This window comes from Pinus tabuliformis, chromosome 6 (assembly GCF_031772625.1).
Source record: "Pinus tabuliformis cultivar Carrire ecotype Pingquan chromosome 6, CPIR1, whole genome shotgun sequence".
Taxonomy (NCBI): domain Eukaryota; kingdom Viridiplantae; phylum Streptophyta; class Pinopsida; order Pinales; family Pinaceae; genus Pinus; species Pinus tabuliformis.
This window is the reverse complement of record NC_142292.1, coordinates 1,191,970,195-1,192,114,373: the sequence shown is the minus strand read 5'-3', so window position 1 is coordinate 1,192,114,373 and position 144,179 is coordinate 1,191,970,195.

Sequence of the window (144,179 nt, the reverse complement as noted above, 5' to 3'; positions counted from 1 at the left end):
GTAGAACAAAATAGAGCAGACCCACTTAGTGGGACTACTACAACCACTTTCGATCCTAGATAAAAAAATGGGAGAGTATTTCTATTGATTTCATCACAAGGCTTTTGAAGGTGTAAGGGAAGGATTTTATATTCACGTTGGTGGATATATTAACAAAAAATTTCACATTTCATGGCCATATCTTCCAATTACTCATTAGCACAAGTGGTAGAGACATTCTTTCGGGAGGTCTTTATATTGCACAGGATCCCCCAAGCACATTGTCAATGACAAAGATAGTGGATTCCTGAGTGTAGAAGCTATTTGGAATAGTTGGCATGGAGTTAATTCCAAACACTAGCTATCACTTGCAGACAGATGGCCATACATAAAAAGTCAACAAGGGGGAAGAAGGATATTTAAGGAGCTATGTAGCAGGGCAACAAAAAAATTAGATCAGGTGGTTGCACTTGGGTGAATATTTTTATAACACCACCTACCATATGTCTATTGGGATGACTCCTTTCAAGGAATTGTATGGGTATGATGCTCCCACATTCTTAGATGTGGCACTAGGATAAAACAAGGCACCAATGGCTAGGGATTGGTTGCAGGAGAGTCAAGATATTCTTAGAATCCTCAAGGAGTACCTACAGGTAGTCCATAATAAACACATGATGTATGTATATTTCTATAGGGTGGAGCACAGTTTCCAGGAGGGGGATATTGCTTTCCTAAGAATTCAAACATATAGGTAATCATCCTTGAAATTTGAATAAGAGTGGTTCTGAGAAATTGAAACCATGGTTCTATGGGCCTTACAAAGTTATTAGAAAGGTTTGGGAGGTTGCTTATGACTTAGACTTGCCAAAAGATAGTAAGATCCATAATGTCCTCCATGTATCTTGCCTTAAAATGTACTTGGACAACAAGTTAAGGACACAATGGAGCTTCCACCACCAGACGAGGAAGGATAATTGGTCCTCATTCCAGAGTAGGTCACAGACATAAGGGAGAAGAAGTTTAGTAGAGTCATCTAGGAGTATTTAATTCGATGGAAATGTTTTCCAGTAGAATATGTTACGTGGGAAGGTGAACAAGTGTTGTAGTTGCTTAAAGACAAGCAAAATCAGGAAGGGAGGGCTGTGATGTCCCTTTCCAAACCATTGAAACATGAAGGGTTGGAATCATCAGCTAACTAGATCCCATGGGTTATTGATAGAAAATAAACCAAAATAATATAAATAATAATTAAATAAATGTGGTAAAATGAACACTTTAGGAAAAATAAAGCGACCCATGTTTTTTTCCACCCATTGTTTTCATAGGAGGAAAATATTATTAAAAGGAGAAGGAGACTCAATGGATGACATACAAAGAATTGTTAGTGAATTTTGTTAAGGAGCTCAAGTAGCTTGTTGAGAGATGTGGAAACCCTCGTTTGGTTTGTAGTTTAAATGTTGAGATATACACCCTAGCTAGTCGCATTGGTTTCAGTGATTGCAAAGCCAAACTAGCCAATTATCGTGTTCTTGCAAGTTGACCCTATAGGGGTTGAATCAGCTGGAAGACAGTTGAATCATTACAGCCTCAAAACCTGAATCCAACAGAAAATCATAGGGGTTGAAGTGTTAATTAGTTATGGTCGAATAAGGTTACCAATAGATGTGTCACTAGATTAGAAGGGCCAAATTGAGAGGCATAATTATTTTGTATCAAAGGTTGAGTTAGGATATTAGATCGTTGTGGGTCTGGAGGCCAAATTTCCAAATAGACTACTAGTGTGAATTGCCAATTAATCCTAAGCAAGCCAAATTATTATTATTTAACGAGCAAGTGGTTGTGTGCATTGTTAATGATTCAGAAGGAGCCGAGTACACTTGTAGCTTGCCATTATTGTCGAAGATCAAGTACTAGAGGTCGAATTGATTCATGTTGGTGTGGTTTGATTCATTGAATTTTCATAGGGTTGATTTGTGTTCCATAAGATGTCAATTGGGAGGTCGTGCTAAAAAACCCTAGTGGCTGAATTGCTAGACGAAAATCGCGACGGTTTGGTGTGGCTCAATTGCACCAGTTAAGGGGTCGAGATCCATTATGTTACCATGGATTGATTTGTTCTAAGTAAAGAGAGCCAAATACAGTTATTAAGGAGGCACAAATTTTCACTAGTGAGAATGGTTGAGTAACCTTCAACAAGCTAGCTGAATTCTTCAGTTGGAGAAGTGAGCACTTTTAGAGTTATTTTCCAAGTTCCATATCAAGCATATTTTATGTAAAATTCCTCCTGAGAGTCCATTAATAAAATTGTTGGAGCAACAGCATTTCATTAATTCTTGGGTATTCACAATTGCAAATTTTACTGAATTTTGTCGGAAAATCCTACTATGTGAATTTCGGAAATTTTTATGGTGTCTTGGATTAAAAAAATCATTATAAAATTTTCCTGAAACAAATTCTTGAGTATTTAGTGAAAATAATATTAAGGGATGATATTACAACTCTCTATTTGAACTATTGGTCTACAATTCAAACCTATGAGGGAAAGACTAACAATTTCTTTATCTAGGTATACTTACTCTACCTTCCTTTGGGAATTTAGCACAAAGAAGTTTCTTGGGCCATTGGAGAAAAAATTGGGAGATAACTTGCTACAAATAAAAAATCCAAGATAATGAAGAGCAACTTTTTGGCTAAGACATTAATTTGATTGGATTTGGGATATGGTCTATTGTGTGGAATTGATTGAGGTGGAAGACAATATTTTAGATAGACAATGGATTATATGGACATCCATTTTATATGTGGATGGTGTAGGTAATATAGACACTTAAAACTTGGTGCCTTGAGAGATTAATAGAGTATTCCCTATAGAAAATGTATTTAATGCTTAGCTAGATAGGTTATGGTAGGATCATGCTTAGGACATATGGCTTAGAGAACTAATGGGTATGTGACTGCAAAGGAGATCAAGGAGAGAGTGATATAAATATATAGTGTGTGTAGTTAGGTGTGTTGAAAATTGTGTAAGGTTCACTTTTAAGCATGGTCAACCCCATATTGTATCATTGATTATATTTAGGTTTCTTAAGGCTAACCTTTTATACTCAATCTCACAACTTCTTTTGGGAAGTGCCATACCTTTTGAGTCAAGTATTTATATGCCCATTTTCATTGTAACTCTTTCATTCTAAGTTACTATTATTAACCTTTGTTCAAAGTGATTTGTTTAAGGGCACACTCATGTGTTGTACTTTATTTTTTCATGGGTTTCTTTCTCGGCTTATTTCTCTCTTTGGGGTTGTGCTTCTCTTCGATAATTTATCTTCAAGACTCGGGTTTCCTTAGTGTTGATTTATTTTCTCTTTATTGAAGAATTACGTTTATGTTGGTTCCTTTCATTTCACTCTCTCTCATGTGAATTTCGACATGGTATCAGAGCAAGTGTGAACCTAGATTACTCAATTAAGTAGTGGATCTAAATATTTTTGGCTATTGGCATCACCTAAGTGCCACAAAACTAGGGTTTTTGGATCATTTGTTTTTAGGGTTTCCCTAGGTTTAATCCCTCCTTGAAGGTATCACTTCAATAGTTAATCCTAATAATTTTTACTAGAGTCATTGTTTAAGGCTCCTTTGAGAATGAAAAACTAGGGATTTTTAATCATCTATTTTTCTAAGGTTTAAACCTTCCTTTAAGGATAACAATTTTTTTCTAGGATTTCCCAAGGTTTAAATCTCCTTCAAGACTAGTGCATAGTTTCTATGTTTTCCCAGAATTTAAATATTCCTTCAAGGTTGAAACCCTTTTTCTAAGGTCTCAAGGGGTTTAAACCCTCATTTAATACTAACACTCTCTTCCCTTATTTCTTCAGTAACATGAGGTGGCACAACACAAGGTTTTTTTTTTCCAAAATAAACTTGTGCCTCTTTTTAACTTGGGCCTATCAAGGTAAACTTTGAAGAATTTGTGGATACTTATTATTTGCGTTGTTATTTAATATAATGGGCTTACATTGCACATTTGGTTGTGTACACTACATATGGGTCCTTCCGCTCTTATTATTGACGAGAACATAGTAGAGAGAACATGATCATTGGTGATATTGATGAAGTTCATACTCATGGTCTGCCGAGACCTTTTCCACTATTTCCTATAGACGATTCTCAACATTTTTAATGGATATTTCTCTCTCACATTATGATATTTGTCCATTTTGGATGCACTATATTTGACCGGTCCATTGTCAAGGATGGCATGTGACAATCTTTACACTTTCAACAAACTAACACATTTTAGTGGGTCTTTCTCTATTGTGTTATAATGCTAGTCAAATTTGGATGTAATACATTAAATAACTTCATTTTGAGGTACAGCTTGTGCCTTTTGCAAACCAACATGTTTAAATAGGTATTTCTCTTTCACATTACGATGTTGGCACTATTTTGGATGCATTATATTCTGTAGCTCCATTTTGAGGGACATTGTGTGTTACAAGCCAAATACACAAATAACATAAAAATAGAGAGAATAAGTAATTCGACACCTTGAGAATGAATAAGAAGCCTCTTAAAGGAGGAAACCTATTTTTATAATACATCAAATATTCAAAGATAATATGCATATTCAAATGAATATCCTTTATTTATAAATAGGAGATAAAAAGATCATGATGTATCCTACAATCTACACTTACCTAACTATAACTAATATAATAATAATGAATGAGGGTCGATACCCTAACATAATCTCTCTTTTAAAAACATTACCCCTCAAAGCTTGTAATTGAGGGTGCTCCTTCATGAATTTCTCATCTTCTCCTAGAGGCATGTTCTTCCACTTGATTAGATACTTTGTGGTGTTTTTATTCTAAATAGAATTAGAACACTGGTCTATAGCTTCTCTAGTTCAAGAATAATTTTTCCTTTTTTGTATAATTATGGAAGTACAATAGTATATTTGAATACTATGGAAGTACAATACTATGGAAGTAGAATAGTATGTTTGAAAAATCTTTTTAGGCAAGAGACATGAAAACATATATCATTGCATGAAGATGGAAAATATAACTCACAAGCTACTTCTCCCATCTTAAGAAGGATCTTGTAGGGGCCAAGAAATTTTGGAACGAGTTTTTGATTTGTTTGTTTGTTTTTGTTTTGTTTTGTTTTTTTAAGTAGGTTTCTTATATAATAAGATTCATAGATATAACCAATCCCCCATCTCAAATTGTCTTCCACTTTGATGTTTATTAGCTTGTCGCTTCAACCTATTCTAGGCCATCTGAAGGTTTTCTTTAATTATTTACAAAGTTTATTTAGTCTTCTAAGCATGCAAGTACCTACACTTTGGAATGGTCTTGCAAAAAGGATTTGATGCTAGGAGTTGAATATCCATAAAGAGCTTGAAATTGAGACACCTTAGCAGTTGTTTGATAGGTCATATTATACCACCATTCTACTAGAGGAATTCACTTGAACCATTGGATCTTTTTCTTTGAAGAATGAATATAACCCTTTAAACATTTGTTCACTATTTTTTCTCCACGTCTATTTGTGGATGATATGTTGAAATCACAATGTTGTTCTTGTTATCTTCCTGACTCCTTTAAAAAATTACTTGTAAATTTTGGATCTCTATCACACACTATTAATTTAAGAAATTGATGAACCCTACGGATTTTGTTCCATGAAAACATCTGTTGCTTGGATTGAAAAATATGAACTTTGAATTCCCAAAAATATGAATATTTTATGTGTTCATCCACAACCACAAAATGACATACTTACCTTTTGATTTTGTAATTATGTAATGAAGTGCAATGATATTTCTTCACTTTTTATTGGGTATGTGTTACAATTGAAGTAAATCTACACTATTGATATCCCCTCCTTTATGCTTTGGCACATCTAGCATTATCTTACCAATTTTATATTGTTTTTATTCATTTATTAACCAATTTGTTTATTTAATCCTTTGATATGGTTTAGAGGAACTTTGATTTTTCCATCATGAGAGAGTTATGAGATTCCCTTAAATATTTGTCGTTTCAACATTGATAAGAGAGACATCATTACATATAAGGATTTCTCTCTCCCAATGTTCAATATAGTTCTCCCATTTTTAAAATCATTTTATGTTATGTATAGTACTATTGGCTTCTTGCATTCATGATGAGCTTCTTCCAACCACACAATAGCTGGAAGATGTAATGGAATATAATTTAGATGCTTCTATTATGGAGAGGACACTTGCTACCACATTCTCTTTCGTTTTTTGTAGATTATTTCAAAATCAAACCTTTGCATTTTAGCTACCCATTTTTGTTTTTCTTCTTAACACACCCTTTGCTACAAAAAGTATTTTGCATTGTCACTATCTATCTTGAATTTAAAATGTCTTACAATGAGATATTGTCGCCATTTCTTCATTACATGTAAAACATAACATATTTTTTTTTTATAAGTAGATTTCATGGAATCTTTTCCCTTGAGTCGTTTACTTTTAAAAGCTAATGATTTCATTTCTTAAATATATATTGCTCCAGTTCCTTATCCTGATGCGTCACATTTGACCTTTAAAATTACGTGCTACTAACAATGGTTTATAGGTCATAGCATCCTTTAATTGTAATATGCTCAGGTAGCCTCTTCATTTGATACACATGATATTTTCTTCAAGAGAGATGTGAGTGGGCCTGCAATGTGTGCATAATTCTTAATGATTTTTTATAATATCATGTAAAACCCAAAAATCCTCTAAGACCCTTGATAATCATAGGATTGGGTCATTTTGTGATAATTTGGATCTTTTGAAGGTCAACCTTATTGGAAATATTGGCGTTGATGTCAAATGGCCATGAGTCATGTTGATGAGCTAAATTAATGTTAAGGCTGCTTGATGATAAGGTTGCTTGATGTTGCAATGTTGATTGCTTGATATGCAAAGGTTGATTAAGTGATGTGATGTGTAAAGGTTGACTATTGTTGCAAAATTAGATTTATGTAAGGCTAATACAATGGTGTGTGAGGCTGATAAAATGAAGGTTGATATATTATTACAATACATATTTTATAAACAAATTAAATACATGGCACATGAGAGCTGAAGAACATTGTTTAGAGAACTTAATATTTCTATTGAATATTATTTGTTGAATTTAAATTTCAAATCCATATAGTGCAACCATTGTTGTTGGCTTATATTATTTCAATCTTAATATTACAAAATTCTTGGATTGAATTTCAACTTTGGTAATGAAGAGGCAAATTATGAACAACTCTAGAAGATGAAGTGATAACTCTTCAATTCAAATTCATGTAATGGAATACAAACAATCAACAACTCTTTGTATATAAAAGAAGCCATTTTGAATGAAATAGAAGTTTTTGAATTGAGAATTTGCATGAGAGATTTTATGAACAACTTGGTAAGGAGAGAAGGGAAAGTGTAGCAGAAGAGGAGCATATTTGAAGAAGAGAAGATGAGCAACAGGAAATAGGACATAAATTTATTTCAGAACATAGACAAAGACCAGGTAACCAAAAAATTTGTTTTGTGATCCGATTGGGGGATTGTAGTATCCTTTCAAGTTGTAGCTTGATAAAGAACAGGTTGTATCTTGTTGCAGTAGGAGCCTCCTTTGGGTTGTCGCCTGCAAAAAATTTGTGGGAGTTGGAGCTTCCTTGTAAGTTGAAGCTTGCAAAAGAATTGAGGTAAAATCCTCATGTAGGTTGGAGGCTACATAAAATATAATGTAGTAAGTGTGGAGGAGCTTGCCTTCACATCAATTCAACCAAAAATTCATGGTTTTCTCCATTATGGGTTTCCACTTATATCTGGTGTCTTCATCTGTTGCCTGTTGAATGCCACACTTGTGTGAATACTTTTGAATTATATATATGCAAATGTCTCTCTCTGGTAACTACAAAAGAAACAATTAATAGGTTAACATATACATAATCCATTAGCTAAAAAAGAAGATATTTGAAAAAGGAAATTAAGTCGAATTGAATAATTGAAAAGACACAATTACTAACTCACCCCCCACTTAGTAACTGCCACGTATTTATCAATTGGTATTAGAGATGGTTCCTTCAGTGTCAATTTAACAAATAGAAGGAAGTCATAAATCTTTAGAATTACTAGTCATTAAGGAACCTCAACAAACAATGCCCCTTTATTTAATGGCACAAATTATGCCTTCTGGAAAGTGATAATGAAGACATATTTAATGTCTCTTAGAGTAGAAGTCTGGGCTACCATGCTGATGGGTATGAAAGAACCAAAGAAAATTAGTATTGACAAAGATGACAAATTGGGATTCACAACCAATGTAAATGCTATGAATTCTCTTCTTAGCTCGTTAAGTAATGTTGGCATTATGATTCAGGTTTGGCGCTATGACACAGGTGTTGTACTTGATGGCAACTCACTCAAGTGGTAGATCTCTGTTCAGGCTCTCAAAATCATAGAAAATGAGATACCCGCAGGTGTTCCTAAGAGAAGCTGCGGACCCGCAGGTACACCGACCAAGAAGTGCGGACATACCCGCAGGTGCTCCGTTCAGAAGGTGCGGACCCCAGTTCACTCACTCCAATGCAGAGAAGGGTGCACACGTGGGAATTCTTATGTTTGGCCCTTGGTATTTAGCCCGTCGTTCATGATCCTATGGTTTTGGTCCGTGGTATAGGATCTAAATTATTGAACCCCGGTTTGCATCCCTTGTATTGGTTATCGATGGTTTTGTCCCATGGTTTGAATAAGGGCTTGCCTATAAAAAGGAAAGGAGATCACTTGGCTTGACACTTGTGAAATTTGAATATCTTAAGATCTGAAATTTTGGGTAATCGGTTTAAAAAGCTAGATCTAAATCAAGGTGAAATCTGTAAAGTATAAGGCGGATCTGTTGATAGGTCGTGATCTCTTGGGGGCATGATCAGATCTGTGGATCTGACTGTCTGTGGCACATTGAAGGACTGCTAATTTGGCTCTATTCAGAGGTCCGCAGGCGATCCACGGCACAGGTGCAAAGGTCCGCAGCGCAGCAGAAGGCACAGGTGCGGGGATCCACAACGAAGCAGAAGGCACTAGTGTGGAGGTATGTAGCGCAGAATAAAACACAGTGCGGAGGTACGCAGAGGAAGAGAAGGACCAGGTGCGGAGGTACGTTGTCAAGCAGACAGTGCAGGTGCGGAGGTACGTTGTCAAGCAGACAGTGCAGGTGCGGATCTGAGTAGAGGTACGCAGTGCAGTGGAAGGAGTAGGTGCGGAGGTAGGCAGAGCAGAAGAAGGACCAGGTGCGGATCTGCGCAGTTTAGACACATAAGAGATGCGGATATCCACATGTTTATATTGGTGAAGTTGCAGACTTTTCTTGAAATAATTATTGGCTGCCTTTTATCTATTGCTGCAGAGTTCTGGGTTTCGATTATTGGTGTTGCTTTTTTGTTTACAGCGTTATGAGAAGTTGGGTGATTCATTGGTTGATTGTATAAGGAGATTGGTTGATTCACATGTACTTGATGATTATTTGATGTTCTTGGATCCAGTCTGAAAATTAATGAAACGTGGTCCTTAAAGAAGTAGAAGAGCTAAGGGGGTTGTAGCTCCCTTCCAGGAGAGACTGGAAACAAGAGAGAGTTGTAGCTCTCTGTAGGTTGCAGCCTGCGTACTGGTAAAGGACTGCACCAATACAAAATCATTGTAAAAGAAGTTTCTAATTGAAAGAAGATAGAGACATATTGCAACAGGTGGTTTTCTCCCACATTGGGTTTCCACCTTATATCTGGTGTTCTTTGGTGTGATTATCCGTTTTTCCTGTTCTTGCTCATTATTATATGGTACTGACATACAAACTAATGATCAATATCTGAAGAATAAATTAAAGTATAAATCTGGAAGATATATTGAAAAGAATTTGATAATACTGATTCAGCCTCCCCTCTCAGTATTATTTCCAACAAGTAAATCATAATTTATTAACGCAATGCATTGTAAAACAACTAAAGAAATCTGTGATAAATTACAAAATATTCATGAACGAGATACCAAAGTAAAGATGGCCAAATTACAAGTATACAGAATGCAGTTTGAGACATTAAAAATGAATGAAGATGAAGATATTTCTAAGAATAGATGAATTTTTTAATGCCATGATGGGTCTAGGAGAAACACTCAAAGAGAGTGTAATAGTCCAAAAAGTACTGAGGTCATTACCTTCATAGTTTAATCCTAAGGTTTTAGCTATAAAAGAAATAACCAACTTTAAGACACTAAACATGGATCAAATACTTGGTTCTTTGACAACATATAAGATTAGAATTAAAAAAGGAAAGTTAGCAACCAAATATGCAACTTTCAAAGTAGACAAGTCTATAGAAGACAAGGAATGTTCATGCTCAGACTCTGACGAAGAAGAAGAGAAAATTTTCAGAAGATTGAAGAAAGGTACAGGTAAGTACAAATGAAAATTCCCATTTATGTGTATTAATTGTATAAGAGTGGGGCATTATGCCTCAAAATGTCCATACAAGAAATAAGAAAAAAAGGTTAAGGGGAAAGAAAAAAACAAGTTTAACAAAATGCATAAGAAGAAAAACTTTTAAAAGAAGCGTTTTCATGCACAAGAATATAGTAGTACATTTGAAAGTTCCAACGAATTCTCTAGTGAATATGGAGCTAGTAAGTTTATTTTGATGGCCTTAGAAAACTTGGAATAAGAACTTAATGAATATGAAGAAGAAGAAGAAGGTGAGGTAGACCTTGAGGGGGAGTTGATCAGTGCCCTAGAGGAAATATATAGACTCAAATAGAAGAATAAGAAACAAAAAGATATTTTGTTAAAGTATGTAAAATAAGAGTGTAATTCAGAAAAGCTTGTTAAGCTAAAAGTTGAACTAGAAGAAGCCAAGAAGGTGGAGGACATTCTGCTACAACAAATAAAAGAGAAAAGCAAGGAGTGTGAAAAAATGGAAGAGGAAGTAGTAACCATGAAGAAAAAGCTAGAGAAGGCACAAATTGATTTAAATATAAACCTTCAACTTATAAAAGGATCTGAAAAGTTGGATGCAATATTAAATGCTCAAAGATCTCCACTTACAAAAGTCGGGTTAGGTCATGAAGGGTAATCTAGTGAAAGTAAGAAAAAGGACAAAAAGATAATTACTTTTGTAAAAGAAATCGAGGGAGACAAGGACAATCCAAATTAGCTTGAGAATAAGGAGGTGAGTGGTACACTTAATGAACAAGGAAACATTGCACTTAAGTAGCAATGATAAAGAAGCACTTCCAGTCTATTGTAGCGGACAAAAAGAGTGTACAAATAAAAATAAGCTACCAAAGACCATACTTCTTTGAAAAACAAAGTTAGCAAATGCCAAGGAGAATCTATTCTCAAGCATTATCCATTCCTAGGTATGTAAACCTTTTCTACGGATATTGTTACTGTTGTAAAAATTTTGGACGCAAAACTATAAATTACAGAGCTTATGTCAGTAGAAATGAAATGAGAAACCCTAAAAGAAGTGAAGTAAATAATAGATCTGCAAACATCAAAACATACATGAATCTGGAAAGAAATCCATTTTCTCCACTCTTTGATATCACTCAGTGTTACTACTGTCACAATTTTGGGCATAATTCATATGAATTTCAGCTGAGAAATAATAAGTTACAATATCAGAACAATTGTAGAACAAAAGAACCTATGCAGTGGAGAAAGAAGAAAGAAGAGAAGAAAAATAATAAGTGTGGCCCAGTTTTGTATGCCCAAAACCAGAATAGTAAATGGTATGTGGACAGTGGTTGTTCTAGACATATGACATGAGACAAAATAAATTTCTTATCTTTAGACGGAAATAAAACAAGAAATGTCACATTTGGAAATGATGCAGCAAGAAGAATTAGAGGAAAGGGTACAATCAGTTTGAATAATGGAAAAGGAAAATTTGAGGATGTACTATTTGTTGAAGGACCAAAATATAACTTTCTAAGTTTTAGTCAGATGTGTGGCAAAGGTTGTGATGTCCTCTTCAAAGCTCAGGATTGTGAGATCAGGTCAACAACAATAGGGAAATTTTTTGCTAAAGGATTTCAAACATAAAATAATGTGTATGTATTGAAGGAAGATAATGAATAATGCTACATTAGCAAACAAGATGAGTCTTTGCTATGACACAAGAGATTGGGGAATCTCAATTTTGATCACATCATCAAGCTTAGTAAAAAGAGAGAAATTAGAGATTTACTAAAGATTACAAAACTTCAAAATGTTATTTGCAAATCATGTCAAATGGGAAAACATGCCTAAACTTCATTCAAGATCAAGGATAAGTTGTCAAGTAGTAAGCATTAGCAATTAGTACATATGGATTTATGTGGTCCTTCCAGGAACATAAGCACCAAGAGGAGAAAAATATTTTATGCTAGCAATTGATGACTATTATAGATTGACATGGGCAACATTCCTTAGAAAAAAGTCAGAAGCATTTGAGAGGTTCAAAATTTTCAATGCATTAGCAAAAAATCAAACAGGGTGCAAGATAAAGTGTATAAGCTCAAACAAAGGAGGTGAATTTACTTCATAATAGTTTGCAGACTTTTGTGAAGAACTTGGTATTAAAAAGCAATATACTATTGCAGACACACCACAACAAAATGGAGTTGCAGAGAGACAAAACATGTCTCTACATCAAATGGATAGAGCCATGATGCAAGAGAGAAACATTCCTCAAACCTATTGGGCAGAAGCAATACACGCAACAATTTATATTATGAATAAGGCACATCTTAAACCAAATTGTGATAAGACACCATATGAATTGTGGCACGACAAGCCAACATCTATCAAACATTTTAAAGTGTTCAGAATCAAGTGCTACATTAAAAACAATGTTGAAAAGTTAGGAAAGTCTGATTCGAGCTCAGATGAAGGAATATTTTTGGGATACTCAACAAAAAGTAAAGGATACAGGTGCTAAAATAAAATACTACATACGGTTGTGGATTGTATAGATGTAAAGTTTGATGAAGAGTTCCCTGACAAGAACAAGAGCACAAGTTTTATCAGTCCACCAGATCATCACCATTGTCAGTGAAGAAGAAGTAGTACAAGATGAAGAATCAGAAAAGGTAGAGACTCATTCAAAAAATCCCTCAAGATATGTATAAAATAATCACTCCGATAGTCAAATTATTGTTGATAAAAGTGAAGGAGTCCAAACAAGAAGACAACTTGCATAGATAATAGATCAGGCTCAAATTGATATGCTATCAAAGATTGAACTCAGATATTTCGTTGAAGAAAGCAAAGCCAAACACTAGATTGATGCTATGAATGAGGAGCTAGATCAAATTGAAAAGAAAAAGTCCTAGGAACTGACACCAAGACTAGTAGGAAAGAATGACATAGGTACAAAATGGGTATTCAAAAATAAGATTAATGAACATGGAAAAATTATTATAAATAAAGAAAGGCTGGTATGCAAGGGTTACTCACAGGTATGTATTGACTATGAAGAAAATTTTGCACCAATGGCAAGATTGGAGGCAATCAGAATGTTTCTTGAATTTGCATGTTATAAAGATTTGAAAGTGTACTAGATGGACGTGAAGTCTACATTTTTAAATGGACAACTCAAGGAAGAAGTCTATATAGAAAAATCTGAGGGTTTTTTATTATAAGATAATCCTAATTATGTATGCAGGTTAAAGAAGGCATTGTATGGACATAAACAAACACCACATGCATGGTACTCTAGGTTGGACAAGTACTTTCAAAAGCAGGGTTTCAAGAGAGGTGCAAGTGATAGTAACTTGTACATAAAGGATAATGAAGATGAAATTCTAATTGTGGTGGCATATGTAGATGATATTATGTTTGGAAGAAATAAAGGAAATTTAATGCAATGGTTTTCTAATGAGATGAATTCCGAGCTCAAGATATCAATGATTGGGGAACTTACTTTTTATCTAGGGCTGCAAATTTTAGAAAATTCAGAAGGTATATTCATTTCTCAAGAGAAGTATCTAAAGGATATGTTGAAAAAGTTCAAAATGGAAGATTGCAAACCTGTCTCAACGGCCATGGAAATTGGATGCAAGTTGTGTACGGAGGATGAATCACTTGACGTTGATCAAAAGCTTTACATACCTATGATAGGGAGTTTACTATATCTAATAGCTTCTAGACCAGATATAATGTTGGCAATCTGATTGGTGGAAAGACATCAGTCAACACGTGAACAAACTCATCCACTAGCAACAAAAAGGATATTCAGGTACTTGAAAGGGACAACATACTATGGACTATTATACCCAAAAGGAAAGGACTTCATATTGAAAAAATACACAGATCTAGACTAGGCCAGTTGTATATAGGACAAGAAGAGTACAAGTGGTGGTGCATTCTACTTAGGAGAATCATTGGTTGCATGGTTAAGAAAAAAACAATCCTCGGTATCTCTATATACAATATAAGACGAATACATAGCAATTGTTTCTTGTTGCACATAAGTATTGTGGATGAAACAAACTTTACAAGATATGAAGGTAAGTTTTAGTGAACCAATATCTATTAAGTGTGAAAATACTAGTGCAATAAGCATCTCAAAAAATCCAGTGTTTCATTCTAAGACTAAACATATCCCTATAAAGTAGCACTTCCTCAGCGAAAGGGTGGCTGAGAAAATATTGAAACTAGAATACATATAAAAAAAGATTAGATAACATATATATTTACTAAGCCACTAGCAAGAGAACCATATAAATATCTAAGGAGAAAATTAGGGATAGTTCTTGCTCCCACTTCTCATTAACTTGACTTCAAATAGGAGCCTCAAAGTATCGTGGAGAATATGAAAAAAATGGAGTATCTAAGGGGAAGACTCTAGAGGTGCAACAAGAAGACTAAAATAATAAAACAACCAGAAGACTAAGTGTTGAGACTTTGAAGTAGCCAGAGAAGTAACATGAAGAAGACCAACTTATATTTGTAGAACCAGGCCATCTTCATTATGAAAAGACAACATCAACTTGCTCCATCATTCAAAAGTTTATCCTTTGATACAAAAATTTATGCAAAAATGTATATATGACAAAGTGAATAAGCCTATTCAAAATGCATATGATATAGTTTAACATTTGCACATCTAGTTAAAGCATTTTGAATATGAGTCTAGCATTTTGCATCATTATAATTTCTCAAAATTCTTCAGCTTTAATGACTCTGAATATTTATGACCTATGCATCAAACTACTTTCTATTTGTTATGTATTCAAGTGATATTATATGAACTATGAAGAAAGCAAAATAAGAAATCCTTTCAAATATATAAAGTGAAAGCGAATGTGATGACTTCAATCCAAGAGGAGCAAAATCTATATATCATCTTCTTTATATATGGTCCCTAGGAGTCTTCAACGTGAAGTGTCACGTGAATGACACTCAAACCATATTATTTGCAAACTATTGTGATAAGGTCACAAATGAAGACACACACACACACACACATATTTATTTGAAGACATCTAGTCTTTGTCCAACATCTAAGCTATCATAGTACTAGTATAAAAAATCATCATGTGTAGAGGTATCATAAAATGTACAAAATCACATGAGAATATGAACAAAAAACAAGGCGAGATCATACAATATTTCTAGTGAATGCAAGCATTTTGGCCGAACCTAAGACAAATTGAGCACAAGGTTGATTATATCAAAAGCATATTAGTCACATAAAAGGAGGCACAAAGTTATGAGGAAAGAAATGCAACTTCTAATAGTAAGTCAATTTTTATGTTAGCATCAAAGAAAAGGTTATTCTTCGCAGGGGGAGATGAAGCCTATAACATATCACATAGTTATCACAAGTGTAGATCCATGAGAAAGAGAATGATATGACATTTCATTTGCAGAAGAAGACATTATATCATGCACAGAGAAGGATTCATAAAGATCACAATTTTATAGACATTGAACACATTGACCATATGATCAAAACGCCATATTTTAGAAGAGGACATTATGTATGCATATTGTAGAGGAAACATAAAATGAAACAAAGGATATATCAAATATATAAAAACCAGAACATGAATAAAGAAATTCAGTGCAAAACTATTACAATTTGCAAGGACCAAAATAGAGATAAAATTGAACGCAAGGGTATGACTAGCGTAGACAACCGAAGTTGAGGATTCACACACCAAAGCATCACAAAGGAAGAAAAATACTAAATCAAGCAATTAAGGACTCAAAGAGACTTAAGCAACATAAATAATTCATATTTGTAATACTATGAAATACCAAGGAGAGTCAGCGATGTAGGGAGACAGGTGGACAAAGCTATCAGATGGACAAAGATGACAGAGATTCTAGAGGTGAAAGGGATGTAGTGGAGGTTACAAGGACGCCGAGATTTTACTTAGATAATCTGGAGCAAGCTAGAATGAGTTAATGACTCCATGAAAGTAATGAATGTTGTCATTATATTTGTTGTGCGTTATGGTTGTGTGGGTTAAGATTACATAAGGCATATAATGGATTATGTTTTAAGATACAACTATATGGTCCATGATATTATCATCAAAATTATAAAAGAATTAAATGGATGCATTATAATTATTTGGCCCACAATATTGTTGGATGCATTATTGCGAGAATATATGGTCCATGATATTGCTGGATGTGTTTTTTCCAAACTATATGGTCTACGATATTACTGGATGCGTTATAATTATGCAAGATTAAATGTTAGTTCATTATTTCCAGTGAAATAAATGGCTTATGTTTATTGTGTGTTATTGGTTCAACTGCTCAGTGGTTGATACTTCATTATGCATTCAGTATAATATGGTAATTTCTACGTTAATTTTGAGGTGAAAATTTCAGAGTCAATATACAAAAAAAATTCTTCAAGGGTATCACACTTGTCTCGATTAGGTCCTTGGGCACTATTTTTAATCATATTTAAATATATATTGGTGTTTGGAATTGTATATACGTTGCATTTGAGTTGTTGTTCTGCTTCACTTGCTAGATATTAATTGCTCTAATCATCAGTGTATTAAAAGTGGCATTCCTTCATTTGTATGGATTCAAATTGAATGAGATGGAGGCGGAGACAGAGATGTGCTTGGAAGGTTTACAAAGGTGTATTGAGATGGATTTCATAGATCGAGTGCTCATATTCTATGCTCACTTGGACTCCACCCATACTTTCAGTTCTAAGGTCATTTGCTATTGGAAATACTGAGGGGGGGGGGGGGTGAATCAGTATTTCTTTTCAATTGTTATTTTTACCAGTTAAATAATTTATACTTAGAACACAAAATGAACAACATGAATAAATGCTTTTATTAATATAATCTTTACAATAAGTCAAGTACAATGTATATAGGGTTCCAACCAGTTGCCAAGCACCGACTTGGGCTTTTTGTGAGGCTCCAACATCCAGGGCACCAACCCTGTCTTGTCAAAGCACCAACCTTGGATTTAGGAGCACCAACTACAAGGACACCAATCCTTCCAATTCTGAGGCACCAACCCCAAGGGCTCCAATCCTCTGCTATATATTGTCTAGATATGTTTCATAGTAATTCTCTACTCCCAACATCTTCTTCACTGAATTCTATCTACCTACACCTTCACTACTACATCAATGACAACCTGTCTTCATATGAAGGAGTCTTCACAACTCTCCAAAGTTACCTCATGATGATCTCAAATAGGCATCATGATATCCAATAATTTTTCCAAGATTTGTTGAAGCTTTCCAACAAGATATCTGTGCTAAGACTCAATGTATGGACAAAAACAATTCTCTGTTTTCAAGCCTCTGTTCTTATTGTAGTAGTAACTGCTTTAGGAGTGATTGTCACAGTATCTTACTTCCAAGGAACAAACTCACAAGTACTTCAACGCTGATGTTGTCTACTGCTCCCTTCAATTGATGACTGATGAAATTTTACTTGGCTAGTTCGAGGGCAAACAGATCTTCATCTTTCGTTGGCCATTCAGCTTCCTCTGCACTCACTCGACCTTCGAATTCCTTCTTATTCCACTGAACCTTTCGACTTTCTTCTTCACTCGTTGGACCTTCGGCTTCCACTTTTGTCCTGATGGACCTTTAGCTTCCTTCTGTCTTGCTGGACCTTCGGCTTCCTTCTTCGCTCAGCCTTCGGCTTCTACTGCACCTTCTACGTTTGCCAGACCTTCGACTTCTATTGCACCTTCTGCATCTGCTAGACCTTCGACTTCTACTGCACCTTCTGCGTCTGCCAGACCTTCGACTTCTACTGCACCTTCTACGTCTGCCAGACCTTTAGCTTCCTCTGTTTCTTCTGTGTCTGCCAGGCCTTCGGCTTCCTCTGTTTCTTCCAGTACACACATTGTGAACTTTCCTTGTTCTCTGTTATAGATGCCTGATACGCCTGACTTTTGGCTTCCTTTTTTGCTGGACCTTTCGGCTTCTCGACCTTCGACTTCTCGATATTTGGCTTCCTCTGTCTCTTCGTGTTCACGAATACTCAAAAGACACCTTCATTGGAAGAGATGCTGAATTACAATAGATGTTACATATTAAAATTATATTCATACAATAGACTCATTATTTAGGGAGGATTTCATAGGAGAGACCGTACCCAATGAGGTCCCACATCCACGTCATCAATCGCAATCGCAACTTTCAGAGGTCTTGCAATCGCAACTCTTAACATCACTGATGTAACATGGTTGATATTCATACTGCCGATGAAATGGACACGATATAATACTAAATAGTTGTCAATAGATCCGTCGGGTCCATAGCTCCATCGCAATTGGCTGTCTGTCGGGTCCACAAGTCTTATCGCAATCGTAGTTTACCATCATTACATTTCTTCAAGACTTGTGATGGATGAGATATTTCTTTAGGATGTATTATAATGGTGCAACGGGTTTGCATACATATTGCAATCGACGGATTTTAATGTGGCAAGGCTTTAAAGAGGCTTGCGATGTGGCAGTATTTCAATAAACAGTTGTTAATAAATCCGTCGGGTCCATAGCCTTATCGCAATCGATGGTTTGCGGGACTTCGACTGGCACATGGATTAAAAATGGCCTTAACTCCCATAGTTGACAGTAATCTAAGGGTTGACTATGAGATCCATGGCTAGGATTGAGTGCAGGACTTCAGCCACGATCAAGGAAGTCTGTACTTCCTACCCCCGCTCTTCCGATAGCTGTTGCTCCTGTGACTTCTCTTCACTCTTCCACTCTTCCAATAGTTTTCTTCTTTATTCCTCTGTTATCATTGTTTCTCTACTGGATCTACTACATCATTTGCTGTTCAATTGACCTCCTGTGTCATTTGCTGTTCAATTGACTTGGGTCCTCCATCTCATCATATCATCATATATCAAACTTTCATCACTATTAGCATTATGATCAATGGACATCAATGGGAAATCATGTATCAAATAATTTTCCATCACAAACACTGCTATATTGACATCAATGACAACCTAGATTAACAATCTCCCCCTTTGTCATTGATAGAACTAGACTTTTTCTCTCCCCCTTTGACATCAATGGCAAAGGAGTGCACAAGGACTCCCCCTGTCAAACTACTTCTATTCTTTATGAATAGTATATTTTTATGGGTATGTTACTCCCCCTGTCATGGTGCTCTTCTTTTTACTCAAGATAGAAGGATTGCTCCCTCATCATCAACTAGCACATTATCCCCTCTTCATGTCTCAGAACTTCTTCATAATGCTTTCAACAATGCTTAAAGATGCTCCATTTCAAGGCTTCCAAATAGGCTCCAAATAGCCATACACCAAATGTTAAAGTCCAAGTTTTTATGCTTCTGCAATTCGAGTTTTGTTGTCTTCACAGTCAGAATTAAGGAGTCTTTATAGTTTGAATCAAGAGAAGATGCCACTGAAATTTTCATTCTCTCTATCTTTCTTTAAATCAAGATTTCTTTGTATCTCTGTGCTTCTCCTTAAGTTACTGAGCTATATTCGACTGCACAAAATTATCCTTTCTATATTCCTTTTGATGAGCCATCTTTTCCTTGCGTTCTTGTAAAATTCTCTGCAGTGATGGTGATTGAAGGAATCCCTTATTATTGTGCAATGATATGCAAAAATGATATGAAATCCTTGCTACAAATCTGTGATAGCAAAGATCAACAACTTCAACTTGTTGACAATGAATCCTCACATCCAAACTGAGCGAACAATCATAAGAGTTTGTACAAGCCCAAACTTCAATCTACTTCTGACTTGTGGAATATAAAAAGACCCAAAATTCTTACTGTTTTCTTTGGAATAATACAATACAATGACTATGGGCTGCTACAAAAATGTTACTCATACATGGCTCCAATCTTTAGGGTTCATAAATGAGATCTTCAACCAAGACTAATCCACTGTGGTTACAAGAATTACAAGTTGCAAAATGTACCTTGATGTTGCTACAAATCACCCTTTATGACTGTTGCAACAATGATGATGAAGCCAACATTTTATAGAGAATTTGCTCAGGTCGACTTTTCTTTTGGCAAGTACTGAACCAAGGGTATATGTATATATATATATATTCAGAGCAATGTCATGTCCTGGAGTAGCCTTATCACTGGAAATTCTTTGCACTAGAATAACCCTGTTACTATAGTCATGAGACTTATGCCAATATGGTTATTGTGAGAAATTGACATTGTACACACAGGTCCGCAAACTTTTATGCTCAAAACATCACACTTCACCTTTATGCTTAGGTCACGCATTTCATAATTGCATTTTGATATTCAGATTATTTTAGTACAACAGGTCTGCAGGTCAATTAGATCTTATCTTGTTTCAACAAGATTCAAAAGATGCGGAGATCACTGTTGGAAATCACGATTTATAGTATCCAACATCTTCAATTCAAGAATCACGATTGTTGTTAGACCAAAACCTACAAGTTATCTCCACTAGCAGATTTTGATATCCAATCTGTGACTGTCTTTTAAATTATTTTACTGGTTGACAACTTTTTGCAATGCTTCAATTTTGCTAGATTCTTCCAACTGCTCTTGCTTCAAGCTCCATTCCCAGATGTGTTTGTTTCTTTGAAGGTTTCCTCTATTACTATCCTTGATTTACCTATTCTCACATTATATCCCTGAGTCGAAACATTCAACTTTTGTAATATCAACAACATAGTTATTTGCCCTATTTCCCTAGCATTGGATGGCCTTCTCTGCTGCTCCAATTTCTGCTTAGTGATCAAGTGGAAAAAATCTTCAACAACAGTCCAAAGAATGGTTACAAGATCATGTTCTTCAATGTAGTGCTCCTGAGAAATGATCTTTATCAAAGAATGATTGTTAATATAGCTCAACAAGGATTTCATAAGGACCCTTTCATGAATAGCTTCTGCAATAATGATCAAGAATCACAAGCTCCCCCTAACTGTATGCATGGTCTCTTTTTGGCAGAATCCCATCATCAAACACTCAAAATATCAAGAATATCTTCATCAAGTCAACAACATGTGTTGTTGGTTGGAGGGTTCAGGAGATTTTTCAGATTGTATTTGCTTTCTTCTCCATACTTGTGTAACTTTCTTTTCTGGCATGGTTCTATCTTGAGAAGGTGCCCAAATCAAGTTACAATTACGTGCCATATGACCACTGTTATGACACTTGAAGCATTCTATGTTGTTCATGAATAAGAATTCATGACTTCTTCTTGCGAAATTTCTTCTCGGAGATTGATGGGGATCATTATAAGCCCTACAATCTTTTGCCATCTGTCCAAAGTTTGTACAAGAATAAAAATAACTGAGAAATAAACTTTGGTACATGGGAGATGGAGATTTCCTTGATGTACTTCTAAAGCATTTCTGCCTTGAGATCCTTTGATGATAATTATTGCTTCTCGCATCCTTGACAACATTTTCATTTCTTCTTGGAATAGGAAGTCCTTCATTAATGCCTTGACTCTTATCTTTACCTTTGCTAAAACTGGGAGCATCAACATTTCTTTCTGACTTCCTCATATCCTTCTTGTTTGAAGAAATATCATTCTTGCTTGAGGATTCACCTGCATATCCGAGACCTGATTTATCAAATGGACATCTTTGATGGCTGAGCATGTCATCCAAGGCTTGAGAGCTCTTCATGGTTTTTTCCATCCCTTCAACCTTTTTCCTGAGGGAGACAATCTCTTCTTCCAATCTTTCGCAATCATTATTCTTCTTAGCAAGTTGTTTCTCAATCTCTTCCTTAATACGTATTGCTTCATTTTCTTCTAATTTAAGGGAGATGATATCTGACTTCATTTTGAAGATTTATTCATTTTCCTTTGCTAGACTGCTCTCCATTTCTTCCTTGATCCTTGTAGCTTTACATGTTTCGGCCTTGAGAAGGTTGATGTTAGATTTTAATTTGAAGATTTCTCCATCCTTTGCTTTTAGTTGACATATCATGGTGTTTCTCTCCTTTTCTGCTTCATCAACCTATCCTTCTATGATTGCCAATGCTTCCATTGTCTTCTCAGCTCCTTGTGCTTGTTTCCTTGCTTCTTCTAGTTGTGATTTAAAGGAGGAGCCTGTTATAGACATTTTTGTGCCTTACAGCATGAAGCATGAAATGTCAATAATCTAAGGGATCCAAAGTCCCTAAACATGTTGTTCCTACCCCTATAGGAACAAGGTCAGCAAACCACAGCACTAAATATCAGTTCTCCACTTGAAAACACTCAAAATCAAGCAAATTCTGGATCATGTCAACTGCTCCATTGAGCATCTGCGCTGAATGTCAACTGCTCCACTCTGTACCTGCGCTGAATGTCAACAGTAATGAAGGCTACCTGCGCTGGGCGAGATTGGCCAAGTGGCACAGTCATTCCACAAGGTGTCAAATGCCCAGGAAGCTTCCAAAATGACACTTGGATCAGGGAATTCGCCTTGTGATGAGTAAGAGGATCTAGATCTCCAAGTGGAAGCAAGAACCTCCAAGTGGACTCAAGAACTGAAGAATAACTGAAGTGGGAGAGGACACTAGTCAGCTCCATGCCAAGCTCAAGCTGACTCATCCTTTCTCCAAATCTCCTATATATAGAGCTCTCTCATGAGGTCTAGGGAGGCTGGAATCTGGTGAATGTAAGGAAGTGCTGTTGGTTTGAGTATAGAACTATTGGGTGATTTGCTTGAAGGAGGTGAAGAGGAGATTTCTTTCTGCTGGGAGGTGTTGCTGGATTGGGCCTCTTATGGTTGTAACACTCTCAGAACTTTACTTCTTCCATTAATAAAGCATTTGAGGTTCTTCTATATGCATGTGTCTCAATGGCGTTTTGATACTTGTATATTTGATTTATTCTAATCCTTGAATCAATTATGAATGTATGCTTCTTGTAGTTTCCCTTTCTTGTGCTTTTGCAGGATCTTGGTGTAGCTGGGCCAGTGAAAGAGCAAGGAGCTAGGAGCAAGCAACAAAGAGAGAAGATTGGATCAATCATTAGCGGAAGACAACGGTTAGTGGATCTCTTTCTCCCCTCTCTTACATCTCATAAAGAAATAATCTTGAATAGCTTTGCATTCGGTTGTTGCTGAGGTACTATCACCCTTAGAGTGGGATAGGGTCATTCCGTATTGGATACTTTTCCCAACAACAAATTGGCGACTCCACTGGGGATCGTATCTTGTTGGTTGTTTATGTTTTTGCTATTCATTTCATAAACACAGGGAGTACCGAATCGAACTGCATTTGGATCTTTCAAATGCAAAGTAGAGGGCAGCTGCTCTAGCTCAGTTTCTGGGCAAGTTTATGATTTGAAGAGCTGATCCACAAGGACTCTAATAAGCTCTTAGTGATAGCTTTTCATCCTCCTTGTCATCCCTTAGTGTGTACTTGACTGATAGCTTCTGATTTGGCCAAAAACTGTGAATGTTTGAGCAATCTGTGACCCGGAAACCAAGAGAAACGAAAGTTTCGTTCTTCAGTGCAGGCTGTGTGAAGGCTGTCTGCATTTCAGCGCAGTTCCCGAAGGGGCTACCTGCGCTGAAGGTCAAACTGCCTGTGTACCACCTGCGCTGGACCAGTCTTGCCTTGTGCTACTGGGGTTTCCTGCTGTTTCTTGCCCTGTGTTCACCTTTGTTTTTGCAGCCTGTTACCAGTCAATGTACCTATCTGAAACCAACTTTCCTTGCCACTATTCCGCCTCGGTTGTATAAAGAAACTGTATTTGTTCTTTGTGTATTTCTTATATCATTTGCAGTTTCCCATAACGAAAGTGAACTAGTCTTGCTGTGGCCTCTTAGATCTAGACCTGTGATAAAGTGTCGTTTTGATCCTAAGAGTTAGTTTGTTTGCTATTCATAGCTGATTGAGCTTTTGCTTTCGTCATATGGTTTGAATTTATATATTTCTAGTGTCGAAACAAGTAAATCTTAAGGTGTCTTTTGATTTTGGACAAGCTTGTTTGCTTTCACTTGAAATTGAATTCAAAATTATACAACAGCTTTCTTTTTGTGTCGCACAAACATTAAGAAAGAGAAAAGAAATACTTGCATTGTGCATGTGCATTATGACAGTTTGCATATTGATTTAGGAAAAAGTGCATTAGTGTGTGCTCTATGATCTGTGTGAAAAGATGTTATCTTTCTTTTCCCTCAGTAGTTAAGATTTTCAAAGTTGAAAGATTGAAAAGCTTGCTTATCATCTTAGACTGCATTTAGGAGTGTTACTATACATCTCGTGGTGATCCATAAAGGCAAACTGCTAAACAAGATCAACCTTAAAATAAATTGAATTTACATAACAACGCATTGAAACATAACGCAAACACATAGAGGTCTAAGCTAGAGACGTGTTCCGGCGTCGTTAAACGTGATATCTTAGCGTTGAGTGTTTGGGTGATTCCTCCACGGTGAAGCGATAAGTATCAATACGGACTTGTGCTCCCACGTACCGTCGCGTATATATTGGGAGACCCCTATAGGAACAAAGCCTTTATCCATAGGAAACCGTGTCGGCCGCTCTACTGATCGCAATGCAGTGAACACAGCATTCACGAAGATCGACCACTCGTACCGTAAAACGTATTCTGTGGTTTTGCGAAAAGTTTGGCACACCCTCTGCCTAGAACTCCAGAGCAGTTTTTTTTGGCCTTTTTCAAACTCTATAACTGAAAAAGTCCATCCGAGCATTTGTCACTTCGGGCTCGTTAAAACATCGAAGGAGACTAGAGTCATCTTTAGCTTTTTCTCGACTCTTAAAAAGTGAAAAAGCAAGTTGTGTCTAAAGCGTCGTTATAAAATTTATTTTAAACGGAACATAATCACCTCCTATTCCTGCGTTGATCTTTAGGCTGTGAACATGGAACGCCCCAACCAAGGAATTCCACATGATGGAAATCCTAGTCCTTTCTCCTCTTGGGGAGAAGTTGGTGCGCCCCACATGGCCACATTGTCGCTTCCAGGACTGACAATTGGCCTGCCAATTTGGCTATTCTCAACCAATGTAGTTCAGAACACCATGGTTCCTGAACAGTCGAGTCAACAGTCAGATGAGTCTAGAGCTGCCCACCAGCCTTCTACTTCCTATAACTCTTCCTCCAATCCTTCATCTTCGCAAGGTAGAGCCGGCAAAAGCCAAGCTCCCATGAAGAAGAAAGAGAAGAAGGAGAGAGAGAAGAAGAAGAAGGAGCCTAAGGCGACTGGGGGCAAGCAAAAGACATCTGACAAAAATCCACACACAGCACAGACCGGGCCTAAATCGCCATGTGTCATATGTAGAGGAGACCACTTCCATAGAGATTGTCCCTGTATTCCCCGGATACTAAGGGACTGGTCACCTCGTTTGCACAATTCGGGAGCATCAACCTCTGATAGCCATGTTGAATGCTTACCGTCAACCAGCGAAAGTGAAGGTTCAAGACAAAGAAGGGGAGCAAGATCCCCTTGCAGACTGTGTGAAGGCGATCACGCCATCCACCGTTGTCCCTTCTTAGATGAAGCGAAGAGAGTTTTGGAAGATCGTCCGGTTTCACCGTTGAGACTTCCTCCTGGATACAAAAAACTCGTGCCAAGTCCTTCGTTGGTTGAAAATACAGCTGGCCCGCTCAAGTGGTCAGCTGAAGCGTCAGTCATTGAAAATGAACCTACTGAATCCAGACCAGACGAAAGTCTAAAGGTCGATACGGCAGTTGACCCGGTTCCGCCTTCAGAGGTTTCATCTTCAAATGACACCGTCACTGAAGATTCATCTTCAAATGACACCCTCACTGAAGAGAATAAGGATGACACCATCCAGATTCTTTTCATCAACACCGACTCTGATGAGCATCAGGGCAATGCGCCCATTCCTTTATCGCAGGAAGGAACATCATCAGGGTCATATCCGGCCGTGTATTCGGTCCCACCACCAAGCAACCTGGTTGTGTCCTTTGATTGGAACCAACTAGGCAGACCCCGGTTACCAGCCAGTATACCATTCAGAATCATAGTCCAAATTTATAGAATGGTAATGGCTGGAACTATCATTGATGAAGGGGCATCTGTGAGTATCCTTTCCTCTATTGCTTGGAAAGCACTGGGTTCCCCGGAGCTTTTTCCTGAGATAAGAAATCTCTCGGGTTTTGATAAAGGAACCAGTCGACCGTTAGGGATCCTCCCCAATGTACCTGTTACATTGAAAGGGAAGACCGTTCAAATGAACGTGATGGTCGTTCAAGGACCCTTGGATTATAACCTACTCCTTGGACGAGACTATATATATTGCATGGGAGCTATAGTCTCCTCACTCTTTAGAGTAATGTGTTTTCCACACGAAGGAAGAATGGTCAAGCTCGTAGACCAACTTTCATTTCCGGGATCACGCATCGAAAATAGTCACATACCAACCCTCAATGGTCTATTCACTCAAGAAATGTCTCCACCCCCAGTCCTCCTTCCCGATGAGTGCGAGTGATTTGGAAAGATGGGACCGGAACCCAGGGGACATGCATCCTGGTCTGCTTCGGGCAGAGGAAACCCTGGGTATAAGGTATAATTTCTGCGAAAGAATATGACTAGTCTGTACCCCGTCCGAAAGAAGGAAGAGGGGTTGTTCTGGAACAGGATTCTTTTGTTAAAGTTACTTGTTTGACAAAGGTCATTCACCATTGTCTACTTCGGTAGACAGTGCCGAAGAAATGTTTTCGTTTGATGGTGTTAACAAAACAATCTTTGGGTAACCAGAAAGAGGCAAGCCTCCCTCAATAACATTAATGTTTTGTCTTTGAGTAGTGTTCTTCTCTTGTCGCAAGTAGCTACTCTCTTGTCGCAAGTAGCTGTTCTCTTGCGATCTTGCAAAAGAGCTGTCAAAAGTTGGGCCGACGGGAAGACAAGTACTGCGTAAGACCCGTTAAAAATAACGAGAAGACAAGTATCGTTAACATTAGACTAGCAAGACGACAAGTAGCTGTGAACACTCAAAGAAAAGCAGAGGTGGGGGAGAGGAGGGGCAGCCTTGAAATTGTATTTTATACCCGGGGGCATGCAAACCTTTTGGAGTGCAAGCTAGGAGCGGTTATTTATCTGTTTTTGAGATTAGCCGTTTCCGAACTTGTATAAAGAAAGGAGGAGTTGGAGCATAGCTTATGTGAGGTGCGAGCTCTATAAAAAATGGAATCTTGCAGGAGACATTTCTTATCTTATGACTGGTATTATCGAGCAGTTTTACCGCGGAATTTATGCTCGTTAAAAAATAGAAAAGCGAGATCCGAGCAGTTTTAGCGTCATAGTTCATGCTCGTTAAAAAATAAACATAAGCTTTTGAGCAAGTTTAAGCTCGTTAAAAAATGAACTTCCCGGTAAATAACCATTAAGAATGTACCCTGATCAACCGTAAAAAGACCTTGGTCGTGTTTTGCTGCAGCCATCACCTCCACCGTTCATTTGGCCGATCGTTTACCTCCATATGATTGTTTACCCATTTTGAGGAACAGCTGCGAAGAGTGATTCCACCTAGCCATCCTTGTGACACTGCCGTGATTGGAAAATTCCAACCTGTACCTGGAATCTGCTGCTACCCCTGTTTATCACTCGTTCCTCAAAAGACGAGTCTTCTTTGAGCTCTTTTCTCCTGACTCGTAAAATATGAAAAGTTTGCCGAGTTTTGGCCTTCCAGCTCGTTAAAGTGACCGGAAGAGCTATCCCTCCTCTAGATTTTAATCTTTTTGGACCTGAGGGATTATTACACAAAAAGGTCGAGCGCTTGTTTTATTCGGCTCGTTAAAATTATCGAAAACTCATCCCTTCTGTATTGTTTTATACTTTTTCGGACTTAAGGGATTAGATGACGAAAAAGGAATTTTGGAGTTAACTTTCTGTACCTTTTCAGACTCTCTAAAAATGAAAAGGACCGAGTTTTCCTTGTCGTTAGACTCGTTAAAATGATTAAATAGCGACAAACTTGTCTTTAGACGAGAACGAGTTTCCCTATCGCTAGGCTCGTTAAAACATAGCGATGGGCTTGCCCGAAGGGCAGGTTATAGAACAAGCATATGTTATCCTCCTCAAGCTTGACAAAAATAAAGAGGTACTGGTCAGAAATGACTGGGGAAAAATTGGGAGAACCTCAAGGCTTTAATGGTAGCAAGTCGCTCTTGAACATGACACTTTGTCCTTCGTATCACATCGGGTTGGGTTGTTTCATTCACCGGTCTCATCACCATGGTCTTCGCCAAACCATCCACATTTGGGGTAATGCTACCGATCCATCACATCAGTGTCGTTATATGTTCAAGAGATGTTGTTCAGAAAGAGTCAACCGTGTCCCATCCACTGCCATACATTATCCTTCATCCACCCATGATCGCCGCCCTGAATCATATTTCACAGATTGTTTTCACCTCCACTAAAATCATTAGCTCCGTTCCGTGTCACTGATGTGGGATTCATTAAGGCCCTCCTTTGATGGATCGCTTCTTGTCGACTTCAACTCATTATCTAAGAAGTTGATCTAGGGACAAACCCCCCAGTACTTTGAAGCTTGCATGCCTCAATGGCAAGTTTCTCACTTCCGGCGACAGGTATACATCAATGACCTTCGACCAGAAGATTTTGCTTGGTGTTCGACGCCAAGTCCTTTATTCACACCACGTGAATTGTACTGCAGTACCTTGAGGGTCATTATCATTATCGGTGATTCCTCTCGCGCTTGTTAACGGTTTACATTATTGACCGGTAATCAAGCGATGTCTTTCCATGTTCGACTTCAGCGCAATCCTCACATGGATCAACTTGTACTTAGAGTGAAGATCGAACGAGTTTGAAGACCCCGGATCTAGTTTCATCCATCCGGGCTGCGATATATATTCAGGAAATATAAAGACATTTGATATGTACATCATTGCAGCAGATGATCATCCTACTCAGAGGATGATAATTTCAGCAGAGAATTATCAGTCTACCATCAGACGATCGTCTGTTCTATGTACCAAAATGAATTTATAAAGCTGAGCATGGGAATGCCCGCCTCAGCTAGATCATGAAAGCAGAATGAAAAATAATGTATTGTATTGTATTTTATTACAGGTCACCTCTCAGCGATTGAATGAACTTCGGATCCTCCTGATAAAGCATTTCACCTGATAAACGACCTCATACTTTAGGGGGCAACTGTTATAGACATTTTTGTGCCTTACAGCATGAAGCATGAAATGTCAATAATCTAAGGGATCCAAAGTCCCTAAACATGTTGTTCCTACCCCTAGAGGAACAAGGTCAGCAAACCACAACACTAAATATCAGTTCTCCACCTGAAAACACTCAAAAACAAGCAAATTCTGGATCATGTCAACTGCTCCACTGAGCATCTGCGCTGAATGTCAACTGCTCCACTCTGTACCTGCGCTGAATGTCAACAGTAATGAAGGCTACCTGCGCTGGGCGAGATTGGCCAAGTGGCACAGTCATTCCACAAGGTGTCAAATGCCCAGGAAGCTTCCAAAATGACACTTGGATCAGGGAATTCGCCTTGTGATGAGTAAGAGGATCTAGATCTCCAAGTGGAAGCAAGAACCTCCAAGCGGACTCAAGAACTGAAGAATAACTGAAGTGGGAGAGGACACTAGTCAGCTCCATGCCAAGCTCAAGCTGACTCATCCTTTCTCCAAATCTCCTATATATAGAGCTCTCTTATGAGGTCTAGGGAGGCTGGAATCTGGTGAATGTAAGGAAGTGCTGTTGGTTTGAGTATAGAACTATTGGGTGATTTGCTTGAAGGAGGTGAAGAGGAGATTTCTTTCTGCTGGGAGGTGTTGCTAGATTGGGCCTCTTATGGTTGTAACACTCTCAGAACTTTACTTCTTCCATTAATAAAGCATTTGAGGTTCTTCTATATGCATGTGTCTCAATGGCGTTTTGATACTTGTATATTTGATTTATTCTAATCCTTGAATCAATTATGAATGTATGCTTCTTGTAGTTTCCCTTTCTTGTGCTTTTGCAGGATCTTGGTGTAGCTGGGCCAGTGAAAGAGCAAGGAGCTAGGAGCAAGCAACAAAGAGAGAAGATTGGATCAATCATTAGCGGAAGACAACGGTTAGTGGATCTCTTTCTCCCCTCTCTTACATCTCATAAAGAAATAATCTTGAATAGCTTTGCATTCGGTTGTTGCTGAGGTACTATCACCCTTAGAGTGGGATAGGGTCATTCCGTATTGGATACTTTTCCCAACAACAGAGCCCTCTACCTTGTATTGACCAATCTCTTCTTCAAGTTTGTTCAAGCTCTTGTGCCTTTGTTCAAGTTGACTTGACAAGGTATCCTCCCGTTTCTTTGCTTTATCCAATTGATTTGTCATGGATATGACTTCTTCATGATGCTTTCTTTTGCTTTGATGAAATTCCTTCTTAAGCTTGGCAAGCTCTTCATCCCTTTATTGTACTTGAAGCTTGACAAGGTCAACTTTCTTCCTTGTTTGGTCTTGGTCACCAACTAGTGCTTTCTTCTTAAGTTCCTCATTTTCTTTTTTCAAATTGATAATCTCTTCCATGGCATCCATAAGTTTAGTGAGGAGATCTTCTACACAATCTTTTTCATTCTCTTCATCTTCTAGGTCTTCTTTAACCTTGATGTCATCATTCTCATTTTCAGCTTCTATGATGGATTCTGGATTTCGTTCTTGGTTTCCATCATCTTCTTAAATAGTGGTCATGGTCAATGCTCCTTTTGAGTGAAGGTCATGAAGTTTGTCCCATATACCCTTCACTGATGAACATTTTCCTAAATTGTTCTTTATAGAATCAGGTAGCCCATTCAAAATTGCCTTCATTGCTTTTGCATTGTACTCCTTGGATTCTCCATCCATCATGCTATCAACTATCACTGATTTCCAGATTTCAATGCCTTGAGTCTTTAAGAAATTCCTCATTCTTGCTTCCCGGGGGGGGTGAATCAGTATTTCTTTTCAATTGTTATTTTTACCAGTTAAATCATTTATATTTAGAACACAAAATGAACAACATGAATAAATGTTTTTATTAATATAATATTTACAATAAGTCAAGTACAATGTATATAGGGCTCCAACCAGTTGCCAAGCACCAACTTGGACATTTTGTGAGGCTTCAACCTCCAGGGCACCAACCTTGGATTTAGGAGCATCAACTCCAAGGACACCAATCCTTCCAATTCTGAGGCACCAACCCCAAGGGCTCCAACCCTCTGCTATATATTGTCTAGATATGTTTGGTAGTAATTCTCTGCTCCCAACATCTTCTTCACTAAATTTTGTCTATCTACACCTTCACTACTACATCAATGACAACCTGTCTTCATATGAAGGAGTCTTCACAACTCTGCAAAGTCACCTCATGATGATTTCAAATAGGCATCATGATCTCCAATAATGTTTCCAAGATTTGTTGAAGCTTTCCAACAAGATATCTACGCTAAGCCTCAATGTATGCACAAAAACAATTCTCTATTTTCAAGCCTCTGTTCTTATTGTCGTAGTAACTGCTTTAGGAGTGATTGTCGCGGTATCTTACTTCCAAGGAAAAAACTCACAACTACTTCAACGCTGATGTTGTCTACTACTCCATTCAATTGATGACTGATGAAATTTTACTTGGCTGGTTCGAGGTCAAATAGATCTTTGTCTTTTGTTGGTCGTTCGGCTTCCTTTGCGCTCACTCGACCTTCGACTTACTTCTTCTTCCACTGAACCTTTCAGATTTCTTCTTCGCTCGCTTGACCTTTGGCTTCCACTTTTGTCCTGATGGACCTTCGACTTCCTTCTGTCCTGCTGGACCTTTGACTTCCTTCTGTCCTGCTGGACCTTCGACTTCCTTCTTTGCTCAGCCTTCGGCTTCTACTACACCTTCTGCGTTTGCCAGACCTTTGGCTTCTACAACACCTTTTGTGTCTGCCAGACCTTCGGCTTCCTCTATTTCTTCCACATCTGCCAGACCTTCGGCTTCCTCTGTTTCTTCTAGTACACACATTGTGAACTTTCCTTATTCTTTGTTATAGATGCCTGATACGCTTGACTTTTGGCTTCCTTTTTCGCTGGACCTTTCGGCTTCTCGATCTTCGGCTTCCTCTGTCTCTTCGAGTTCACCAATACTCAAAAGACACGTTCATTGGAAGAGAGGTCGAATTACAATAGATGTTGCATATTAAAATTATATCAGAGAGGCCCTTTTTTCTTTAATATTCATACAATAGACCCATTATTTATGGAGGATTTCATAAGAGAGACCGTACCCAATGAGGTCCCACATCCACGTCATCAATCGCAATCGCAACTTTTGGAGGTCCCGCAATCAAAACTCTTAACATCACCGATGTAACATGGCCAATATTCATACTGCAGATGAAATGGACGTGATATAATATTAAACAATCGTCAATAGATTCGTCGGGTCCATAGCTCCATCACAATCGGCTATCTGTCAGGTCCACAAATCTTATCGCAATCGCAGTTTACCATCGTTACATTTATTCAAGACTTGCGATATGCGACAGATGCGATATTTCTTTAGGACATATTATAATGGTGCAGCGGGTCTGCATACATATCACAATCGACGGATTTCAATGTGGCAAGGCTTTAAAGAGGCTTACAATGTGGCGGTATTTCAATAAACAGTTGTTAATAAATCCATCAGGTCCACAACCTTATCGCAATCGACGGTTTGCAGGACTTCGACTGGAACATGGATTAAAAACGGCCTTAACCCCTGCAGTTGATCGTGATCTAAGGGTTGACTATGAGATCTATGGCTAGGATTGAGTGTGGGACTTCAACCATGATCAAGGAAGTCCGTACTTTCCTACCCCCACTCTTCTGATAGCTGTTGCTCCCGTGACTTCTCTTCACACTTCCGCTCTTTTGATAGTTTTCTTCTTTACTCCTCTATTATCGCTGTTGCTCTACTGGATCTGCTGTGTCATTTTCTGTTCAATTGACCTCCTACGTCATTTGCTGTTCAATTGACCTCCTGCGTCATTTGCTGTTCAATTGTTGTTCAATTGACCTCTTGCATCATTTGCCGTTCAATTGTTGTCCAATTGACCTCCTGCGTCATTTTCTATTCAATTGCTGTTCAATTGACCTCTTGCGTCATTTTCTGTTCAATTGCTGTTCGATTGACCTCCTGCGTCATTTGCTGTTCAATTGACCTCCTGCGTCATTTGCTATTCAATTACTGTTCAATTGACTTGGGTCCTCCATATCATCATATCATAATATATCAAACTTTCATCACTATGAGCATTATAATCAATGGGCATCAGTGGGCAATCATGTATCAAAGAATTTGCCATCACAAACACTGCTATATTGACATCAATGACAACCTAGATTAACAATTGCAAGTATTTTTAAGGTCAAACACATGATGCACAAATGGTTAAAGGAAAGGAGAGAGAGCTCGAACAAGTTTGAGCCATAATTAATGCACATATATGTTTATTTTAGGCCATATTTAATTTAGTTCATTTTTGTTGTGATAGCCTTAGAAACAATTATGTGGAGAAGAGGATTAGGGTGTTTTGACAATCTTGTAGAAAAGCATGGAGAAACTCAAGTTGACAAGAGGAAAGGATCTTTCACACACATTCAACAATGTATAATACTAAGTGAACTAGAGTTTTTTGGCCTAATTTCACCCATGACAAGAGATTCGAGCCATTGTACCTTCAACTTGTTGATCTAATAGTGGAGTCCTGTGTGGAGGAAAAGCATTGTGGTTGACTTTCAAGTTCCATTCAGATGAAACTGAATAGTTGAACCCATTGACATATGAGTGAAATAATTGGTCGATTAAGTCAAATGGTATTGAAAATGTTATATAGTTTGGTATTGAAGGTGACTATAATGTCCTTGTCATGGACTATTGGAGCCCAACCTTGACTATTTCTTCAATTTTTATAGTCAGAGGCTTTCTTTTAACACCATTCCCATGCTTGTAGATCAAACGATAAATATGATTTAGTTTTTTCTTTCGATATCCTTCCTCCATATAGATGTCAAGCTTGATAATTTTCTCATGGTTCTTAGTCAAAAGGGAAAACTAGGTTTATATAACGGATTTTAGGTTTATATAATGAAAAAGGTACAAAGATCATGGAAGTAGCCAACGCATTCCTTACAAAGAAAAAAAAATAATAGGAACTTCCCAATATGCAAGTCATGGACATGATTTAGAATTGCTTGGACAAGAGATTTCTTTGACATTTCTGACATTAAGGAGTAATGGTGAATGTGAATTTATGTTTTACAGAAATCCAACTGCAAATATTTTACTTTACGAATTAGAGTTGGAAGTGGATCTTATAAAAATAAATAAAAATCACTATAGTTCAATAAGCCTTATTTCAAAGCTTTGTAAATCAACACATCTTGTTGTAATGAAAATATAAAAAGACGTTGATGTTATTATTTCATATGGTCTTATGAAAGATGCAGCCCGGGCAAGTATTATGAGCATTTGGGACTTTTCGAATGTTATAAAGATAAGTGTTGACACCTAATCATAGGGATTGGGTGAAAAACTGTAATTAATGTAAATAAATAATAGAAAAGATGGAGAGTCACTGGGAGATGAACTGAACAGTCACTCCCTCTTGTATATAATAATGAACAACTTGAATGAATAATATGAATTGATTTGAGGAGTTACCTCCTGGTCTGACATGGTATCAGAGCCAGCACCATTTTTGGCTTCCCTCTTTAATTTGTAACTCCTATTCTGCCTATTTTGCCTATGTTTTGAATCCTTTGCAGACTGACATTTCTCTCATATCACCTACAACTCACTATTATTCTGCTGACGCTTGCCCTCCTCCATACGTTGTGCCTGTCACCATTACTTTTCACATCTAAGCACCGTTAGTCATTTCGTTTTTCAATTATAGGCTGTGGCGAATGACATATTCCATGCTTATAAAATTTTTTCTCCTGATATGCATACGCTGCTCCTGCTCCTGATATGCATACACTGCTCCTACTCCTGATATGCTAACACCTACAGGAGGATCATCATTCATCCAAAACGCTCACGCTCCTCCTGGTCTGGTTCCGTCTGTTGCAGTCGAGTGAGGTATTCTTCTGCGACCTCAACGACCGTTTGCTCTCTTGACAGCAGAGAGTTCCTAATGCGGAGAATTTCTGAGCAGGAACTATGGTTTGTATGGAGTTTTGACGTCTCTGTGGCCGTCTGAGAGGCCTTGTTGGTGTGAAGGCATCTGCATTGTCTCGTACTAATGAGTCTGAGGATCAGATGGCACGGGAATGGAACTGCTGCCCTCATGTTGTTGGATGACTGGGCATGGCAATGGAAATGCTCCATGGTGAACGCTGCCCTCGCAACCCATCGTCGTGAAGGCCAAGCTTATTTCTAAGCTGGCTGAGAAGAAGATCAAGGAGGCAGGTACGGTAGTCATGCTAACCACCTGATTGGAGTTTTAGGGCTTTTTCCTTTGATTTCAGAATTCTATTTTGGTATTATTTCAACCGCGTTTCCATCATAATAACACTGTCTTCCTCTTCATAATACCACTGTCTTCATAATAGCACGTGTGCCTCATAATAATGCTGTCTTCATAGTAACACTGTCTTCATAATACCTCTGTCTTCATATCAGAATCATATTTTTTTTTAACAATAAAATTTTGCAGCAAAAGTATTTTTTTCCCACAGTACACAGATTTTACAATGCATTCAATCATATCCATTGTGGGAGTAGTTCTCACTAGCAAGGAGAACTATCCTGAGTGATCCCGGAAGATAAAACACACCCTCATTTTCAATGAGTTGTGGAAAGGAGATTGTGTTGGAGACAAAGACAAAGAGCCAGAACAACCTACCTCAGACAAGGAGTTCACCATTTGGGAAAATAAGAACAGCAAGGCCTATGCATTAATTGCAACATTAGTAAATGAAGAGGTGAGTCGCCATATTTCGCCATTTTCAAATGCTTTCAAAGCCTTACAAAAATTGAAGGAACTCTATGACTCACACTCTGCACTTGAATTTGTTCAACTCATGATTAAACTCTTCACCCTTGAATTACAAAATAATGATCCTCTTGCTCTTGCATTAGAAGTAAAATCTATAATGCATGATATCAAAATCACTAATGTTCAACTGGATATTCCTCTGATAGCTTTTCTCAAGGCACTTTATCCCACTTACTCAAATTGTCTTGAGTCATTGCAAGCAAATGGAAACCTCAAAGATATTACCTATGACTCCCTTGTGAAAAAATTTGCTGAAAGAGAGAAAGCTTTTGGGAAGAAGACAACTCATGAATCTTCTGAAGAGGCTATGTTCCTTGCTCATAGAGAAAAGAATCTTTCTCAAGATTCTTCCAGAGGAAGAGGTGGTCGAAGAGGAAGAGGAAGAAATTTCAGAGGTAGGGGGGCAGACACTCTCAAGGAGAAAAGTTAGATTTGCACTGCATACGCTGCAAAAGAGATGGATCACATGATTTATCCACATGCAAGTTGCCTTGGGACAGAATTGAGCAGGAAAGAAACCAACCCAAAGGTAAAACTAATGGCAGAGACAAAGGTAAATCACCTGAATCCGCTTACTATGTTGTGGTACACTGTAATATTGGAGTAAATGAAGACTTATTTAATACTTCATTTGCTTCTTGGAAAAATGATTGGTTGCTTGATTCAAGAGCAACTTGCCACATGAATTTTAGAAGATATTTTTTTGAAGAATTTACTGACAATGTTGATGGAGCAGTATACTTTGTAGACAAATCAAAACTCAAGCCATGAGGGCTTGGCACAATTAGGCTCAAATTCCCTGGTCTTCCAGACTTTCTTCTGCATCATGTTCTCTATCTCCCACAGCTGAGGAGAAACTTACTGTCCTTGGTCCACATCCGCCAGCAAGGACACTCCATTCATATGTTTTATGGCAAGCTTGAGGTGAGAAAACCATTAGATCACTCACTTGTCATGATAGGGATAGAAGAAGAAAGGCTTCTCAAGCTGCAGGGTACCTCTGCTCGTGCACAAAATTTCTCATACAATTCTCATTATGAAGAAGGTACATTTCCACCAAGTTTATTATGGCATGCTAGATTTGGACACTTGAACTATGACAGCCTCCGCTTGTTGAAGAAAAATGGTGTCACTGGTTTGCCTACAATTCCTAGGAAACTTAAGCAATGTGATGCTTGCATTCTAGGAAAGCATAGCAAACAATGTTTTCATGATTCACATTCAAGAGCACATATAAAACTTGCACTCACTCATTCAGATTTATGTGGTCCAATTCCTGTTCCTTCTGCAAATGGAAATAAACATATGATGACATTTATTGATGACTACACCAGAATGTGTTGGGTTTATTTATTGAAGAACAAATCTGATACTTTTCAAACATTCAAGAACTTTCATACATGGATTGAAAATGATGCACGATCTCATATTGGCTCTATTCGCACTGATAATGGAAAATAATACACTTCAAATGAATTTGAAAACTATCTTCGCCAACGTGGGATCAAACATTAAACAACTGTGCCTTATAATCCCCAACAGAACGAAGTAACTGAATGAATGAATAGGACAATCTTAAATATGGTACGCTCCATGATGTTTTCCAAAAGTGTAAAATTGATGTTTTGGGATGATGTAGTTCCATGTGCTGTATATGTAAAGAATAGATGTACATCTGATGCTATTAGAAACAAGACTCCTTATGAAATGTGGTATGGTCACATTCCTTCGGTAAAGCATCTCAGGGTCTTTGGTTCCACATGTTATGCCTTGACACCAAAGGTACCTAGAAACAAACTTGGTGCAAGAAGTCGTAAGTGTATCTTCATGGGGTATTCAAACACCTCCAAAGCATACCGTCTCTATGATGAAGTCAATAAAAAGTTTGTTGTATCTAGAGATGCAATCTTTCTTGAATCATCCAAAAATGACAATGTTGTTGAGCGACAACTTGATCACTTGGATAGATTCGAAAATGCAAAATCATTTCAAGAATTTGATAATCAGATTCCACATCTTGAAGGGCGGATTCCTATATTAGATCAACCCGTGGAATCTTCTTCTGAAGCACTCTCTCCCCCGCATGAAACTCCAACAACAGATGATACTTTGAGTGATGTGATTGATAGAATTGGGAGACTCAATCTTGATTCAGTCCCAACTCAATCAACGGAGCCACCTGGACCATTTGAGAAAGGTCCCCCAAAGTGGCTGACAAAACACTTTAAAGTGTTCATCCTGATGAGGTTGGAAAGACAGGAACTAAAAATTCAAACCGGAAAAATGGAGGTGATGTAGATGACTCTGATTCACCTGCTGATATGGATGTTTCTTATGATTGTGAATTGAATTTGTCTACAGATTTTGAACCAACTTCCTTCAAAGAAGTTGCTTCTCATGATGAATGGAAAGAAACGATGCAAAAGGAATATGATGCCCTGATAAAGGATGGCACTTGGAAGCTGGTTGATCCTCCATTGGGAACCAAACCAATTGGCTGCAAGTGGGTCTACAAGAACAAGTATAAAGCTGATGGCTCACTTGACAAGCATAAAGTCAGGCTTGTGGCAAAAGGTTTTGCACAGAAGGAAGGGGTCGATTATGAGGAGACATTTTCCCCCACAACAAAATGGGCTACCATCCAGATACTCTTTGCCCTAGCAGCTCAGAACAGTTGGAAAGTCCATTAAATGGATGTAAAAACTGCTTTCTTGAATGGAGATCTAAAAGAGAATGTTTTTATGTCCCAGCCCAAAGGATTTGCTGTGAAAGGACATGAACATAAAGTATGCAAACTTGTGAAATCCTTGTATGGACTCAAACAAGCACCGCGAGCCTGGTATGAAAAACTAATCGAGCATCTTCTGAAACTCAATTCAAACATTATGATCTTGATGATGCAACTTTGTTTGTCAAGAAGGTTGGTAAAACAATTGTATATCTTGTGGTATATGTAGATGATCTTTTGATGACAGGGAACAATGAAAGCTACATTTCATCCATAAAGAAGGAATTGAGGAAAGGTTTTGAAATGACTAATTTGGGCTATGTTCATTACTATCTTGGTATTGAGGTAACTCAACATCCAAAGTCCATATTTCTTTCTCAAAAGAAGTACATTGGAGATCTGTTAAAAAGGTTTCACATGACTGAATGAAATCCTTTGACTACTCCAATGGAACAAAACTTAAAGCTCACATCCATTGAAGGAAAATAATTTGAGGATGCAATAAAGTATAGACAGCTTGTAGGAAGTCTCAACTACCTAACTACTACCAGAGCAGAAATTTCGTTTGCTATTGGAATCCTCTCCAAGTTTATGCAAAAGCCTTGTGATGGACATTGGTCTGCTGCAAAAAGAGTTCTAAAGTACTTGAAGGGAACTCAAGACTTTGGAATGAAATATACATAGGTGAGCGACTTCAGCTTGATTGGATACTCTGATTCAGATTTCGATGGAGACAAAGAAACTGGGGTATCTACTTCAGGTTATGCTATGAGTCTTGGATCAGGAGCTGTCTCCTAGAGATCACGCAAACAATCAGTTCCAACAAATTCCACAACAGAAGCAAAATATGTGGCAGCAGCTGAGGCAACAAAAGAAATTATGTAGCTCAGGAAAATTCTTGAAGATTTGCAGGTAAAACAAGTACAATCAACTCCACTCATGATTGAAAATACCTCGGCAATAAATTTGGCCAAGAACCCAAAGTTCCATGATCGAACGAAGCACATCAATACTAAATTTCATATGATTCAACATCATGTTGAGGCCAAAACAATCCATCTCCGCCATTGTTCCACTAATGAGCAAATTGCAGACATCTTCACCAAAGCGCTTGGAAGAGAAAAGCTTGAAAGATTCAGAACAATGCTTGGACTCACCAACATCCCTTTAGATTAAGGGGGGGAATGTTGACACCTAATCATAGGGATTGGGTGAAAAATTGTAATTAATGTAAATAAATAATAGAAAAGATGGAGAGTCACCAGGAGATGAACTGAATAGTCACTCCCTCTTGCATATAATAATGAACAACCTGAATGAACAATATGAATTGATTTGAGGAGTTACCTCCTGGTCTGACAATAAGTGTGAAAGATAATTTTTTTTCAGCTGAAGGTGAAGATCCTTATGATGATGTTGTTGTACACAATTTTTTTCACCCTAATCTCTAACTACTTATTGTCATATAAGGTCCAGATGATTGTCCTATTACACAAAGGAGTCTATTTTGAGCTTCGCGATTTTCTATTCTACATTTCCAAAAAACAGGTTCTCATGTTTATGTCCTATGACAACATGGCTACAATTTGGGAAGTAACCTATGTATAAGATATATTTTAAGTGCTGATAAATGGGTCTAAAATGTTTACACAAGGAGTTTTTACATATTTAGAAAGTTTTACACAACCAATTTTTTTATTACTAAGTCTCCAAACCCCTTTCCATTGATGTCAAAGGGGGAGGTAAGAAAACGTATGGAGGACACATTTTTTTCAAGACAAAATGGAGGAGAAACATTGTGTTGAAATTACTACCAAAGAGGGATAATGTTGGCAATGTTGGAATTAATGTCAAATGGCCATGAGTCATGTTGATGAGTTATGAGTTATGTTATTGTTAAGGCTACTTGATGACACTATTACTTGATGTTGTAATGTTGATTGCTTAGTATGCAAAGGTTGATTAAGTGATGTGATATGAAAATGTTGACTATTGTTGCAAATGCATATTTATGTAAGGAAAATACAATGGTGTGTGAGGCTAATAAAGTGAAGGCTAATCTATTGTTACAATACATATTTTATAAACTAATTAAATACATGACACATGAGAGCTAAAGAATAATGTTTAAAGAACTTGGTACTTTTATTGAATATTATATGTTGAATTTACATTTCAAAGCCATATAGTGCAATCATTTTTGTTGGCTTATATTATTTCAAATCTTCTTAATATAAGAAATTTCTTGAACTGGATTTTAGATTTGGAAATGAAGAGGTGGATTGTGAACAACTCTAGAAGACCAAGTGATAGTTCTTCAATTCGAATTGTTGCATGGAATACAAATAGTTATCAACTCTTTGTATATAAAAGGTGTCCTTTTGAATGAAATATAAGTTTTTGAATTGAGCATTTGTATGAGAGAGTTTATAAATAACCTGGTAAGGAGAGAAGGGAAACTGTAGCAAATTTGAAGAAGAGAAGAAAAGAGGATAAGCAACAGGAAAGATGACAAAAATTTATTTTAGAATAGAGACAAATACCATGTAACCAATATTTTTGATTTGTAATCTGATTGGGGGATTGTAGTCTCCTTTCAAGTTTTAGCTTGATAAAGAACATGTTGTAGCCTGTTGAGGTAGGAGCCTCCTGTGGGTTGTAGCTTGCAAAAAAATTATGTTAGTTGGAGCTTCCTTAGAAGTTGAAGCTTCAAAAAGAATTGAGTTGGAAACATTATGTAGGATGGATCCTACAAAAAATTTGATGTATAAGGGAGTAGGAGCTTTCATTCACATCAGTTTAGCAAAAAATTCATGTTTTCTCCTTTTATGGTTTCCACTTATAATTGGTGTCTTGATGTGTTGCTTGTTGAATGTCTCACTCGTGCGAATGATTTTGAATTATGTATACACACACACACACACATGCAAATGTCTCTCTCTGGTAACTGCAAAAGAAACAATTCACAAGAATTATCCACAAGACCCTAGTAACTGATCCACAAGATATTATTAAAATTTAACTTTTTGAAGTAAGTCATCCCATAAAAGTTATCTAAGAGCTCATCAATATGTGGAATGAAGAATTTATCCTTGATGGTGATATATATATATCTATATGATTAGGATACATCCTCCAAGATTTATCCTTTATTTTCACCATCATTATTGGGGTTGAAAAGGAACTCTTTCTTCGTCAAATATTACCCACATCCAACATTTCTTGTATTATTTTCCCACTCTTAAACTTTTATTGATATGGATAGCTATAAGGTCTTTTACTAGGAGGTACTTTAAGGTATGAGCTTAGTTTTATGTTCATGATCTCTAGATGGAGATACCTATAGGAACTTCTCATAGGACCTTGTTATTCTTCTCCAAGGTACATTTCAATTATACTAGAGTATTTTCTTTTCTTGCTTGATTTCCATAGAACAATTGTTTCTTAATATTTTTTCCATTATATGTGAGTTGATCATTTGAGAGGGTGCATATTTTAGCCCCCTGAAGTTCATATTCATTTCCTCTTAAATTGAATCCCATGTATAATTCATTGTAGTTTACAGAACTTGTATGCAAAATTCTCAACCATTATATCCCTAGAACCACATCTACTCCTCCAATTCGAATGACATACATGGGGCTCATTAAGTTTAGTCTACCATACTAAGTTTTATGCTATTTCATTTCCCTCTACATTTAATATTTCCCCCATCTGCAACCAATACTTGAAAATTTACCATTGGATACACAAAACAATTGAAGTTTTTTGCTAATATATTATCAATGAAGTTATGGGTACTACTTGAATTGATAAGTACTATGACATTGTGCTTCTTAATGTATCTCTTAAGGTTTTGAGGCATTGATACACTTGTTAATGCATGAATTTCTACATCCTTTCTTGCTCTTTTGAGGTCACCATTTCTTCCTTGCCCATTTATGGGGATGTTGTTGGAAAATCAGAAAGGTAGAAATATTTTATTTATGTTGATAATTACTTGTGATATTATTATGCTCTTATTAACTTTCTTATGTTCTTCATTTAACTTAGTTCATCAAGGAATTACCAAAACCATAAAATGAAGATCAAATACAATAGATGTAGGTGGATAGCCAGGGAAAAACCCCTATCAAGGGAAAAACCCAGTCAACAACTCTTCCTTTATTAGTTTCATGAGATGATCCAAGATTTCTTGTCCTAGGCACAAACTTCCTCCAATAACCAAGTCATTCCTTCCTTACTTTTGCACATGATGACCTTCCAATAAAAACTTTGACCTAGCACTTCGATCTTACAATGACAAAATTTTGACCTCCCCAACAACAAAACTTTGACCCAATAGTAGAATCCATAATTTAAAACCTAGTAATGGCCCAGTAAATTCACATGTGTGTGAGAGAGAGCCCCAAAACTTGATTTTGTCTTTCTCGGTAATTCTCCTTCTTCTACAATTTTCCACTTTTTCTGCTCCTCATTCTTTTATATCAAACTTATGTGATGGATAATCCAATTGAAACAAACTACACTGTATACATACCTTTTTATGGAGTTCAAATTATCCTCATGTAGGCTGACTTGATCAGGTAAGGGCTGACTTGGTGTGGAGGTGACAAATGACTTATTTTACTCAATAATAATTCTTTTTACATGATTCAAAAGCCCAAGAAGGGTCTCATTAAATGGACAATGACTCTAATGACTTAATATAAAACCTAGAATTCCTCAATGGGGACTTTGACCTAAAGCATGATGACCCAAGAATGAAACCAATGCTTTAATAAGTCATGATAATAATAATAATAAATTATTTTTATTTCTTTTGATAAATAATTTCATTATGACTCAAGTACAATTATGAAGATCGAACCTAGTTACATTCTTCAACACTCCCTCTTAACTAGGGAGGTATTCATACATACATATACAAGTACATGGAAGATATCAAAACACATGAACCGCGAAGAGTTTAGGCACTTATGGTGCCACAAACTAGATTCCTAACTAGGGAAATCTATCTGGGTGGGACTAAGATGGACTAAAGTTTTCAACCTCTTTAGGTACCATCATGCTTACTTGAACCACCAACCTATGGAACTAGGTGGGTAATGCAAGGTCATATCTCTATGACCAATGCCACCCTCCCTACTTCCAGAACTAGAAATAAACACATAGGCCAACCAGATGTCCTCCCAGGAATTTTAGACATAATGCGTCAACACATCAAATCTCTCCTGATCAAACAGATCGGTAACATCAAGCATGCTTCCAAAACTTAGAGAGATTTACCCGAACAATCACAACCCCAATCGTTAATAACCTTACACATAAGTAAACACAAACCTTCTGTGACTTCAAAAATCTTGATGTTGCTTCACAATTTATTACAGTAGGACTTAAAGGGTTCCCAAATAAATCTTGATAGAAGATTCCTCAATCATACAACTTCCTTTCCTACTTTACTTGCAACAACGTATTCTACAATTGGATATTTCCTTCTTTCAATAGTACCTTAACATTCATTCTCCAATTTCTTCTTCAAGGTATCCATCATGACTATAATATGCCCTCCCTCTCAATTTGGGAGTTATACTCTTTCCTTTATCCAAGCTCCCTCTTAACTTAGGGAGATCAAATTCTTTTCCATAGCATGGGAGAATCTTTCATGGCTTCAATCCTTCTTATTAAAGACATCTTGATCATCATCATTCATATAACTTCCTTCATCATGCTTATCAATCAAATCAACTTTCCTTACGAATATGTTCAACATTTTGAAGATTGTGTACCTGCACAACATATATAGCAAGTACAACCAAATACTTATATAGAAGCATGAAATTAACTGTATAAGAATCATGGAAGTATTGGACTTTAGACATTAAATACCTAAACTTACTTAGGGTCATAATTAATAAGAGACGCATACTTTTAAACCTCAACTTCTTTCTCGGGTTAGGTTATAGCCCCTAGATCACATCAATAACTCAATCAAGATAATAGTCTCATTATATCTAGGGCCTCAATATTTCTTTTAGAGACATGACATACTCTACTATAATATATTGCAAACCCTAGAGGCAATTCAAACAAGTATAGTTCTCTAATGCATCCAACAACTTTGGAATTCATATGTTAGACATCCACTAAGATTTAATGAAAACCCTAGATTTCATATTTGAGACACCCAACCTTATATCTCAACAAATAAAACCAATCACAACACAATATAATATGATAAAATTCTACTAGGGTTTGATGTAAACCCTAGATTTTATCATCATAATGGAAACAATATCACCATATCCTAGAATATCAAACTTCTACTAGGGCTTAGTTACAAACCCTAGAATTTACATACTATGAGCATCAACGATTAGGTTAGCACATATACATATCTAGGATTTCATAATCATGCACAAGCATATCAATATCCATTAGGTAAGCCCAAGACACAAATATCAATACATTTAAAGTCAGACATATAACAATCTTGATTAGGCTAGGGTTTTGATCAGACAGACAAACATACACCTAGGGTTTCATTCCTAGGAACTTACTCTAGATATTATAAGGGTTTTGCTCATAAACCCTAATTTACCAAAACCTCAAGGTCTAGGAATACATTACCATCCAACACTAAAGGACTAACGTTTCCATAACAATGACATTACCATCAAAACCCTAAACATCAAAAGAATATTATTTTCTAAATTTATTTTTCTTTCTTTTGATAAATACATTTCATTATGACTCAATACAATTATGAAGGCTGAACCTAGTTACATTCTTCGACAAATGCCTTTATTTCCTCTTCATTATTTTCCAATGAGAACAAATTTTATTTTTTAACATTTATACTACTTGGACCATTTTCTATTACAACCAAAACATAGTCCTTTTGTGATTCTTTCATTTATTTACTTCTATGATATTTAGGTTGGTTTATGGATGGTTACCTTACTAGGAACATATCTATCTCTACTTCCTACATATGTTCTAGTGGCAGACTACCATGTAGCCATATTCTTGGCTTGAAAATGATGAACACATTACATACCTTTGTCGACCTTTTTTGGATGTTTTCTATGATGCTCATGCTTAATGTATTATTTTAATCCATCCATATAAGCTTCCAACATATGTTCATCGCTTATGTTAATCCACCCTTGTGGCCAAAATCTAATTTTTTTGAATTATAATCATGAATATAACCTCAATGCTTAATTCCAACTGTCTAAATTAGTTTTGTTCCTAAACTCTACCATATTGTGTTGCTAGGTCCTTAGTAAATAAACCTTGAGTCTAATTATAAGCATGAGCATTCCTTTTAACTGCCCAATGTTACTGTTTATGTGGTTTTGTCTCAAAATATAGAGTTGGTAAGAAAATACTTTGCTTATTGCCAATAATCTCATACAATTCAAAGTATTGTTTTATTTAATTCACCGATGAAAAAACACTTACTTTATCAAACTTTCTCAATTCAACCATGGGAAAGTTAACATGCTCTAAAATTTATCTGTGATTAGCTCTAATAACAGAGTTAAATTCTCATGGAATATGATTGTTGGTGGGAGGTTGTTCAAACTATGTTTTTGTGTCTTTATTCTCATGAGATCCTTGTAGGGCACACTAAACATGATCTACCAAGAAAATATTATGATATGTTTTCCCAAACTTGTTGGTGTTAACACCTTTTAGGAGACAAAACTTGTATGATATGGCATGCATCCAAATTTTTAGTTCAGATTCTCAAATTTGGATCTAACACACCTCTACTTTGTCTCCTTTCCCATGTCATTGACGTCACTTAATTTGGAACTTGCTATCTTCAAATATAAATTATTTATCAATATCACTTGTTTGAGCCTGGTTTAAGAACTAGAAAAAAACCTTAACTTGCACAAGTTGTAAGTCCACCATTATAGTCCATTAAAATATGAAATTTTGATATAATGTACTTCACAATGTTGCATTCTAGGGTTGAAATTCAATGTTAAAAACATTAGATATATGCTAAACATTAGTTAAAAACTAAGGTTTTAATTTCAAATTATTAATGATGTAATTGTTGAATAGGCCACACTACATTAATGGATTATATATTAGAGAATTAATGATGTAATTGTTGAATAAGCCACACTACATTAATGGATTATATATTAGAGATTATGTTATAAAATATTGATTTTTCAACATTCGATTGACATATCATCAATGTCAAATTGATGTATATGAACCTAGGAAAACAATTTAGATTGATAATCAAACTTATTATAACATCACTTAATTGGCTTAGGTCAACATTTGGTATATGGTTATGACACTCCACTAATGTTACACCAACATTGTTGCAATGTGTCTTGACATCTACCCAATGTTATAGGCATGGAATACTCGTCGTTAAAGCTTTCAAAAACATTGATGATATATAATATAGATTTAAGTATTTTTTAAACAAAATAAATAAATAAAGTGATAAATGACATGGGAAATCAAATGGACAAAAATAAACTTTATGTAAAGTATAATTGATATCATTCCAAGAGTTCACAATGTCAACATAAGCTATCAATCACATCATTAGTCAAATTCAAAGTGAGATTTCGCAATGTCAACATAAGCTATCAATCACATCATTAGTCAAATTCAAAGTGAGATTTCGCAATGTCAACATAAGCTATCAATCACATCATTAGTCAAATTCAAAGTGAGATTTCTTGTTCATTGGACAATAGCCACAAAACAAAGATCTCTGATTATTGTATTATAGGTTGCACAGAAGAAGATGTTTGATTTTTAACAGTTAAACCAAGCTCTGTATTGTAGACATGTGAAGTGATCTGATGATTTCCAAAGGCTATTTTGCAAACTAACCAAAACTTCATAAACCATTTGGTATAAGGTTTCAAAGGAATTAATAAAAGTTGGCGGGGCAAGCTAATGAAGTTAGATTAGATGACCACCATGACGGAGGTAAATGTAAATATGACACATGTACAAATGGCACGAGCAACACTTATCTCGAAGTAGCTATTATTGTTAAAAATTTTGGTTTGAAGTTATTACTCTAAAGGTTATTATTTAGCAAAGTTCCAATAAAGCTAGAAACTAAGAAGCTTGCATGAGTTAAGAGTTCTCATTCAAACTGCAAGCGTTTTATTGATAGAGAAATTCCTAATATTTTGGGCATGCCTATTTATGTTGCATTATAATTTTTTTTTTTAGTTGATCGTATCACAATGTGTATTCGGATGGATTCCAAGAAGAAACCTAATTCTTATGAAGAATAGTTAAAAATTTGATCCTTAAAGCTCGAAAAACCTATATTTTGATATCTTTGCGGCACATATGCATAAAGAAGCTCCATATAAGTTTTTCTCCAAGTTGCACTTGGAAAATTCAATGACGAATGTAGTTAAATTATTGCCTAGGAATGTGATTTTTGCAAGGCCATTATTCCTGGAACTTATTATTGTTGGAAATACAGAGGGGTGAATTAATTTAGTTAATTATAATTTTTTTAGAGCGTGAACAATAAAATCATCAACGACACATCATAAGATTAGTATACAATAATTTTTTAGGTGGAAACCTTTTGGGGAGAAAAACCAATGAATGCTTTTATAATATATTGTGAGTACAAAAGTGCTTCAACTTCAACTGAATGGGAAGCCCCAAAGCCCTAATACTCTAGAAAAACATTCAAGTTTATCAGGTAGCTTCAAATTCTAAAAGGATGCTTTTGCACCCTAATTTTACCAACTCCAACTAGAAGGACGTTCCAACACCTTGGTTTTATTAGCTACAAGTGATTGGATGCTCCAACACCCTACAAGCTCCAAGTTTCCCTAGCATCACCTTGCCACCCTGAAGTATTTTCAGACTACAACCTGATGGAGACTTCACTCTCCTACCTTGCACCACCTAACCACCCTAAAAAAGTATATAAAAATAGAGAAACTATTTATAGCTCCGGTACTAGGGACAATGACCCACATAAAACAATATTAAATGAAACCCTTAATGCTAATGTGTGCTTCAGATAATGAAAGCAAGACTTCTTCAAAAACTACTGCTAAATGATGTAACAGAGAAATAAAATACTTTACTGTCAATCTGAATAGTTCAAGTGCCTTAAGTCTTTGATGCAATGATGCCTTCAATATTTTTGATGCAAAATATGTCACATTTGAACCTCAATCAAATGAGTCATTGATTGTTAAAATCTTACTCGAAGATGTCTCCACTACTGCTCTGACCTGTACTTTCACTACTCACACAAAATGGTGCTTCTATCCTTAATTCTTACTGTTGTAAATGAAGCCCCTTCTCCAGAGGTCTGATAATGTTCAAGGGTCTTATTGTGACTGAATATCAAATCTTGAGAGACACTTTGAATTAGTCCATTAATAATAAGGTTACTCAAATGAAACCCTTGTACACTGAATAACACTCCAGAAACTTCAATGTCAGTTAAACAATGTTGCAAGAGTTGGGACAATTTTTGAAATTGATGCCAAAAAATAATACACTACAACTTGTGATGGATCATGTATAATTTATATCAGAAGAACGCATAACTGTTGAAACCCTTACAAGATGAAATAATATTGAAAATGTTTTATGTCAACACCCCCTTTGTTCCTTAGATTACAAGAGGAATACTATGTCCATACTGTGAGTACCCTTATGTGGTGGTAGAGTTGTCAATGGACAGATAGTTCAGGCCAAAAAATAGTAACAATCAATCCCAAAAGAAGGTCAAATGAACTCTGTACTTACCTCATAACACAGTGACTAACAATAGTCCTGAACTGCAAAAGTCATCTCAGAAAGATGTCATACACATATCAATTGTTGATGTTGCTAGGGTAGAGTGAGCTTAAGAACAATATCTGAATCTTCTCCTTGATCACAAAGATTAGGCTTGCTTGTAATACTTCCTGTGTACGACACAATTAGGGCTTGTCACAATACCAAAAAAACCCAAGATTTCACCAATGTTATCCCACAAAATGTGTGTAAGAATATGTCTTAGATCTAATTCAAAGGATCTTCATCTGCTTTGGATAAGTACAACCCTTTAAATGGTTTACAATATATTATTGTTACAATCCTCAGATAGAATTGAAAACATTATGCTCTTGACAATTTAATTGGTTTAAAACATACACAAAGATATACCTCTAATTCAGATTGAAAGACGACCATGTAGAACTCAGAATACTTGGAAAAAGTCCTCAGATCAACCTCATAAGGGCTGCAAACATGCCATAGAAGGGCTGCATATATAACCTAGAAAGGGCAGTGGGTATAACTCTTAGATCAACCTCAGAAGTTTGCTTGAAAGCTTAGCCTCATAATGTCGAGCCTCGGGGTCTACATAAGAGTAAACTAATAGAAATCCCACAAAAACACATCAAAAGACAAAGTTTTAGATCTCATATGACCTCAAAAAATAATAAATGGCCTCGCCAAACCATGAGCCAGAAATATGAAGATTAAAAAGTAAAAAAAAATTCCAGGTCTTCGACCTTCTCCCACAAATTCGCTTGACTACTCAAAGTTTGTAGATAGACACCAAAATATTTTTATTGAATGCTTCAAATCTTCATTGCATTTGAGGATAGCTCATCCTTGTTATATAGAGGTCGAGGTATCTTATAGAGGGAAAGTCAATATATAAAATGGGAGGGAAGTAGACCTAATTTTGAATAATCCTTGGAGCCAAAAATTTGGAGGGAGTCATCCTTCAAATTAAATTTTGAATTTGACTTGGAGAGTAAATTAATTTTTGATCATATGCCCTTGAAAAGACTCTTTACAAGCAACTAACCTTGACCTCAAAATATTTAATTAATTCCTTCAATGTTTGATCAATTTTCTAGCTAATGATGACTTGCCACATCATCACATTTTATAGACTTTAACCACAAGAAGGGGGGTTCAATCTTTGATTGAGCTTATTTGTGCATTCAAGATAAATCACTAGGCATGCCATATACCATTAGAATTGGCATGATGAGGTTGATCAAATGATGATGGTCTTGAGCCCAAGAAATTTGATTTTACTTGTAATTTTATAAACTAAAGTGAGGCTTCTTATGGTGCTGCTTTGGTTGACATCAATGTCAACCAATTTTCAACAATCTCCCCCTTTGTCATTGATGTTGACACATGTACTTCCCCTGCGATCACTGCTCCCCATGACTCAATGCCTCTGATCTTCTTCCTTTGATTTCTCTCCCCCTCTATCATCAATGGCAAAGGGCGACTCCCCCTTACAAGATACCCTCTTCTCTCTTCCTGTAACATGCTTGTCTCCCCCTGTCTACTGGGATGGATGGAATGCATATCAATGCGAATCTGATATAATCCCAAGCTTTTGCCGAAGATACTCAAAGGTCTCTTGAGTAAGATGTTTGGTGAAGATGTTGGCTATCTTCTCCTTTGTTCCAATGTATTCAACCTTGATATTCTTTTTTGCAACCTGCTCCCAAAGAAAGTGATATATAATAGGGATATGTTTTGTCTTTGAATGCATTATAGGATTCTTAGAGAGACTTATGGCGTTACTGTTATCACATAATAGTGGAATTGGCTCATCAAACTTCACTTGGATATCCTATAGAGTTTGTTGCATCCAGAGAACCTAAGCACAACATGTTGTTGTTGCAATATATTTTTCTTCTATTGTGGACTAGGATACTGAATACTACTTCTTTCTCAACCATGGCATAAGGTAATCACCCAAATAAAAGGCCACTCCACTAGTGCTTTTGTGATCATCAATACTGCCTTCCTAATCTGCATCTATATAAGCTGTCAAGGTTAATTTATTTCCCTTTGGATACTATAGTCCAAAATACATTGTTCCCTTGAGATATCTAAAGATCCTTTTTACTGCAACAACATGGGATTCTTTTGGTGTTGCTTGGAATCTAGCCACATGCCAAACTGCCTGCATTACATTTGGTCTCGAAGCTATCACATACGATAGATGAATAATCATCGATCTATACATTCATTGATATTCTTCCTTAGATATGTTGTCCTTGGTTAACTTACAACCAGTCAACATCGGAGTTCCAATTAGTTTAAAATATTCCATTCAAAATTTCTTTGAGATATTTCAATTGAGAAATAAAGGTTCCATCATCTTCTTGAGATATTTGAAGTCCCAAGAAGAAAGTAAGCTCACCAAGTAAAGACATCTCAAATTCACTTTGCATATCATTTGCAAACTTCTTACTTATACTGTCATCATCTCTTCCAAATATGATATCATCCACATGCACCTCAATGACACTCAAGTTGTTTTGTTCAAATTTTATATATAAGCTTTTATCGACACTTCCCCTTTTGAATCCTTGTTTCTGCAAGTACTTATCCAGATGAGCATACCATGCTCTAGGAGGCTGCTTGAAACTGTATGGAGCTTTCTTCAACCTACAAACATAATCTTTCTTGTCAGTAAGTATAAATCCTTTAGGTTGCTCTATGTAGACTTCTTCTTCTAATTCTCTGTTCAAAAAGTTTGATTTGACATCTATCTGATACACATTAATCTTTCTGGAACAAGCATGGGCCAATAACATCCTAATAGCTTCCATCCTATCCACTAGTGTAAATGTCTCTTCGAAGTCTATTCTTTCAACCTGCACATATCCCTTACAAACCAATCTTGCTTTGTTTATGGTTACCTTTCCATTTTCATTCAACTTGTTCCTGAAGACCTATTTTGTGTCAATAACATTTTTGTCCCTCATCCTAGGAACCAATTTCCATGTGTCATTCTTTTCAATTTGATCTAGTTCTTCTTTTATGGCCTTGATCCAACATTCATCATGGTTATCTTCTCCAAAGCTGCTAGGCTCAAATGTGGATAGGAAAGCGAGATCACTTTGCTTTGCCCTGCTTCTTCTGGTTCATATTCCTGTATTTACATAACTAATAATCTGATCTGAATGATAATTATTTTTGTACCAACATTTGGGAACTTTAGATGGTGCATGTTAATTGTTTTCTTGATTGGTAGTTGACTTCTCTTGTTCTTCTGCTTCTTCTTCCTTTACTTTATCGCTTATTTTGGTTCTTTTATTTCTAGTTTCTCTAAAGATGTGCCTCCTTGCTTGTCCTTTTTTCCACAAACTTGATTAAATGTTACATTGATGCTTTCAACTATCTTGTTGAATCTCAAATTATAGCTTTTGTATGCATTACTTTTGTGTGAGTAACCAACAAATATGCCCCCGTCTACTCAATAGTCAAATTTCTAGATCTTCTTATCTTCCCTCTTAATGTAACATTTTCTCCCAAAGATTCTGAAGTGCTTGACATTTGCTGGTCTTCCCTTCCATAGTTCATATGGGGTCTTGTCATTATTGCTTCTAAGCATTCCTCTATTTTGAATGTGAATCATTGTCTCCACTTCCTGGACCGAAAACATATCACCTAATTTAGAATCATTCAACATGGTCCTAACTATTTCTTCAATTGTTTTATTGTTTCTTTTGGTGACTCGATTTTGTTTTGGTGTCCTTATTGTTGAGAATTGTCTCTTTATTCCCTGTTCCTTACAGAAGTGTTGGAATTCCTTAGATGTGAACTCCCCTCCATTATCATATCTAAGACATTTGATTCTCATACTAGTTTCATTCTCAACCATCTCCTTGTATATTTTGAGGCAAACAATGTAAACTTTGAAACGAGAACTGATACGATTACCCATTTCGTTGAGGTAGGCAAAAAGTCAACCGATTTTGAAAAGTGGTTATGCAAAATACATATATTTTTTTCGGAACATATTTTTGACACTTCAAATTTTCTTATGTATCAATATAAATATTTGTTTTTAAATGTTAGAGATTTTCATGCTGATTTTGAAACGTGTTGATGCAACATCAACCCCTTTTTTTAGAGCGCTTATTTTTAACACTTTATATTTTCTAATGTATTAATTGTGGATATTTTCTTTAAATGTCACATTTTTTGACACTTTAAATTTTTTTATGTCCAATTGTTTTTTAAATTTACTTAAGAAAACAAATATAAAAATATATATAAAAAAGACAAAAAAAAACATAAAAAATGTAAAACAAAAATTATCTTGTAAAAGATAAAAAATTGAAATATATATATAAACCATAAAAATAAATAAATAAAAATAAAACAATTTTAAAAAACTATTAAAAAAAACTAAAAATATGTATATAAAAAATAAAAATAAACTTGATTAAAAAAAAAAAAACTAGAAAATTAAACCAAAAAAATAAAAAATTAAATAATTTAAAAACAAAAATAAAAACAGATTAACAAAAGTTAAAAAACTATTAAAATTAAATAAAAAAATTTCAAAAAACATTAAAAAAAAAGAAAAAAAGAAAAAAAGGAAAAAAAAAACATTAATGTTAAAATCTTAAAAAAAAAAGAATTGGAAGGTGGAGCTGAAATCCGATTGGACCCACTTAAAAAAAATATTAACAAAAGAAATTATTTTGCTAATATATATATATAAACAATTTTTTTTCAAAAGAGATTTTTTTGGAAAGATCACATTGAATAATTTCTTGGAGCCAACGTTTCGAACCCTCTACTATGGTTCATCCTCAAGGCAAAGGTGGAATATATGATTTAACATTAACAATATATATATATATATATATATATATATATATATCTCAGAAAACAAGGAAAAACAGAATGATCCGCTAGAAAGTCAAAAAATCATTAATTAATTTTTTTTAGTCAAACTAAAATGAAATTAAATGTTCAAAAACATCCTTTAGATGAAATGCTAAAATTATGGAGAAAGTAAAGGAAGTCAAAAAGCACGATCAATACAAATTATTAAAAAAAACAGGATCAACAAAAAAAATAAAAAATATAAAAATATAAAAGAAAAATAAATTATAATAATAAAATTAAATGAATAAAAAATAAAAACGGAGACTTAAGAAATATGCAATTCCAAAAAATAAAATAAAACAAAACTTCAACGACAGAAAATCAAAGGAAACTAAAGATAATAATAATTCAAGGAAAAAACAAAAAGTCAAATTCCCAAAAAAAAAAAACTAAAAGTGGAGAGTAGGGATCTAGTTGCTGCTAATTTCCAACCTTCATCCCTGTTCAGATCGTTCCCATGCTTCTCAATTTCTAAAGCCTCCCTGAAATTCCTATGATGGAAGTGATCAATTTTGGCTAAAACACAAGGATCTTCAATACATATGTGGTGTTTAGTATTAGACGCATGCTCAACTAACGCAGATGAGTGGGATTTGTTATGCCTAATATCTGTCGCATGCTCTCGGATCCTTTGCTTGATGGAACGACCCGTTCATCCAATATATAGGGTGTTTCACACGAGCAAGGAACTAAGTAAACACCTTCCATATCTTTGGGGTCAACAGGATCCTTGATTGACTTAAGGGAGCTACGGATAGCGTTGAGGGGCTTAAAAGAAGCATGCACCTTATTTTTTTGTTAATTTGTTAATTTTTAAGTCGGCGCAGAATCGGATTTTAGCCCTACCTAGGGGCTTGGGGGGCGCGACCCTATGCGGGTGGAGCTGCCCATTGCGTCCCCCGGGCCCTTGGGCAGGGCTAAAGTTTGATATTGAAGTCCGATATATCGGACTTTAGCCTCGCCCAAGGTCCCGGGGGTGGTGGGCAAAGCTGCATGCAACTTTGTCCGCCTAGGGCCGTGCTCCCCCGGGCCCTAGACATGGATGAAATCCGATTCTCAGAATCAGATTTCAGCCCCGGCCCCCTTAAAAAAAATATATTATTAACAAAAAAATTGGTAATTTTTTTTTTAGCGGGTAGGGCTGAAATCCGATTTTCAACCTCGTCCTCCAGTTTATTTATTTATTTTTTAACGTTTTTTTAATAATTCTTTTTTTCTAAGATTTTGATATTAATGTTCTAAAATTTTTAAATAATTATGTTGTTTTTTTTGGTTTATTATAGTTTTATGTTTATTATATATATATATATATATATACTTTTTATGCTCCTTAAAATTTTAAAATTTAATTTCAATAGTTTTTAAATTTTTGTTAGTTTGTTTTTATTTTTTTTAAGTCGTTGTCGTAGAAGTTCGATTCTGAGAATCGGATTTCAGCCTCGCTCAGGGACTTGGGGGGGCGCGGCCTTGGGTGGACGAAGCTATCCACTGCGTCCCCCAGGTCTTTGGGTAGGGCTGAAGTCTGATATATCGGACTTCAGTCCCACCCAATGGCCCAGGGGGCGCGACCCTGGGCGGGCAGAGCTGCGTGTAGCTCCGCCTGCCCAAGGACGTGCCCCCCAGGCCCTTGACGAGGCTGAAATCCGATTCTCAAAATCAGATTTCAGTGCCGCCCCCTTAAAAAAAATTATTATTAACAAAAAAAATGGTAATATTTATTTTTTTAAGAGGGCGGGCCTGAAATCCAATTCTCGGAATCAGATTTCAGCCCCGCCCACTTAAAATAAATAAATAAAAAATAAATAAATTTGTTAATAATGTTTTTTCCCTCTATTTTTGTTTTGGTTTTTTTTTAAACGTTTTTTTAATAATTTTTCTTTTTCTAAGATTTTAATATTAATGTTCTAAAATTTTTAACTAATTATTATTATTATTATTTTTTTTTATTTTTTAAATATATATATGTTTCTTTTAGGTTTATATATATATATATATATGTTTTTAAAATTTTTTAGACTTAATTTTAATAGTTTTTTAATTTTTGTTAGTTTGTTTTTAAATTATTTATTTATTTTAATTATTATTAATTATTATTATTATTATTATTATTATTTTTTCTAAATTGTTGTATTTTTATTTATTTATTTTTATAGTTTTTATTTAAAAAAATTGCATTTTTTATGTGTTTTTTTTAGAAAACGGTTTTTGTTATTATTTATTTCTTTGTATTTTTTTTAAATTTTTAATTCTTATTTTTATAGGTTAATTTTGTTTTTCTTTTTTAAAAGTTGTACGATTGTTTTTTTTTTTTTGTCTTTTTTAGGTTAATTTTGTTTTTTTGTTTTTTTTTAATGTTTGATTTTTTTTGTCATTTTTTTTAATTTTATGTTTTTTTTAAAATATATATTTTTATTTGCTTTTTGTTTTGTTTTTGTTTTTTTTTTTTTTTTTTAAATTTTGTCTTTTGTTTTTTTCTTTTGCTTTTATTTTTAGATTATGTTTTCACTATTCTTTTGAAATTTTAATGTTTTTCGGAGTCATGATAAAATCTTTTACACCATTTTTAATCTTTGAAAATTTATTCTTAAAAAAAAAACAAACTTTATTTCAACATCAACACATCAACACTTTTCATTTTCAGGGTGTTTTTTGCACAAAAAATTGGTTTTCATTGCCATTTTTAAAACATGTTAAAAATTTACCCTAAAAAAAAGGTGCTATTCCAGCATCAACACTTTTCATTTTCGAGTTGACTTTTCATGTTTTTTGGGGATTTTTTCGCTGGAGTTCCCATTTTGAGTTTATTGTTCTTGTTTCAAAGTTTACATTGTTAGCATTCAAAGGCTTAATATTTCTTCTTCAGAAAACTAATTGTTCTCATCATGGTATAATCGTCAACAATTAGCATGAAGTATTGTTCACCATCTAATACTTTGGTTCTCATTGATCCACATAAGTTGGTGTGTACCTACTCTAATGCTTTTGAAGTGGAATGTTCCTTGGTCTTGAACTCAACTCTTGTCTGTTTTCCATGCATACAATACTTACCTATGGTGTTGGCTGACTTGGAAATCTCTGTAATTTCTGTCATAGCTTCCTTTTTACTGATTCTGACTAGGTTGTCAAAGTTCACGTGTCCCATTCTTCTGTGCCAGAGCCATCTTTCATCCTCTTTGGATAGGAAACAACATTCTTTACCCATATCATCCACATTGTATATACCATTTAGATTTATTGTTATTTTCACCACCAACCTAATTGATTTCTCCCTTCTTATTTCACATTTCTTTTAGTTAAACAACAACGTGTGCCCTTGATCACACATTTGAATCACGCTTAGCAAATTATGGTTCAAGTTTTCAATGAGTAACACATCTTTTGTTGTGGAATTCTTACTTCCGAGCTTAAATGTACCCTTTCCTATCAACTTTGCAAAGCCATCATTTCTGGATAAGGTTGTTGCATCGCTATCTTCCTGTAAAAATACACATTTTTCTTATCCTTTGTCATATGTGTTGAGTGGTCACTATCGACATACCATACACTTTTATTGCTTTGTGCTTTTAGAGAAATTGCACAACTTTCATTTTTCTTCTTCCAAAGTTTCGAGGGAGCATTTACAACATGTTGTGGTTCCCTTGGAGGAGTGGTTAACCTACAATCTTTAGCTAGATGTCCAAAGTTGTTGCATTTGTAACACTCTACTTCATTACTCAAGAATCCAAACGTGTTATAATTTTATTTGTAATCTTCCCATTATTTTCTAGAATAATCATTCATGGACTGACTTCTAAGGTTTTTTCTACTCCTATCATAAGCTTTACAATTTTAGGAAGATAATTTGATATCTGAGAGGAGGAGCTCTTCTTTTATGGTGCAGTTTTCCAAAGACTTTCTTCTTCAGATCTCTTTACTATAGGTTATTGATTTCACATCAGTTAATCTTGAGCCTTTTCTTTGGCAGAAATGCTTTCTTCCTTGGGATCATTGACTATGTCAGCATATTTTTTTGTTGAGCTTCATTTTATGTCATCGTGGAGCTAGATCCTTTGAAGAATGTGGGTTTGTATCCCAATCTAGTCTTGTCACTGCATGATCTTTGATTGCTGATAATTTCATCAAAAACTTTTTTTCTATTTGCAAATTTCTATTGGATGTTCTTCTTCTATGGTTCCTTCCATAGAGAGACAATTTCTTCTTCGAGACCCATCTTTGGCTTCATGCTTTCTTAAATGTCCTTCTTGATCGATTCTTTAATTTTCTTGGCCTCCTCTTGTTATACTTTTATATTGATGATAATCTTCTCTGATTATTCAAAATTTTTGTTAAAGACTTTTCGTGTGTTTCTTTAGTTCACTCAATTCAACTTCCAATATCTTGACATTCCTTCTTTATACCTTTAAATCCTTTAAGGTGTTGGCAAGTTCTCTTTCAAGATCAAACTCGCCTTCCTCTTCTTCATCTTCTTGTTCTTTAGGAGATTCCTTCCTATTATCTCTTGCCATGAACAACACCCTTCTTGTGTCATTTTCAATATTGCTATCACTCTCTTCTTCAAATCAAGAGCTATCTTCCTTTCAGTAGAAACTTTTCTTGAAGCCTTTATTTTTGCCTTGCTTCTTGTATATTCTTTTATTCTTCTTCGCTTTCTTAGGTGCTTCCTCTTCATCATCATTGTATGATTTATTTGCATAAGGACTCTTTGAAAAAAATGGTCAATTTCACCACAATTGAAACATTTTAAGGAGAGCTTATATTTTTACTTGCATGATCCTCTTTTTATCTTCCTCACAAAGTTGGTTACTTCATCTCAAATTTCACTACAACTGCAACTAGGGCTTGGCTTAAACTATTGCTTATTTTTCCATGCCTTCTTGGATGTCGTAAAAGTTTCTTCTTTGTTGGATGGGTTCTCATGATCTAGGTAGATATTGGTGGCCACTTGCCTATTCCACCTAGACTTCCAATTGGTTTCATCTGTTTCCTTGCTTATTGCAACATTTACTATTTTTAGTAGTTTTTCGGGTCCTGAAATTTCGAAGCAGTTTTGACCCCCTAAACGGTGTTTTTTGAGGTCCACAATAGATCAATTGCATCAAAAATCCTGTAGTACTCAGAGAGATATTTTCAACAAGGTATCATACGTGCCAAACGAAGATAATATGACCAAGTTACGACCTCTGGAAGTTGGGTGCCTAACTAACCCCAATGGGTCCCACAAACTTTTGGCATTCCATCTCTTGGGGTTAGGGTTTTGGTTGTTTAGGTTTTTCCCTTGTTGTTCAATAATAAATAAGCCCTTCAGCCTCATTGTAACACAGTTCAGAGGCATGTAGCCACTACATCTCTTCTTAGAGATAAGCTACCATCGCCCTATCTAGTTTATTTCCATTTCTGTTTGTAAGCATATTTCAGTATTTGATATTAATGAAATGAAGTGTTATTTATGTTGCATCTCTAAATTTATGGTTATATTTGTAATTTTTTTCGTTGTTGTTTAAGTTTGGATTAGTGGTATCTGAGCGATATGCTCTTTCTCTGTTTTTCTTTGCATGTCCCCAATGAGGTCAGATATAAGGAGTTAGGAATCAAACTGGTCAAACCTTTGCAAGACTAGCCTCACAAATACCAAGGGCCTCCGATGGAGGAAGAGAAGAAAGACGAGGGGGTAGGAGATCCGATCAAAATCTTGCTCAAAGAAGCCCTTGAGTGACACAAGAACGCGATGATGAGCAACTTTGCCCAGATCCTTCAATGACTACCCAAAGGTGACACATCTTCTTCCAGCAGCTACTCTGGAAGCCTCACACCCTTTAAGATACAAGTTAACTTTGACATCCCCATATTTGAATGCCAGATAGATGCAGACACTGTAGATAAATGGTTAAATCTGGTAGAAGGATATTTTTATGTTCATGATTTTTCCAACCGAGAAAAAATTACTTTTGCACTTCTCAAAGTCGCCCCCCACGTCAAGGACTGGTGGGAAACCTACTTTGAGAAGAAGGACAGAAGTAAACCCTCACTATTTTCAGCTTCCCCCACTTGGGATTCATTCTAGGATGCCATCAAGGAGTAGTACTACGCTGTCAGGAGCTATGAGGATAAAATACATAAAGTGGACCATGCTACAGCAAGGAAGAGACCAAGACGTGCCAAAGTTTACCAATGTTTTTCATACCCTTCACACAAAATTAGGTATTAAGGATTCTGAGTGACATTTGGTACTCAAGTATCGCGACTACCTACATAGATACATCTAGGATGAGATGGAGTTCCTGGACATCTCCTCGCTCAGCATGATGTACCGATACACTGTCAAGATTGAGTAGAAGTTTAAACAGAAGAAGCGAGACTTTGGATCTGTGAATACAAAGCAAGGGAAAGGCACCCCCAAATCGCATAGTAAAGGACAAAGCCAAGGTGGGGCGACCTAGGACAACCTGTTGAAGCCACAAGAAAATAACAACACCATGAAGACAAAGAAGGACACTGGAAAATCATGTGAGTTCCATAAGAGCTCCACTCACAACACAAGTGAGTGTCGGGCCAAGCAGTCACTGGTGGCCGAGCTGAAGGCTTTTGAATCAGACACATGTTTCGAATCTGAGTCAGAACCCGAAAAGGGGAATGATAAAGGGAAGTAGATCATTGACGTGGAGCTCAGTGCCACCATAACCACCGCCAATATCCAGAATCACGAGCTTGAAGATCCAAAGGAGGGGGAATGCCTCTTCCACTCATAGATGTTGGTGAAGGGTTCTCCGTTGTAGTTCATTGTCGACAGCGGGAGCCAAAATAACCTCATCTTAGCAGAGGTCATGAAGCGGCTGGGTCTACCGACTACAACACATCCACAACCATACACCATCAGATGGCTTCACCAAGTGTGAGATCTCCGTGTCATCCAACAGTGCTGCCTTCCTTATAGCATCAATCCCTTCATAGATGAGGTACTGTGTGATGTTGCTCCTCTTGAAGTTTGTGATGTATTATTAGGACAACCATACTTGTGGAAGTGACATGTTGTATATGAGTCTAGACCTTTCTCTGTGATTATTACTTTGGGCAACAAGTTGCACAGGATACCAGAGGTAGCTCCGCTTACCACCATCTCTTTGATCTCTGCAAAGCAATGCAATAAGATCATTTCACAGACTAGGAAATTTGTTTTCCTTATGATTTTCCCTTAGGTAAAGAAGAAGATTGTGGCCAAGGCTTCCAAACAGGGATCCTCTGCACAACAACAACAAATGGACAAGGTCGTGGAGGAGTAGAAGGACATTTTTGCCTCACCTACGAGGGCACCCCTGCACTGTCAGGTTAAGCACTTCATCGATCTGACCTCGGGCGTGCCGTTACCCAATGGACCAATATATCGATGCTTTGTTTTGGAGAATGATGAGATCAAGAAGTGAATTCATCAGTTGTTGTAGAAAGGGTACATCAGGCCAAGCTCATCACCCTGTGGGAGCTCGATTGTATTGGTACATAAGAAGGATGGGACCTGGAGACTCTGTATTGACTATCAGGTGCTAAACAATATCATTGTCCAGAATAGGTACCCAATCCCACAGATTGATGACCTTCTGGACTAGATCAAGGGGGCCAAATATTTTAGCAAGATTGACTTGATTTTCGGTTATCACCAGGTGCCTATTGAACCCTTCGATGTGTGGAAGACCGCATACAAATCCAAGGAGGGCCTTTTTGAATGGTTGGTCATGCCTTTCGGGTTGACGAATGCCCTGAAAACCTTCATGAGGTTGATGGATGACATTTTGCGACCCTTAACCAATGCATTTGTTGTGGCATATTTACATGACATATTGATCTTCAGCCATAGTTGGGAAGAGCACCTCCACCATATTCGACAAGTCCTTCAAACCCTGTGACAACACAAGTTGTGTACCAATCTGGAAAAATGCACTTTTGGCCTGACCTAGGTTCAATATTTGGGGTACATCATTTATTAGCAAGGTGTGCATGTGGACCCAGCCAAGATACAAGTCATTCAGGATTGGCCAACCCCAACCATTCTAACAGAGATCCGTAACTTTTTGGGCCTTGCCAATTTCTACCGCAGGTTGATGTTGGGGTTCTCTCATATCACTTGGCCTTTAAGTCAAGTCACCAAGGGTGGAGCGAAAGTAAATCTCTTTTGGTATGAAACCCAACAGAAGGAATTTTTTGACTTGAAGCAACACCTCTGCTCTGCACCAGTGCTGACATTACCAGACCTGCAACAACCATTTGAGATGGAGATAGATGCCTCTGACTATGCTATTGATGCAGTGCTTACTCAGCAGGGGCATCCAATGGCTTACTACAGTGAGACACTTTCAGACACAATTCGAAAGTATCCCACCTATGATAAAGAAATGTATTCCATTGTGCAAGCCGACTATCAATGGGAGCATTACATTCTAGGGAAGCAAATAATCATCCACACAGACCACCGAGCCCTGCAGTTCACACAGACACAAGATAAGTTTTAGAACGATCGCCATTAGAAATGGTCCACATACCTACAAAAATCCCATTTGAACATTAAGTACAATAAGGGCAACACCAATAATGTTGCAGACTACCTTAACTGACCACCAGTCATAGCGTTGATCATTGTGCTCGACTCCTATGGGCACGATACTTTGGGGTGGCCGCATCTTTACAAAATTGATCCAGAATTCAACAACACATACCAGACACTCCTAGAAGGTAAGAAAGTTCCAAATTTTTTTCTAGGATGCACTGTTATGCCACCTAGGACACATCTATGTTCCTTCAAGTGAGCGTGCCAAGATGATTTGGGAGGCACACTACAGTCAGGTCGTTGGAAATTTCAGAGTAGAGAAAATAGTGGTAGTACTGCATAAGTATTTTTATTGGTTGAACCTTCGTTAGGATGTTGGGTGGTACATTAAATCCTGTACTGCCTGTGTCATTGCCAAACCAATAATCAAGAAGCAAGGCCTATATAATCCTCTTCCTACTCCTATTCAACCTTGGGAATCCATCTCCATGGATTACATGTCAGGCCTTCCTTCTTCTAAGCATGGCAACGACCACGTTTTCGTGGTCGTCGACGACGAATCCTCTAAGATGGACATTATGGCGGCCTGCAAGAAGAGTATCACAACAAAGGCCACTGCTAAGCTCTTCTTTGAGCGAGTGTGGGTAAACTTTGGGATCCCATAGTCCATTGTATCAAATCAGGACAACAGATTCCTAAGTGCATTTTGGTCAAGTCTCTGGTCGATGTTGGATACCAAACTTACTAAGTCCATGACTTTCCATCCCCAAATTGATGGCCAAAGATAGGTCGTCAACATGATGATAATACACATTATGCGCATGTATAACTTGAAGCATCCATGCACATGGGATGAAAGGCTCCCTTATGTCCAACACATCTACAATAGAGCTCTCCACAACTCAGCGAGCCACAACCCCTTTCAAGTAGGGCTGGGATTTCAGCCACTATGTCCCATTGATGTAGCCATACCATTTGCAGATACTCAGGAAGAATCGGCTCACATCCAGTCCGAAGCCGACAGGGCTAACAAATTCATTGAGCACATTAAATATGTTCGCCAGCAAGTCCATGATATAATGGATAGAGCCAATGCTAAGTACAAACAACGTCATGATCAACATCGGGTTTCGCACAAGTTGCAGATGGGTGACAAAGTTTGGCTACATTGTATAAGGAGCGCCTCGTTGGACCACAATGCATGCTTCATCTGCTCTGATATGGGCCATACACCATCGCCAAGGATATATGGGACAATGCCTTCGAGCTTAGCATTCCACCATTCCTTGGTATGCACCCAGTTTCAATGTAGACCGCCTTCAACCATACTTTCCACCATTGCTGGACACATCTGACATTATAGAACAACTCACACCAAGAAAGCTAAACCCAGACTACATGGAACATGCCACAACTAATCAGATCATGGATACACAAATCAAGAACACTTTCCAATGAAGGATCCAACTATATCAAGTTGTCAAAGCAGACCAACTCCTTCACCAGGGTAAGTGGTTCACCAGGGACCAAGTTCAACAAAAATTTCCTCGCCTCATGGAGGCTATGCACACAATGGGGACCATTTTTACCTAATGAGGGAGGAATGATCCAGGTGGATATTGGTGGCCACTTGCCTATTCCACCTATACCTCTAGTTGGTTTCATACGTTTCCTTGTTTATTGTAACATTTACTATTTTTAGCAGTTTTTTCAGGTGTTGAACTTCCAGAGTAGTTTTGACCCCCTAAACAAATTTTTTTTTGAGGTCTACAGTAGGCTCATAGCCTATGGCTATGGGATTTTTGTAAATCATGTAGTACTCAAAGATATATTTCCAACAAGGTATCGTACACGCCAATCAGAGATAATATGACCAGGTTACGACCTCGGGAAGTTGGGTGCCCAACTAACCCCAACGGGGCCCACAACATCTTGGTGTTCTATCTCCTGGGGTTAAGGTTTTGGTTGTTTAGGGTTTTCCATTATTGTTCAATAATAAATAGGCCCTTGAGCCTCATTGTAACACAGTTCAAAGGCATGCAGCCTCCACATTCTTCTTAGAGATATGCTACCATCGCTCGAGCTAGTTTATTTCCATTTCTGTTTGTAAGCATATTTTAGTATTCGATATTAATGAAATGAAGTGTTATTTCTGCTACATATTTGTATTTATGGTTACATTTTTGATTTGTTGCGTTCCTATTTATGTTTGAATCATCTCATGCTTTGTTCACATTTCGTAGGATGTAAGTATTCCATGCAAGTCATCTGTGCTGACATTTTCTAAGTCTAATATTTCTTCTAGAACTGAGAATTTAGCATCAAATCTCATCAGAAGTGATCTCAATATTTTTTTGACAATCATTTTGTTTTCAATTGGTTCTCCCAATCCTTGTAAGATGTTTACAACTTCACTAACTAGGAGAAAGTAAGCAACAATATTTTCATCTTCATTCATTTTTAGCTGCTCAAATTTTCCTCTGAAGGTCTGGAGCTTGGCCACCTTGACCTTCTTGTCCCTTTCATATATATTTTGGAGCTTATCCTAAACATCTTTCATTGATTTGAAATGCATTACTTTAACATATATTGACTTTGTTAGACCATTAAAAATAGTACTCATGGATTTAGCATTACAATCATAAAGATTTTTACCTGCGTCATATGTTTGAGGAGTTGAGGGTTATGTATATCCAGTGTTTACATATTTATAGACATCATATCCTTGTGCTTGAACATATGCTTTCAACCTTCCACTCTAGAGCGCATATTTATTTCCATTAAATACTGGAACTTTGACCTTTGTGCTCTCCATGATCTCCCTTCTAGTGGTTAGATTTCTTATGGAGGAACCTGCTCTAATACCAATTGTTGGAAATACTGAGAGGGGGTGAATCAATATTTCACTTACAATTAGTTAGTTATAAAATTTTTAGAGCATGAACAATAGAAAAACAATCAATAACACATCATAAGAGTAGTACACACCAAATTTTTATGTGGAAACACTTCCAAGAGAAAAACCACCAAATGATTTTCTAATATTTTGTGAGTACAAAAATGCTTCAGCTTCAACTAAAAGGAAGCCCCAACTCCCTAGTACTCTAGAAAAGAATTGAAGTTTATCAGGTAGCTCCAACTCCTGAAAGGATGCTCCTACACTCTAGTTTTACCAACTCCAACTAGAAGGACACTCCAACACCCTAGTTTTATCAGCTACAATTGATAGGATTCCCAAACACCCTGCAAGCTCCAACTTTCCCTAACACCACCTTGCCACAATAAATTATTTTTAGGATACAACTTGAGGGAGACTTCACTCTCTTGCCTTGCACCACCCAACCACCCTGAAAAAGTATACAAAAATAGAGAAACTATTTGTGGGCTCCTGTACTATGGCCCAATTACAAAGATATTCAATGAAACCCTTTCTGCCAATGCATGCTTTAGATAATGAAAAATATACTTCTTAAAAATCTACTACTAAATTATTTCATTGAGAAATAAAATCCTTCACTATCAATCTGAACAATTCAAGTAGATCAAGTCTCTGATGCAAAGATGCTTTCAGTTGTGTTGATGCAAAATATGTCACAATTAAACATGAACATCAAACGAGTCACTCACTATTAAGATCTTGCCTGAAAATTTCTCCACTAATGCTTTAACGTGTACCTTCTTTTCTCACATATATTGATGCTTCTACCCTTAATTCTTACTGTTGTAGATGAAGCCTCTTCTCTAGAGGTCTGAGCTTGATCAAGGATTTTATTGTGATAAGATATCAAATATTGAGAGAAACTCTGAATTAGTCCAGAAAAAATAAGGTATGTTTGAATGAAAACCTTATGCACTATATAACACTCCAAAAACTTCAATATTAGTTAAACAATATTGCAAGAGCTGGGATTTTTTTTGAAATTGATGCCAAACAAGCATACACTTCAACTTGTCATGGATCAAGAATAATTTATATAAGCAAAACATATAACTATTGAAACCATTACAAGATGAAATATTGTTGAAAATGTTTTCTGTCAACATCCCCTTTATTCCTTAGATTACAAGAGGAAGACTATGTCCATATTGTGAGTACCCTTATACTATGGTAGAGTTGTTAATGAAAAAATAGTCTAGGCCACAAAATAGTAACAATCAATCCCAAAAGAAGGTCAAAATAACTCTGGACTTACCTCTTAACACAATGACTAACAATAGTCCTGAATCGCAAAAGTCATCTTAGAAATATGTCATACACATATCAACTGTTGATGCTACTAGAGTCGAGTGAGCCTAAAAACAATATCATGAAATTGCTCCTTGATCACAAAGATTAGGCTTGCTGTAGGGCACAATTATGGCTTGTCAGAATATCAGAACACCCAATAATTCACCAACGTTCCCCAACAAAATGTGCACAAGAAGTTGGCTTGGATCTAATTCAAAGCATATTTATCTGCTTTAGATAGGTACTACCCTTTCAATGGTCTGCAATATATTATTGTTATAGTCCTCAGATAGATTTCAAAACATTATGCTCCTAATGATTGAATTGATGTAAACCATACAGAAAGATATACCTCTAATTCAGATTGAAATACAACTGTGTAGAGCTCATAAAACTTGGACAAAATCCTCATATCAACCTCATAAGGGCTGCAAACATACCATAGAATGACTGCAGACATAACCTAGAAAGGGCAAAAGATATAATTCTTATATCAACCTCAGAGGCTTGCTTGAAAGCTTGGCCTCAAAAAGTCGAGCATTAGGATCTGCGTAGGAGTAATATAAGAGAAAGCCCACAAAAGCACATCAAAAGATGAATTTTGGATCTCAGATGACCTCAAACAATAATCAATGCCCCTGCAAAACTGTGAGACAAAAATATAAATATTAAAAAAGTCAAATGTTTTTCCAGATCTTTGACCTTCTCCCACACATTCACTTGACTACTCAAAGACCACAAATAGACACCAACATATTTTCATTGAATGCCTCAGATCTTCATTTCGTTTGAGGGTAGATTAGCCTTGTACATATATAGGTCAAGATCTTCTAGAGGGCAAGTTGATTTGTAAAGAGGGAGGGAAACCGACCTAATTTTGAATTTCAAATTTGAATAATCCTTGGAGCCAAAAAATTGGAGGGAGTTGTATTTAAAATTAAATTTGAATTTGACTTGGAGACTAAATTATATTTTGATAATATGCTCTTGAAAAGTGTCCTTTCATGCAACCAAATTTGAGCTCAAAATATTTAATTAAGTCCTTCAATATTTGAGCTATTTTCTAGTCAATGATGAGTTGCCACATCCTCTCATTTTGGGGACTTTAACCACAAGGAGGGGGCTTTAATATTTTATCAAGTATATATCTGCATCTGAGATGAAGCATGAGGAATTCCATATACTATTGGAATCGACACAACGAGGAGAATCAAATGATGATGGCATTGAACCCAAGAAACTTGATTTTCCTTCTTATTTTGATAAACTAAAGTGAGACTTCTTCTGGCACTGCTAGGGTTGACATAAATGACAATCAATTTTCAACAATTGTTTTCTAGAATTTTTCCACATGTGTGCCTAGTTCTATAAGTCCTTTGATCGAGTAGTGATGTCGAAACATGGACCTTAAGTAATCCTTCTCATGATCCTTGCTGCTATTTTTGAGATGTTAAAGCTCTTTGAGAATAATAATTTTTTGTATGATGAATCCTTGGCCACTAAGTTCAAAATCCTAACCCCACCACGAGTAATAAAATTATTGACTTGTATCCTACCGAAGAAATATACTAGACCTTAGATTATTATGCCTTTTAAATCTTTCATTTTTCCTAGGCAAAACAAATAAGTTATTCCAATGATTTACTCATATTTGATATGACAATGAAGAAAATATAGATGAGCGAGTTCTAGGAATGATGGGACACAATTTTCCTCCATTCAAAGAACCTATAGAGAAATAAATACGTGCCGAAATTTCTATTTGATGAAATTCATAATCAATGCATTCAATTTCCATCAATTAAATGTTTTAGTTACTAATTCTAACTTGTGCATCTCATGTTCTATTCCCAGTATTAAAATTTTGGATATTTGGACTCTGATAAGTTTGATTCCTTTTCTTGTAATAAAATGGACATATCTTGTTAGAAAACATGCTCAAAATGTAGGGATTAAAACTTTCATTGATAAACTCATGCACACAACTACTTAATTCTTCATGGTGATTATCCATCAAAATTGTTTCTACAATGTAAGCATCTGCTTCAATTAAGTCTTGACACCAATGTAGGGGATTGGTATATATTTGAGGACTACTGTTATTAGGCTTCATAGATATTAAGTTAAGCTTTATCTCCTATTTATGTTCTTAACTCCTAGGATTTTATTGAGAACACATTTGATAGTGATTGAATTATGGTCAAACACATTTTGGTCTTAGAAATTAGAAAACTACTTTTTCTTTACCAGTTGAGGTATTCTCTTGTGTAGTCAAAAGCAAATAAACATTACCTTTTGTTGAAAACAAGTTAAAATCCATAGGTTTTGAAGAGGGGGAATCATTGAAGTATGATCCTTATCATAAAATGTTTACCCCGAGAGTTTTGATTAAATCATCTCCATATATTCATGAAACAAATTTACAAATTAAAAGATTGGCTAATAAAGAAAGCTAGAAAGATGTTCAAGACATTTTGTAGGATACATTGGTGCAATAAATAAAAAAACTAGAAGTAAAGAAGGAATCATTTTTCAAATTTCAAAAAAGTATAAACATGAAGTTTCTAAATTGATCATGCTAGATTGTGGTCAAACTCTAGGTGAATTGAAACTATAACAAATTCTATTACTACCATGGCAGTAAACATAGGTTCATGTACATCAAAGGAAAACATGGGACTTTTGATTGATACGCCTCAAAAACACGATCAAATGCATAAAAAAGTAAAATAAATAAAGTCGAGAGCCTATCATGGATCAAAAGAAAACTAGACTAGAAGACCTAATGGATAATGTTGAAATGGAAGACAAAAATAATGTTGTTAAGATAGTTTTATCTTCAAAGATGATAATTCTTAACCAAGAACTAAAGAAGTGGTTGGGTTTAAATGAATTTTGGAGCAATGTTTTGACAAATTAAGTACTCAAAGATTCATGATGAAAATTTCTCAAAATGAATGATCACCTAGGACTAAAACAAAAAAACTCAACCAGAGTTGACCTAGAAATATTTTTTTAAATAGCTTTAATTGAAAAACAAACTAGTAAGGGAAGAAAAGATGAATACCCACAAGTTTCTTACAAAGGTTAAGTCGCACCTAGATTGCTAGCTTCCATATATTACCAAAAAGGAGTATTTGATATGGTTATTTTATAGCCAAAAGCTATAAAATAAATGAGTGACCATCTAGGACTAAAATAAAAAAAGCTCAACGAGAGTTGACCTAGAAATATTTTTTGAAATAGACAAACAAGATAGTAAGGGGAGAAAATATGAATAACCGCAAGTTTTTTACAAAGTTCAAGTGGCACCTAGATTTCTATCTTCAATAGATTACCAGAAAGGAGTATTTGGTATGGTTATTTTATAGCCAAAATCTACCCAAATTAAAGATCAAAATAACCTTCATATCTTTGAAGCCACTAGAAGTAAAACTGACCTTAATAAAATGATTGATAAGTTGTAGTGGCATAGATAAATAGGGTATACGGTTTCCAGGGATTTGATTCAAGCTATATTTGATGTTAGTAAACTCTAAAGAATTGTTACCAAGCTTATGGAACAACTCAAACAAGAACACATTATAAATAGATCTAAATTGGTTAGAATCCAAGATTTAGAGAGTAAAATAGTAACATTAGAGACAATTTTAAAAAATAAAAAGAATGAGGAGGTTTTCAAGGCCTTGGTAAAACACAGTGATTTAGAGATAAGGGTTCTCGAGTCTAAAATTAACATACATAAATCATATCCTATTCAAAGAAGATAGTTACTAGAAACTCAAGAGGAAAAAGTACAATTGGTGGATCATATCTCCAAACTAAAGAACCATAACTATTGTTTATGTCTTCTAATCTATAAGTTGAAGGATGAAAAGGAAGTAGAAGCAGCTAAGAGCCTATCTATAATCCAAAAATTGTCTAAGCCAACAAATTCAGAGGAAGTACCAGATATTTATGTGCATGGTAAAGATAATGAACAATTGGTACCATTTAAAAGCAAAGTTTGTGAATCCTCTAGAAAGCTCTTGGGGCTAGAAGCTAGTCGAAATCAAAAGAGTGGGAAATGATTAAGTTAAGATCAATGATAGGAGAAAAATAGAAATTGATATAGAATGGCCATAAACAATTGTTGCAAAGGGACAAACTCATAGATGGAAACAATTACACCATTGAGAGGATGAACAAATCCAAGGAAGAGGCTATAAAACAAATGACAAGGGGGGGGGGGTGGTGAGAGGTCTGCGGAGAATGGTATATGTCTAGTGTTATAATTTTTAACCAAGGGGGAAATACGCTCCCCCCTACAGTAAAAATCCATGTTTTTTAACCTTCTAGTCTTTGTTTCCACACAGCTAGGGAGAGGAGTCAACTGGGATTTTTTTGTGAATCACATCAGTTATTGACTAGAGAAAGAAATCGTATGGCTAGTATGTATCGGGGTTTTAGTGGGTTCACAATTTTCCAACCTAGCATCCGTTTTGATAGTTTCCAGAATGGGTATGGAGGATACCATTCATTACGAAAGGGCGGAAGGTAATAGTAGTCCAATATTTGGAAGAGTGAAAGAACTTATAGCCTCTTGGAATGCAAGGAGATTGGTTTTTGGAGGATTCACCTCCAAATAAAATCCTCCAATGGATCAAGGCTCATCAATGTTTTTGGGAAAGGACATGCGGGCAGAAGAGACATCATCTCAAACAAATGGTATTCTAGGGAAAGATGCGGTCATTCCCTCAGGTCAGCCTAGGAAAAAAATCACCACTAGAGGATATTTGGGGAAATTTTTTAGCTCCAACACCTCCATATATGTTTGTACCCATATGCTTAGTTACGTCCACACACATATTCAAGAAGGTAAATTTATCCCGCCCTCCATGTGGTTTAGGAACTAAAGGGGAAAAAAAAATAGATATTTGGAGGATTTGATTCAGTTGGTGCATGTTGATCCTGTTACTAGCCCCTCAGTGTCAATTTTGACTGAAGGTCTCATTTCAACTCTGGGAAATTCTCCCCAAAACCTTATTGCTACCACCGATCAAGAAATTGAGGGCAATTAACCTCTGGGAGGAGAAAGGGTGGTTAATAGAGGTGAGGGCCTCACCTAGACAAAATCAAGGGCCTAAATCTAAATAGGAAAGGAAGAGCCTAACAAGGTCATCAAAAGGATGAATACCCATACAAAATTTAATCTAAGTTTGGGGGTGGACATCCGAGTGCAGGAAGTGACAATGATAGTAGATAGAACACTCGTTGGCCGAACGAGGGGTTAAAAATTTAACATCAAAAATCTAGAGGATTGGGTTACAATGGAAGTAAATCCAACTATCCACAATCCTCTCGATGTTTTTCTGCTAGCAAAAGGGTGGATATATCTATATTTTAAAACCCATGAGGAAGCCCTTGCCATTTCTCAGCAAGTGTGGAGTATTGATTTGAATCCATGTTACACAATATTTGGTCACACTTCTCGTCCCATATCTAGAAGCGTCAAAATGAAGAAAGTTGTTAGTGTATTCACCATGAAACATATACAAAAGCATCCCTGAAGAAGAGAAGAAAAATTTCCCTGAAAGAGCTCTGAAGAAACTTGCATAAAAAACCTAGTTGTCAGGATCAACACGTTTTGCAGCATTGGAGACTCGTGCTGCTAACTTGTTGAACTATTCTGACCTAGCACTGCCAGTGTGGATTTTGTAAGGAAAACCCGTGTTGAACCTCTCCAGGCAATATTTTCCTAAAGTGGAGGAGAAGCTTCTCTTACAAGAAGCCTCGAGAACAACGAGCTGGTTATAGGTGAATAAGGATTAGAGTGAGATATCCCATTCTTGGTCCTTGATCCTACTTTCATGGATATTTACCTTGAGTTGTGGAACCTCTCCCTCCTTTTATGGAACCTAAAATCCCTCTCCTTCCCTATAAATGAGATCCCTACTATCCACAGTTGGTTGGCTATTGCTTGGTTGCCTTCCTATGTTGAAACTATGCCTAAATGCTTCCCGTTTTGCTAAGGAGAAAGGAGTGCTTGAAGGTATTGGCTAGGACTTGGAAACTCATCCAAAGGAGGCTTCCAAAATCAAGGCTTAAGCGGTTGTATGCTTCCCTTACTTTCTAATAATAATACATTATGTGTTTACTTTACATAAATGTGTCTATCATTACTCATTTAGTGTGATACTTCTTGATATGTCACGTCGTTTATGTTAGAATGAATTATGCTATGTGCTTTTGTTGTCTTTGTTTGATATTCCTTGCAGGTATTCATCCACAATGGTGTAGAAAGGATTGAACTTGGAAGCGAGAAGATCGAGAACAATATCAACGGGCATTAGCATCAGAGTGAGGTAGGTCATCTATCTTCCTTTGTATTTTCTAATATAAACTAGGAAAGTTTGCACATATTTGTCTAGTTTGTTGCTAGATCCTCTCATAGGACTAGAGGGATTGTCTCTATCTGCAAAAAAGATTGCTTGCACAACAAAATGGTGACTCCACTAGGGAGCTTATAGCCCTTCAAACCTCCTTTTTTATTTTTTGTCTTTTTGTTTAGTTTGGCCAACCTCCTAGTAATATGTAATTTAGGTTCATTATGGGTTTTCATTCTGAGTAGTTTGTCCTTTAGAGTGTCAAGTCTAGATATGTATTTGAAATTATTTTTATCTTTCCAAGTATTTCTTTCCCAACGCGTTTTATCCAGGAACAGTTGCACTGCCAGTGTGTTTTTTCAATAACAATAGCGTCGAAAGCCCTATCAGCACGGGTTTAGATTGTTACACTTGCGCTAATTCTTAAAGCTTGAGAATTTTTAGAGTTTCTCTCATAAAGGTCTTGTGTGTCTTGAGCTTTGAAGTATCATCCTACTTCGTGTGCTTTGGATTTGTCAGTATTTTTGTTGGTTTCCGATTAGTTTACAAAATCCATCCCATTGCTGGAAGTAGTGAAAGTGAATTCTGGTTGAGTCTTTAGGTCAATTGGATTTGTTTTTTGTTGTTTTTGTGTGTGGAAGGAATATTTATTTGTTTTTTATTAAAGCATTATTAGTTATTTTGGAATCATAGAAGAAATCACATTTGCATTTGCTTCACTTTCATCTCAAAGTTTACTTTTCGAATTCCATTAGGTCGAATTTCATTGAAAAGTCATTTTTGGGATCATAATTGAGCATAGATTACATTGCTTGGTTCTGAAAGATGAAAAGAAGTGCATTCTCATTCATTAAAAAATAAAAGGGAACAATTCATGTAACTGCATGTTAGTGAATTGATGTTCGTTTTACTTTTGTTTGGTGCATTGGAATAGTGAAAGTGAAAGATCTAGTTAGGAATATTTGCTTGCTGCATACTTGGTTGTTGTATCAATGTTTGAGCCTCTTCCCTATGCTAGATAACTTTCATTGAATTGAAAATAATCATTTTTTTCATACTAGTTGCATCATAGGTGTTTAGGTGACATCGATATTTTAACCTTAAAACTGAAACTTAATTGAAGATCAACTTAAAATTTACCTCAATTAACGTAAGGAGCATTTGTCATTAACGAAAACATTTAGAGGTCTAGGCTTCCCGTGCCATTAAACATAGCAACTGTCATTGTTTGCCAACATTGTATCCTAGGGGTGAAATCTCGTTCCACATACAGAAGTGTATAAGACCGTTCTCCAGTACTTTCGGGTATATCGGAGGCGCTCCACGCATGGTAAGTATATAGGAACACTCTCATCGAATGGTTATGTATTAGAAAACACTACTACAGACTGCACTCCCATGTATCATCGCGTATATTTTGGGAGTTCCCAATAGGTTGCTATCCATCCATAGGTAACCGAGTCTGCCGCCTTGTATACCATGATACACCGAACACAACATTCGGGGAGATTGGCTGCTGTATGTTAAGTCCTTGGTTCGCCAAGGTGTATATCATAGTTCATGGTTGCTTGGTAAACCCTCATGCCTAGTCTACCCCTTTTTGATTTATTTCTTTTTGTTAATTTATAAAATCAATCGACCACAGAATAACACATACTTGTGAAATGAAAACTCCTTTTTCCCTCAACATTAATGGTTAATTGTAAAATAGGATTTAAGCCCAAAGCATTCACCAACACACATTAGTGATTGATTTTCTAAAAATACATTGTGGCAGAACCACAAGGAGTCCAAAACAAGACCCCAAGTATCAATGGAGATGCTAATGCACCTGATTCACCTAGAGTTGTAGGTTCCGATACTGTTGAGCCTGAATCCATTGAAAACCAAGGTGTTGAACTTGTTCTTGTCCTGTTATGGCCTAAATCTACCTCAGGCTGAGAAAGGCAGGTCTAGGGTAACATCAAACCACGCTTAACCTGGTAGCTAGCCCTACCAGGTCGAAAGAGGGTTCTCTCCTTGTCAATCTCAAAGAAAATATGGCAAACAAGGCTTGAGATGACTGATATGAATACTAATTTTAGGCTAGGTATATGCTCAGAGGATTTTGATTGATTTTAATGGTTGGTTGCTGGATCAGATGAGGAAGGCAGCTTTGGGTCCGGGAAATCAACTCAGATTTGCAGAGGTTTCTGTGGGGCGAGGTAGGCAAGTGTTTTAGCACTTTGAAATGAATGTGATGGTGAGTTTAAAGACCGGTGAGGAGTTGGAGAGGGAATACAAGTTTCATGAGTCCTCTTCAAATAGCAGAAAACATTTAAAACTAAATAAACCCCAAGGTAGAGCACTGAAACACCAATGGATTCCACCCTTTAATCTTGATTCATTTAGCTATCCAGAAAAAGATAGATGATGGCACATATACACATAAGAGAAACACTAAATAACAGAGGAGAAAACAATGCTAATTCACCTTGCCATAAGAATCCCACAAAATGCTGCAAAACCCTGGTTCATTTCCTTGCCAAACTGCAGAAGTGATTTACAATAGTGCTCAATGCATCCACAAGAGTCCAACCTTCACAAATGACTAAGAACGTACAAGATATAGGCATCAAACCACCTATGCTATCCACTAGGGGTCGAATCCATGAGTTAAGGAGCTGTTTCAACAAGATCTAAACTAGGAACTGAAAAATAGGCAGTGGAACAGCTTGCCTCTAAAACTATGGAAACTGATTCATTCAGCTCAAAACCACCTATAGCTGATGTATCTACCTCCTTAAGTCATTATTCATCATTTTTACATCATAGTACATCAATTTACATCATGAATTTTACCATGAGAGAAGAAAAAGTCAAACTGGTAGAAAACTAGGCAAAATTCTGAGTTTTTGAGCAAAATTGGCAAAATTTTCCCTGATGCGCAGCGCCCTGAGCCTGATGTGCAGTGCCACTTCAAGGCTAAGTTTGAAGGCCTTCCACTTCACCAAATTAGGTCCAAGATGGCTTGTTGGAAAGCTATGTCTGTCTACTTTCTAGGATGACTAGAATTTGTGGATTTGGAGTCCATTTGCCCCTTCAAAAATCACTTCTACCAAGACTGCTTTCTGTGGGTCCAAAAAGTGGCAGAAATGGCATTTTTAAGTGTTTTTTTGCCCTTTAGGTGATCCAGATCTCCTCCAAATTTCATGAAACTTCTGGGTTTCAGTATTTTTCCATGAGGAATCCAAAAATGCAAGCCATTTTGCAAAATTCCAAGCCATCTCAATGCACAGCGCCATCAGACGAAAATTCTTGTGTTTTTCATTTAAAAATTGTGAAATGACAAAAAATTCTCAAAATTGCTTCAAATTTGGCAAGAGGCAAGCTTACTAATTGCTTTGCTAAGCCAAGGAAGCTTCAACCAAAATTTTAAGTTTATCTTGCTCCCTTTTGGCTTCTAAGGCTCTCTTTAACTTAGCTTTTAGGTTTCTTATCCTTGTCTTGCAAATTTTATTTCGGGCCAAGTAGTGATAAGCCATGTGGCACAACATGTTCTTCTCCTTGTTAGCCTTATCAAGCAACTTCTCAAGGTGGATATTCACTCTTTCCAACCATGATTCTCGGTCAGCCTCTATTTCTTGTTCTAGTGATGTCATCTTGATTTTCCTTCTTTTTTCCACTTGCTGGTTTTCCCTAATGGTTTGCAACTCCATGATTGTTTGTTTGTCCTCCAATTGCTTGTTCTCTTGCTCAAGGAAGTTAATGATCCACTTAGCCCTCTCAAGGTCAAGTGATAAGGCTTGGATCTCGACTTCTTTCTCTTTGATGACCACATCCTTGAGTCTTGAGCTTTGGGAGCTCAAATCAGTGTCATCTTCCTCAACCAAAACAAAATCCCTGTCTTACCTTTCAGAAGGCCCTTCATCATGCAATTTTTGCTTTCCTTTGTCCTGTACCTGTTCTACTGAAGAAGAAGGCATAATTCCTTTCACCCCAGGTGAAGATAGAATTTGCCTGTGATCCGATGAAGGAAACGATACCCCTTCCACCCCTGGTGGAGATAATACTCATTTGGCAGCTGCAAAAAGTCTTCTTGTGCCTTTTTCATAAGTTATAAACACAGGAATGTGAGCCTCTTCAGTTTTGCTTTCAGGCTCTTTTTGTTGCCCGGAAGGTTCACCCTCCTCTTGAGGATCTGCAAAAATTTGAGGCCCCTTGAAGATTTCATGGGCTATGAAGGTTTCCCATGGCACTCCCAACCGAGTGAGCTGATGCACAACAATAATCTTGATGACAACAAAGTGATAAATGCTGTTGAGTTGCTATGGGTATGGTTTTCTCTTTGCAATCACAGTCATCCTCTCTATGTTTTTGAAAATGAAATATGGAATACTCATCATTCTAACCCTGGTGAAATGCATAAGTAATCTGATATGATAGGCATAGAGTCTGGAGAACCTACCCTCACATGTGAAATATTTGATGATGAGTTTCATAAGTGGAACATACCGGTCCTCCAAGAACTTGAAAGGAAACACCCTGCTCAATTTACCATGATATTTGGCCTTAATATATGGTTCATAATGCTGTTTGCTGATATTCTGTCTTTTGTTCCACCTTTCCCCTACATCTGGCATCCTAGTTGCTTCTGCAATAATGGCTGGTGAAAGAGTGAAATTGATGCCAACAAGATGTACCATGTTATTCTCCATGTTTATGACAAATTGCCTTGCCAATTCATGATGATACTTAACCCTCTCAACCATCTCACAAAACTCAAAGCAAGATTGGTATCTGAAACAAGTGGTAGCAAGGGGGCAAGCAAGGAGTTCAGCAATGCTAATAGGTTCCTCTCTGATAATTTTCCCACCCTTGTGAGGTCTCCTAGGCTGTACATTTCTGTCTCTTGAATTGTCACTTAGTGTTTCTTCTTCATAGCTTGACTCACTATTTCTTGCCATGGTGTTTAGTGCTTGTCTTAGGGAAGAGATGTGATGATGATATGGTAGAAAATGGTAATGATGGAGGACAAGGGAGATGAGTATGAAGAGATTTTACTAATAGGAAATGGAGTTTGGGAATGAAGGAATAAGTTTTTGGAAACTAGGGTTTATTGAGGGATTTAGGGTTTGGTGAAGGGAATTAGTTGTTTTAGGGGAGTGGGATATGGAAAATGGGATAAATGGAGTGATTTAGGCAAATGGAAGAGGGAAAAGGGTTTAATGATGCTTTTTGGGATTATGGAGTGAAAATTGCACAATGGAATGGAAAATAATGAAGATAAGCTAGGGTTTAACTTTCAACATGCAAAACACATGAAGAACATAAGTATGAGATCAACTTCAGCTCTAGGGCAATGATAATTTACTTGTAGAATAGCAATGCAGCTTTTTTGAGGGTTATTGAACGATTTGGAACAATTTAGCAAGTTCTAGACTGATGCGCAACGCACTGGGCCCAATGTGTAGCGCCCTCCTGATACGTAGCGCCCATGCAAATTAACACTAGTAGAAAGTAACTGATGCATAGCGCTAGTCTGATGCGTAGCGCACTGCCTCTGATGCGTAGGGCCAGGCAATTTTGCTTGGAAAACATGGTTTTTTAACCTCCTTAGCTCAATTTTCCTCCAAATCGCGATTTCGTGCTCTCCAAGGTATTTTGCACAATAAAATGATAAATGTCACTCCTTTCACTTTATATATGGATGGCTTTTAATTTTTACTTATTCCAAACCCACTTTTCTAATGTCAAAGTCACTTTTGGACATAAGCTCTGTTTTTTCACTTTAATTGACTTTTCTTGATCATTTGGTAAACTGATGCATTGATGCTTTTACTTTTGTTTGCAGTGGCTGGAGTTGGCAAGGTGAACAAGGGAAACAACTGGAACTTATTACATATAGAAAATATTTCAAATTACATAAATTTTGTACATAGAAAATAAAAACTCTGTTTTCACCTCAAAACAGAGTTTTGAGGTAAAAATCACTTATTGAGCATATCATTAGTGAAATTTTGATCTTATGAACTTATTAGACCTCCTCATGTGCCTGCTGACCCTTTATTGGATTTTTGATGACCATGGTGACAAACCCTAGACCTAGTGAGACCTAAAACCCTAGAAATGGCTTTTGCGAATGAAATGACATAAAATGACGGTAAATGAGCTAAACATGTGAAAACAGATCAGCAAGTAAATGCCATGGGGGAATTGACAATGAACCACTACCATCAGTTGATCCATGACCTAACGGAATGCAGCTGATCAGATGGGACACCTAATATGCATGCAAAAAGAGAAATTTGATCACTGATGGAGGGATGAAGATACCGACACTAAAATTGGCTCCAATGGGGATGGTAGCTCCTAGGAGGTGCCAAGAACCATAGATCTCTGGAAAAGCAGACCAGTGCCTCGTCCATTGGGCAAAATGGAGTCAACAACTTCCGAAGACTAAAACAAATTTCTTGACTCAAAACTGACTCAATTAACGAACACTAAATAATGAAAGACTGAAGCCAAACATTCAGTTTTATAGCCTTCACTTCGGACCCCAAACTAAATGAATGATGACAGCACATACTTTGCAATGAAAGAAATAAAATGGTATGTACAATGACAAAATGTGACAGTAGAAAATTTGTCAAAGATAATACCGTTTCAGAAGCCGACCATTGATCGACCCTCCTGGAAAATCTTCCCCGTTCATTTCTTTGAGTAGAAAAGAATTTTTACCCCGATATGCAACAATTCTGTATGGTCCCTTCCACAGATTCTCGAACTTGCTGTGCTTGCCTTTATCCTCGTTTCTAGCATCCCACTTTAGCACTATGTCTTCAATCTGAAATTTGTCTGCCTTTACCTTCTGATCATAAATCTTCTTAATTCTCTCTTGCAGCCTGAAGGTATTATGAAAAACTTCCTCTCTCGTCTGCTGTAAATGGATCATTTGGCTTATTCTTCACTGAAAATGATCTTCCTCGCTGCCAGCTTCTTGCAGAAGTTTTACAACCGGGACTGCGAGAGATATCGGAAACACTGTGTCAATACCATATACAATTGGAGACATGCCTATTGACTTCTTCTGACTTACTCTATCTGCCCATAGTGCATTAACCAATTTCTTATGCCAGCTCTTTTTGTTTGTTTCCAACAACTTTTTTATGATGTTGACCAATGATTTGTTTGAAGATTCAGCCAATCCGTTACCTTGCGGATAATACACAGTAGAATGTCCCAAGGTAATTTTGTATTTGCTACAAAAGTCAATCATATTTTTGGACTTGAAAGCTGTTGCGTTATCTGTAATTAGTTTGTTAGGACAGCCAAAACGTGACAAAATATTATTTTCAAGAAACTGAATTATTACCGAGTCTGTGGCCTGCCGAGTGGGAATCGCCTCAATCCATTTTGTGAAATAATCTGTCGCTGTTAAGATCCACTTGTGCTGAGCTGAAGATGTGGGATGAATCTCTCCAATAAAATCTAGGCCCCACTGCTGAAACGGAGCACTAACTTCGACTGGCTTGAGAGGTAGAGGCTGCAACTTTCTCCTTCCCTGAAAAATCTGGCATTCATGATAGCTTGTGACAGTTTTATAAACATCAGCAAAGAGGGTAGGCCAATAGTACCCTGCTCTCAAAATTTTGTTAGTCGTCGTCTTCCAAAATAGATGACCTCCACAGTCTCCCTTGTGAAAATCATTCATGACCTATTTTGCTTCCTCCTCGACCAAACAATTCAGCAAAATGCCTCCGGGATCTTTCCAACAAAGTGCATTGTTCATAATACAAAATCTAGCGGCCTTCAGTTTTAGAGTTTTACATTTATTTTTAGCCATCCTCGATGGCGATGAAAGGTGCTGAAGCATGTATACAATATCTGAATACCAAGGAGAATGGAGAAAAAATTCAGATACCTGAACAAGTGAACTATCTTCATCTTCTTCGGACATAGCAGTAATCAAGTTTATGTCCAAGGCATGCAAATTAGACTCCGCCATCAATTTTGCTAGACCCTGCCCCTTGATTAACTTTGTTGGCTTTATCTCCAAGTCATATTCTAACAAAGCTGCGATCCATTTACCTCGCCTCCCTTCCAGATCTGTTTGTACCAAAACATCTTTGACTGCTGCGTTAGGGACATAAGTAAGAATATGAGAGTGCAGAATATATACCCGGAAATCTTTCAAAGCTTTCACCAAGGCAAGAGCTTGCTTCTCAATAATGTTATATTTTAAGGCTGCATCTCTTATTGTCCTGCTGGAAAAGGCAACTGGATTTTCAAGCTGGTCCCTTTTCTGCATTAGAACTGCTGCCATAGTATGTTCAGAAGCGAATGAAAATAATATGAAATCCTGGGAATAATCCGGGCTAATTAAAATCAGAGTTGAAGAAAGAGCCAACTTTACCAGGTTGAAAGACTTCATGGCTTCTTTGGTCCACTTGACCATACTATCTTTCTTCAACATATTTGTAATTTCCCTCAAGTGTTCAGCTATATTTGGCACAAAATAACGTAAGAAGTTCATCTTGTTGGTATACGACCAAAGTCCCACATTGACTAGAAGTGGGGAGGATCATGGGTATATAAGGATGGACAAATATCTCCATTGGTATGAGGCCTTTTGGGGTAATGCCCAAAAACAAATCCATGAGGGCTTAGGCCCAAAGTGGACAATATCATACCATTGTGGAGATATGTGGTGTCCAGAGTCCTAACAAGTGGTATCAAAGCCATGCCCCGAAGTTAGCCAAGTGGATGAATCCTCGGAATGCCGAACGAAGGTGGTGGGCCCCGGTAATATCACGATGGGGTCCATGGATGAGCTCGGTTAGACAGGCGGTGTGCTCCGGATTCTTCATGGACGTGTCCTGGTCCCAACACGGTGAAGAGGATTTGACTTGGGATAGAGCAAGCTCTCGAGGCAGGTGGTGCTTCCATGTAAGGCGTGTGCTTCCAATGCATTGGAGTGGAGAATCCTGCGGAGAATCTTGGTTGGTAGAGAGTGGGCGGATGGATAATCGTTTGAGGGGAGGCTCGATGGTCCTTTGTTCGAGGGGAGGATTGTTGGTATACGACCAAAGTCCCACATTGACTAGAAGTGGGGAGGATCATGGGTATATAAGGATGGACAAATATCTCCATTGGTATGAGGCCTTTTGGGGTAATGCCCAAAAACAAATCCATGAGGGCTTAGGCCCAAAGTGGACAATATCATACCATTGTGGAGATATGTGGTGTCCAGAGTCCTAACACATCTTACTGTTAAATTCTTGGATCTCTTTCTTACTACGAGGAAAATTAATTTTCTGAATGGCTTCCACTCGAGCAGGATCAATGCGGATACCCTCCTTTGATATTATGTGACTGAGAACCTTTCCCTCGTCCATGGAAAACAAGCTCTTTTTGGGATTGAGTGATATTCCATATTTTCTGCAATGCTGGAAAACAATTTTCAGATGGTAAAGATGCTCCTCATCTGAATTTGGAAAGAGAGTGAAATCATCAAGATATACTACTAGAAACACATCTTTTTCATTTGCGAAGGTGATGTCCATGGCCCGCTGAAATGTTGCACCAGCATTCTTTAAACCGAATGACATCTTGGCATAGTGGAATGTTCCCCACAGAGTAGTGAATGTTGTCTTGTCCCTATCATCTTCATGAACCAGAATTTGATTGTAGCCGGAATAGCCATCGAGCAGCGACATACAAGATGCCCCAACTACTCTTTGGAGTATGTGGTCCATTTTTGGCAATGGATAATTATCTTTCAAGGACACCTTATTCAAATTTCTGAAATCAATGCACAATCTAATCTCACATGTCTTCTTCCGCACGGGCACCAAATTGGAGATCCAATCTGAAAATCTTATCGAAACGATTATACTAGTCTTGTACAATCAGTTCACCTCTTTTTCTATTGATGGCAACAACTTCAGATTTATCCTTCTCAACTTTTGGCGAAATGGATTCTGATTTGGCTTGATTGGAATGATATGTTGAATTATACTTTTATCGTACTCCTTCAAATCTATATAGTCCCATGCAAATACATCAGAAAATGAAGACAGTAAACTAATGTATTTTGCTTTTACCTGAGGAGGTAATGCCTTTGACAACTTCACCATCTTTGGATTTTTTGCTGTTCCGATATTCACATCCTCAACTCCCTTCTCGGTCAGCACTAAGCTTGGTTTGCGGGCTACATCATCTTGATCAAATAATTCCTCTAAAGGTATAAGGCCTTTAGGGATGACATTGTCCTTTAGCTGTAAGACTTCCATCTGATTTACCTCTATTTCTGTTTCACCATCATCTTGCTCACCATCTATAGAAGTGTCTTTATATTTGCCTTCATTTTGCAGAAAATCTTCAATCTCTTTGTCATCCTAAAACACCTGCCAATATCTTTGATTATTAGGGACAACTGGGCGATGCTTCACATGAATTTCAAACTTATTGTTTGAATTCATTAGGATCTTTAAGTTACTTGTAGCTATAGCAAGGGAATCTGCAATAACATTTTGTGTACGAGGGACACATGTCAAAGTATGATCTGGAAACAACTTCAAAATATCTAAAACTGCATTATGGTAAGCCCTCATTTGAGGATGTTTGGCTTGGTATTCACCCTTGACTTGTTTGATTACTAATTCAGAGTCACCATAAACTGAAATTCTCTTTGCATTCAACTTCTTGAGGATTTTCAAGCCAACAATCAGTGCCTCATATTCGGCTTCATTATTGGAACAATCAAAAGCCAATTTATATGAACAAACTCTTACATTACTCAAGACTTTATTTGGTAGGAAAATTGGGCTGCGTATCCAAATACCAATTCCTGCACCATCCTTACCTACTGCTCCATCAAAATCCATACTCCACAAACCAGCTTCTTCCTCCAAGTGCTGGAATTCTGCTTGCTCTTCTACCTTTGGCTGTTGTCCATCAATTTTCTGCTACTGGCGGAATGTTGACTGTTCAGCGGTACTTTCAAGCCTTTGTCTCTCTTGATCAAGTACTGCTATGAAATTTTCTGTTATCTCTAGAATATCTTCCACTTCAACTAATTGACTATTCACATCATTAAAACCACTGTCAGAATAAAGAACAAAAGATTCTAAATCTGTATGTACATAATTAATTGGATGATTCAAAGGTTTCTCCTTGCTTGTGATCATATACTTCATCTTTTTCTCCCTATATAATTTCCTCAACTGACCAAACACGGGAATAGTGGCATAGGAGAAATCTAACTGCAATGTCCCTTTGAGTTTTTCACCCCACGGCCTAGATAAAAGCATGCCAAATCTAGGGGGAATGTTGGCCATAACCACATCCATGAGAACATTCTTTGTTGGAATCTGATCTAAATTCGCAACCAAATCCTTAATGAGACCAATACATCTGACCCTATCATAATCAAAGGAATAAATATCATGATACTTTGGAGTGATGTCTAAACCCAAATTTTCGATAATTGCCTTTGGCATCAGGTTGTGAGATGCTCCTGAATCAAACATGGCGTTGTGCAAGACATAATCATGCAATCTAAGGTTGATGTAAAAAGGGGCTACATCACTATCCTCAGATTGGCCTTCTAATGCCGGACCAAAGATAAGCTCGGGTTGGTTAGCTTCCACATTAACCATATCAGACAGGGGATCTACATTCAAAATCTTTGACACTTGAATTTTATAACTGCTATTCTTCATTAATTCTGTCAAAGGTATTGACACTTTTAACTTAGCAATCTCATTCTCTAAGCTAAAGGTTGTAGTTTTCTCTACCTCTTTGAGTGAAGCATCCTTCTTTTCGGACTTCTCCTTTGCTGCACTTGGCTGATTTGACTTTTCATTTGCTGATTGTGCTTTGCTGGAAGTAGGATCTGCTGGCTCCTTTCCTTTCTTCTGAACATTTGGAGAATCATTCTTTGATGGTGCTGCTTCCTTCCACTTTTGAATTGGATTGATTGGTACATCCCTGCTCCTGAGTGAATACTGTCTTTGTTGCGCTATCAATGCATTCATATATCCCCTCTGATATTCATCTGATTCTTCTTCTAGGACTGTTTCATTGGCTAATATAAAATCTTCATCTTTCTGTACAGCTGGGCTTTCTGAATACTCCTCATCCTCCGTGATATAAATTGGCAAACCATCTAGTGTAAAAAAGTGATTCTCCTCTCCTATTGGATTCTCATCATCATCTGATTCCATGCCATGAACATAGTTTTGCTGTAATGGTGTTTTGACTTGCTGCTGTGCTGCTTGGTCTTGCACTCTTTGCTCTCGTTGTTTAATCCTGAACTGTGGTTGCTGCTAACCACAGAAATTTGGATTTCTGATTTGTGTCTCGGGATTATCTAAAATGGTTAATATATCAAACATCTTCTCAATTTTGTGAAGAAAATGATCTGAGGAAGAAGCTTCTTCCTTTATTGTCACCTTCTTCTCGGTCTTCGTTCTAGCTCTCTTAGCTAGCAGATTTGCCTCCACACTCACTGCAATTTTCTGCATATCCTCCAATTTAGCCGGGTCTCTTTCTCTCAATTGATATGCCATGTCAGGATCAAAGCCATCGGGAATTTTATCGAATCCAGCCCCATTGGTGGCTTGATATAAGCTCGAATAGCATTATAAATAATATTGAATCTAACACAGTAATCCTGGACACTTTCACCAACATTCCTCTTTATGTGTTCATACTCGGAAAGAATTTGGAGTGGATTTTTATTTAACTCCCAACGATCCAAAAATTATCTATGAAGAACCGCCAATGTATTGATAGTCGTAGCGGGCAATGCTCTGAACCACTTTCACACTTCACCTCCAAAAGTTTGCACAAATAATCTCATAGTCACATTCTCTGCATCTATCTCATGAAGATCAAAGAAATCGCTCATCCTATCAACATGCTGCTGCGTTGTGATACCTTGGGTAGCATCAAACAATGGAATTTTACTTTGGTAATCAGCAGGCATAACATCCAAGTTCTGTGGCAAAACGAGAGGTGCATATCTGGCAGCCATTGCTCTAGGTGGATTTGAAACTGGCCTTGGGGATGTAGGAGGAGTTGGAACAACAATAGTAGTCGATGTAATGGGTGTATGAGGTGTAGAAGGAGGGGAAGAAATGTTAGATGTTTGAGGTGTTGAAGGGGTTGATGGGGGAGAAGAGACAGCGGATCTCTGATCAGATATGGTGGGCTGCACGGGAATGGTGGGGATAAAAGGAGGTTCAGTAGGAATTTTGGAACTAGACACAACAACAGATGAACCAAGAGTAGCAGATGCAGATTCTAAGAACTCTGGAATATTGGTAGCCATGATAGAAGTTTGAAGATTCAAAATATAAGCATAAATTGATCTATTTTCCTTTCAGTTTCAAGATATTGGACAAACTCCGGATTTAGAACAGTAGCACCAACTATGTTTTCAGTATTAGTTTCAAACAAAGATAGATCAAAATGTTCATCAAACTGGAAATCTTCAAGATATTCAAAAACAACTGGGCATGAATGAGATCTGAAAATCGGTATCATAGAAATTTCTTGTCGGAGAATTCTTGGAATGAGATTTGGGTTTTCATACACGGGAGGAGGATTAGGATTAGGATTGGCCCTGATGTATCGCCTGGAAGCCAATGTATTGAATTATTCCCAAAAATCAAATAGACATTACAAATTTGTCATCTTTCAAATCTTTTCCGAATCTCGAAATATGAAAAGATTGTCAAGTACTTTTCGTTTCGAACTTGTTAAAGTAAATGAAATGACGTCTACTTAGTATAAGTTTAACCCTTTTCTGGATTGAGATAGACTAATGTATAGTCCCACATGGCTAAGAGGCTCTCTTGGATATTTTTGTACCTTTTCGGATTCGAGAGACTATCTACGGAAAGGGACCTCTGGAGTTTTCCTTTTGCCTCTTTTTCAAACTCTCTAAACATGAAAAAGATGTCAAGTTACCCCTCCGTTAGACTCGTAAAACAGAAACGATGAAGGACTTGTCACCATGACAATACTGAGATACTCCTTCCTAGGGCTTGTTAAAAATACTAAGATGGATTCATACAAAGGATGAACTTATACGACAAGCATATGATATCCTCTTCAGGCTTGTGATAAAAAATAACGAGGTACTCGCTAGACACAATGGGGAAAAATGGAAGTAAACATGTCCTATATTTTGTATAAAGGCAACATGTCGCTCTTGAACGTGACACTTATCTGTTGCTCGTGTTGGGTTTGGGTTATCCTCACTTCATCACTTTCCTTTTTGGGTTTTTGGAATCCATTTACCTCTCATCTGATTATATGCTATCGTTATCATGACCTCTGATCCTATGTTAAGTCAAATGCTGCAAAATTACAGAGTCTTGTCGCCGATATGTTCAAGAGAAGTCCCGTCTGCAGTTCGAACTGCTTATACCCTGTTTGACTTTTCTACAAAAATCCTGAATCACGCTTACCAACTCTGCTAAATCCAATGTTTCTTGTCGAAGATGTGGAAAAAATTATGGCCCTCCTTCAATAGATCACTTCCTGTTAACTCCAACTCATTATCCAAGAAGATGGTCTAGAAACTCCCTTTTAGTACCTTGGAGCTTTCATGTCTCAATTGTAGGTTCTTCACATTCGACGATAAGTTCACATCATTGGCCTTCGATTGAATGATTCTGTGAGTGTTTGACTTTAGCTTCCTTGTTCACACTCGTGGGTTGTGTTGTTGTACCTTGAGATCTATTGTCATTACTAGTGGTTTATATCATACCTGTTAACGATTTCCATCATTCACTGGTAATTAGGTGGTTTTCTGCCATGTTCGACTCCGACACATTTATTCACATGTTGGAATTTGTACCGTTGTTGGATCGAGACAGAGATGAAGACCCTGGGTTTTGTCTGATAAATCCAGGCTGCGTGGAGTTCTTAGTTATTCATGATTTTACACATGATTCCTTCTATATGGATGGTTGTGTCCATGTCGTGGATCCATACACATGATCCTTTCTATTCGGATGGTTGGGTCCATGTTGTGGATCCCTGCACATGATCCTTTCTATTCAGATGGTTGCATCCATCCCATGGATTCATGTATTGTTAGATACCTATTCAGTGATATATTATTAGGCATACTTACATCAAAGATGTCAAATATATTGTATCATGCTTGATTTTCAAGTCTCCCGACAATGTTTCTCTGGGTCCTTGCTTTGACTTATAAAGTGTTTCACCCATCACTCCTTATTCTGCCTTCATGATTTAGGGGGCATATGTTACACAGTATTTTGTCACACTTCCCATCCTGTATCCTGAAGCATCAAAATGACAAAAATTTTCATTGTATTCACCATGAAACATATACACAAGCATCCTTGAAGAAGAGAAGAAAATTTGCCTTGAAAGAGTTCTGAAGAAACTTGCATAAAAACCTAGTTGTCAGGATCAACGCATTTTGCACCACTGGAGACCCATGCTGGTAACTTGTTGCACTATTATGACCTAGCGCTGTTAGTGTGACTTTTATAAGGAAAACCCACATTGAACCTCTTCAGGTAGTTTTTCCTAAAGCGGAGGAGAAGCTTCTCTTACTAGAAGCCTAGAGAACGACGAGCTAGTTGCAAGTGAATAAGGATTAGATCAAGATATCCCATTCTTGGTCCTTAATCCTACTTTCATGGATCTTTCCCTTGAGTTGTGGAACCTCTCCCTCCTTTTATGGATCCTTAACTCCCTCTCCTTCCCTATAAATGAGATCCCTACTACCCACAACTGGTTGGTTATTGATTGGTTGCCTTCCTATGCTGAAACTATGCCTAAATGGTTCCAATATTGCTAAGGAGAAAGGAGTGCTTGAAGGTCTTGGCTAGGACTTGGAACCTCATACAAAGGAGGCTTCCAACATCAAGGCTTAAGTGGTTGTATTCTTCCCTTAATTTATATTAACACTACAACAAAACAAGAAATTTGCGCCAGATTTAGCACCAGATTCTAGTGCATTTTTTTCTCAATTGGGATGAGCAACCTGGCGCTAAATCTGGCTCTATTGTACAATTTTTAAAGCGTCCTTTTTTGCACCAAATTTTGCATCTTTTTTTACGCCAAATTTTCCATCATTTTCTGCATCATATTTTGCACCAAGATTTTCATTTGGTTTTACAACAGGTTTTGCTTCTAGTTTTGTGCCTTTTTTTGCATCTATTTTTGCATCATTTTTTGCTTCCTCTTTTGTGGAATTCTTTGCTTCTATTTTTGTGTCATAATTTGCATCGATTTTTACACCATCTTTGACATCTTATTTAGCGCCTTTTTTTACATCCAATTTGTGCCAATTTTTGCATCTGGTCTTATGCCATCTTTTGCTTCTAATTTTGTACTTATTTTTACATCTATTTTTGTGCCAATTTTTTTGCCTTTTTTTACGCCATCTTTTCCATCCAATTTTGCACCATATGTTGAATCTGATTTAGTGCCAAATTTCGCATGCATTTTTGCACCATTTTTTGCATCCACTTTTGCATTTTATTTATCTCCCTTTTTTGCATCCTATTTTGCACCATATTTTGCATTTAATTTTGCATCATTTGTTGCATCCAATTTAGCATCATTTTTAACACCATTTCTTGCATCCAATTTTTCATCCTTTTGAGCATCTAAATTTGCATCCTATGTTGAACCATATATTGCATCCACCTTTGCATCCCATTTTGTGTCTATTGTTACGTTCACTTTTGAGCCATTTTTTCGTCTACTTTTGCATTTGTTTTTGCACCAAGTTTTGAATGATTTGTTGCATCATTTTACATCCAATGTTGCATCTCAATTTGCATCCAAAATTGAGCCATTTTTATGCCCATTTTTGCACCATTTTTTCTTCTTTTGTGTCCAATTTTGCACCATTTTTTATGTCCAAATTTTCATCCTTTTTGGTATCTAGTTTTTCATCCTTTTTGGCTTCCAAATTTGCATCCTTTTTTCTGCCACATTTTGTGTCCACATTTGCATCTCATTTTGCACCTAGATTTTAGTTAGAAGTTTCATCTAGTTATGCATCATCTTTGACATCCTTGGTTTCACCATTTTTTAGTCCCATTTTGCATCTTGTTTTGTGTCTTTTCTTACATCCTTTTTGCATCCTAATTTTACACCATTCTTTGCATCCTCATTTTGGTGTCCATTTTTGCATCCTTGTTTGCACCCAATTCGGTATCCTTTAATATGCCCTATTTTGTTCCCTTCTTTGTGTCTAGTGTTGCACCCTTTTTTAATTTTACTTTAAAAACCTTTTTGTGTCATTGTTTGCATATTGTTTTGATGGCTAGTTTAACATCCAATTCTACTCCCAATTTTTCATCCATGGTTAAATCCACTTTTGGCTTCTTGTTTAGAGTTTTACTTTTATTTCCATTTATGACCACCTCTATGGGTTCATTTTACTAAGTTCATTTACATAGTGAAATATATTAAATTTTCTAAATATCATTTTGCTGTAGGATTTAATGCATGGTTAGATGAAAACAAAACCCTCTCAGTTTATCTCAGAAACCTAGGACAAACCAATTAAGAGAAAGGTTGTTCTAAGGCTTAGGATTCTTAGTAGATCAAGATGTAGAGTATAGATTAAGAAAAAGAGAATGAATTCTTGTGAGTCCTCGCATGCAAGTCTTCTTGGAGTTTTTCGTATAGCCAAGAAGTGCTCCTAGCTAGCTCCAAAGCTTAGTCCTACACATAAGAGAGAGAATAAAGCAACCTTCACAACATAATATCTTAATAATCAAAACTATAAAAAACATATAAATATTATTGAATAAATAAATATAAACCAAAAACCCATGCATACATTAGTTAAATAGAAGAAGTAAAGAATGAATAGAAACATATGGAAGGAAGGACAACTGATCTATATGAATAAAGGAGTTGGAGGAAAGTTACAACAATCAGATATAGTTGCAACATCACCTCCCCCAACTCATAGCTCCAAAACTCTCTCTCTCAAGACAGATCTCAAGAGCGTGACAATACAAAATTCCCATGATTTTTTCAATGGCCAAGCCTCTAATATATAGGAAAGTGGAGGCTATGAAGATTTCCAAAATTCCTCATCAGTTCAATTTGGGAAAAATCTTTTGGGTGAATAATGTTTCCTCATATAAAAAAGGAATTTTCCACTTTTTAGATGCTTTTGTGCTTAGGAAAAAGCTTCCCCATGCTTTATGGCTCTTTCCCACTTTTGTATGCTTTTATTTTTTAGGAAAAAGCTAAAGATGAGGATAAAGAGATTACATTCCACCATATGTTTCCGAAAGTGACCAAGAATGTCAAATTCAAATTCTAGTTTGCTTATGTTTTAGTTTTTTTTTTTAAATATATATTTAGTTTTAGTATTTTTTTTTCTAGAAAAATATATTTAGTTTTTGGTATATTTTTCTATAAGAAAAATTATATTTTGTTTTTATAAAAATGGATTTTAAACATTCCATTCATGCTAAATTTGTGATTTTATGATAGGAGTTTAAATTATATATAGTAAAGTAACTTAATGTCATGTGTCGTGTTGCTGAGATGGGTGTTATACATCTCTTTCTTGCTAAGTTATAGAATGTGCTTGGGTTTTCTTAATGCAATAAAACTAATTATGTTCTTCATGATATCTTGAAATGTTCATCTTGAACCAGGCTAATAAAACAATAAAGTTAAAATAGGTTTTCCTTTGTCCTTTATAGATCTTTGTCCCCATTAATCTTGGTCTTAATAGAATAATTGTCTTGTGGTGGCCTTGAGTGGTCACTTCCATTAGTTGCATGCTTTGTAGTTTTCAGTTAGTGACATTTTTTAGGCTTGATAATATGTTATTTAATTTATCAAAATGTGTTATTGTCCATATTATTGTTAAATATTAATATTAAATATGCTGATTTTTAAGCATGTTTTAGCAAAACTTTCCCAAAATGTTTATAGATTGTATTTTATAATGCAATGATTCTTTGCTTGATGAAATTGTTTTGGATATTTTTTTTAATGATTCATTGATTAATGAAATTGTTATGGATATTTTTTTTAGTATATTAAATTGTATGTGATAAAGTCAAAAATCACCTCTTTTTTAGATTTTCATTGATCAATTTCCCTTAAGGCCATCAAGTTCACCATTTGGTCCCAGGTTAAGGAAATATAGGAGTCATGAAGTGGAATTGTCCAAGCACTTAAATCTTGAGACATGTTTCTTTTTAGTCACTTCATACTTTCTTTCTATGTAAATTTTTGATGAAAATAGTCTTGGAACATGAGGGGCGTCAATAGTAAGCGAAAACAAACTCCTAAAAGAAAAATGGTATGCAAAGCACCCATAAATAATGTTGATATAAGAAGCAAAAATATTAAGTGAGGTTCAACCTCATATAATTAGAAAATGGGGGAGGAATTTCCAAGTAGTAGTGATTGATGCTTAGAGATACTTGGGTGGAATGGTTATTATTTGAAATGATTAAGACATCAAGGTTACCAATATGTTTACCTCTTTTCGCATTATGACAATACAATTTTAGTTAATTGACATTGAGGACTACTACCATGTATCCAATGTCTATGACTCCAATATCGCAAATGGAAAACCTCTATTTCTCAATTCTATTTCTAGCACAAGTAATTTATACTCCCCATCTCCATGGATTGTTGGGAGTGACTTCAATATTATAAGTGTCTCGAGGAAAAGAAAGAATGAATCGAAATGTTTAACAAGATATTTTGTAAGCTATACCATTAAAGCCACAAAGTAGTCTCCATTAAAGTTGTCAAGAAATGAGTCTCCAACCCACACATGTGGATCAATGAGATGTTATACATGTGTGTGTGGTTACGAACTCAATACACCTCTATAATAACTCCACAAACTTATGTATTTCACTCTGTCACATAAATTGACAGTAGTGTGACATAAGTAAACCAAGAGTAGACATGAAAGCCTTAGGAAACAAACATTCCTTAGATCCTCAATTAGGTCCTTAAATGATGAAGTGAAAATGCAAGGAGAAAAGAAGAATTCATGATTTAACCATCACATACATGTGATCAAGTGTGACTAGGAGTGTATATATTCATATATTTTCCAAAGAGGGAGTGAATACATGAGTTACCATTTATTGGCCCTTATTTTTCTTTCTTTTTCATTTTCTTATATATAGGACTTAGGGAATAAGGTTTTCATAAGTTTGGCACAACTCATAGATATAAGATTTACATGAATTTTCACTTCAACCTTAGAGTTTAGACTTAGATAAATCAATATAGTGTATGTTTAATGATTTTGGCTTTCACTTTTTTATTGTATTTCATCACAAATACAAAAGGGGAAATATTTTGCCACAAATCTATGAATGCTTAATCATAAAGTCGTCATGTGATGAAAACAAATTAATGATGTTATTCTCTACGAAAATGATGGTCATTCTTGAGAAAATATTATGCTTGTGGATGTTTCCTCCCTGGTTGAGAGGGAGTGAGGGTAGACACCATGTTATCCATGTGTCATGTACTATGGCTAGGATTAACAATCGTAAGCCTAGTAAAGGCACTAGTAGGGATAATGGTGGATTGGATAAACATCTGGGACCAATATTCTTTGAGAATTTGGACATTGACTAGGACTAATCGCCATAAGTCAAGTACATTAATCCAAGAAAAGAATAGTCATGAGGATTGACATTTTCTGGTGTCAAATATTATGATAGTGGATTAGTAAATGATCATGTGAGGACATACCTGGTAAACATCTTGGTGGGGTAAGTGCCTTGAAAGGCAATGGTGTCCAAATTTATGCCTCCCAACATTGTGCTCTAATCTAATGGAGAGATAAACTTGTTAGTCAAGGCCTTACTATTTTGAAAATTTTGGCTATGATGATGTAAATCATCATTGATGCTTATCAATCTAGATCCCTTCTTATATGGATATTTCAACTTGAGAGTACTTTTTTGTCTCATTATGAGTACCTCGCTAGTTTAGAGGGAGGGTCATCATCTTCATTATTGCCATCATCACCACCATCAATGTGATCATTATTGTCATCATTTCATTATCATCATAATCACCATTCATGTCTTCTTCATGATCATCATCATCATCATGATTTTGTATATTGTCGTCAATTGTTCATAATTATAGGTATCATAAGAAATATCACCAACCTTAGGACACATGATATATGAAAGAAAAATAACCACTTTATTTTTTAGAAATGATTGATGATCATCAACATCACTACCATTATCATCGTCATTATAATTGTCATCATCCCCATCATCATAACTAATATAAGTTTTATCATAATTTTTGTCATCTTCATCATGAACATCATAATCATCATTCATGCCATTATTGTTCTTGATTATGACCAAGATGAAAATAATGATAATGATGATCAGATGATGATGACTTGGAAGATGACGCCAAAGATAATTATTATGATTTTTACCATGATAACATTTAAAAATTGGGAGGAATGGCCAAGGTCATTAGCATCATCATCATTGTCATTGTAACTCCCATCGTCTTTATCATCATTGTCATTATCATAACAATCGCAATTCATGTCATCGTCATCATCTTCATTATCATCATCGTTATAATTATTGACATTGTCATCAGTTGTTCATAATTTTCAATGTCATAAGAAATATAATCAATGCAAAAGATATGATGTGTGTTGGAAAATGGATGCAAAAGTAAACAAAAAAATGGGGGTAAAAATAGACGTAAATTTGGATGAAGAGTGGACACAACATAAGTAGATGCAGAACAAGACAGAAAAATTGAACAAAAGTGGATGAAAAAGTGGAAGAAAACATGGGCACAATAGTAGGCATAAAACTTAGCATGAATTGTGGTGAAACAAATGTGGATACTCCAATGAATGTAAAAAAAAAGGGACACAAACTTGAATGAAAAAAGGAGGAAAACTTGGATGAAAAAAGGGATGTAAACATGGGCCAAACATGGGTGCAATAGTGAACACAAAATTAGTTGCAAAACTAGACAAATCAAAAGTGGATGTAAAAGTAAATTCGAAATGGGATGCAAAAAACATAAACAATATTTGATGCAAACTTGGACACAAAAGAGGATGCAAATATGGATGCAATAGTGGAAGAAAATGTGGGTTGCAATGATAGGCATAAGATATGGCACAAATAATAGCACAAAAAAGGTGGATGTAATAATAGACACAAAAAAATATGCAAACTTAGATGCAAGACAAGATGCTATAAGGGATGTAAAAGTGGATGCAAACACAGGTGCAACATGAGAAACAAAATTGGATGCAAAATATGGATGAAATGGAAGTACATGCAAAAGAAGATACAAAATGAGATGCAAAACCCAACACAAAAGTGGATGCAAAAATAGATGAAATATTTTATGAAAAAGAGGATGTGAAGATGGATGCAAAATTGGAAGCAAACGTGGGTACAACAGTATGTGCAAAACATGGAACAAATTTTGTCACAACAAAAGTAGATGTAATGATAGATGCAAAAAAAGAAGCAAATGAAGATGAAAAATAGGATGCAAAAAGGGATGTAAAAGTGGGTGTAAACATGGGTGCAACAATGGATGTAAAATAGCTTTTGCATCTTATTTGAAAGAGCAATTTTGTCCCAACAATTAGACTTGTAGCATAAAGAACATGGTTAATACATATGATTCGACCAAAAACTAGTTACTACCAAAATTCAACCAAAAAAAATATTACTGCATAAAAATAGAATTAAAAACAAAAAAAATAAAAACAAAAATTTCCTAAATTAAAAATAAATAAATGATAAACTTTTTTTACCAAAATTTAGTGATTTTTTTAGTGCTAATACTAACATCACCATTACAACAAGATATTTTTTTAGTGCTAATACTGCCATTACAACAAGATATAAGAGGGATATAATGCAAAAAGTTTAATAATAATATGTATGTAGAAGATGGTCTTCAGACTGGTGAATTCATGATAATCAATGGGACTACAGTCAAAATAATTGGATGTTATTTACTTTTTTACATAGATTGTCAAAATAATTGCATAAATCGATTTTTTTTAACCAAAATTTAACAAAAACTTTGCTAGTGCTAACATTAGAACCACCATTACAACAAGATATCTTTCTAGTGTTGACAACACCGTTATAGTAAGATACCTCAAGAGAGATAGAAAATTTAAAAAGTATGATAGTAATATGTATCCAGAAGATGGTAGTGAAACTAGTAATTGTTCATTCTCATTATCATAATCATTGTCATCATCATCACCATCATCCTTGTCATCGTTAACTGCCATCATTACATTATCATCATAATCACCATTCATGCCATCATCATTAGCTCCATCATCATCATCATTATGGACATTGTTTGCAATTGTTTATAATTATAGACGTTGTAAGAAATATCATCAACCCAAAAAATGTGATCAGTGCTAGAAAAGGGTTGTTTAGGACACATTGATATACGTAAGAGAAATAACAACTCTATTTTTGAGAGATGATCGATGATCATCATCATCACCACCATTATCATCGTCATTGTCATTTTTATCATCCCCATCATCATCATTAATGTAATTTCTATCAACATTGTTGTAATCATCATCATCATTCATGCCATTATTGTTTTTGATGATGACCTAGATGAAAATGATGATGATGATACCAAAGATAATGCTTATGATTATGACAATGAAAACATCTAAAATTGGGAAGATTCGCCAAGGTCATTAGCGCTGTCATCATCATAATCATTGCCATCATCATCATTAATGTCATTGTAACCACTATCGTCTTTATCATCATAATCACAATTCATGTCATCGTCATCATCTTCATTTTCATCATTGTCAATATTATTGACATTGTCATCAATTGTTCATAATTGTCAATGCCATAAGGAACATCATCAATGCAAAAAATATGATGAGTGTTGGAAAAGGGATGCAAAAGCGAACATAGAAATGGGGGCAACAATAGAAGTAAAATTGGATGAAAAGTGGATACAACATAAGTAGATGCACAACAACATGAAAAACCTAACACAAAAGTGGATGCAAAAGTAGATGCAGTTGTCAATGCAAACTTGGATGCAAACATGAAGGCAAAAGTGGAAGCAAACATGGGTCCAATGGTAGGTGTAAAACTTGGCACAAACTGTGGTGAAACAAATGTGGATGCAACAACGGACACAAAAGTAGATGCAAAAATGGATGAAACAAAAGTGGATACAATAGGGGATGCAAAAACATACACAATATCTGATGCAAACTTGAACACAAAAGAGGATGCAAATGTGGATGCAAACATGGAAGCAAATGTGGTTGCAATGGTAGGCGCAAGATATGGTGCAACAAAAGTGGATGTAACAATAGACAAAAAATATGCAAAATAAGATGCAAAAATGGATGTAAAAGTGGAAGCAAACATTGATGCAACAGGCAAAACAAAATTGGATAAAAAAAGGGATACAATGGAAGTAGATGCAAAAGTAGATACAAAACGAGATGCAAAACCCAATGCATAAACCTGACACAAAAGTGGATGCAAAAATAGATGCAATATTTGATGCAAAAGAGGATGTGAACATGGATGCAAAATTGGAAGCAAACGTGGATACAATAGTGAGTGCAAAACATGGTGCAAATTATGGCATAACAAAAGTGGATGTAATGATAGATGAAAAAAAAGAATCAAAGTATGATGCAAATGAAGATGTAAAAAGGGATGCAAAAAGTGAAATTTAAAATGGGTGTAACAGTGGATGCAAAATTGTATGCAAAAGTGGATGCAATAGAAGTCGATGCAAAAGTAGATGCAAAACGAGACACAAAACCCGATGCAAATCCTGGTCAAAAATTGGATACAAAAAGGGATGCAAAAATAGATGTAGTAGTTGATGAAAACCTAGATGCAAATGAGGATGCAAACATGGATGCAAAATTATAATCAAAAGTGGGTGCAAAAGGAGGTGCCAAACTAGGCGCCAATTGTGGCACAAAAATATTAGATGCAATAGTGGGTACAATAATAGATGCAAAAGAGGATGTAAATATGGATGCCAAACAAGATGGAAAAGTGGATGCAACAAAAGTAGATGCAAAATTATATGCAAAACTAGACAAAAAACTCAATGTAAAACGTGGCGCAAAAGTGATGCAAAAATGGATGAAAAATGGATGCAAAAAATGATTTAAGAAAGGATGCAAAAAAGGATGCAAAAGTCGATGCAAAAGTTGATGCAAGTGTAGGTGCAAAAAGTGGATGCAAATGAGGATGCAAAAGTATGTCAAACAAAAATAGATGCCAAAATTGATGCAAAACCTGGAACAAAACCTGGAGCAAAGGATGACATAAAACTTGGCATAAAATTTGGTGCAAAACGTGGTGCAAAACTGTTACACTAAAAAATGTCACCTTGACTACTTACAGTTAGTATGGCTCAAATCAACAGTCATGCTACCCTCTTAGGCAAGTCTCATGCCTCTGTTATCCATCTCAAACTCAAAGAAGAGAGAAAGTCTTGTAAAAATCATGTTTATCTCTGGGGTCGCAGGTTCTCTCTAGTCTTACCTGCGGGGACGCGGACCTTGTTCACAAAATCTGCGTCCATGGACGCTCTGTATGTTAAGGGACAGGTGCGTCCCTCTGTAAAAGGCAAAATGCGCGAGTTTTATCTTGAAAAAGTTACTTGTGGTTACTTCTAGAACATTCTAGAGGTCGGTTTGATGAAATGGATGCGCCTCCAGTTGGTTCATGTATCTCTATTAAGAGGGAACTTATCCCATCAATAAGGGAGCTATCCCACCCATAGAGGGGGATGATCCCATTGATAGTGGACCTGAATAACCTCTTTACAGCACTATAAATAAAGGCATTGAGCCAGAAGGAGAGGAGGTTGGAGCTATACATTTTCTTTGGGTAAATGCTGCAGGATTTAGGTCTTCCATTAGAGCCTTTGTGAGGAGAGATTGTCTTCACTTGATTCTACTTGGGAGAGGGTGAGCTTTGTCAAAGTAGAGGAAAACCCTTGATGGACCCTGGGAGGAACTTGCACAACACCAAGGCCAGGTTGTAAGAGTTTCTTTGTTTCGTTATTAATACAAACTGGTTTATTTTTCTCAATAGCTTGTGTTAATGAGTTATTTCATGTGTTCCTTGGTCTGCATGTTGAATATATGTTTTATTATATGAAATGCAAGTGCTTGGTAATTGTTTGATTGTTTGTGGTTGCAGGAATTGACTTGAAGGAGGAGCTCATCCGGATCGTCAAGAACGGACTTCAACAACAGCGTTTTGGAATAAGGTAAGCCTAAACACTTGTAGTTTTCATGTTGTAAAAGGTGTATTTAGAGAAAGATCACTCCATTTTGTCTTGTTTGTCATTAGAATGTCTTAGACTTCTAGGAAGGTCAGTCGTGTCCGCACCCTTGACAGATTCCGTGTGACAAATTGGCGACTCCGCTGGGGAATCCATTAATGAGAGAGTCTTTTCCTTTATATGAACTTTGCTTTGAGAAAATCATTTTTATTTTCTGGTTTTTGACTGTGAGAATTAGTATTTGGGTGGCTTAGCTTTAGATTTAGTTGGTTTTAGTTTTTCTTCCTTTTTCCAGAAGGACGCAGTCTCTGTGTGCTGCACAGTGCGTCCTTGGACGCGCTGTTGTCGACTGCACAGTGCGGGGCCGCACCTGTGACAACGGGTGGCCTGCGTCTTCCTGTAAAAGTTAAGAAAATTCCATTTTTGCTTTAAATTACTTTTAGATTTTGTTTTTCCTTAGTGTTTTCTGCCCAGATCCTTTAGTACCCTGTCAAGAATTCTCACCTGAACTAGTTTTGTGAGCTTTGAGTGTTTTAGTGGTTTTCAACGAAGTTTAGACCTAGGGTTTGATTTTTGGAAAGGCTTTGTAGTGACTTTGATAGTAGAAAGTTGTCCAGCCTTAGATATCTCTGGTTAGTCAACCTTCTTAGAAGTTGAGCCTGTCGTAAAGTCTCCTTGTTTGAGCAACTTGTCATTTGAGTTGTTTTGGGTCAAATTTCGCATTGCTTGTTTTTAAAGTATTGATTTCCATTTTACAAAAAGAACAAAAAGATTAGAGTTTTGTTTTGGCTAGTTTTTGATTCTGCAATAAGCTAGTCCTTGATTTGATTGTGATCAAGTAAAACACCTTAGAAATAATCATTGTTAGTTTTGGCCTCGTTAAGATTGCTTAGAGTAAATTTGCCTTTAGTTTGCTTATGAGTGCATTTTCATAGATTTTAAGAGTTGTTAAGATTGATTTTTGGTTATATTAGATTTATTTGCTTTATTAAAAGAAAAATACAAAAACATCTTCTTAAAAAGTCTTGTTTCAAGTAGCTTTTTGTTTTCAAAAGAAGAAAAGAGTTTTTTCGTGCATGTAAAGAGAAGTTATGTTTTTATGCTTGGAAAAGAAAAACGAATTGTTTCTTTGATTGTCTTCAATTAAGAAGTTGCTTTTATAAAGATTGCATTCTCTCAACTTTTTAGTTAAGCAATTCATCGAAAAAGTAAAGTAGTGGATAAATCATTTTAGGTGCATTTTGTAGTGGTTTCGAGTCGAGTCAACACACCACTAGTTTCACTTCCATCACCTTTTGACTTAAGAAACAACCTTAAAAGTAACGCTTAAATTAAAATCAATCTAGTAATCTTTATTTTTCTAGGGCTCTGAAGCACCAACATAGCTTAGGCTAGGGTCTTGGAGTAGGTGAGTACTTAACTCTCCAAGACTACAAAACCAAACAGATAGTCTATCTTGAGTAGAACAAATCCAATTGTTTCAGTTACATTCTGGGAAAGCTCCTCTTAAAGGAGAAACACGAGCTCGTGTCCGAACCAGTGAGGGGATCATTCCTCCCTCGTTGGGAACGACGCCAGGCAGTACGTATTACAAACGGTAAACCTCGGATTAACCATTGTCGAGGAGCCAGGGGTCACTTATCGGTAAACCTTGGATTGTTGTCAAGGAGCCGGTAAGGGGATTGGAGCTTGCTACTCTGCCCTTGCGTGCTGTCGGAGTTTAGACTGTTCCCCCAGGTGTAATTGTTGTGATTGGTAACCTTAGTGGCCATAATATCTAGGATTCTACCCAAGGTGACGGTGGAGGGAAGGTCCCACTGTACCTGGAGCAGACGTCGGTTATACTCACTTGGATTTTCTGGGGGGTTCGCTTCACTTCGAGACGGTTAAAGTGGAGGAACTTGGTCCAGTCTATTCATTAAGCAGGTTGCCGGGGTAACTGTTCCACCCACTATTTCTGTACTGAATCCTGCGAGGTTGGGCCTAATCACCAACTAGCGCTTTTGGTCCGGAAGACTACTGTTTGTGTGTGGTTTGACGCTCTAGATTATTTAGGCGTGTGCTTCAAATTTGATTGGTTCTTTAGAAGACTTTAGGTGGTTTGATTTGAAATTTTTTACTTTGATTTCGTGTGTTGTAGTTAAAATCTTTAATTGTGGCGGAATTACCGAGAAGGTCCCGTCGCATTGCGGGCCAGTCTCCTGAAGTTGTTTCTGTGGCCGAATTGTTGAGAAGATCCCGTGAACTTAGGGGTTCACCTCCTCGAGACGACCCCAGTTATTTAGAGGGTTTAAAGGTCCTTGTAACTCCTCCTAGTGGCAGTAGAGTAGGTTCACCTGAAGAAGGAGAATCTTCCTTGGTAGTCCATCCAGATTACCAAAGATTAGAAACAGGTTACAATCCCGAAGCTGTTACAGTTTCCGAGCTTGCTGGTAGTTTTTCATCTGCCAGTGAAACAGGCGAAGAACCTGAAATTTCAGAACCTGTTACTCCAACTCCTAGTGTTCCTGATTCACCAAGAATAGAAAGAATTATCACCGAAAATCTTCCTGTTGGATTAATTGCTATAGAAGAACTTGTTCCAGAGGAAGAAATAGGCGTTTCTGATTCTGAAGATCTAATTACCCTTGATCTAAGGGAGCGTGAATCCATCTTTTACAGTCCTCCTAGAAGTGAATCTTGGTACCTTGCATTAACCAATTTTTTAGACAACTCAGTAGGTTTTTCTACACCTCGTACTCCGGTTCCACCTAGAGGAATTCATTCTCCTGTAAATATGTCTGGTCAGTCATCTGTGTTTTCACAAAGTCCTGAATCATTTTTACATGGCGGTCCTTCTGTTCCTACTGGGTATCAGTCACTTTCTGGTACCTTTGCGGGAGCATCTCCTCAACCTGTTGATCATGGGTTATTAGTTGGAAACAGTGGTAATGTACCATTGAGTATAGGTGAAGTTTATATGATGTCAGGTTCAACTCCCATTAACCAACCTCAAGGTGGCCAATTACCGCCTGGGGGGCAACCTTCGTTAATGCCTGGGGGGCAACCTCAAGGTACTTCATTTGTGACTGGGGGGCAACCTCAAGGGTATCAACCCCAAGGGTATCAACCCCAGCCTCAATATGTACCCCAAAGTCAACCTCAGTATCAGTATCAACCTCAAGGATGGCAACCTCAAGGATGGCAACCCCAAGGGTATCAACCCCAAGGGTATCAACCTCAAGGATACCAACCTCAAGGTCAAGGTCAACCCCAGTATTCGTATTTACCTCAAGGTTATCAACCTACGGGTCAATACCCTGGTCAAGGTTATCAACCACCTCAAGGGCAATCATATGGGACTACACCTTACAGTTATCAACCCTATCCTCAATACGGCTATGGATCTCAGTATCCTCAACCTGTTACGAGTCAATACCCTGGAATGTTAACATGGGATCCGTCACAGGGTCAACAGATGTCGCAACCAAGTATACAGTCGGTACCTCAAGCAGGACAACCTGCAGTTCCTGGTCCACCCCAGCAACCGCAACCTGTCCAGTCAAGTGTTCAGACCCCTGTAACTTCTGTAGTTACTCAGCCGCCAATTGCACCGAGTACTCCACCTCACACGGCTGCAGCAACTACCGCTTCATCTACCATGCTTACTTCTGGAGTATCGGCAGCTCCGGTTTCTACTGTCCCTGTAACCACTCCTCAGACATCTGTACCGTTGTCTGGACCCACGGTTCAAACCACAGTCCAGATGCCTGCAGGTCAACCTGGTACAAGTACGGTTGTTACTACTCAACCTCAATTTGTTCAACCTCCGTACCAGGGACAGTATCAACCTGGGCAAGCTGCCCAACAACCGGTTTACCAGTATCAACCGTATCCTGGGTACAATTATCAACCACCTCAACAACCCCAGTACGGTCCGGTTAATCCTGGTTTTCCAGGAGGATATAATATCCCCAATGCGAATCCTGTTCCTAGTTATCCTGGATATCCTCCTCCTGGGGCTGGTATTGTGACTCAGAGTTTCAGAGATCCTAACCGGCAGTTACCGTTTATTGCGACTTTAGATTTACCCGACTTGACGCGCCTAACGAACGATCCAATTCAATATCTTCCGTTCTGGCCGCCAATGCCAAATAAGTTGCCCAGCGATATACCCAAGTTCGAAGGTAAGTCTGGAGAGGATCCGTCTAATCACGTGATGACTTACCACCTCTGGTGTGCATCAAATTCCATCTCAGATGATTCTATCCGCTTACGTCTTTTCCAGCGTACACTCATTGGTCTCGCAGCCAAGTGGTACATTGAGTTGCCACGGGCTTCTTTTTACAACTTTAGCCAGTTAGCTACTTCATTCTTAACTCATTTTCAGTTACCAGTCAGATACGATAATGGTACGGAATTATTAACTTCGCTAAAACAATCGACATCCACGTACATTTCTGATCACATCCATGAGTGGAGACGTCGAAGAAGATTAGTGAAAGTTTTTATCCCGGACCAAATTTTAGCTGAATGGTTTGTAAAATCATTATTACCAAGAATTACTGAAGATGTAGCTAAGGCCGGCGTAGTTACTGAGGAGCAAGTCATTGCTCAGGCACAATACCTTGACTTAGTTTACACTCAGTCGGGTACGTTACACGAGAAAATTCCGGATCTTCCAAAGTCAAACCAAATCGCTGCTGCTCCTTCGGGATCTCATGCCGCTGATGGTATGATCGGTATCGTGACTACGAAGAGTAAGAAGAAGTCTTCCAAGACCTCCAATACTCCAATTATCACTTTGCCTGATTCTCCGACAGGAGAGTCTTCTCCTCCTGAACTTACCGCCGACATTCACGCTGTAGAGTCATCTACGGCCAAATCCAAAAACGGTGGAAAGAAGAAAGGAAAGAAGAAGGCTAAAGCAGACAAGGCTCCAAAGGAGAAAACGGAAAAGTCGGAAACCAATGACGAAAAGCGCAAACCTCGTTATCCTTGTCTCATTTGTGAAGAAGATCATTTTACGAGAGACTGCCCTCATCGGGCCGAGGTAGTGAAAATAGTTAAAGGTTCTCCCACTCCTGCTGTGTTAAAGAATCCATTCCCGAGCAGGAAAATAAGATGATAGGTTCTTCTTCGAATGCCAGTGAAGAACCCATTTTGATGATGTCTCATGTCAGGATTGCGACTCGATCGCAAGATTATGGTAGTAAGGCTCCTGTTGATGGTAAAGAAGCAGAATCTTCTCACTCTAACCCATCAACCTCAGCTCCTGGTTCCGATCCACTACAGATCGAAAAACCTAACCCAGACTTAGTGATTAAGCCGCCCGCCAAGGGTGTACTTCGAAGGTCTGCTTTCAATCCACATGCGAGAGCAGCCCAGAATTACAACATTGTTGAAGACTTAGCTGTTTCACCTTCAGCAATGTCGGCACTCGAAGTGCTGCAATCATGTCCAGCGCAACGAAAATTGCTTTTGTCGGCTATTGGAGCTGTCGATGTTCAGGACCCGAACCTAATGATCTTTGATCTAGAAAGTAGTACACCGCGTCTCCCCCATCAAATGGCTTTCCAAATTCCAGTGATAGTCAAAAACAGGCCTATTCATCGGACTGTGATTGATGAGGGAGCTTCTACGTGTATTATGTCGATTCAATGTTGGAGATCGCTTGGTTCTCCTTCGTTGAACCAATCCCCCACCATCCTTAAGGCCTTTGATGGCCGTGGGTTCCGTCCGTTTGGTATTCTACAAGAATTGCCTATAGGGGTCGAAGGTAAAACCGTTAGTCTGGATGTGGAAGTGGTTGATGCCCCTCTAGACTACAACCTTCTTTTGGGTCGAAGTTGGTCATATGCTATGACAGCGGTCGTTTCATCGGTCTTCAGAGTCATTAAGTTTCCACATAACGGTAAGATCGTGACTATTGATCAGCTGACATACTTTTCATCCGACCCAACCTCTTTAGAAACTATCCAGCATGTTGGTAAAACGACAATCCCTTATAGGGACATTGGTGTAGGTTTAGTTAAGGATTCCGGTTTACTGGGAACTTTTCCTCTCCCTCCACTCAATGCAGACCCTTCGTTCGCAACAATTCATATGATCACGTCAGAAAACATTATTTATGATGATCCTTGGTATGTTCCCTCTGACTCTGAGCTAGACTCACTCGGTGATGTTATGCCGTTGAGTCCGTATGAGATTGCTTATGAAGCTCTTATGTCTTTTACCGACTTTCATTCAACCGACCAAATGAATGTGGTCAGTGAAGAGTCACTTTTCACCTCACCCTTAGAACGGATAACGTTTCCCGAAGAAGTGTCATCTGACGAACAACTTCGCGAAATCCTAAGTGTAGATGATCTACCATGGGAAGATCTCCATCACAGATCTTCGTTTTTACCTAAGGATGATGCCTTTGAAAATGATTTTTCATCTATCTTTACCGCTGAATATGTCAAAGACGCTCAGGATCCAACGAAACATTCTGATTCAGAGCTGAATTTAGGGAATATTTCTCGTACTATTCCCATTGATATTTCAGTGAAGCCCGGAATCAAGGAGAACATTCATATAGGTGCCGCATGTACTGACGAAGAAATTGAAACTTACAAGGCCCTATTCCAAGAATTCCGCGACGTGTTTGCCTGGTCCTACGAAGAAATGCCAGGAATCGATCCTGCCATTGTTGTTCATGAAATCAAAACCTACCCGGATGCTAAACCCATTCGGCAACGGTTGCGTCAGATTCACCCTCGAAAAGCAGCTGCAATCAAAGCCGAAGTCGAAAAGCTGTTGAAAGCAGGTTTCATTTATCCGATCCCGTTAACGGATTGGGTATCGAATATTGTTCCCGTCAATAAAAAACAAGGAACAATAAGAATCTGTATCGATTATAGGGATATCAATCGAGCTTGTCCAAAAGACAACTATCCTACGCCTTATATCGATCAAATTATTGATGATTGTGCCGGAAGTGAGATGTTTTCCTTCATGGATGGTTTCTCAGGTTATAATCAAATCAATATTCTACCTGCCGATCAACCAAAAACGGCATTCATTTGTCCATGGGGGACATTTGCTTATTGCAAATTACCTTTTGGCCTTAAGAATGCCGGTGCTACTTTTCAACGGGCCATGTCTTATGCATTTCATGACATCAAGCACATTGTGCAACCCTATCTCGATGATTTGCCTGCTCATTCTTTACACCGAGCTGATCACCTTGTCCATTTACGAGCAATCTTTATGAGGTGTAGGCATTATCGAATTCGGTTGAATCCCCACAAGTGTGTTTTCTGTATAGAAACAGGTCGATTGCTGGGATTTGTTGTTTCCAAAACCGGCATTCGCGTCGATCCCTCGAAAGTCGAGGCTATCATCCAATTGCCTCCTCCTTCGAGTTTGCGCCAACTCCAAAGTTTGCAAGGGAAAGCGAACTTTTTACGCCGATTCATCCCTAACTACGCCGAGGTCACTAAAGGTTTTACACGGTTGTTGAAACAGAACGTACAATTCTTTTGGGACGAGATTGCTCAACAATCTTTTGATGCACTGAAACACGCGTTGACCCATGCACCGTTATTGCATCCTCCCAACTACAACCAGGACTACTTCTTATACCTCGCAGCTTCGCATTCCACCATTGGAATGGTGTTAGTTCAAGAAGATGAATTCAAGGCAGAGCATGTGATATATTACCTTAGTAGAACCTTAAATCCAACTGAGTTAAAATATTCACATGTGGAGAAATTGGCCCTGGCAGCCGTTCAAGCTGTCCAGCGTTTTCGTCACTACATTCTTCTCCGCAAAACTACTGTTATTTCGGATTGCAACCCTATGATTTATATCTTGACAAAACAACTGCTAGGGGGCAAGTACTCTAAATGGATCGTCATCCTGCAAGAGTTCGACTTGGAGTTTGAGAAGTCCAAGTCTAAGAAATCTTTAGTCTTCGCGGAATTAATGTGTGATTTCCCGAGTGCTGACACAGAGACTGTGGCAGAGGAGTCCATTGCGGACGAATCTTTGTTTCTTATTAGCACTGTAGATCCGTGGTATGGGGATATAATCATCTATCTCCAAACCCAAACCTTTCGGCCTGAAGCTTCCAAGGAAAACCGTCGAAAAATTCGGTTTCAATCCCAGCAATACAGAATTATTGGAGATACACTTTATCGCCTGGGGGCAGACTTAGTTTTTCGACGTTGTTTAACTCACGATGAGGCTGAGAGAGTTTTGAATGATTGTCACTCTGGAGCATGTGGCGGTCATATGTCTGGGTATGCCACAGCTCAGAAGGTGTTGCGCGCTGGCTATTTCTGGCCGTCTATGTTTAAAGATTGTATCCTTGCCGTCAGAAAATGCCACAACTGTCAAGTGTTTGATCGCAAGATGCGCGCTCCACCTGCTCCTCTCCACCCTATAATTGCCGCTGGTCCATTCGCCAAATGGGGCATTGACTTTATTACTTGTAACCCTCACTCGGCCGGGGGGCATGCGTATATCATCCTTGCGGTTGATTATTTTACTAAGTGGGCCGAGGCGATGCCTACATTCGACGCAAGCGGCAAGACAGCTGCACTTTTCGTATTCAATCATATCATAACTAGGTTTGGTGTCCCACAAGCAATCATTACGGACCATGGAAGCCATTTTCGAAATGTCATGATGACTGAACTTACAAGCCAGCTTGGTTTGCGCCACGATAGCTCTACACCTTATTATCCGCAAGCCAACGGTTTGGTTGAGTCAATCAACAAAGTTCTAGTCGTCATGATTCGACGGATCATTGGTATCCATCGAACGAATTGGCATAACATGTTATTTTCGGCGCTATGGGCATATCGAACTTCAGTGAAAAATTCAACAGGTTTCACCCCTTTTCAGCTAGTTTATGGCTTAGAAGCTGTGTTACCTATTGAGTGCGAAATCCCATCACTTCAAATGGCTGTCGAATTACTTCCAGCTACTTCCGAAGAGGAGAAACGGTTGTTATACTTAGCTAAATTAGATGAGACTCGACGTGACGCTACTTTAGCTATCGAGACTCACGCGAAACGAATGAAAGCTCAGTACGATAAAAATGTAACCCCTCGAAGTTTTTCGGAAGGAGACCTAGTACTATTATATGATCAAGCTAACGATAAGCTAGGTGCCGGAAAATTCGTTCCCATGTGGCATGGGCCCTACATTGTAAAGCGAAAGCTAGCAAAAGGGGCTTATGAGTTAGTTGATTTTGATGGGGACTCTTTGGGCAAACCCAGAAATGGACTTTACCTAAAGAGGTATTATGCTTAAAATGATGGATGGAGAAATTTTTAGATAGGTTAGATTTCCTTTCTAGCTAGCAAGTGTGTTAGTTTAGTCAGTGTGCTTAGCTTAGCAAGTGTGGTTTTTCGTCATTATTTTGGCTCATCTTGGTTTTACTCTTGATATTGTAGATGTCGACGCCTCTCCAAACATACATTGGATTTGCTGATGGTGCTTGTCGTAGTACACGGAATATCTCTTCCGCAGCTTGGGTTATCTATTCACCCTCTGACGAGTTAGTTTCTATGCATGGGGTAAGCCTCGGTCAAACAACGAATAACATTGCAGAATACAGTGCAGTGGTTGAATTATTATCCGAATCTATTTCATTTGGAATTCGACGTTTGATAGTGAGGTTAGATTCTGAACTTGTTGTATTACAGCTTAATAGAGTTTATGCCATTAGAAATCCTGTGTTGTTAAGGTTGTTTTTGAGAGTGCGTCTCTTGGAACGTGAATTTGATTACATTGAATATCAACATATTCCAAGGTCTTTGAATACATTAGCAGATGCAATTGCTTCTCGAGTGTTGGACAGACATTTATAATAATCATGCAAGTAAATTTAAAGACATTTCATCATACATGTTAAACAAGATAAGCCGGTAATAGTGATATATAGATATAGATAGAAGTGTGTCCAAAAATATATACATCGTCTTCGATCATAGGTTTAACACACCTTATGATCGGCAAAATGATAGTGCAAAAAGTCAAAAATGTCACATGTGACTACAAAAGTGACTAGTCAATCACTGGTGGTGCTCTCTGTACGACACCACTGCGCGGGCTATCTTGCGCAGAAATCTCCTAAACGGTCCAGGGACCGCGACCACGAAGCGCTGAAGCCTCATTGGAATATCATCCATAGTAGTCTCAGGTATATCTGCCGTGAGACGCTCTAGATCATGCTCCAAATCGGCTAGTACTTCTGCTGTCGCATCCTGTAGGGCCGGTGCCGGTGCAGCTGGATGTCGTCTGTCGTAAGGCCGGAGATTGGCTGGACGCTGTGGTCCAACATCTGCATTTTTAAAATTTTACTGTTACTTTGAGACGATATATATGAAAAATAAAAAATACATAATTAGAAAACTTGTGAAAATGAAAGTACCTCTGTCATCCCATTGTTCTCCCTGTGGAAGAACCATGTCCGGATCACCTCTGAAATCCATTCCGGCATATGGAAAGTCTTGTATCACAAAAAGCTGGCCCTCTAGCCAGTCGAAGTAACTGTCTGAGAATCGAACCACTGCAGCACCCTCGTCAGGATGCCGGGCCATCACCGCAACCCATCGAACAAGCTTTGGCTCCCGAGGACCCAAGTCATCAACAGTGAGTTGCTGAGGGATCAGCATAGGAACTCTCTCCAAGGCAAAGCTCACGACTAGAGGCCCATATCCAAAAGTCTTTAGTCGTCCGTTCTTTGCCTTGGTTAGTTGGCTCTTCATATGAGCCGACACAGCTTCGCACCAGTTGAAGATGGTGCCTTGGTAACAGTCAACTGCCATCCGCATTTGGGATCCGGAGGCAATGTGCAAGGCGGCCGCGCCACAAATCCTAGTGACCGTAAATGCAATAACTCTAAGTTCCGCCAGAGCGATGTGCTTTATCTCCACGCCTTTTTTATGGCGAGTCCCTGGTCTGCACCACTCCTCGCGGAGATCATCAAGGGATTGGCCACCCGGCCTGGTCCCCGCAAGGTTGAGTTGCTCACCTCTGTTTGGCAAGCCAGTGAGAAAGTATACATCCGAGGGCTCTATCTCGAGCTGGTGCCCTCCAATGTAAAAACATTGATCTTGAACGTTCCATCGCTCAACCAGCCATTCCAAAAATCTTACCTGGCCCCTCATGCCCGGTATGGTCCAATATTTGTACAATCCACATGTTCTTAAGGCATCCAGAGAGGGTTGGTGGTTAATCGCAGCTTCATCGTCCTCTACGTGCTCTCTCTCTCTCCAGTCTAACATGTTTTAGGTCCTGCACATCAAAAGAGTCAATTAGAAATTAATTTGAGAAAATTTGGTGGTTTTTTGAGAGAGTTAGGGTTTTGAAATGCGCCCTTTGCGGAAGACGCACCCCGGCTTTGTAGCACAGGGCGTCCGGACGCAGCTCGCCTGAAGGTGGACTGCGTCCCCCGACCTTTTTCCCGTGTGAGAAAAAGTCGGGGGACGCGGGTCACCCGAAGGGCACCTGCGTCCGCCGAGGGGCGCATTTTGAACCCAAAACCCCCCCAAAAAATGAAACAGAGACCAAAAACAAAAAACTAAACGGATAAAAATGAAGAGTGGGATGTGTAAAATACCTCGGTGAAGCGGCGTTCGATTCCGACGGTCAGATTTTCCGCAGCAACCACGGGAAGTTTCTTGTCAAAAGCTCCTTTTTCAACCTCAACAGTGAAACGGTAAAAATGACATGGTAAAAGGTCTTTTTATAGGTTTTTTGGATGAATTAGTTCATTTTTTACCATGAAAAGATGTTTTCGAATGTATTTTTGCCTATTTTAAACAGGTATGAGTAATGTGTCGCTTTTGTGCAGGACGAAGGGATTTCGAGGGAAATTGTAATTTTTCACAAACAAAATTTCAGAGTCATCTTTTAAGCCCTTTTCTGACTCCTAAAACATGAAAAGATCGCCGAGTGTTTCTTTTTCACTCGTTAAAACGGAATTAAAAGACGGTCCCCTTTTAGCTCTTTTCTGACCGCAAAATCAGGAAAAGATTGCCGGGTTTTTGTCGTTTCAAACTCGATAAGGAAATAAAACGACGTGTCTTTGATCGCTTTTTACTTTTCAGGTCAACGACACTATTATGAAAGTACTCCTTGGTCGCAAGATCAAGCGGTTCCCCCAGGTATTATTTTATACTTTTTCGGGCTTGAGGGACACAAATATACGAAAAAGTTCAACGTGGAGTTTCCTTAAGTTTTTCAGACTCTCTAAAAATGAAAAACGCCGAGTTTCTCCTATACTGGGCTCGTTAAACTTTTACAGTAAAGGACCTGTTCAATTACAAACAGGAACGAACCACTCCTTCCTAGGGTTCGAATTTAAACTAGGTTGGACTCGTCCGAAGGATGAGCTTATAATCAAGCATATGTTATCCTCCTCAAGCTTGTTAAAAATAAAGAGGTACTTGCCAGAAATGGTGGGGGAAAAAAGAGAAGAATGAACCTATTTGTCACCTTTTGCCTCAGAAGAAACTTTATTACCGCTCTTGAACACGACACTTTTCATTCACCTGGGTTGGGAAATCTTTTACCTCACAGTTGACCAAATCACTTTGAAAATCTTTAACCGGGTTCAGGGATCAACTTTGAGTTATTCGTCACCAAACCATCTGTTGTGTCGTTATGTGTTCAAGAGGTCTGCAAGCAAAACTTTCATCTGCAAAATACTTGTCATCCATTTGACCATCCCTGAGTCAGTCCTTACAGCAACATTTCTTCAACTTGAACAATGATTTCGTGTTGCGGGCTTGCCTGCAACGGGTCGCTTTCTATCGACATCGACACATTATCTAGAAAGATGACTTAGGAATCGACAGTACCTTGAAGTCTGCATGCATCAATGGCAGGTTTCTCGCCTTTGACGTCAGTTTACATCATTGACTTTCGATCAGAGGATTCCGTGAAGTGTTCGACATCAAAACATCTATTCACATTTCACGGGTTGTGCTTGGTACTTTGAGGACCATTGACATTACTGGTGGTTTCTCTCACGCTTGTTAACAGTTTACATCATTGACTGGTAATCAAGTGGTTTCTACCATGTTCGACATCGAATCATTTAATCACATGGCTAGAATCGTACCAATTCGGGAAGTAGAAGTGAAGACCCTGGATCTAGTTTCTACCATCCAGGCTGCGAGGAGTTTTGTATTCATTGTCTATGTAGACTTATCATAAACAGATGGCTGCGTCCATACTGTGTCTACAAAAGTCTATAAAAATAATGTACTGCAAGATCATTCCTGTATCAGAATAGTTAGTCCATTAGTTAAAGTTTTGAATCTGAGTATGGGAATGCCTACCTCAGTGATGATATAATCTTATCCATGTATTTTGTGTTGAAAATTGCAGGTTCCAACCAGGCCATCCACAAGGCAATCCTTGAAATGATAAAGTGCTTCACCCTTCCTAGAATTACAAAACCCTATTCTATTCCAGGCTTCGCACTTTAGGGGGCAATCTGTTACACTAAAAAATGTCACCTTGACTACTTACAGTTAGTATGGCTCAAATCAACAGTCATGCTACCCTCTTAGGCAAGTCTCATGCCTCTGTTATCCATCTCAAACTCAAAGAAGAGAGAAAGTCTTGTAAAAATCATGTTTATCTCTGGGGTCGCAGGTTCTCTCTAGTCTTACCTGCGGGGACGCGGACCTTGTTCACAAAATCTGCGTCCATGGACGCTCTGTATGTTAAGGGACAGGTGCGTCCCTCTGTAAAAGGCAAAATGCGCGAGTTTTATCTTGAAAAAGTTACTTGTGGTTACTTCTAGAACATTCTAGAGGTCGGTTTGATGAAATGGATGCGCCTCCAGTTGGTTCATGTATCTCTATTAAGAGGGAACTTATCCCATCAATAAGGGAGCTATCCCACCCATAGAGGGGGATGATCCCATTGATAGTGGACCTGAATAACCTCTTTACAGCACTATAAATAAAGGCATTGAGCCAGAAGGAGAGGAGGTTGGAGCTATACATTTTCTTTGGGTAAATGCTGCAGGATTTAGGTCTTCCATTAGAGCCTTTGTGAGGAGAGATTGTCTTCACTTGATTCTACTTGGGAGAGGGTGAGCTTTGTCAAAGTAGAGGAAAACCCTTGATGGACCCTGGGAGGAACTTGCACAACACCAAGGCCAGGTTGTAAGAGTTTCTTTGTTTCGTTATTAATACAAACTGGTTTATTTTTCTCAATAGCTTGTGTTAATGAGTTATTTCATGTGTTCCTTGGTCTGCATGTTGAATATATGTTTTATTGTATGAAATGCAAGTGCTTGGTAATTGTTTGATTGTTTGTGGTTGCAGGAATTGACTTGAAGGAGGAGCTCATCCGGATCGTCAAGAACGGACTTCAACAACAGCGTTTTGGAATAAGGTAAGCCTAAACACTTGTAGTTTTCATGTTGTAAAAGGTGTATTTAGAGAAAGATCACTCCATTTTGTCTTGTTTGTCATTAGAATGTCTTAGACTTCTAGGAAGGTCAGTCGTGTCCGCACCCTTGACAGATTCCGTGTGACAAAAACCTATTGCAATACCTGGTGCTAAACTTGGTGTAAGCTTTGGTGCAAAACTTGATGCAAATTTTGTGTCAAGTTTTGCACCATATTTGATAAATGGATGCAAATAGCACCAAAAATGGGCTCTAGATGCAAAAAAAGAAGTAAAAAGGGACGCTAATCACTGGTTTTGTTGTAGTGTAATAATACATTATGTGTTTGCTTTTGACAAATGTATTTATCATTACTCATTTAGTGTGATACTCCTTGATCTATCACATAGTTTATGTTAGAATGAATGATGTTATGTATGCTTGTGTTGTCTCTGTTTGATCTTCCTTGCAGGTATTCATCCACAATGGTGTAGAGAGGATTGAACTTGGAAGCGAGATGATTGAGAATGATATCAAATCGCGTTAGCATCAGAGTGAGGTAAGTCATCTATCTTCCTTTGTATTTTCTGATATAAATTAGGAAAATTTGCACATATTTGTCTAGTTTGTTGCTAGATCCTCTCATAGGAATAGAGGGATCGTTTCTGTCCATAGAAAGGATTATCTAAACAACACTCCAATCATCTTCAAATTATGGACACTATTTTTTGATGCAAATAGAGAAACACTGGATGTCTCACTAGTCTGGGTTCAGCTCCCGGGCTGACCGTTAGAGCTATGGAAGGAAGAGATCTTCAAGGATGTTGGGAACAATTTGGGGACTTTCTTGTCAGTTGACTACACCTTTTTAGAGACTAAAGGTAAGACATTGGAAATAATTCTAGTGAATATAGACTTAAGGGAAGGTTTATTAAAAGTGTTGGACATGGGAGATGGTAGAGGGTCCTTACAACCACTGTATTGTGAAGGGGTCCCATTAAAATGTATAAGATGCCATCAATATGGCCACACACTCAAATTTTGTAAATTGTTGTTCAACTAGAAAAATAAGAATTCTAAGAAGGAACCACAGATGAAGGAGGCAATCAAAGTACCCATAACAACTTTTGGACATGACTCTCCAAGACATGAGACTATGCATGCTCCTCCAGACATTCAGATTGGAGACATGGAGACCCAACCTTCTATAAGATGCGGACATAGCAAAGGTTATGGCTCAAACACTGGTAGGTGGTGAACATGCTCAACTGACACCTACTGGAACCTCCTCTACTGATATGTTGGACTCTAAGCCTCCTGTTACCTCTCTCATTGAATATTTTTTTGCTTTGTGTAAAGAATGGGGTTTTGTTTATGAAAATATGTCTTTTTTTCCCTCCGATTCACTGGTCACATCCATATCCTTACCTTGCACTTCTTGTGATCTACATGTGGTCTCCCATGGTCCACCTTATCCTTTGGGACATGTCTGCCAGGCTCTGTCTGATTCTGAGTCAGCTAAAAACTTCATCCTTCATAATCTGTGAAATCAACATATTGTCTCTCACCTTAGGGATCTGATGGGAATGTTTCAGAAGGTTGATCCCCCTTTTGGTGGTGAAAGGGGTAGGGGTATAAAATCTAACATGTCAAAAGCAAAAGAAAGGGCACATTTTGACCTAGTTGCTGGAAAAAAACTCTCAATAGATGGGGTGCTTAGAGCAGTGGCCACCCAAGCTAGGGTGGAATGATGAAATCCATCTCTTTTAATTGTAGAGGATTGGAAATTCCTCTAAGAAACTTACCCTTAAACGTATGATTTCAATCCAAAATCCTGCCATCATTCTTCTTCAAGAAACTTTAGGATTTGGGGCAGATGTTGTTAATTTTCTTGAATCCATTCTTATTTACTAGACGTTTGTTTCTAGTGATGCTCAAGGCCACTTGGGTAGTCTATCATTGGGATAAAATTCCTAGCGCATCAAGCCTTTGAATTACTGGAATATCAAATATAGACTAGGGATGGAGTTAGTTTTTATCGAATTGAACCTTTGTCTCTCCTTGGTAAATTTGTATGGTCCAAATGGGGATCACAAGCCTTATTGTGATTCTCTATTTGCCAACACACTTCTGGGAAAGGAAAATTTGATCATATGAGGGGACCTAAACTTCTCCTTGGGAAATTCAAAGTCCTGGGGACCCAGAGTTGTACTAGACCCTCTATCAGGATATTTTCTTAATCATCTAGGTGAAAAGCAAGCTATTGACATCGAACCTATGAAGATAAAGCCAACATGGAGGAATCATTAGGCAAGGCTAGATAGAGTAGAAAAAAATATTGTATCATTTTATGTTATCCAAGAATATGTTGGACTAGTTGAATTTTTTTAAACAATGGATAGACGAAGGAGGAGAATCTGATCACTCCCCTGTTATTCTGGAAATCAACGAAGGATGTAAGAAATGAAGAATCTCTTTAAAAATGAACTCCTATTGGCTTCAAGAGGAGGAATTCATGAATCTGGTGAATAATCACTAGATCATTATTAATTCTAGGGAGGGCAGTTCAGTGGCAAATCAGTTTGCATCGAATCTCTGAAATCTTAAAGACCACATTAAGGCATGGACTAATCTAAAGCATGAGAAACAAAAGCTAGTCTTGCTAATCCAAGAGAGGATGGTTTTTCCAATGCAAAATCCATGAAGCTCTTTTATTATTAGATAAAAGAAGAAAGGAGATTTTGGCTACGAGAGAGGTAACATGACGCCTCAAGAGTGGGGCGGTCTGGCTTGAATGTGGAGACGAAAACACCAATTTTTCCAAGAACATACAAAAGGGTGAAAGACTCAAAACACAATATGGAGAATGAAAAAACCATAAGATAGGGAAGTGTCTTCCTTTGAGGGTCTAATAGAGATGGGAAAGTCCCATTTTCAATCAATTTTCAAGGAATCCCCACAAAGCTCCATTGAGGATATATTACGGGTTGTTTATTTATTCCTAAGATATGTTAGGGAAGATGACATTGAATATTTACTAGCATAAGTCACTCTAGAAGAGTTGAAGGAGGTGTTGACAAGTGTCTAGAAAGACAAAAGCCTAGGGCTTGATGTTTTGGCGGTTGAAGCTTTCTTGGTGTTGTTTGAAGTGATAAGGCAAGATCTACTGGAAGTGGTAAATGAATCAAAGGATCAAGGTAGTTCCTTGGAAACCTTCAATTCTACATTTATTTCTCTTATCCCAAAGGGGGAAAACCATAAATCCTTTAATGAATTTGAACAAATATCTTTGTGCAATAACATTTACAAAGTTATTACAAAAGCTATAGCTTGAAGGATAAAGACAATCCTGTCAAGATCCATTTCAAAAGAACAATTTGAATTCCTTGAGGGAAGACAAATCCACAAAGTAACCAGGGTAGCCCAAGAAGGCCTTCACAATGTTTGCTCTTCAGGAAGATGATCAGTTTTCTCAAGACTCTCTATTTTCTGCACTATCCTTTCTATCTCTTCAATAGGATTTTCTGGATGCAAACAATCTTCATTCACCTCTTTCCATTCAACTATAATGACTTCATGCATGCTACTCATGACCTTGGGAACTTATGAAATTTCTATTAGCTGACTTTCATCATCAACAAAATTCATATCGCTATATAAAATGAAAGAATCAAGATCAGTATAGAAAACATGTATAGGATGATCGGCTGGCTTTTCCTTACTGCAGATCATGAATTTCATCTTCTTTTCCCTATAAAGTTTCTGGAGCTGACCAAAAATAGGGATAGTGGCATATGAAAAGTCAAGTTGTAGAGTGCCCTTTAGTTTTGCTCTCCAAGACCTTGAAAGCAACATGCCAAACCTAGGAGGAATATCAACAACCACTACATCCATAAGCACATTCTTGGCCGGGATTTGGTCCAAGGATACTACCAAGTCTTTAATTAGGCCAAGGCATTTGACTCTCCCAGAATCAAAGGAATAAATATCATGGTAGGGTCGGGTGATACTCAATCCTAGTTTGTCCATGATGACTTTAGGCATAAGATTATGTGAGGCACCAAAATCTAGCATGGCGTTATGGAGGATAAAATCATGAAGTTTAAGACTCAGATAAAAAGGAGGGATTTCACTATCTTCATGAGTTCCTTCTAAGGCTGGACCAAAAAGGATTGCTGGTTCATCATCAACCACATTAACTGTATTTGACATCTGGTCAACCTTAAGCATTTTTGCAATTTGAAATCTATGTTTGTCATTCTTCACCAATTCAGTGAGGGGAATAGAAACCTTCAATTTAGAAATTTCATTTTCCAAACTAAAAATATTAGATTGCTTTTCTACCTCCTTTATAGCGATGTCCTTCTTTTCTGTCTGTCCTTTAGCTTGAGATTATTTCTTGTGACTTTCAGTTTGAAACTCTTTGTCCTTTCTTACATTGTTGGTAGAGGCTTCATTTGTTTGTCCCGGTTTAGTATGACAATTTCCTTTTCTTTATTATGACCTACAGGATTTGGTTCCTTGCTTGGTGTGTCTTTTTGTACATTTTGTCTTTTCTGAGTCAAAGTAACAAGTACATTTCTATTCCTCAAGTTGTACTGCTTTTGGAGATGACTAAGGGCATTCTGATATCCTCTTTGGTACTCTTTAGTTTGAACAACCCATAAATCGTCACTTGCAAGCACAAGTTGTTGATCACTTGGTATGAAATAATGTTTGGAAAATTGATCTTCTTCTGTTAGGAAAGTAGGCAGCTCATCTTCTTCAAAGAAGTGATTTGCTTCGACAATATCTTCTTCATCTTCATACAGGCCTTCAGTGTAATTTTGCTGAAATGGAGCTCTTACTTGGCCTTGAGAATCTTGGTTTCACTGCTCTTTCTGTCGATTTCTGAACTGTTGTTGTTGCTATCCACGAAAGTTAGGATTCCTCATTGAAGGTTCTTCTTGTCGTTCAATTATGGACATTCTATCCTGTCAGGCCAGGAGTAACTCCATTTTGGCAGAAAAACTGATTCGTATTATTCCATCAGGTATGTTATTGTTATATAAAAAAGGGTGTGACTATTCAGTTCATCTCCTGATGATTGTTCACATTCCTAATTTAATTATTTACATGAATTCACCCAATCATGAGGATTAGGTGTCAAAATTCCCCCCCTTAATCTGAAGGGATGTTGGTCAGTCCAAGCATCATTCTGAATCTTTCAAGCTTTTCTCTTCCAAGTGCTTTGGTGAAGATGTCTGCAATTTGCTCATTTGTGGAACAATGATGGAGATGGATTGTTTTGGCCTCAACATGATGTCGGATTAGATGATATTTAATATTGATGTGCTTTTTTCGATCATGGAACTTTGGGTACTTGGCCAACTTTATTGCAGAGGTGTTGTCAATCATGAGTGGAGTTGATTGTACTTGTTTTACCTGCAAATATTCAAGAATTTTCTTGAGCCACACAATTTCTTTTGTTGCTTCAGCTGCTGCCACGTATTCTGCTTCTATTGTGGAATCCGCTGGAACTGATTGTTTGCGTGATCTCCAGGAGACAACTCGTGATCCAAGACTCATAGCATATCCTGAAGTATATACCCCAGTTTCTTTGTCTCCATCGAAGTCTGAATCAGAGTATCCAATCAAACTGAAGTTGTCCACTTGTGTGTACTTGATTCCAAAGTCTTGAGTTCCCTTCAAGTACTTTAGAACTATTTTTGCAGCAAACCAATGTCCCTCACAAGGCTTTTGCATAAACCTGGAGAGGATTCCAACATCAAATGAAATGTCTGGTCTGGTAGTACTGAGGTAGTTGAGACTTCCTACAAGCTATCTATATTTTGTTGCATCCTCAAATTCCTTTCCTTCAATAGATGTGAGCTTTAAGTTTTGTTCCATTGGAGTAGTAAGTGGATTGCACTCTGTCATGCCAAACCTATTCAACAAATCTCTAATGTATTTCTTTTGAGAAAGAAATATGGACTTTGGATGTTGGGTTACTTCAATGCCAAGATAGTAATGAACATAGCCCAAATTAGTCATTTCAAAAATTTTCCCCAATTCCTTCTTTATGGATGCAATGTAGCTTTCATTTTTCCCTGTCATTAAAATATCATCTACATATACCACAAGATATACAACTGTTTTGCCAACTTTCTTGGCAAATAAAGTTGCATCATCAAGATCAAAATGTTTGAAATTGAGTTTCAGAAGATGCTCAGTTAGTTTTTCATACCAGGCTCGCGGTGCTTGTTTGAGGCCATACAAGGACTTCACAAGTTTGCATACTTTATGTTCATGTCCTTTCACAACAAATCCTTCAAGCTGGGACATAAAAAATTTCTCTTTTAGATCTCCATTCAAGAAAGTAGTTTTTACATCCATTTGATGGACTTTCCAACCGTTCTGAGCTGCTAGTGCAAAGAGTGTCTGGATGGTAGCCCATTTTGCTGTGGGGGAAAAAGTCTCCTCATAATCGACCCCTTCCTTCTGTGAAAAACCTTTTGCCACAAGCCTAGCTTTGTGCTTGTCAAGTGAGCCATCAGCTTTATACTTGTTCTTGTAGACCCACTTGCAGCCAATTGGTTTGCTTCCAAATGGAGGATCAACCAGCTTCCAAGTGCCATTCTTTATGAGGGCATCATACTCCTTTTGCATCGCTTCTTTCCATTCATCATGAGAAGCAGCTTCTTTGAAGGAAGTTGGTTCAAAATCTGTAGACAAGTTCAATTCACAATCATAAGAAACATCCATATCAACAGGTGAATTAGAGTCATCTACATCACCTCCATTTTGTCGGTTTGAATTTCTGGTTCTTGTTTTTCCAATTTCATCAAGATGAACACTTTCAAGTGTCTTCATCAGCCACTTTGGGGGGCCTTTCTGAGATGGTCCAGGCTGCTCTGTTGATTGAGTTGGGACTGAATCAAGATTGAGTTTCCCAATTCTATCAATTACATCACTTAAAGCATCATCAGTTGTTGGAGTTTCATGCCGGGGAGAGTGTTCTTCAGAAGAAGATTCCACATGTTGATCTAGTATAGGAATCCCCCCTTCAAGATGTGGAATCTGATTATCAAATTCTTGAAATGATTTTGCTTTTGCGAATCTATCCAAGCGATCAAGTTGCCACTCAACAACATTGTCAGTTTTGGATGATTCAAGGAAAATTACATCTCTAGATACAACAAATTTCTTATTTACTTCATCATAGAGGCGGTATGCTTTGGAGGTGTTTGAGTACCCCAGGAATATACACTTACGACTTCTAGCACCAAGTTTGTTTCTATGTACCTTTGGTATCAAAGCATAACAGGTGAAACCAAAGACCCTGAGATGTTTTACCGAAGGAACATGGCCATACCACAATTCATAAGGATTCTGGTTTCTTATGGCATTATATGGACATCTATTCTTTATATATGCAGCACATAGAACAGCATCAGCCCAAAACATTATCTTTACATTTTTGAAGAAAAGCATGGATCGTACCATATTCAAGATTGTTCTATTCATTCTTTCAGCTACACCATTCTGTTGGGGATTATAAGGCACAATTGTTTGAGTTTGATCCCATGTTGGCGAAGATAGTTTTCAAATTCATTTGATGTGTATTATTTTCCATTATCAGTGCGAATAGACCCAATATGAGATTGTGCATCATTTTCAATCCATTTATGAAAATTCTTGAATGTTTGAAAAGCATCAGATTTGTTCTTCAATAAATAAACCCAACACATTCTGGTGTAGTCATCAATAAATGTCATGATATATTTATTTCCATTTGCAAAAGGAACAGGCATTGGACCACATAAATCTGAATGAATGAGTTCAAGTTTCCTATATGCTCTTGAATGTGAATCATGAAAAGACTGTTAGCTATGCTTTCCTAGAATGCAAGCATCACATTGCTTAAGTTTACTAGGAATTGTAGGCAAACCAGCAACACCATTTTTCTTCAATAAGCGGAGACTGTCATAGTTCAAATGTCCAAATCTAGCATGCCATAATAAACTTGATGGAAGGGTACCTTCTTCATGATGAGAAATATATGAGAAATTTTGTGCATGAGCAGAGGTTCCTTGAAATTTGAGAATCCTTTCTTCTTCTATTCCCCTTATGACAAGTGAGTGCTCATATGCTTTTCTTACCTCAAGCTTGCCATCAAACATATGAATGGAGTGATCTTGCTGGCGGATGTGGACCAAGGACAACAAGTTTCTCTCGAGCTGTGGGAGATATAGAACATGATCCAGAAGAAAGTCTGGAAGACCAGGCAGTTTAAGCCTGATTGTGCCAAGCCCTGATGGCTTGATTTTTTGATTGATCTGCAAAGTATACCGCTCCATCAACATTGTCAGTGAAATCTTCAAAAAAATATTTTCTATGAGTCATGTGACAGGTTGCTCCTGAATCAAGTAACCAATCATTTTTCCAAGAAGCAAGTGAAGCATTAAACAAATCTTCATTTACTCCAATGTTACATTGTGCCTCAACATAGTGAGCGGATTCAGGTGCTTTACCTTTGTCTGTATCATCAGTTTTACCTTTCTGTTGGTTTCTTTTCTGCTCAATTTTGTCCCATGGTAGCTTGCATGTAGAGGCATCATGTGATCCATTTCTTTTGCAGTGAATGCAGTGCAGATCTACCTTTTCTCCTTGAGAATGTCTGCCCCCTCTGCCTCTAAAATATCTTCCTCTTCCTCTTCGTCCACCTCTTCCTCTTGTAGAATATTGAGCAGGATGCTTTTCTTTATGAGCAAGGCACACAGTCTCTTCAGAAGATTCAGGGGCTGTCTTCTTTCCAAAAGCTTTCTCTCTTTCAACAAACTTTTTCACAAGAGAGTCAAAGGTTATATCTTTGAGATTTCCATTTGCTTGCAATGACTCAAGATAATTGGAATAAGTAGGATAAAGTGCCTTGAGAAAAGCAATAAGAGGAATATCCAGCTCAACCTTAGTGGAATTGATATCATGCATTATAGAATTTACTTCAAATGCAAGAGCAAGAGGATCATTATTTTGCAGTTCAAGAGTGAAGAGTTTAATCATAAGTTGAACAACTTCAAGTGCAGAATGTGAGTCATAGAGTTCTTTCAGCTTTTGTAAGGCTTCAAAGGCAGTTGAATATGACGAAATATGGCGACTCACCTCTTCATTTACAGATGCTGCGATTAATGCATAAGCTTTGCTGTTCTTGTTTTCCCAAATGACGAGCTCTTTGTCTGAGGTAGGCTGTACTGGGTCATTGTCTCCTTCTCCGAAACACACTCCTTTCCACAAATCATTGAAAATGAGGGTGTGTTTTATCATCCAGGACTATTCAGGATAGTTCTCCTTGCCAGTGAGAACTATTCCCACCATGGATATGATTGAATGCATTCTATAAAAAATTACTTCTGCTGGCAAAAATCTGTGTACTGTAAAAATACTTCTCCTGGGAAAATGTGCTTCAAAATACTACAGCCTTATTTTCCTTATTGTTTTAGTATACAAAGATCAACACTATGTTTTATGGATATAGACTATCACAACTCCCTTTTTTTTGTTTAAGAGAAATAATATTTACACACCAAAAACCATAATCCCAAATGCCCTCTCTTTCTTGTACATGACGAGGACATGAAATCAGTAAATTACACTTTCATATGCACGCCAACCCGAGATCGCAAACCAAAATATAACTTCAGCCACACTTTCCAGCTCTTACTTTCATTACAACATATATGATAGAAAGTAAGATCTAACATACCATATGTATCATTACACGATGCAAAATAAACCTCCAAAGCGTATCTAACATACCATATGTATCATTACACGATGGAAAATAAATCTCCAGAGCGTCTTTGACAGACATCTAGGTCACTGACTCCATTTCGGATTTCATCCTGTGGGCTTCACTTCTCACAGCGAGAGAGAAGCCTCCAAAAATTGGCGTATGCCGCTGCTAGTGGCCAACACACGGTATACGCTCACCGCACTGTTCGAATCCTTTATACGCTCACCGCATTGTTTGGATCCTTTATACGCTCGCCGCATTGTTCCCATTTCTTCCAGGAGGATCTGCTATCGAATCAAGTCTTGTTTGCAGGTGGAAATCTGGTGTTTTTGAGTGGCTTTTGTAGGCTAAAAAAAAAATGGTTTGCAAAATATGATATCTACATTCAGTTACTATTGCAGTGTTGAGATTGCAACAAGATGATGGAGCTTAGTGAAAAGAGTCGCCTTCACTAAGTGGGCCCGCAGGAAAATTATGGCACAAGTTCTATTTTTGATCACAGTGTGGATGATCACAGTGTGGGTGACCACAGTATGAGTGATCACAGTGTGGGTGACCACAGTGTGAGTGATCATAGTGTTAGCGCTTGGAATTCACCTAGGCTGAGATAGACAAACTCTCAAGGCTACATCAAACCATTTCACCTCGTAGCTAGCCCTACGAGGTATGAGAAGGCTCTCTCGGGTCAGATTCGGTAGATCTTTCAATATGATAAGCTGACCAATTAGGAATAAAGATTTTAGGCTAGTAAATTGATAAGGGGGGTTTATTTAAAGATTTTTGGGGTTTTTGGTGGCAATTGGAGGGAGTGCAATTCAGGGTGCGGGGATTGGGCTCAGTTTTTGCAGGGGGATCTTTGGGGCAAGGTAGGAGTGAGTGCTGATGCCTTAATCTGAGATGGATGATCAGGAATGATAGAGGAGGAGCTAAAGAGGGCAAACAACAACTTTGAATCCTCTTTAGACAGTGGAAAACATAGATATTGAACAAAATTGAAAGCTGAGCATGGCATGCATGAATTCAAACTTTATCACTTCTTTTGTTTAATTAGCAGCAATAGAATAAGAGATGGAACACATAAACACACTTACAATGACAAGTAGGAAACACACCATCAACACAATAATCCACAAGAATCCACAATGATGTCTGCAAAACCCTGGCCTTCCTTTTCCTCAAATTGCAGAGATACAAGTAAAATATACAATAGAGCTTCTCCCTCAAGAGTCCAACCATGAAAATGAGCAAGAGAAGGCATAATATAGACCATCTAACTCCTTTACCCACCTCTAGGGGTCGAGCTCAGCTTCCTAGGAGCAGTTTGAACTAATTCTAAACTAAGCACTAGATAATAGGAAGTCAAAACAACTTGCCTCTAAAACTTAGCTAACTCATCCATGCATTAAATATTCACTATTTACATCAAGGAAGCTTCTAGAAGGGTTAAGAGAGATTAAATCTATCAATGTGCCATGAAAATTATCCATACATCCATCATTTACAAGTACAAATGATCAACCAAGGTAAAAACAGAGTTTGCAGGCCTGAAAAGTCAAAACTGGCAATTTTAGCTCGAGTGGTCGCGCCCGACCAAATTAACACAGGGAAATGTTGCTGGAGTGGTCGCGCACCTCCCAGGTGGTCGCGCACCCTCAAAAAGCCTGAAAACTGCTAAAACTTACCAAATTCGCCCTCTTGCCTCTCTCCTTGTGTTTTCTTGCCTTCAAATGCATAATGAGGCTCTTCAAAGAGGGAATTTGCCTTTATATGCTCACATTTGAAAAAATTAACTTGAAAAACCCACTTTATAATGTTTTCACTTTTGCATTCTCTTTAACACTGTTTTTGAATTGATTTTGTCCTGAAATTAGCTTTTTGAGGCGTTTGACTCCGTTCTTTTTGCAGGTTGACCATCTGATGGACTGTGGCGAATGAACCAGGGTTGTTGCCGGCACTTTTGAAAACTTTTGAAAATTTCTTTATTTTTGTAAATTTCTCATGACCTTGGACTTAAAAACAGGGTTTTTAAATCCAAGGCATTAAATGACCTGTAGCTAATGAAAATAACAATGAAACATATGTACATACCTCCTTCTGGCTTGCTGGGCACTCACTGAACTTGAACTCATGACCTTGCAGTGATTTTGACTCAAAACCCTAGACCTAAGACCTGGGACCTCAAGACAAAAATAAAAACAAACATGACTCAATTTCATTGTGGTATGATCTGATCCAGCAAAGCCAAGAAGGGAACAAAGACCAGCCCTCCATTCAGTTTTATGGCATGCCTAGCGGGATGCAAAACTGACACTAATGAGACACCTACCTATGCATATGCAAAGAGCTATTGATCACCGATGGAGGGCTCAAGACCGACACTAACACATAGTATGAGTGATCAAAGTCTATTTTTAGACTGGCTGTCAAAAATAGAAAAGTCAAATATTATTGTCTCATAATAATATTTGGACTATAAACTTGATCTTATTCTCTTGGAGCACTTCAGTTTGAGCTACGGATGTGGTACATGCAGATCCCAGAGGGAAATACGTGGTTACCTATGGGATGACTAATATTTGCATGCAGGACTTCAGTTAGAACTCAAGTGAGTTGAGTTTAGTGGACTGGAGGTGCAGTTGATGGAGTTGTGTTCAGTTTAGCTTTGTTAAACTAGTTGTATTTAGTCTAACTGGCAAATAGACTAGAGATGAGTTGGGTGAATTAGTTATTAATTAATTCACAAGTTATTATCTCATAATGCAACTATAGAATACATCAGTTAACTCAGTTGCATGTCAGTGCATGTTCAGTTCAGCAGGGACAGGTGTTAGAGGATAAGATTGCTATCAATTGTGACTATAGTTGTGCATGATGATTTGCACAATCAGAGGGATTGAGTATGCCAATGAATTGGCCAATATAAAGAATTGTAGCCTGTGCTCACGTCCAACACAGTGTGAGTGATTCCTTGCAGGTGAAATACGAGTTTGGTAAACCATTCTCATCAGTTCTTGAGCAGTTATTGAGCTGGAGAAGCAGGCAAGTAGTGGAATAGATTTGGAGATCAGATCTGAGCTGTATTGTGTGTAATAGGTGGAGCTGGTACTGGATTGCTTGTGATAAGCATTGTACTTTGTAATGTTACATGGTCTCAATCATTAATATACAGATAGTGTCGGGTTTTTAGCGAGATGCTTTCCCCGGGTTACATACTGTGTTAATGTGTGAATGCTCTTGATGTTTTATTATTATTGATGCTGCTATATTGATGATCAACGTAGAGGAGCTTATGTATTGTGTATGTATTCCGCAATAGTACATGATCAGGATAATCTCTGTTGAATATGTGTTAAATTATTCAAAATTTCTACATGCAGCAACACCCATATATGTTGATTCCCATTGATTCAAATTCAGATAGACCGATGCACAGAGATAAAAGCATAAGGGTGTAGATTTCGGAAGATCTAGTTACAAGCTAGAAGAAAAAAAACGGGATTCACAGCACCGGCATTTCTGTCACAACCGGCGAGCTGGAGGCCAGCATATAGCTCTACTATCAACAGAACCAAAACATAAGACCACTTGCAGACAAAAACTTTAGCGCAGAATCAAGTTGGCCGAGTGATACTTGCCAGAGGCGTAATACCATGTCAGAGGCGTAATACCATGTCAGGTTGGGCGGACTGGTCTATGCGCAAAGTTTAGATAGTGGACAGAGGGACAGAGAGCCCGACAGTGAACATACTGCATGAAACCATGTCAGAGTCGTAATACCATGCAACAATGGTATTTTAACGGACCTGTGTCAAGCCTGTATGGAGCAGAGCGCAAGTAATATAAATAGAATATGGAAAATCATCAAACATTCATGGACGGACACCTTTTAGCTGACAGAGAGCCAGGTAAAAGGAATATGGCAGACAGACAGAGGAGTTACAAAGAGCATGAGAGCTAAAAAAGGAGCTGGCTCTGATACCATGTCAGGCCAGGAGTAACTCCATTTTGGCAGAAAAACTGATTCGTATTATTCCATCAGGTATGTTATTGTTATATACAAAAAGGGTGTGACTGTTCAATTCATCTCCTGATGACTGTTCACATTCCTAATTTAATTATTTACATGAATTCACCCAATCGTGAGGATTAGGTGTCAACATATCCATCATTCTCTTCATGGTTTTGATCAGATTTTCAATCTTTACATCAGAAGATGACACAGGTTCTTCTTTAAAGACAAGTTTCTTCTCAGTGCTCTTAGGCTTTGATTTTGACTTCTTGATGAGAAAATTGGCTTCGACATTGACTGCATTTCGTTGCATTTCCTCAAGAGTGGTAGGGTCTCTCTCTTTGAGCTGATATGCCATGTCTGGGTCGAAAGCATCAGGATAATGAAGAAGTGCCAGGCTAGGAGGAGGCTTCATATCATCAGGTATAGAATTGTACACCATATTGAACCTTACTGTAAATTCTTGGACTATTTCATTTGAATTTCTTTTCATTGAGTTATACTCAACCAATATCTGCAATGGATTGTTCTTCTCTTGCCAACGAGCTAAGAATAATTCAATCAACCTTTGAGAGTTGTTGACAAAATTAGCAACCATACTTTGAAACCATTTCTTAACATCTCCTAATAAAATTTGAGCTATAATCCCCACCTTGGCATTATGTTCATCAATTTCTTCTAAATCAATGAAATCCACTAATTTATCAACATGCTGTTGAGCTATAATTTCTGTACTTCCATCAAACAAGGGGAGTCTTTGACCATAATTCTGAGGCAAAGCAGCAAGTTGAGTAGGCAGTAAAAGAGGTGCAAATTGTGCCATGACTACTGGAGATGGTGGAGGTACTACAATTGGTTGTACAGGAAAAGATGGAACAAATGGAGGTGGTATGAAAGATGATAAAACTAAATTATTGGGAGATGTAACAGATGTGCTTGGAGGCAAAATAGAAGAGGAAGCAGTGGCTAGGTATTCGAGTTGATACTGGATGAAGGCTTTTTCAGTAGTGATCTAGAGTTGGTCAGCAAGGGATTGAAGTTTGTCAAAATTCAACCACAATTCATGATCAGTTTTAGCAGACAAAGATTCTGAAGAAATAGAGTGAGTTTCAACTTTTAAAGGCTCTAATGTCACTTCAGAGATGCAGGACTCAGACTTTGACCTCGAAAGAGACAATTCTATCTGAACATCAAAAGGAAGTTTCTCAAAAGCAAACAGATTTTTAGGAAGAGATGTTGTTCTTTTAATTTTTCGAGCTGCACTTTTAGTAATGGGTAATCTAATTTTTCTGAGTAGTCTTTCTGGATCTTCAACAATGAAGGTGGATTTGGGTCAGGGTTTGACCTGGTATGTCTTTTAGGAGCTAGGATTTCACACCCTAAACTGATGAAATTTATGAATTCAACCTATCTTTGGATACTGGAAGTTGTGAACTACATAACCAATTCTTTGAAAGCTCTTAGATATTTCCCAGGAATGATTTATCAGTCGTTCCCTGGCAACGGCACCAAAAATGTTAGTCCCTTACAATTTCCTAGGCTGAAAGGAGATCGAGAAGGGTAACCTCAAACCACTTCAGCTCAGTAGCTAGCCCTACTGAGCATGAGAGGGATCTCTAAAAGTCTCTTATCAGTGAAATGACTTTAAAGCAAATAAGTTTTAGGCTAGATATATATAATTGTTTGTGTGTTGGTGAAAATTTAGATTTTAGGGTTTGCTGGACTAGGGTTTGGAGCCACAAATAGGTCTAGGTTGTAGGAGTGCAGGAGCAAATATGGAAAGGAGCTAGATGTTAGAATACCATGGTGTATTTAGAATATTGTCAATGTAGTATAGAGGAGTGAGTGTAGAAGAAACTAACAAGCATAAGTAAACATGATTTCATTAGCTTAGGAAGACATAAACATAACTATGAAAACCAGATAAACCGAGCTTGTGAACAAGAATTCTGTGTATTTCACTGCAAGGAATCCATAGAAATAAGAGATATAATGTAGATAAAGATGTTTTAACCATTAGAAAAAAAATGAAGAACAAACACCAGGAAATCACTAGGCTAGAGTTCCTTAAAAATAACTGCAACTGTCTTTGTATTAGCTGAAAAGATGATTACATGCAAGCCTCCTCCACAAAAAGTCCAACCCTTCTCTATGAAAGAGAAATGATACATATAGAATCTGTTAGACCACTTTCCCACCTTCAGGAGTCGAATTCCTAGGTGGAGGAACTGACTCCAAGATTCTCTCAACCAACAGGTGAGAATGAGAAGGTGAAACTCAAACACTTCTTGGAGAGTTTGTTTAGGAGTTTGCTTCGTTTATGAAGCCTAATAAACATCAAAAACAACTTATCATGTACATTTATTCATGCCTACATCACCTATCCTCGAAACAAGTGCCATTACATAAAGAGTTTTGACTTTGACTAAGTCAAACTAGAAACTAGAAATTTTACACAGTGAAATTTACAATTTAAAACACAAAAAAATGCAGAAGCGCAACGCCAACTTTGAGCTCACTTTTAGGTGCCTTCCTGAGGTCCAAATGAAGATCTGAGAGAATGGTCAACTAGCCCTTCAAGTCTAGTTTCCAGAAAAGTTTGAATTTTTGAAAATGACCCATGGGAAGGCCTTCAAAAATCCATTCTCCCAAGGTCGCTCCAGGAGCGCAACGCCTGTCAAAAAAGGGTCCAAAAAGCTAGTTTTTTGCCACTTTTTTCAAAATCTGAGCCACCTCTGGAAAATATGAGAAAATGGGTTTTTAGAGGATGAAAAGATATTTCAAAAAATTTATAGTTTTCCTGAAACATATTCCTGAGGAAAAAGCATAGCGCCAAGGTGTTGCGCTCCTGGAACTGTTGAATTTCTGAATTAGGCTTCAAAATTCACAAAAAACCAAAATTGCTCAAAATTTGCTCAAAATTGGCCAAGCACTGTAAAATAATAGATGTTAAACCTTAATAGATGCTTCAGCAAGCATCTCCAAGTTTCCTTCATCTTTTTTATCCTTTTTGGCTTCTTTGAGCTTGTTTTCAAGCTACTTGACCTTAACATTGCAAATCATGTTTTGAGCCTGGTAGTGGTGTGCCATGTGCCTTAGCAGCTGATTGTCTCTGTTTGCATTCTCTGGAAGCTTCTCTAAATGATAATTCACCCTATTGAGTCAGTAATCCTTGTCTTGATTTACCTCAAGAGCAATTCTGTCCTCTAGGTTTAGCTCTTCATTCAACAAAATATGTTCTTCTTCTTCTTGCAATGCCTTCTTTAGCCCCTTTGTTCTTGGCCTTTTTCTCTTACTCTTCCCTTGTGTTCCTTCAGGTTCACTTGACCCTATGACTGCTTTTCCCTTGCCAACCTGCTGCAATAATTTTGTTTTCTCTTTTTCCATGATCAATTGCTTTGCTTTGAGCTAACTATTCTCCTGTTCAAGGAATGAAATGATGTACCTTGCTCTTGCCATGTTGATTGTGAGCTCTTTGATCTGATAGTATTTATCTCTGATCATCTGCTGCATGCTTTAAGTCTGATCCTCTGCCTCTAAATCAACCAGCTCAAATTCATGTTCAACCATGTCCTTATCTTGCGCTGTTGATCCTTGTTTTGTTGATGTAGAAGGCTTGGCCCCTTTCTCACCATGAGAAGCAAACACAAGCCTCTTTCCTCTCTTATACATCCTAGTCACCTCAGGCTTAGGTGCTTTGGTTCTTTCAACTTGCTTTCTAGAAGACCCCACTTCCATTTTCTGTGTTAGCATGCTGGAGGGTTGAGCTGCTACATTGGCTTTATGCCATTTCAGGGTTGTTTCCAAAAAAGTTTCCCAAGTCATATATTTCTCTGCAAGTTGATGAAGGACTATAGTCTTGATCAGACTATGATGAAACAAGCTAGGGTAGTGCTCCTTGCTATTCATCTGAATCCTCTTTGACATTTTGGCAATGCTCCTGCATAGGTAGTTTCACATATTGAGTGGCTTCTGAGAGGTAAAGTGCATTAGGAGGCAAATATGATAAGCATACAATCTAAAGAATCTTCCTTCACATGTAAAGAACTTGATGATAATCTTCATCAAGGGGGCATAATTCTCCAATAAGTACCTGAAAGGCATAACATGAGCATGTTTTTCCCTGTATGGTGTTTTCAAGAAGGGTCTATAATACTCAAGATCTAGGCTCATCCCCTTGAACCAATATTCACCATTGTCTGGTAGCCCTGCAGTAAGTGAAATGGAGGCCACTTAAAAAGTGAATTCAACACCAACAATAACAAGAATTTCACCTTTCAACTGAGTTGCCACCCAATATGTTAAATGTTCATTAAAACCCACTTCACCCACCCTTTTGCAGAAATCCAAGCAATTGACATATTCAAAGCATTGTTTGATAAAGGGAGATGAGTTGATTTCACTGCAATTTGATGGCTCATATCTGAGGATTTTACCTCCCTTCTGATGTCTCTTCCTCTCTGGTGATGTTTCTGCTTCCATGATGACAAAAATCCTAACATCAGGAAAATAAAAGAGACTATGAGGTATGAGTGGAAAGTGGAATGATGGGTAGGTGGAATTTGATAAAATGGTAAAGGAGGTTTGAAAGAGGTGGATATGAGCTATGGAAAACTTATGAAAATGCATGAAAAAGCAATGGAGGAATGATATGCTTATGAGAAGGAAAAAACATAGTTTTTAGTGAAAGTGCCCAAAACCCCTAGGAATGAACTAGGGTTTCACTTTTAATGAGGTAAAATTATGTTTTGAAGTTGATTGATTGGTTTACATAGTTTATCTAACATGTATAAAGGTGTAGGGCAATATTTTACATGTTAAAAATCAAGAAATGAAAATGGTCGTCATCAACCTGATCATTTTTCATGAAAACTCACTACAAAACCCTAATTGAAGAAATCTTTGGCATGAAATTAGTTTGAAAAACAAAGAAGCAAGTGGAATGATGTACTTGTAGCCTAGCTTAGGATGCAATGAAATCAAGTTGGAAAGATTTAAAATCGGTTTTGGGAGAGATTCAGGCGATTTCTGGACACTCTGGCCCAAGCGCAACACAGTTAGTCTGAGTGCAGTGCCCAAGTGCAGGGCAGTGTTCCTGAGCACAACGCCGGGCCTCCAAGCATAGTGCAGTGTCTCTAAGCGCAACGCCTTGAGATTTTTTCCAGTTTTTCCTATGGAAACATGTTTTTCTCTCTTTTGGGGTGGGAGAGCTTGATACACAAGAGTGAATGAGAGGTAGATAAGACAAGTTTGGGGATTTTGAGTTTATATAGGGAAATTAATTTCTCCTTTTAAAAAAAAATGGGACCCACAAACCTTTGAAAAAATGATTTTTTCACTTTTGAAAACAGAGTCACCTTTAAGGCTGAAACCTGAGCTGTGTTTTCACTTTCCTGAGCACTGGAACTTCTTCTTTTGGAGTTTTTCAAAATGAAAGCATAATGAATTTGTGATAACTCAACAAATCAATGTCAAAGAGTTGCTTGTCATGCTCTATTCACTACTAGATTTATTCATGATAATGATGGACCTTGGAAACTCTAACGACCTAATGGATGACCTGAAACTGAATGAAATGATGATGATGACTAACTTTCTTTTATTATGACACCTTCATAGAAATGTGATAGGTGACCAACATGAGTGAATTTTCAAAAGACTGAACTCAGTTCTAGATTGACCAAAAAATGACCAAATTTTACTATGTAAACCTAGTGACATGAAAAATTTGATTTTGATAGTCCTGACAAGCTTAGTAAAAGCACATTTGATCCAGGTGACAGGATAACAAGATTGACATTAACACACAGCATGAATATCCATCACTTAAAAGGGGCAGTCTTGAAAATTGATTTATCGAAAGCCTATGACATAGTAGGTTGGGTCTACCTTAGACTCATCCTAACTTAGATAGGTTTCTCGCCTCCTTTTGTCAACTGGATCATAGGTTGCATTCAGTCTATCTCCTTTGTAGTCCTCATCAATGGATCGACTTCTCCTTTCTTCCATGCATCCCGTAGTATAAGGCAGGGATGCCCTTTGGCTCTCCTATTGTTCATGCTGGTTGTTGAAGGTCTCAATATTCTCCTAGCCGAGGAAAAAAGGAGGGGCGACTTCCAAGGTTTGAGTATAGCTTCAGGTATAATAATTTCACATCTATTTTTTGTGCATGATATCATAAATTTTTGCAATGGCTCTTTTAGTGATGTTTACAAGTTGTTTGAGGTCTTATCTATATTTGGGAAAGCTATCGACATGCTCATCAATGTCGGGAAATCATCTATATCTTGTATAAATTTGGAGAATGAAGAAATAAGGTATCTCTCACACAAGCTCTCCTTTGAATTGCGAGAGTTTGAAGATGGTCTAAAATATTTAGGGTTTCAGTTGAAACCAAACAATTATTCAAAAGTCAACTAGGCCTCATTGCTTGTAAAGTTGAAAAGGAGATCCAAAGGTTGGAGATTCAAATTGTTATTGTAGGTAGGTTGATTAGTCTTGATCAAATTCGTTTTCGCAACCATACTTGTCTATTCGATGTCCCTCACCTAGATTCCTAATGGGGTGCTTGAGAAAGTGATGAAAATATGCTTCACTTTTATATGGGCAGGGAAAAATGACCACTTTGTAACTCCTTGGGTAAAATGTAAGAAGATATGTTGAAGTTCCTAACAGGTTGGGGACTAAATTTTTTTTTTCTTTCTCATCGACATTAGTAGAAAAGTGTGACTAGAGATTGATCACTTAGGACAAATTGTGGACACAAGTGGTCATGGATAAATATATAACTCCTCTATCTTCTGGGAGACTGGATCCGCTTGACGAACAAGCCTAGAACGAATATTTCTATATTGTGGAGAGTAGTTCTAAATTCCTAATATCATCAGCAAGGCTCTGGTATGGAGAGTTGGGGATGAGCATAGGATTTAGTTAGGCATTGATCCATGGGCGAGCAACATGGATAGATTCAAGCTTTTAGAGCAGTTGGTTTTTTGACTCAGGGAAAGGGGATTTACCAAGATAACACAAGTCTTTGACCCTCATAATTCCACTTTATGGCAACAAATTTGGAGGTTAACAAGAAATCTGGAGCTGACAAAACATCATCAGTTATAATGGTCAGAATATGTTATAACCCTACAAGAAACAAATTTAAGACTTATTGAAGCATATAATGAGTTAATCTAGAATTATTCCCCCTCTGGATAGTACACTCTAAAAGCAATCTACTTCCATATCTGCATAGGGGGTCAGCTAATTGATAAGGTCTGGTGGTGGAAATCCATTTGACATCTGAAATTCCCAATGAAGTCTAGGATCTTCATGTGGTGGTTATTGATAAGGAAGACACCAACATGGGATGTAATGTAGAGGAGATAAAAAATAGGACCTATGTGATGTTTCCTATATAGGTCATCAAGATAAATGATGAATCATATTTTTATTGAATGCCCCTTCTCCAAATCCATATGGGCAACAATTAACTCTTCTTCGGTCCAATGTGTAGTTGGGAGTGTTAGAACGGGGTAAAATGTTGGAGGCCCTGATACCAAAATTAGTCTATAGAAAAGGATAAATCTATACTTTTGATTGTCATCTAGGGAATTTGGTTAGCCAGGAACAAGTGTATCTTTTAGGACAAACTCATTCCTCCTGAGAAATCAACTGTCGAAGGTCTAGCAATCTTATCACACTTTCCTCAACCCTCCATAAAATATCAGTTGCGTCAAATTAGAATGGAGTACCCTCAGAGATCGATCCCCTTAAGTTATTTTGATGGTGCCTCTCAAGAGGAAAACCAAATATGTGGGGGGTGCTTTGTCCTTTTCCTTGCTGAGAAACATTTATTTCATGCCAAAATGGGGTTTTGGAGGGACACGAACAACCTAGTTGAGCTTCTAGCTATTAAAGCCCTCTTAGTTTTTGCAAAGGATAAGGGATGTTACTAGTTGGAAGTTTATGGTGATTCACTGCTTTTTGTTAATTGGTTTAATTATTGCCATCAATGTCATAATTTTATTCTTTTTCCATATTTACAGGATATCATGAGGATGAAAAGATGTTTTAATTCTTTCACTTGTGCCCACATCTACAGGGAAAGGAACCATAGAGCAGATATAATTTCTAAACAAGGTCTGTACATGGATAGGGTGCCATGGAATATCAATGAACACATAGGGCCTGATCACTTTGAGTACTTCCACAGGCCATTCATGGACAAGGATGATCATGATGTCATATCAGATGAAAAGATACAATTAAAAATCTACATTTTATTTTTCTGTATTTCATTTTCTATTTTTTCCCTAGCTTTATTAGGCTTGTTGATAAACATTATGGACTATATGTTGTAAAAGAGGAATATCATATATTCCTAGTCTTCTGTTTGGGACTCTGAACAATTTATTTTTTGACTACCTCTGAGATTAAATTCTCATTATTTTTATTTTTAATTAATTAATTAATTATTTATTTATTTTTATTTTATTTTTATTATTTATTTATTTATTTTTATTTTTATTTTTTTATGTTAAAACATGCATATGTATTTGGTATATTTTTGAGCTCTATCTGTAGTAGATATGGACAATTCATGGAGAGGATTAGCTAAATATCCTAAAAAATGAACTCGATAAGTGCATAAGTAGAATGTGATTTTGATATGGAGGAATAAAATTACAACTCTTTTTCGTAGGAAAAAAAATGATAAGGGAAAAAAATATCTAAGTGGTTCAAAGCATATGATATGGGATCCAAATTTATCCAAGAAGATCCTCATGATCACTAAAATCAAAGCCTTCAAATCCTAATGCAAGGGTAATCATGTCGAAGAGCTTGTTGAGAGTTTTCTAGTTCCACTTGAACAAAGTGAAACATACATTGTATGAAGAATTTATGGTGTTATGAAGTTTTCGAGAAACAAGAAAAATCTTGGAAGAGTGTGCCACTCGGCAACACCATATGAGGACATGTGGTAGATGAACAATACAGATGTTGACGTGGCAATATGATTGATGATAGGTGGCATGATAGGAGTGTGACATGCGACGAGGTCTATTGACGTGGTTTACAGGAGAAAGCCATGTGGCATCAATTCCATGACACTAATGATGCAGACTTACATTGTAGACTGAGTGGACAAGCTTACATAGGGTGACTAGCATGGCAGGTTGACTAGGTGTGATGCGAGCCAATTAGAGGCTGCCACATGGTATCCTCCTATTGGTCGTAAGGTTCTGCAATGGGTACAGAAGGGTCAGCAGGGGCAGTTTGAACCCCTAACCTCATGGCCAACAATGGAACAACTTAATATTGACACACTGTATGTTAGTTATAATTCTATCAATTGAACTTATAAATTAATTTTGTTACAACTACTATTGGGGTAAATTTGGGTGATGGGTAGGATCGACCTTAATACCTTTGGTAGTAAGTTCAATGAAATAGCCACTACACCCATAATAATTTTAGAATGGACAATGACTGTTTTTCTATTTGAAGTTTGTTAAACTAGGGAAGCCGCAAGCCTGAACTTGTAACCTACCTGCAATGAAACCAACATGCCTCAACTGAATTTCCCATTCACGGATGATAGGCTAATCCTTTTGTTTTGAAAATATAATGCATAAGTCGAGAAATCCTAACAGCTCGTGGGCTCCACCCTAAGACTTATTATTATATAAAAAAACACCTTCAACATTGCAAAATAGAGTTGGGTTTGATGAAGTAGTGCGAGGACAATTATTTTTATGCAAGACATATAATCTATGTATTGTAGAAGAGAGGCATTTTTATCGCCTTGTTTGGGAAATTTTAGAGGTGAAAAGTGGTTTTATGAATAAACTATCTTTGTTACAAGTTGAGGACAAGATGTAAGATATTTTGGGAGACCGTGTGGTGTAGAGAACATTTTTCATCTTAATCAAAGTTGTCACTCGGTTGGAACCAAGACCTAGAGATGTAGCTTGGACACTGGGTGAACTCTTTTAGCAATTTTGTTTTGTGTCTTTCTATATTTCTCTATTGTTCTTTATCCATTTTTTTTACCTTAAATTGTTCATTAAGCTTTGTAATTGATTTATTTCATTTTCACTTAAGTTAAATTTGAAAACAAGTCATATATTTTTTGATCAAATTTGGTATCATAGTAGGTGTGGTAGGTTTGCAAGTGTGGATGCTTACTTGAGAGACTATTAAATGAGGAGAAGGATCATTAAAAGAATTCAACCCGAAGATTGGTTCAAGGCGAAAACCTAAAGGCAAGAAATGACATCACCAAAAGGAGATAACCCTTTCACTTCTGAAGCATATTTCCATGAGGCATTAATGGAAATGAAGGCCATCATGGAGGAATTGTATCGTGAGTGAAAGAAAAACTTATGAGAGTGCACCATCAGTAAAAGATGAAGGAGCTAATGATCCTCCTAAGATCCTCCATCTCCATCATATTCTTCATCATCTTCTTCTTATTTTTCTTCTTCTTTTGGTTCAAGAAAGACTTCTTCTCCAAAGAAAAATTCCAAGAAAACTTCGTTCAAATCACCTTTGTTAAAATGTGATGTTAAGTTTGATTTTCCCACATATGACAGTGAGCTTAATGCACAGAAGTTGGACAATTGGATCCAACAATTGGAGGTTAATTGTAATATTTATAATATTGTGAAGGGAAAACCAAAGATCAAACTTGCTTCTATTCAATTGAATGGTACAACATTTATTTTGTGGGAGAGAAAAACCTAAGAAGACCTCCTATGATATGGTAAAGTAATCTCTTCTTGGTATGATTTGTTATTGTCTTACATGCAACAAGCCATAATGGACTGACAAAAATTTAGACAAGGTAAGGGACAAAGTGTTCAAAGTTACACTCAGGAGTTTAGGAACAAAGCTTTGATTTTGGATGTTTAATTATATACACAAGAAACTCTTCTTAAATACATTGGTGGTTTGCATAACTATCTTTGACATACCATCATTGTGTTCAATCCTAATAACTTGGATGGAGTCTATGTTCAAGCTACAGATCTTTAATATAGAGGGATTAATGTTAAATATGGCTTATCCACAGAATTTGTTCAACCAATGGAGAGCAAGAACAAAGGGAAGGAGAAATTAAAAAATACAACTATAGTGAATAAGGAAGATGCAAAGCCTACATGTTCCCATTTTAAGAAGGAAGGTCATGATTAAGATCATTGTTGGAGACTGCATCCAAAGCTTAAGCCTAAATGGTTTTGAGAACATAAGGGTAAGCAAAAATTGGTTGTGACAATCCAACAATATCTAGGGTTTGACCGAGGTGATGAAACACAAAGCACAACTATTGCAGTACAATGTATACCATCTTCTCATGCTGGCTCTAGATCTACTATTTAGTCACCTAACTCTAAAAGGAAAAGAAGTGATTTCTTCCTTATCAGAGTTATAAGAAAGCGTACTAAAATTGACGTGTTTTTTATAGTGTTTCCAAACTGAACCTTATTTCTAAATCAATTTTCATGAATTTGGGATTGGAAACAAAACATGATGTGAAACCTTATCCCTTGTGATGGGTATGTGATAATGAAATGCAAGTAACTAAACAATGTAGGATCATATTTGCAGTCACTGCCAATTTCATAGATGAGGTAGAATTAGATGTAGTACCCCTTGATATTTATATAAATTGTTGGGAAGCTTGTATATGTATGGTACGAAGGCCATTTTCTTCAGAGAGAGACCAGCTAGGTTCTTCATTTTCTTCAGAATGTCCTAGGTTCTTATGGCTTGTGAATGCAAACAAGAATTTGTTTTTCATGATTGCAAAAGCTAATGAAGTGTATGATACTGAACGTAACGATGAAATATTTAAGTTTCTATCTGACTATGAGATGTTTCAAGATTCACCAAAGCTATAACATGAAGATTCGTTGCATGCAAATATCACGGACCATGTTAGGAAGATCAAAGATATTGTTAATTCATTTTCAAAAGCATTTATATGTTCATTATTATAGTTGATCTAGTTAGTAGATGAGATGATTAATGCAAATAATTGTGAAAAAACAAGAATGATAGGGTATGTTAACATTTTGTTTTAGTTTTCATCCTTTTTATACAGTTTATTATGATGAGCAATGTGTTCTAAGCACAGTTGAAAGATACAAAAAAAGTTGGAGGCAATACCCACTCACTTCTTTTCTAAAAGAAAAAATTTTGTTCGTCCAAAAACTTCTAGTGGGGAGGAATAATTGCAGTGGATCCTCTTGATCACTAAAAATCAAAGTCTTCAAATGTTGATGCAATGGTCATCATGTCGAAGTGCTCTTCAAGAGCTTCTCAACACCATTTGAATGGAGTCAAACATACATCATATGAAGAACCTAGGGCATTCTAAAGTTTTCAGGAAACAATAAAAAAGTTGTCGGGTGTGCCACATGGTAGCACCATAGGAGGACACGTGACAATATAAACAATATGGATTCTGATGTGGCAGTACAACTACTAACATGCGACATGATAGGAGTGTGACATGTGGCAAGATATGTTGACATGGCTCATATATGGAAGAATAGGAGTAGGACACGTGGCATGGTGATCTAAGTGGATATTGGTGGCCACCCACCTATTCCACTTGCTCATAGCATAATTTTCCTATTTTGGCAATTTTTTGTTTTTGGTAGTTTTAAGGTCTTGAACTTCCGAAGCCATTTTAAGGCCTAAATGACATTTTTTGGGAAATAAGCTGACAATGATCTTAAACTTCATTAGTAGTCGAAAGTTTTTATACTTAGATAGAGCTTTCAATTGGGCTATCATGTGTGCCAAATTGAGATCATATGCCAAAGTTAAACCACAGGAAGTTGACATTCCAACTTCAGGAAGGGGATAAAGTTTGGTTACATTTGTAGAAGGAAATCCTTGCAGGGGCCCATCAGAAGCTTTAGCCACTTCGCTATGGACCTTACACCATAACCAAGGTGGTGGGTGACAATGATTTTGACCTAAGTATCCCCCCATTCCTTGCCCTATACCCAATGTTCAATGTGGATCGCCTTCGACCATAATTTCCACCATTATTGGACACATAAGAAATTGTAGAGCAACTGACACTGACATGGCTAAACCTAGATTGCATTTGAATAGGCCACAAATGATAAAATCATGGACACACAAATTAATAATTCTCACCAACATAAGATATAGTTGTATCGAGTTGTCAAATTAGGCTAGCTCCCGAGTCCTCCACCAAGGCAAGTGACTCACGAGGCACCAGGTTCAGTAGAAGTTTCCCTATCTCATGGAGGCACTCAACGCAATGGAGAACATTCCTTCTTAAGTGGAGAGGACTGATCCAGGTGAATATTGGTGGCCACCCACATATTCCACTAGATCACTCACAACGTAGTTTTCCTATTTTGGTAGTTTTCTATTTTTGGCAGTTTTTAGGTCTTGAAAGTCCAAAGTCGTTTTGAGGTCATAAATGGTGTTTTATGGGGAAATGATCTGACAATAATAATTGATATCAACAATAGTTGGAATTTTCTCTCCTCATATATACCATTCTAAAGGTCTATCTTGCACGCCAACCAAAGATCATATGCCAAAGTTACAACCTTGGGAAGTTGACGTTCCAACTTACTCCATCAAGCTCCGTAAGCCTTTGGCGCTTCATGTCTTAGGGTTAGTGTTTTGGAAGTTTATGGTTTCTCATTAATTTTTCATGATAAAAAGGCCTCTGAGCCACATTGTAACACAATTGAGGAAGGTGTGTATCTGTCACATCTCTTCTTAGAGATAAAGTTACCAACATTCGAGCTAATTTGCTTTCATTCCACATGTAAAAAGTTTTAACATTTTTATTTATTAATTGAATTTCAGTTTCATTGTATAGCTCATGTGTGATTTTAAAATTTTACATAATTTTGTTCCCTTATTAAATTCATATCACATAGTGGTGTGGCATCAATGGTGTCGCGCTCGTTACATGGAATGATCTAGCAGACTAAGTGGACGAGCTAACATAGGTCAGTTAGCGTGGAAAGTTGATTGGGCATGACGTGGGCCAATTAAAGGTTATCTCATGGTAGCATCCCATTGGTTGGAAATTTAAAATGGTTATGGAAGGGTTAGCGGGGGTGGTTCAAACCCCCGACCTCGTGGCCAATAGTGGAATGACTTATTGTTGCCACACCGCATGTCACTTATAATTATACCAAATGAATCTAAAAACTAATTCTATTACAACTATTATTGGTGTAAATTTAGGTGATGGGTAGGATTAACCCTAAGACCTTCAATAGAAAGTTCAACAAAATAACCAATATCCCCATGATAAAGTTTACATGTAGAGTGACGATTTATATTTTGAAGTTTATTAAACCAGGGAAGCAATATGAGGTAGGATATAAGCCTGAACCCATGACTTCCCCGTTATGAAAACAACATGCATAAACACAATTTCTTATGCAAGACCAATATGCTAATCATTTTGTGTTGAAAATATATTTCATAGGCCGAGAAATCCTAATAGCCCATGGGATTGACCCCAGGATTTGTTTTTATTAAACAAACTCCTTCACCATTATGCCACATTGTTGGGTGTGGTGAAGTAGTGCGAGGACGATTGCTTTTATGTAGGAATTTTAGAATGTGTATGCAATAAGAGGGTGGTTTTTTAATCCTTTTTTGGGAAATTCAAGAGGTGAAAAGTGGTTTTCTCAATACCATTATCTCTATTACAAAGTGAGAACAATTTGTCAGATATTTGGGGAGACCAAGTGGTGTAAAGAACATGTTGCATCTTAATAAAAGTGGCTAATTGGTTTTCCCATTGGGGGTGAGCATGGTGATATAGAGTGGGCCTCGAGGTACAAGCCTACCACCCTACCATCTTGATGAGCAATGAAGAGGAGGGGGCATGGCTCATCCCCGACATGCATTTGTAGGTAGTTTCACACATGGCTATTATCATGAGTAGAGGATTAATAGAGTTTTCCTTATTCACGATGTTTTACATGGGTTTTTGGGGTAGGAATTAGATCAAGGAGTCGACCTCCCTGCCACTAGAGTGTTCGCTTACCTCTTGTGTTGCGAAAGTGTAGCTAGTTTTTTTGTTTGGAAATAGTGTTGACAGGATTGATTTTTGTCTGGTGTTGGAGAAGTGGAGGTGGGTGGGGAAAATTTGTCAGTGAGAGGTGAATTTGCAGTTGGATCAGGTGATCGGTAGAAGATTTTAACAAAGGTTATCCATGTTTAACGCTCGAACGACTATTTAGGTTTTGTCCCTCATGGCCCTTCCTTGTCTGTCTAATACTCTTCCTAGTTTTGTAAGTCTTGTTCTAGTAAATATGTTAGATAATCTTGTAGTTCTAGTGTTTGTGGTAGGTTTGAAGAAAATTGGTCTTAGGTTTGACTTATCTTGGCTTGAGGAGGAAGTGTTGATACCTGGCCAGAGTTTGTTGTATCTCATGACTAGTCTTTATAAGTCGATTTATGTAGTGTAGTCCTCCTGGTTCAGTTTAGTAAGGTATAGTTGTGGAATGTATTTTATTTGGGATTGTTTGTAGGGTTTCCTTTATCTAAATTCTCAAGTTCTTGTGGGTTTCAAGAGGGGTAGGGGGGGGAGGTGGGTGGGGGGGGGGGGGGGGGGGGGGGGGGGGGGGTA